Here is a 121,896-nt window from a genome sequence, read left to right on the forward strand (position 1 = left end):
TGCTGTGTAATAATTATCACTGAGACCTGGCTAAACCCCCACATTCCCGATGCTAGCGTGCAGCTAGCAGGCCGCACTCTGCTACGTGGAGATCGGACCAAGGACTCCGGTAAGAGCAGGGGAGGGGGTCTCTGTATTTACGTGCATGAGGACTGGTGTAACAATGGAACAATCATAGACAAACATTGTTCCCCAGACCTCGAGTACATGTCTGTAAGATGTCGGCCCTTTTTTTTACCCAGAGAGCTAACAGTAGTGATCGTCACAGCTGTGTATATAGCTCCCGATGCTAACGTTAGCATGACGCTCTCTCTCCTGCTGAACGCCATTAACGAACAGCAGCGGGTCCACCCCGACGGTGTTCTTATTATCGCGGGAGACTTTAACAAGGCCAACTTAAAGACTGTACTCCCGAAATTCCACCAACATGTCAAATGTTCTACAAGAGGGGAGAACACTCTTGACCATGTTTACTCCAACATTAAGCACGCTTACAGAGCCAAACCCCTCCCCCACCTCGGCCAGTCCGACCATCTTTCCCTGCTGCTCACCCCAGCATACACCCCCCTCAGACAGAGAGCCAGGCCTACTGTAAAAACCATTACAACCTGGCCTGAAAACGCACTCTCCGACCTACAGGACTGCTTTGCATACACAGACTGGGACTTATTCGAACACGAGGACCTAGAAACATTCACAGGGACGGTACTGGACTACATTAAGTTCTGTATCGGAAATGTGACTGTCAGCAAAAACATCCGGGTTTTCCCTAACCAGAAACCCTGGATGAACAGCCAGGTCCGTTCACTCCTCAAAACCCGTGATGCTGCCTTCAGGTCAGGCGACAGAGCTCTGTACAGTGCTGCTCGAGCTGACCTGAAAAGAGGAATTAAAAAAGCCAAAACGGACTACAGGAGGAGAATAGAGTCCCATCTGTCCAGCAATAGCACACGGGAGGTTTGGCAGGGCATTCAGAACATCACAAACTTCAGAGGCTGTGATGTGACTGCAGGAGACCTGAGTGTGTCACTAGCAGAGGAACTTAACTGTTTCTTTGCTCGCTTTGAGATGCCTCAGGACCACCCATCTGCTCCAGTCCTGCCCCCCCCACCAGGCTGCACCCCACTCACTGTCCAGGAGCATGAGGTACGGCGCGTGCTCCTGGCAGTGAACCCCAGGAAGGCTACCGGACCAGACGGAGTACCTGGCAAGGTGATCAGAGCGTGTGCCCACCAGCTCACCCTGATTCTCACCAGGATTTTCAACCGCTCCCTGGCCCAAGCAGTCATCCCCCCCTGCCTAAAAACAGCCACAATCATCCCCGTGCCCAAAAGGTCATCTGTCACCAGCCTAAATGATTACCGCCCTGTGGCCCTCACACCGGTAATCATGAAGTGCTTTGAGAGGCTGGTTCTCCAGCACATCAAAGACCACCTGCCCCCCACTTTCGACACCCATCAGTTTGCATATCGAGCAAACAGATCCACAGAGGACGCCATCGCTGTAGCTCTCCACTCTGTGTTGAGCCACTTGGAGCAGCAGCAGAGCTACGCTCGCATGCTCTTTGTAGATTACAGCTCAGCGTTCAACACAATCATCCCGGACATTCTCCCCACCAAACTGCACACCCTGGGCCTCCCCCCTCTCACATGTTTTTGGATCAAGGACTTCTTAACCAACCGGCCCCAGACTGTGAGACTTGGCCCCCATTTCTCCTCCACCCGCACACTGAGCACTGGCTCCCCACAGGGCTGTGTGCTGAGCCCCCTCCTGTACTGCCTCTACACCCATGACTGCAGTCCGGCCCACAATAACAACCTCATCGTCAAATTTGCTGACGACACCACAGTGGTCGGACTCATCTCGAAGGGAGATGAGGCAGCTTACAGAGAGGAGGTCTTGAAGTTGACAGCCTGGTGTTCAGAGAACAACCTGGTACTGAACACCATGAAAACCAAAGAGATCATCATCGACTTCAGGAAGCACAGGACTGACCCAGCTCCCCTCTACATCAACGGCGAGCATGTGGAGAGGGTCCACACCTTCAGGTTTCTTGGTGTCCTCATCTCTGCTGATCTCTCTTGGTCAGATAACATCACAGCTGTTATCAAGAAGGCTCAGCAGCGACTTCACTTCCTGAGGGTCCTCAGGAAGAACAACTTGGACTCAAACCTGCTGCTGACCTTCTACCGCTCATCCATTGAGAGCCTGCTGACGTACTGTATCACAGTATGGTACGGCAGCTGCACTGAGGCAGACAGGGTCAGGCTTCAGAGAGTAGTCAAGACAGCACAAAGAATCGTTGGCTGCCCTCTCCCCTCCCTGATGGACATCTACACCTCCCGCTGCATCAGCAGAGCCAGGAACATCATCAAGGACTGCTCACACCCTGGCTTTGACCTGTTTGACCTGCTGCCCTCTGGCAGGCGCTACAGGTGCATCAAAGCCAGAACAAACAGACTCAAGAACAGTTTCTTCGCCAGAGCAATCACCACCCTGAACTCACACACTCACCCACTGTAACTGTGCAATATTATATTATTCATACTGAACAATATCTGACATTCCTATATTGTGTAATATCCAGTATTCATTCACTAGTGCAATATTCATTCACCAAGTGCAATATTCATCATCTTCATTATTATATGTATACACATATTTACTTTTCTTACAATGTACAGATGCACCAATGTATGTTTATATTTTTATACATTCTATTTTTTGTATATTTTACACATTGTTTATTTCTGTATATCTCTTGATTATATTGATCATACTAGATTATAATATTTTCATAATATTTTTATTTTAGAGAGTTTGATTTTCTGTTACATGGCACTGAACAGGAGTGGCCCTCCAATCTCATTGTACATCCTGTATAATGACAATAAAGGCATTCTATTCTATTCTATTCTATTCTATTCTATTCTAACAGAGATACTTTAAATTTGTTTTTCTGAATTTCTGAAGTTTTGCAACAACAACAAAAAGAAACGTCTGCTTTGTGTGTCACAATGTGTCACTCAGGTTTCCTTGGCTCCACTACCCCCTGGTAAGAGAAAATAGACTTAAGTGTTACAAGCAAATCCACATCTGCTGTCTTGTGCACACAAAATGATGACATCACACAAACACACAAAAAGTCCCAACCATGCTCATCACTTTTAGGAAATGATGAGCAAGACGTCTTTCATCCGGATTCCCACACGGTGGTAACAAGATCTGACTCATGAGTGACGGCTTCATGCTGCTGTAATATCAGGTCCAGCAAGGTCAGACCACAAAATACTAACTCCATTAAAGACTGATCCTGCTGGGGAGATTAGGTCTGTCCTGTCCCTTTCTATCCTCCTTCAGCTACAGAACTGATTATATCAGTTGAGCAAAAATGTCTATTTTTGCAAAGGCATGCTTAGAAAGTCATTAATCTTGCTCTGAAGAAGCAACTACACCTAATAATGGCTAAGAGGTGCAGGGAGGCGGAAGTCTCTCACACACGCACACACCTGTCACGGTCCATCTGTTACAGAAAGTCCACGCTTGATTCTTAGCACAGAGGAAACAACAGTCTACGTGCCGCAGACTTCACTCTGCAGTGAGGAGAGAAGAAACCATAATACTGGGACAACACCTGGACACACACGAATGTGGACAAGGTCACTGCACTACCAATTAGCCCCTTTCTATCAGAACTCTGGGAGAGCTGTTTGTGCACCTTGTAATTACCAGAGCAGAGGACATGTTTTATTGGAGACTAGCACTACTGACACAGCCAGTTGGAGAAAACAAGCCTGTGACTCATTCAAAGCGAGCATCGGACAAGGGAAAGTCATCATCCATCAGCCATCCACTGGCTGTTCGATGTCTAAACAGGCAGGGGACTTAAAAGTTTAAAAACTAACAACACTATACTTAGAGACCTTCCCGATTCATGGTACCAAAAAAAAAAAAAAAAAAGAAAAGAGAAAAAGAAATGACACTAGTGTTTAGTTTAAGATGGTCTCTCCTCTTCAAGAAAATAGGAAATCGTGTGGCTGGGAAGAGTTGAGTCATTGTGACCTTCTAACCACGTCCTCTTTTGATAAATCACACAGGGCACTGCTTCTTGATGACAGGCTTTCACGGTGCATAGAGCTCTCTTGAATACAGTCTGCCAACGGCAAGGTCCTATGAAGGAAATGCAGCTCCACACCTCACATTATGGCCCATAAATACAGCTGGGAGTGCTGACGTCCACAGCGGGAGGACTTTTGATGTGGAAAAAGTAGAGAAAGTCTACTTGAAGCTTGTTTCACTGTCTGTTTCTGTTCTTGTAGAGGCTGAAAGGAGACGGCAATGTATGTACAACCAGACTGTTTGACACCTCACAACTACTGATGACCAAGATTAGGAAATGAGACTATCACAGGTTTAGAACTCCTGCGACTGCAAGAGTCAACACTAACAGCATTACTCTGGTCCACACAAAAAGGAGCACGTCTTACAACCGCACAGGTCAACGAGTATGGTAATGCCTTAAAAAGATGCTGACAGGATTCATTCATATTAGTATTCCTCACACAGGTTGTTGTATTTAGGGGCAAAATGCATGTTTAACTGCTCAGAGAACAAACCCACTAATCTACAGCTCAGCAACCATTTTCAGAACAGCTTAACCTTTTTATAATCTGTCTGAACTCTGGACACTTGCCTCTGCACACAAACTGAGATTAGCAGACTATCAAAGACTTAAACTAAGAAAGCAATGCCGCAATAAGCTCCTCAAATATCCCATGTCTTTTTTTTTTTTTTTTTTTTTTAAGAAGACACACCATAAGGACTACAGCATCACACATCAGCACAGACTCAAACATGAGCTTCGCCTGAACGATGCCTCCTCAGGAGTTTTACAATCCTGTGAAGACAGCTAATTACCACAGACACCACCGAGTTCAGAGTGCCGTCCTCTGAGTGAGGGACACAGCTGGTCTTGATGACTCCAGCGCTCCTGCTTGTGAAGCTTGAGCTCAGATAACTGCTGGTCTGGTCGGTTAGTGGGCATCTGAAATTACACCTCCACCTTCCCGGAGTGGCCTGCCCATCAACTCCCTCCACTCCAATGTACTGTATCTCATCATTTACAGTCTGGGGCAGATAAAATTGAAACTCTACCTTTAGCTATGGCCGACAGTAAAATTACAAGCATGTTAGGAATAATTAAAAAGAAGCTCAGACATTGACTCAAAAGAAACCTAAGGAATTATTACCTGAATCTGCAGATCCCCTCGGCTTTACAGGGATTTTGTCTGCGACTTTACTGTTGTGGTTGCTTTTAGCCACAAAAAGCTTTCAAAATTCACCATACAAAACCTATTGAACACCACACAGCAGATGGGCACAATCAGAGACTAAAGGCCTCTTTGATTTTGGGCACCTTTGAGAAAGGTGGCAAAAATCTATGGTTATGACTCAAAAACACGTATCAAAGACAGCTTCCCTGTGGCAAAATTCAGACCATCAGTAATTCATAACCAAGTTCTGACTGTATGACTGACGCTCCTACTAACACCTAAAAAACCAAACCAGAAACAGAAAGTGATACAGGTTAATTTGGTGATGCAGAAAATGTATAAATGTTTTTATGCACGATTCTAATCTGCTGCTAAATCTCTCATGCACTGCAGGAATTGCAGCTACTAGAACACAGAGCACACACCAAGAATACCTGTTTAATCAATAAAATTAATTTTACTTTGATCTGCCGACAAACTAAAGCAATTTCCACGTCTCCTTTATCAGGCTGTGGGGCAGCAAGATTTCCTGTTTAAGTGGATCCAGTTTCAAATTTCAGAGCTCTAATCTGCAGCCGCCACCTTAGAAATAAACAGCTGCAACCAGAGCGTACACAGTGTAAAATAATTAACTTTAACTGAAATGTTTATTTTACCATTCTGTGTGCTAAATCACCAGATTAATGATTATCTGCTGTATTCATCTCTTAACTTATTTGTAACAGTCCATTTTACTGTTATATTTTATCTTCTTTTAATCACCACTTCCTCATCATCATCATCATCCTCATCATTGTAATTAAAACTGTAACTTCCCCGTTCTGGGATCAATAAAGTATCATCATCATCATCATCAGATAATGTCTGTGGCTGGAGAAGGTGACGCTCACAGGGATAACTTCATGCAAAAGAAGAGTCACATGACCCACAAAATGCCCCTTTTGATGCGAGTGTCCACAGAACCTGAAGAACCAGAGAAAGTTGAGAACCACCATCAAGATACCCGTTATCTCCAACTGGGGTTTTAGGCTTTGTTGAGTCAGCTAATGCAAAGAAAGCCTGGCTTTGTTGAACTTCATTCATAGGTGATTAAAAACATGCTACTGCAGGTAATTGCAATGCAATTAGAAAAAGAAAAAAAAACAGTAAAAATAAACAGTTTGGGGGAAAAAATGTGAAATCTGTGCTCACTTCTAATATCAGCAGTATCATCATATACTTCAATCAATGTAACAGTTCCAAGCAGATTCAAGGCTGCGCGGTGCAATATGCACTTCACAGCGCTGCTCGTGAACAGATCGACTGCTGCACATCTATCTAGAGATCTCTTTACAGCCTAATCCAGCCTAAAGAAATGCATCTGTGAAACTTAACCCTTTCCTTCTCAGAATCTGTCCCTCCCCACCTTCAGTCACGCACTTACCCCCTGAACACCACCACAATGATCTGTGATTCCTCAGAAAATAACAGTTTCTTTGCTTTGTTCAATGTCAATTCAAGTAATAAATAAGAAAAAGGACCTCCATTAATATAACTTACAGAGGGTCATGTAAAACACCATTTGAATGAAGACTTCTCTCTCCAGCATGAATCATTTCCCCTCTCAGACTTTCTCTCATCTGATACTAATGAGAGCAGTCAGTCTTTGACTCGAGCACTGTTACTGGGTCATAGCCAACTTCAATTATGCATTTCATCTGTTAGTCTTTTTTTCACCTGTTAGTATTTTTAGAGCCATATACCCTTACTGCTATGCTGTAATTTATATATATAAAAACACACACACACACACACACACACACAAAATTGACCTCCAAAGGTCCCTTTCAACCTACTGACTGGCGTGTTTGTTTGCAGTGTGAATGAAAATTCGCACTCATTTACAGAAATACTCCAAGCTGATCATTTCGCACCGCCTGGGATACAGCTGTGCTTCACAAATGCACCACTGTGTTTACTAAAGCCACATTAATCACAAAAGGTTACGAGGGAAAAGATGAACTGAGAATCATCATGAACGTATATACATATTGATCCTCATGTTTACTTTGTTGCAATCTTGACGACCTTGTGATTCACATTTACACACATTTGTCTTATGACAACTTTGTAGACAAAAGTGTATTCAAACTGCCTAGGGAAATGTCTGTAACTACATCCTGGTCAATAGTTATCAGTTTGGTAAAGGAATAAAGAGTCCATGTGGTGGGAAAATGGCTTCAGGTCTGCAATTCTGTGATTCACTGTGCGAGAATAAATGTGGGATATTAGTGTTAGTGCGTACAAAGAGAGGAGCTCTCCTGAACACCTGTACCCTGTCTGCACATGCAGAGGGAGGGAGCCCCATTTGAGACAATAAACATCCAGCTGCAGACACAAAGAGGTGCCAGCCAGTGTGTGGATGTGATTAGGTAATTGTGTGCAATAGCACTAATACAGAAGTTGTGTGACAGTCACAACGATTTCACATATCACTAGTATGAATTTGCGGGTATCAAGCATCCATTTGCACATTTATAATGTACTGTTAGAAAGGGTAAGGACGTCTATGGTTTGATTACTAGAACAGACAAAAAAAGCAGTTATTTAGCTCTGGTTTTGTATCATGCCCAAAGAAATAACTTTACTTCAGTAGTTAAAACAGTGTCCATTATATTCAACTTTTGTCCTTGTCCTTGCAACCTCCAAGAAGCCTTGAAATCCACAGTGCACCTAATTATTCAGCAGCTCCACATGCACGCACAATAACACTATAACAACCTTCTGATGCAATGTCACTATAACCTGGAAAGGAGCTTTGAATTTCCTTCCCTGAGCTGTTTATGCTGCACAGGGAGGAAAATACAAAAGAACAGACCAGTGCCTTTGATTCCCGAGGACTGCAGAAAAGAGCGAGCGCGTGCATGTGTGCATGTTCTCATTGTAATGAGTTTCAGTTGACTCCCAAACTCCGCCGCTGTTCTTGAAGGCTGTGTTTGTTTCTTTGGCAGGTTTAATGTGTTACAGTGACATTCAGGTAAAGTGGCGACAGCTCAGTGATAAACCTTCCTGTTGCTGATATCAGACGACGCGCAGCACTTCAAAAGGCATCACACTCCAAACCCACAGCATACAAAAAAAAAGAAAAGACCTAATTGCGCTTGACACTTGCATGTGTGTTTTTTCCCACTGTTTTCAGTCCTGTGGTGCAAGTCTATGTGTTCAATTTAAAGCAGAGAGGGTATGTGCCAAGTTGATAATTAAGCCCCAAAAAATGGGGCTGCAATTTTTGGGGGGCGGGGGTGTCAATGAGGAGTGTATCGGCCCTACAACAAGACTTAAATTTAACTTATGCTATGCAAATCAGGTAATTTCCATTTTAACCAATGTGACCCAGATTTCTTCCTGTGTCAAGTAAGTGATATTAATGCAATAGTAGAGATTTTTTTTCATTGTGTATTCAAGATTCGACTGTCTTAACCTGGAGCTCCTTTGTTGGCCTTGGTTTGTTTGGCCTGTTGTGCGTGGAGCTACACCATGTGCATCAATAACAGAGCGCTAAGGCACAAGGAAACCTCTGCATCTTCTTCCCAAGTTGTAGAGCAGAGCGGGGGGCCTGGCTTCACAGTGAGCTGTGAATGAAATCAATCCATTGTGGGGCAAAAGAAAAAAAGAAAAAAAAAAAACCAACAAACACTGAATAGTATGGTACAGGAGCGCGTCAGAAACAGTGAACTCTGCTGCTTGTGTCAACAATGCCTCTTTTCTTTATTAAACAATTTACCAAAGAGCAGCGCAGAGACTAAAAATGAGCTGCTGTTGAAATGAGCTTCCTGTGATGATTATGGTGCTCCGGACAAGTAACGAAGACAAAGCGCTGTCGGCTACATTCTCATCCGCGATTTTTTTTTCTTTTGGTTTTATATATATATATATATATATATGTATGTTTAAATATTGCACCGCTTTAAACAAACACCGTGCGACCACATCCTTCCATTGTGCCGCTCATGAACAAAGCGCTCTAAAGCAGCAAATGCAGATCTGTATAGAAATCCTACGGATAGCGAACAAAGCCTTACCTAAATACTGTCACGGGTCCTCACTGGATGCTGCTGCTTCTATCCGGTGGTTCATTTTCGCTCCCCTTCGCCTTGTTGCACAGCGAGCATGCGGCTCTGTGGCTCGCCTCTGCTCTCTCTCCGGTCACTGTGAAGATATCCACTACTACGGGGAGCGGAGGGGCTGTGTTGTCTGTCACATTGTGGCTGGCCTTTTTTTCCCCCCCTCACATCCGAGTTTTTGAGGGGCGGAGCCAGCAGCGAGAGGTTTTGGTAGGTTTTTTTGTTTGTTTTTTTTTTTTTTTGTGCGGCATGGAGGAGGCTTGTTGGCCAGAAGGAAGGAAAGAAGGAAGGAAGGTAGGAAAAGAATATTAAAATTAAGTTGGATTTTGATTGTCAGCAGCTGTATGTGTAAGCAGGCACTGAAACATGTAGGGTTGTGTTGCACAAAATATCAATATGGCAGTGAATTGTGTCACTTTCTTTTCCTGTCCATAGGATCTTTTATAGGGCAATCACTGAAACTCAAAATTTCAACCCTAGACTGTTACTGGAAGATGTGACCTTTTTTTTTTCTTCTCATTTTCATTGTTCAAGTTCCTCGCTTGATAAAGGGTTAATTCTTCATGGCACAGATTCAACAAGGTGCTGGAAACATTCCTCACAGATTTTGGTCCATGTTGATATGATTGAATCACACAGTTGCTGCAGCTGCACACCCATTTTGCGACTCTCCCATTCCAGCGCATCCCAAAGGTGCTCTACTGCATTTGGTGATTGATCTGGTGACTGTGGAGGCCATTTGAGTACAGTGAATTCATTGTCATGCTCAAGAATCCAGTTTGAGATGATTTAAGCTTTGTGACAGTGTGTTATCCTGCTGAAAGCAGCCATCAGAAGATGGGTACACTGTGGTCATAAAGGGATGGACATGGGCAGCAGCAATACTCAGGTACGCTGTGGTGTTTAAACGATGCTCAGTTGGTACTAAGGTGCCCATAGTGTGCCAAGAAAATATCCTTCATACCATTACACCATCACCAACAGGCTGAACTGTTGATACAAGAAAGGATGGAGCCATGTGTTCATGTTATTTATGCCAAATTCTTACCCTACCATCAAAATTTCACGATGGACAGGCAACGTTTTTCCAACTTGCTAATGTTCAATTTTTGTGAGCCCGGACATCTTGTAGCCTTACTGGGAATTTATGGTTCAGTTCAGAGGGGTTTGCAGTTACACTGTTCGCTCTAACCTATGACATACACAGCAAAACTGTCTGTGTTAAATTAATATATTTAATTAATGTTAAATATATATATATATTTTAACATTGTACAGTTAAAGTTTACTCAGTCGCACTGAGTAATCAGTGAATAGTGTCAGTCAAACAATCAACACTGCCAGATTACACGTAACTCCCATATACTATCTGGTGTAATGCAATGAACTCTATTCTACTAGTACAATTAACTAGAATGTTGTTACAACCAGTGCCCCCTACAGCCGCCATACCCACCACAACCATCAAAGCCACATACCCATTACCAAAAATATAAGACAGTCAAAAATACTGTGTCCAAATAGAAATAAAGTTCATGAAGTCATACAGACAGAATGTCTGTCCAAGATCTTTGCTGTTGTCATCCAGTTTTGGCTCCCCTGGCCTGTTTTTCCTCTGTGCATATCCATAGTTAAAGCTCATAATTCTCTCTGATGTGTTCTTAGTTCTTAGCAGACAGGAGTGGCACTCGGTGTGATGTTATGCTGCAGTTTGGTGCTCAGTTTAAAATTCAGCAGGTCTTCTGGGCCATGTTTACATGCCTAAATATGCTGAGTTGCTTCCACATGAGTTACATTAACCAACAGTTAAACATCGAGTCATATAACTAGGAGGTTTGTACTTTGGCTTCAGGTGGACTGTGGCGTGTGAATTGTAGCCTTGGATTCCTGTTTTTAGCTGGCAGGAGTAGCACCAGGTGTGGTCTTCTCTCTCGCTTTTATTTTTACCCAGAGAACCGCCACTCACTGGATATTTTCCCTTTTTTTGGACCGTTCTCTGTAAACCCAGAGATGGCTGTGTGGGAAAATCCGAGTCAGCAGGTTTCTGAAATACGCAGAACCAAACAATCACTTAAATCCCCATTCTTCCCCATTCTGATGCTTGAACTTTGAACTTCAGCACATCCTCTTGACCATGTCTAAATGCCTAAATCTACAGAGTTGCTGCCATGTCATTGACTAATTAGATATTTGTGTTACTGAGCAGTTGAATATGTTTACCCAATAAAGTGGCCATTGAGTGTGTGGCTACATAAACAATGTGTGCTTAGGTTGTCCCATTTCATTGATTGTTGGGTGCATTCAGAGAGAAATTAAATGTTAAAATCAGCTCATTTCTTTATGCATGTATGTATGCTTACACTTGTTGCTTTAGAGTAAATTCACGAACCCATTGAGGAAACCTCTTAATTCTTCTTTGGGAAGAGTTATTGCTATAAACAATGACTGCATCCCTAGACTCTGCTGATGGACAAAAATAGAACTAATGAATCTGAAACATTACTCACAAAACACCCACTGTCACACTCCCAACATGAATGCAATTAAACCAAATGAATACAAATCTGGTGTGTTTAATTTTTATTTTTTTCTGAAGTCATCAGTGAGATGACTTCACTGAACAATAAACAGACGGAGGGCATTGCGTAACAGTTCCTCTGCGGCTACTTCAAAACCAAACCCTGTATCACCACACAGTGACTGAGTTTCAGAGGATCTCAGGTTTCTTACAGCATAATATGAAGACAGTAAATTTTCAAATTTCTTAGATAATGGGGCCTCTAACAGAGACAACAGTAAGGTAAGGTAAGGTAAGGTAATGTGGTGGCTGTGTTGTTGTGAAATGTTGTTTTCAGCCACATGATCTGGTAGATCACTTATCTGCCCAAAACAGCTACTTTCAGCCACTCCTTTGTTGACAAAGTGTCACCACAACAGGCAGTTCTACATGTTTGATTTGGCTTTTTTTTTTTTTTTTTTTACACCACCTGCCCTCGCTCATGCAGCCCCAAAGGGTTTTGTGTCTCCTTCCAGGACCAAATTGTTTATCTTTGTTAGGCAAACCTGTAAACCACTACACTATTGAACCACGATTTAACTGCCAGAAAATTTATTTGACAGAAATATAGAACAGCATGTGCGTAGCTTCTATGTTCTGATGTGCGTTATACTTAAATCTGCCCTCATATGATTTACAAATGAGTACTTATTTTGACGAGCAGGTCATTTTGTAGAAAAGCTACAGCATCTTATGTGTTTAGCAACCGATCAGACTGAATTATGCAGTTTTACACCAAGCCCTGAAAAACTAGAACTAGAGCTTTTCAGCCGCAAATCTTTCTATCCAGCTTCTTCTTTTTAAAATTTTTTTACCAAGGACCGCTGCTGACAAAACAAGGCCTCTCATCACTGAGTTTAGAGGCTTATTAAGGTCAAGAACACTGTATTATTGTAGGGTCTTTATAAAGCAACTCGAGGCGACTATTGCTGTAATTTGACACCATATAAATAAAATAGATTTGAATTGAATTGAATTGAATTGAATTGAATTGAATTGAATTGAATTGTAGCCACATTTGCCTCTTGCCTGCATTTTGGGTCTCAACTCTCATGTTCTGTTGACCCATCTTTCCACCACTACCTCTTTTCTGTGGCTGTACACCCTAAATTTAGTGCACTGACATGTAGCGTAGCGGGTCCTGTTATTTCGTCCTCATCTAGTCCTCCAAATGGCATGCACACACAAATTGGAGTTAAGGCCAAGTGATGGAGCTGGGGGAAACTAGGACTGCACCTCTGTGGCTCTGTAGCAATGTCACGGGACGTCCTTTCCTTGCTTTGGATTGTCATTTGACTGAAACACTATATATTGTTTTAAGGCACTCACTCTGACTGATGGTATCATTCTTCTTGTGTACAGCCTTTCTGGAAAGTGACAACAGGTTCTTTGTATGGTGTTGAGTTTAAAGTTTTGTTGCTGGGGTTTCAATTTATTTGTGGATTGTGGTTTTCTGTGCAACTGAGCAGTGCAAAATAATGACAGCGCGGCAACAAAAAAATATGCCAGACACAGTACATCTCATTTGAGTGGCCTTTTGTTGAAGAGCTGCCACTCTTTACTGTTTGATTAAACTCTTCGTAAGTCTTCGGCTTCAGCAAAGAAACCGTCTAACAGATATTTGCCAAAGTGTGAACAATTTTCTGCTGTGTATGTGTGAGAAAGAGAGACAGTTTGTATTTGCCACTATTGTGCAGCACCGGGATGAGCTAGTGTAACGCAGGTTCTGCTTTTTGTGTGCTGCTCTGTTAATTGCCTCATCAGTAAATGTCAAACGTTCAAATGGCTCCGCCATCTAGATTTATTTATTCATTTGTGTCCCATCAGATGCAGGCGCTCCGGCTGCATGCTGCAATTACTGCTGCATGGCCAAATGTGCCAATGAATAATAAATCACAGCACAAAGAGATCCAACTAGCTGCTGGTGAACCGTGAGACTAACTGGAAAGTAAACACAGTAGTGGATGGTGTTTATGCTCCTCTATCCTCTTAACAATGAAAGGACGCTGTGATGGCTTCTTGCAGAACAGTGGAGGGACCCATAAAGTGGTGTAAAAGCTGTTAAATGTTCCCCATAAACAACCAATCAACCAACCACACACATACACTAACACACACACACACACACACACACACACGCACACACACACACACACGCACGCACATGCACACGCACACAAAGAATCAGAATGCTATATATACATCAGGGAGTAAACTCAGATGCCCAAAAGGTCTTGAAAAAAAATCAGCCAAAGGCAATGGCTGCATTGCACACATGCAGCTCTGTTCAAAGCGAGGCTCAATAATAGGTTATTTGGAGGCAGATGACTCACATGAACTTAGCAGTGTACTCAGAGTCTGCAAAAAATGGAGAATGCGAGGGGGGCTGTGGGAAGTGTGTTTGTGGCCCGCAGCAAAATGTTAAGACCCCTGTACTGAAATGACTCCTACAGTCATCTCAACAGTCCCACAGCCAGTAAGCAGCTCTTTGTTGAAAACCTGACTCAGGTGCTTATCATGTTCCTCCAGGTGTGTGTCAGTCAGCAACAGTTCATCACACCGCAGTCTTTGTAGTGGAGAACCGGAAAGGAATGAGGGAGGCATGTGAGTAACCAGCTGGGATGGTTTGCGTCATGACTGAAGAAGCGTGATTATTTAGTGAGTGTGGATGAAAGTGCGTCACTTTTCTGTACAGCTGCAAAGTCAGCATCACCACAAGTTAAAGATTTTTTTTTGTAGAATTTGTGAAAGCAACTGGGACCAGGAAGAGGACCTAATCAGCCACAGTGTGATACTGCAGTGTATAAAAAAAAAAGAAAAAAAGAAATATTAGTTTAAAGTATAGCCTAGTTTGGATGTTTAAAAGCCAAGCATCAGCCTCTGGGACTGAAAAATAAAGCCAACCCAAAAGGACTAAAAACAAAGTTTCTTTCACGTTAGAACGGCTGCTACATTTTAACATGAAGTCATGCAAAATTACAGTTTACAGTGGCCCGGTTTTCCTAATGCAGCTTGCACAGTAAAAAGTGTATGTGGCGAAAGTTGAAGTCCCTTAAAATTTTGAGCGAAAACAATGGACATTTCTGCTTTCTGTCTGCTTGACAGAAATGAAAATAAATAGCAGAGATGTTGATTGTTTTCACTCAAAATTTTAAGTGACTTCAACTTTCTGCACATACACCTTTTTAGAGTGTGGATAATGCATGATTAGGTGGTGCTTTAAAAACAAATTTTGCTCTGGAAAGAAAGATTTAACAAGACTCATCACCAGTGGGAATATCATTGATGAAAACATCAATTTGAAAGTCTGGATAACATTACAGGCCCATTTCATAACAGAAAACCCTGCAGCAGGCATCTTATTACCTTCTGCAAAACTATTTTGCCCAGACGGATGGACAGCAGAGACAAACATTGTGCTGCACATCTTTGAAGAGTAAAGAACACATATGCCAATTTTATGGCTCAGCTCCTTGTGGTTTTGGAGTCTGCAGACTGGAAAGGTAAAACCTCACAGACAGACACCCGGATGGATGGACAGGCGGACGGACGGATGGTATGACAACAATATCACAAGGATTTTATCCTCCCGCCTGATAGGAAGAGGGAGGATAAAAACCTTGTGATGATCAGCAGTAAGATATTTCAAATGTCAGTTCATACTGTGAGTTATAATAGTCCAAGTCCAAGATCTTTGCTGTTGTCATCCAGTTTTAGCTCACCTGGAGTGTTTTTTCTCTGTGCATATCCAAAGTTAAAGCTCATAATTCTCTCTGATGTCTTCTTAGTTCTTAGCAGACAGGAGTGGCACTCAGTGTGATGTTCTGCTGCATTTTGATGATGTTTAAACTCATAAATGCCTTGAGTTACTCCCGTGTGTTTTGTATTAACCGGCAGTTAAACAGGTATATCGAGTCATATACTGTAGCTAGGAGGTTTGTACTTTGGCTTCAGGTAGACTGTGGTGTGTGAATTGTAGCCTTGGAGTCCTGTTTTTAGCTGATCCTCTTTCTGCATACCTTGGTTGTAAGAAGTGGTTATTTGAGTTACTGTTGCTTTGTAAGTCATTCTCTGATCTCTGACACCAACAAGGCATTTTCATTAGAGAACTGCTGCGCATTGGGTAGTTTCTCTTTTTCGGACCATTCTCTGTAAACCCCAGACATGGTTGTGTGGGAAAATCTTGCATGTATGTATGTATGTATGTATGTATGAATTGTATCCTCAGTTTCTTGTCCTTAGCTAACAAGACTAAATGCTTTGAGTTGCTGTCATGTGATTTGCGTCAACAAGCGGTTGAATAAGTATGCCTAATGATGTGAATGTGAGTGCCTATTTTGGAGAATCACTTTCAGTTCTGTACAAAAGTAGCTCACAGACTGTATGTACTTCTGGATTGATAAAAATATTTTGCCATTTTTGGGTGAAGGACAAAAAAACATTAATTATCAACACAATGGTTAATTGGCTGACTTTGAAGAAATATCTAACACTGATCCGTCAGTTATCAGTTTGATAGATCATTAGTAGTGGGACAACAGTGACAAAGGAAAAAGCTATGTGAGATCAGTCTAATAAAACTTGCTCCCAAAGATGGTTTTAAACTTGATGTAATGCACTGAATACTTAAAATAAAGAGCAGAACTGAGCAGCTATTTCTGTCTTAAATGCTGATCTAGGTTAATGCTGGTTATAAGTGCCTTCACAGCAGATGTGTTACAGCTGAACAGACTTCTTTTGGCACAACCACTAAACCCCAAAATCAAGGCAAAAAAGCCACTGAGGTTCTTATAGGTTACTACTGTAGGATGTTATCCTTACTTTAGTTTATACTTTAGAGTAGATAAACACTCCTTTAATTCATTACACCTTTGATCGTGTTTACGTTTTGGCATTATGTCTTTAATCTAATTTCTTAGGCTAAAATGCTCGTATAAATAAAAAAATAAAAAAATAAAGTCAGGTGGAGTGAGCACTGCCATCCCTTCAGCTGTTGTCTCTGTACATGCATGTGCCACCAGCACCAGCCTTATCTTTGCTACCTGCGTAATCATCACCGAGACTCATAACTGTGATTAAGATGAATCAGAGTGCAGTCGAAGCTTCCTGCCACTGCTAAATTCATATCTGAACATCTGCCCATCTCTCTAATCTACCCCACTTTGTTGTCCCTTTCAACTAATTGTGGATATTAGGAAACTGCAAGAGCGTGACGGTTTCCATGGCGATACACTGATGTGCTAGGGCGTTTCGAGCCTGCCATATCCTGGTCATTTCACGCCATCTGTTTCTCCTGATTGAAATATCGCAACTGATTTGGAAATTATGTGCGTCACAAAATCATGAAAGCCTCGCTGAGTTTATGGGCTCATTTGCATCAAGGAAATGCTGCTGGAGGTGTTTGATGAGAGGTTGACAGAATGAAGATGAGACCTATGAAAGCTTTACATTCCTCACACACAACAAAGTGATCGCTAAACAGCAGATGAAGTAGTGGAAAAACACCGGTCGATATCTTGCTGCCTGAGAGACAGTAGAGCGAGGCCGCATTGATTTCTGATCAGTTTTGTTTATAAGGAAAAGGCAGTTCCTTGAAAAGCAAATAAAATCCCGTTGAGTCCCTCATTAAAATGCCTAACTCCTTATTAAAATATTAGCAATATGTTGAAATGTTAGGAGCCTGGTGCAAAAATGTTTTGATGACTATAGCTGATTTGTCCTTTAAAATATTTCCTTTCAGGGTGACTGTTCAGCTTCAGATTTAACACAGTCAACTACAGATGCACTTGTCCAGCCAAAGTAACTCTTTACCTGATAAAGGCCCCAGTGCTACTCAGTGCTACCAACATGGCAAAAATGTGGAAAATGCCAGATTTGAGGCTTCAAAACAGGAATCCACAAGCTGGCGGGTGAACTCAAGGCATCAGTATTTTATTTGCAGGCTGTGGTCTGAGCACAATATGACTCAGGTGTTCAAAAGCTCCACTGCCATGAGTCTGATGTCACTGTGTTGCACACATTTTAGAAAAACATGTTAGAACTGGTGAAAAGAATTGATAAGCTGAAGACACACAGTACCGTGCAAAAGTCTTAAGCCACACCTCACTCTTTTATATGTTGCTTCCACTGAGTCAGACGTGCTTGTGATTTTTAAAGTGGTCTTGCGCAATAGTTCTCCAGGCTTTATGGAGGTCTTTCAACATTTTTCTTTGGGCAATGGCTGCTTTTTCACTCATTTTCAGTCCAGTTCTTGTACCTGATTACTTAGAGAAGTGCTTGTTTTTTTTGTCTGTTTGTTTGTTGAACCTCTGAACACTAATCTATGAATTATTCAATCATAAAAAAAAGCACCTAACTCAAGGGATGAACTGTTGTTGTGTCTTCACATAACAGACAACTTAGCAAAAAAAAAGTTTTAAATTGTATCTTTAGGAATGTTGTTACTAGCAGCCTGCCTGTAAAAACACATAATTTGTTCCTATTTCTAGTTTGTTTGGAACCAACAAGGTGATTCCCCAAAAGCTATTAGTTGAAAACTTGGTGAGATCAGCTTGACAGACAACAGAACAAAAGGCAGAAACATCCAAAGAAGAGCTTTGAATGTCCTTCAAGAAGCCTGGAGAACCATTCCTGAAGACTGCTTAAAGAAATGACAAGAAAGCGGCCTCAGAAACTTCAGGCTGTGTTGAAGAATAAAGGTGCTCATACCAAATATTGACTTTCAAGCTCATTAGAATTTTTCCCTTTACATACTGTATTTACATGTATATTTACATGTTTCCATAATTTGCTGCCCTTATTTTCCATTTTCCTGGAAAAATATAAACAAATGAGAGGTGGGGCAAGACTTTTGCCGTGTCTGCTTCTGATGAAGTGGACAATTTTAAAATCAGCTTTCATCTGGAACTCTTAATTCCCATTTCTAATCTGATGGCTACAAGAAAAGTGGAAAGGAAACATCAATAAACTCCTGTTTAACAGGTAATGTGGTTACAGTTACATTAAACTGGGGGTAGGGAGTTATCATTGATACATAGCACAAATATGGAATTATTTATTTAGCAAAAAACTTCTTCTTAGAACTTGTGAATAATAAACTGTCAGACAGAAGTGACAACAAGTAATGTGATGGGTTTTTTTATTATTCATTTTCCTATTTACTTCCAGAGTTGGGGAGTAGTGAACTACATGTAATTAAACTAGACATAAAATACATTTTGTTAGTAGGCCGAGTTTGCTGATAGTTCAGCAACATTCATATTCTCAGAGATTTTCAAGTGCTTCCGTTTTTACTTTTTTGCAGTTTTTTTTGTGTAATTATTTCATAAAATTAGAAACAAATTTGGGTCATAAAAGAAAGGGACTTTTTTTTTTTCTTTACCTCCGTTTGATCAACCACACACATTTTTTTTTTAAACTTCAGCCTGACTCCAGTAAGGCTATCCATTTCACAGAAAACCACCAAACACAAATTTTTTGTAGGTTATGTGCAAGAATCACAGGCTGGTACAAGCCTCGAGCATTTGCGGAAGGGGGAACATAACCTCAGTTAACAAAAAAGAAGATGACAAATGTTTTTTGTTGTTGTTGTTTGTTTTGTTTTTTTTATTATCAGAATTTGAAAAACTGAACTTCATTATCTTGGTGTCAAACTCATAATTACAGATTATTGAAGTCGAATTACAAATATTAAAGCTAAATGCCACTTTAGAAGCTACATTGTCAGTTTGAGGATTTTTAGCTTAAACAAACTAGAGCTTTCCCTGAGGTAGTGGTAACTGTTTAACTTCTTCCACTGTGAAATAACTGGTAGAACACAAAGATACCTGTGAACAAGAGCACGGCTTTCTTGAATAAGTAATGCATTCTAAGACAACACAAGTAATATTTTACAGCAGCTCCACGCACCTGCATTTTTTTGATCTGTTTTCTAAAACTACTGCACAGGACAAACTGAACACAAAGACATGCAAAAGAAAGCTGAACTGCAGGAGCACTGTAGGTGGTGAATCAAAGAATGACAAAGCAGAGGGAGGCAACAGTTAAATGAGTCCACAGGAACCACTTAAACTGCCCCAAACTCCACAAAGACATTCAAGAGACATAGAAAATGAAGGAAGAAAAGCCTTGGGCTGAAGGCTCCATGTGGAGCCCAGCATAAGCTCAAGATGAAAGATACTGCACTGATTTACACCAAACAAAATCCAAACAAAATAATCAATCATTTGTTGTGGTTTGTGTTTTCATATTCCTTTTATACTCTATGATTTGCACAGCCTTTGACCCATGACTGACAATGCTGAAGATGTGTAATTCACATGTAACAGTACACAAGATAAAAATATATGAATGTCTAGGATAAAAATATAAAATTCTAGTTGTTGGTATTTACACAAGGGTATGTTATTGCAGCTTTGTGAGGAAGTGTATGGAACGGTGTAGTTAAAGTCAAACAGAACAGAATAGAATAAAGTGGAGTAGAGTAACCTAAAATGTCACTGCGAGAGCATTTTGTGTTTGAAAGATCTTGCCTCTTCTCAAATGGGCAGGACTGGACAAAGAGAAGCTGTTTTTTTTGGGGGGTTTTTTTGGCTTAGTTTAAACCAAAGGTGAGGTTTGCAAGTAGCTTTCTACTACTCTTCTCTTCCTTCAGCCTGCTTCATTCCCCCATCTACTTTGTTCCACCTAAATATTGCATGTGCATTAGAAAGACTAGCAGATGATGGATGTGTTGTAATGCCAGCTCCACCTGCTTTTCCCACATCTTCTGCAGTTTTCAATGACCACTGTATGAACTCAACAACCCAAGAAACAAACAGGCCCTCATCATCACAGAAGCAGACTGTGGATGTCGCCACATGACCTCAGTAAGAAAGGGTTCCAATGTGCCCACTACCATCCCACAACAGAAGAACCTCAGTTGTGTTAATGGCTGTTTTTACACTTGTAGTTCCCTTTACAATAAATATTGCATGCCAACAGCTCTCTAGATTAGTGCTATTTCTGCTTATGCTTGCACATACAACACTGTATACACACACACACACACACACACACACAGATATATATATATATATATATAAAAATTCCCCTGGGTTGGGGGAAGCATTTAAAGTGGTGATAGTTGTGTATCATACAACCAGTCATGTAGCCTGAGCATGCACATGCTTAAAAGCAAACAAAACAAACAAACAAACAAACAAAAAAACAGCACTGGCATAAAATAAGACACGAGACAAACTGGAACTTTAAATGTAAATGTATGAGGTGTTTGTGGTGGCAGGAAATGGACTGGGAGTTGTTGCAGTACAGGGCTTTTCTGGAAACGGGGCTGGGAAGGATAAAACATAGTGAGTGACGCAGCCTAGTCAGGAAGCATATCAGTAACAGGCTCAGTCTCTACCCATCCACACTAAAAACTAATTCTGAGTTTTCAAGCTAAAACTGGCACAGCAGGATTTCCAAAAGTCTCATTTTCAAAATGCTGGACTAATGTGAGCGCAGCCAAAATTGCACATTTTAAAATGCAAATTCATAACATGTATCCTCAGTGTGGAGTACGATGCAATCAGACAAGCCATTGTCTTATTGCACAGCTGAGACAGAAATGATTATTTAAGTAGCAGGAGGCTTTGATAATGACACTTTACATTCAAATGTCTTTAAACTTATTTTGGCAGTTTGTTTTTGTTCTGTAGGAATGTCTCCAATTGGAACACACCAAACAAAGTCTCCTGCCTTCATCATTCGCTCCAATAGCACACTTTACACTCAGATCTTCAACACCCCACGGCTGAGAGGACAACGTGTGAACAGCTTACTAAATGACTAATCACTGCAGTTCTGCATTCCAGAGCCATATTCAACAAATGAGAAAACAGTGGTGAACTTCCCCAAATGACTCTAAGAGTGCACTGATGACTCATCCAGGAGGTCACAAAAGAACCCAGAACCACGTCTATAAACTGACATTTGACAAAAAACACCTTGATGATCCCCAAGACTTTTGGGAAAATATTCTGTGGACTGATGAGACAAAAGTTTAATTTTTTGGAAGGTTCGAGACCTGTTACATCTGGTATAAAATTAACAGAAAACAGCATATCAAGAATCAGACATGGAGGTGGTAGTGTGATGGTCTGGGGCTGCTTCAGGACGACTTGCTGTAATTGATGGAACCATGAATTCTGCTCTCTACAGTTTGTGCCCTGAAGCTCAAGTGCACACGAACATCTCTACAGTTTAAAAATACAGGTGTGTTTTTTTTTTTTTTTTTTTTTTTTTTTGGCACCTAGTCCTGCTCTTTGGTGTCAAAATTCTTTCGGAGCTTTCAGAGAATAATTATGGGAATTTAGTCTGTGTTTTGTGAAAGGACAGCTCTTCACACAATACAGGCGTTATTCTAGACTATGTTCATGTTGAATCAATTATCTGCATTTCTAGTTTTTGCATGCCTGCTTTAAAATACAGCATAGGTCATCAGGATAAAACAGGGGAGAACATCCTGGCACGCCTGTCTGACAGACAGCTTTTAAGCACACGTGGGCAAGATGTCCTTAAAGTAATCTGAAAATAGAAATTTAAGCATCTGTAATTGCATGTGTGCAGGCCAAACTCCATCAGCTGAAAGGGATGATGTGATATGATGAAAAGCTTAGAAGCAGCTACTGGAGAGTGCTCATGTCGAGAAAAAAATTTTCAGTCTGTACAGCTGTTGTTGAGCTGAAATCGTACAAAAGAGACAAACAGAAGAAAGACTTTAGTGCCAGAAATATAATTTTTCCTGTGTCATAAATTAATTAAAAGATTAAGCAATTAGCAACATTTCTGTTTTCTAATTGATACATTGAGTTAATCAGATGTTTCCATATTGGTATAGATCCTACAGAGGGACCTGAAAACATGGACACCCATCATTTGCTTGACTCTTCAACAAAGATTTAAACACGCCAGTGTGATGGAAACAATTCTGCATGCAAATCTTTGCATAGTTTTTATTATGTTTTTATTGCAGTGGATCCACAGAGTATTTGGACCTTCGCACGTCCTCTCACTTGCTGCTATATTCATTTGTACTGCTGTTTTCACAGTAATGTTGGACCCCATGAGGCATCTCTGAGATCTCTTCGCACTGTACCTGTCACTTCCTTGGAGATGGCAGCCCCGCTCCCACAGCCCAACCATAAGGCAATAGCAGACTGCTTCACGTCACCTTTTGTCACTTTTAATACTTTTTGTGTCTCCCGGGCTTCAGGACTGTGTTCTGCTATTTATTTCCTCCTCACAGTATTTCCTGCACAGGCTTCACACATTTGGAATTAGCAATTAGTCATCTTTTTGCATGTCTTACAGGGAGTGCTCACATTCATCCCCGCGCTGATGAGATTTTAGTTTGATGTCACAGTCCTGCAGTTCCTCAGGAACTCCGATGTCATCACATGACAACCTCAACCAGTCATCTTTTTCCTCGTCAAAGGTTCCTTTTTTAATAACAGCTCCAGTTTTCTTACTTTTTCTCCTGTCCTGCACCTCTTTCTTCTGGCTCTGCTTGCAATTTTTTATCTGACTAGTGTAAACTGGATGTAAGGGTCATTCATCACATGCTGTTGTTGTTGTTGTTGCTGCTGTTCTTAAGATATTGTTGATAAGTCTTCTTGAGCTTTATGAAATGGTTATGTAAGTCTTTCTGAACCATTTCCAGAGAAACAGTCAGGTGGCTTTGGCCTAAGTATGAATATCAATGATTAAAAACAAAACAAAACAGCTTCTTACAGAGCTACTGTGCTTTTGTAACAAAGCATCCATCAGTTTGTTTTCTAGTTGTGAATATTTCGGGTACACAGGCAGATACTGTGTCACAGCCCCCCCCAGCCCCCACCCCTCCACTTTCATTCTGTCTAACTGGAAAAGACAAGGATGAGGGTGGTCGCTTTTAAAGCGACACATCCTCTGGCAGGCACCGCTCTGTATGGTCTTCCATTATGTTGCAGCACCCGCCTTGCGCTACTTTGGAACTAGGTTGTTTCCATGACGACCAAGTATGTGATGGACAGGTCTGTGTATGATGGCCGGTCTGCTGTGTGAGCTTCCACTCTCTGCTGTCTTCCAAACAGGATGCTAAGGTTCTGGCGTGTCTGCATATCAACTTGTTAATATATTTGGTGCATACACAAAGTCTGCATATAATGATTTGATATATTTGTTTTTATATCTATAAATGTGTGTGTGTGTGTGTGTGTGTGTGTGTACCTGTACACAGTGATGCTTTCACTGTCAGCCAGCTGTAGGAATCAAATGGTTGCCTTCACACCCCACACTCAGCAAGTCTACTTTTAGGTACAAACACCCACACCATATTTTCTTACAGCCAGTCCTTCCCACCCACAGTACAGTACATACAGACACAAAAGAATTTGGGTGTCCAACATGTGAAATTTGGTTTCTGCACCTACTCTATGTTGTTTCATCACACAGAAAACAGAAAATAAACAAAACAAAGCTTTTAGATTCAAACATTACAACCTGTTATCTTTCCTCCTATATTATGCTTTTTCATAACCTTAAATACTTTTAAGTGTGCTCAGCGGTGGAATGTAGCTAGAAAAAATTACATTTACTCAGGTACTGTACTGCAGTACATATTTTTTCATACTTTTACTTCCATTTAGAAATTAAAGCATCTGTAATTTCATGGGAACAGGCCAAACTCCATTAGCTGAAAGGGACTGTGTGATATGATGAGAAGATAAAGAGTAACTACTGGAGAGCGCTCGTGTCAAGACAACCTGCTGAATTTCAAACTGAGAATCAGAATGAGGTAGAAAAGAGATTTAAGTGACTTTGAGTGTGACATGGTTGAGTATTTCCAAAACTGCTGATTTTCCCACACAGCTATCTCTAGGGTTAGCAGAGAATGGTCTGAAAAAGAGAAAATATGCAGTGAGCGGCAGTTCGCGGGGAGAAAATGCCTTGTTGATGTCAGAAGTCAGATTGCTTCAAAGTGATAGGAAGGTATGCAGAAGAGCATCCCTGAACAAACAACACGTTGAACCTTGAAGCAGATGGGCTAGGAGCAGAAGGCCATATTGAGTGGCACTCCTGTCAGCTAAGAATGGGAAACTGAGCCTGCAGTTCACATAGGCTCACCAAAATTGGACTATGGAAGACTGGAAAAATGCTGCTCGGTCTCATGATGTCATGGTCCTGGGCTGGTGGCCCAGCATTTTGAGTTTCTTTTGTGTAGCCTTCTTTGTTATACTTTTTAGGTTATGTTCCTTAGTGTTTCTTATAGTTATATATTGTTTGAGTATGCTGTTTAGTTTCCCTTGTTTTTTTTTGTGTATGTTCCCTTTGTCAAGTTTTCAGTGTTAGGTCTGCGTCTGTTATGTTTAGTCAGTTCCTGTTTTATTTTGACAGTCTCGTGTTCCCTGTGCTTTGTGTTTAGTTTTGCTTCCCCTTTGTCATTTGGTTCATTTGGTTCACCTGTCGTCCCCTGTTGTTTCCACTTGTCCTAATTCCCTTGTGTGTATTTAAGCCCTGAGTCTTCCTTTGTTCGTTGTCGCGTCGTCGTCATTGTTCTCCCCAGTGTTCCCCTCCTAGCTGTGTGTTTTGGGTTTTGGCTTTCTCCCAGGCTTTTGTTTTGCTTTTGTTTTGCTTTGGTTGAGATTTCGGGTTTTTGTATTTTGTATTTTTCTAATCCCTGCAAATAAACCAAGTTTAGTTTAAGTCTGCGTATGTCCTGCAATTGGGTCCTCTCCCTCCACACACAGCCCCTCACCGTGACAGAACGACGCGACCCACGAACATGGACCCAGCGGACTACAGTTTATTCGAGCCCGACGTGTGTGAGCCGTGGCTCGCTTCTGAACGCGAGTCACGGTTCGTCGGCACACGCCTCGCCCTGGGAGGGCCGGCTGGAGGAGGAAGCCTCGCCGTCGCCGCTCCCCACCTCCGTCGCGAGCTCATGCTTCGTTTCGGCAGCTGCCTGCTGCAACAGCTGCCTATATGCTGCCCGCCATGATGGAGATTAGAGAGGGCGGGAATTTCGCCTCCCCACCTCAGTGGAATACGCCGCCTTCGTCATCGGCACCAGCCTGCTCTTCACCCGCTGCGTTCCTGGCACGTCAGTCGGAGGAAGAGCCTGACGCCGCTGCGCTTCCTGTTCATACAGGCAGGAGGAAGCGTGGCACTCCGCAGCAAAAATCACCATCATCTACCGCGCCTGTGTGTGAAACCACCGGACAATTTGTGAGTGCTACACATACCCATCTTACTGATAATAACACCTCATCTGGGATTGTTTACACACCAGAAAGACGCAAACAGGATATCGACACTGTCATTTTGCTCTGTGAGCAATGGATTGAGCTGCCTGATGAGGCCTGTCAGGACACCATTAAACACATTATGCAGAGACTTGTAACCACTCATTTGGGACTTTTAGATGGCTTACCTGAGGTAATTAGGCTTTTCGTTATAGAAGTGATTCTCCCTGGCTTTATAGCTCCCTCTGCGCCCTCTGTCCGCCCTTTAGCTCCCTCTGCGCCCTCTGTCCGCCCTTTAGCTCCCTCTGCGCCCTCTGTCCGCCCTTTAGCTCCTGCATCAGCCTCACAGCCTCCCTTAGCTCCTGCTCCAGCTCCCTCTGCTCACCCTGCTCCAGCTCCGCGGGTGGGGGCAGCCAGGTCCAAGCCTTCGCATCAGTTTTCAGCGTTAGCTGCAGCAGCAGGGTCTCAGTCAGCTCCTGTAGCTCCTGCGCTGGTCGCACTGCCTCGCACTCAGTCAGCTCCCTCAGCCTCAGCGTCAGTTCCCTCATCCTCTTCGGTCCCTTTAGCGCCTTCAGCTCCAGTTCCCTTAGCTCCTTCGGTCCCCTCTGTTAGCGCTTTGGTCGATATATCCATCTCAGTCCCTTCCGCAGTTTTTTCAGTGTTAGCTTAGGTTCCCTCTGCTCCTTCCCCTTCGGTCTTTTTAATCGCTCCCTCCTCTGGTCCCTCAGCTCTCTCTTCTGGTCCCTCGCCTTTAGCTTCGCTCCCCTTGGTTCCCACTTTAGTCCCTCCGGTCATCTCGGCTTCCGCCTCGGTCCTCTCAGGTCCCTCGGTCCCTCAGGTCCCCTTAGCCACCTCCTCAGCTCAGGTCCCCTTGGTCCCTCAGGTCCCCTTAGTCACCTCCTCAGCTCAGTCCCAGCTTTCTCAGTCTTTGTTAGATCCCACACTGCCAGTTTCCCAGTTATCCTCCACGCCACCACCATCAGAATCACCTGAACAATCCCCTGAGCAGCCCCAGCTGTCCAGGGAGACAGACACTCAGCCTGCACCTCGGGCCTCTGCTCCGCCTCAGCCTGCACCTGCACTCCATCTGCCTTCACCTCCATCTTCAGACTCACCCGATCCATCTGCAAAGCAGCCCCAGTTGTCGGAGGAGACTGCTGCGCGCCCTGCAATGCAGTCAGGGAGTCCCGCTCAGTCCGAGCCGTTGGGGTTCTCCGCTCAGTCCGAGTCTTTGGTGTCTTCAGAGGGTCCCGCTCTGTCCGAGCCCTTCGAGTGTCCTGAGCCTGCTCTTCGCCTTTGTCCTCGTCGCCGCTGCCGCCACCGGAAGCGCGGTCGGCCTCCTGCTTGGCCTCCTGCTCGGCAGCGTGGCTCTTTTGAGTTTCCTGGCTCCTTCAAGTTCCCTGGCTCTTCTAGTGGTTCTGAGCCTTTCAAGTGTCTGGAGCCTTTCAAGTACCTTGAGCCTGCTCGCCTTCGTCCTTGTCCTCGTCGCTGCCGCTGGGAGCGCGGTCAGCCTCCTGCCTGCCTTCGTCCTCGCCGCCGCTGCCGCTGGAGCTGCCGCTGGAGCTGCGGTCGGCCTCCTGTCTTGTCTCTTCGCCGCCCGCCCGAGGTCATCCGGCTCCGTCGCATGCCACGCGGCCGCCCACCTGAGATCATCCGCCATTGCCATCACTGGGAGCGCGGTCGGCCTCCTGAAGACCCTTCTGTTTCCTGGCCTGTGAGTTCTGCCCCTTGGCTGGGGCGGCCCCCTGAACATTATGGACTATTCTGGCCTTGTGTTGTTTTTGTTTGGGCCTTATGTTTTTGTTTTCAGTTCTGACCTTGGCCCTCCCTGGACTACTTCGGCCTCTTGCTTGCCTTCGTCCTCGTCGCCGCCGCTGGGAGTGCGGTTGGCCTCTTGCTCGCCTTTGTCCTCATCTTCGTCGCCGCTGGGAGCGCGGTCGGCCTCCTGCTCATCCTCGCTGCCGCTGGGAGCGCGGTCGGCCTCCTGCTCATCCTCGCTGCCGCTGGGAGCGCGGTCGGCCTCCTGCTCATCCTCGCTGCCGCTGGGAGCGCGGTCGGCCTCCAGAACTGTGTTTTCTTTGTTTTGGACTTTTTTCCAGCCTTCTGCTGCCGCCTTTTGTTTCTTTTCTGGTGTTTTTTTTTTTTTTTTTGGACTTTGTTGCTTTTTTGGGGTTTTTTTTGTTTCGGGCCCTCCTTCCTGGCCCCCTCCTTCCGCCCTGGTCGACGTGCCGGGTTTTGTTTGGACTCTGCTGCTCCTTGGGGTTTTGTTTTGTTTTTGTCTCGACACATGAGTCTCGATATCTGCTGTGATATCCAGATAGCAGGGTCAGGATTTGTGTAAATAACATGAATGCATGAATCTATCCTGTCTTGTATCAATGGTTCAGGCTGCTGCTGGTGGTGTGATGGTGTGGAGTATATCTTTTTGGCACGCTATGGGCATCTTAGTACCAACTAAAATTGTGTAAACACCAGAGCCTACCTGAGTATTTTTGTTGAACATGCCCATCCCTTTATGACCGTAGTGTACCCATCTTCTAATGGCTGTTTCCAGCAGGATAATGGCCCATGTCCCAAAGCTGAAATCATCTCAAACTGGTTTCTTGGTCATGGCAATGAGTTTACTGTACTCAAATAGCCTCAACTGTGGCATAGCACATCATCGATGTGCAGCCAACAAATCTGCAGCAACTGTGTGATGCTATCATGTCAACATGGACCAAAATCTAAGAATATTTCTGCTTCATTTTGAATCTCTGCCATAAAGGATTAAAGCCATTCTGAGGGCAAAGGGGGATCCAACACAGTACAATTGGTGATGTATGCCTAATAAAGTGGCCACTGAGCATAGGTGCAAGTCAAACATTTTGACACACAATGGGTGAGCATGTCAAAACCTTTGACTGGTGCTGTGTGTGTGTTTATGCTGTGATCCTTACAGACAACAGAATAATTTCATAGAAAAATGGTGATGGCAGGCACGCTTGGAGATTCCCACGCAACCAAGAACTATGGCTTTGCACTATGTTAAAAGAGGGCCCTCATATTTGATGTGCTGAGCTTTGAGACAAATGTGCTAAATAGTCAAAAATGACTCCAAGATGGGCGCCTGGGTGGCTTAGTGGTGAAGCCGGCGACCACATGCATATGCCACGTTGTGGAGCGGGCGGCGCAGGTTTGAATCCCAGCCTGTCGCCAGTTTGCCAGTGTGTCTTCCCCCTGTGTCTTTCCCCCCATTTCCTGTCTCTCATTACTGTGGATAAAAGCTGCTGTTGGCAAAAAGGGGGGTAAAAAATTGACTCCAAGATTTCTCAGTGTTGCTGGAGGCCAAGGTAATGCCATCCAGAGTAAGTATCTGGTTAGACAACATGTTTCTAAGATTTCTTAGGCCGAGTACAATAACCTCAGTTTTATCTGAATTTAAAAGGAGGAAATTAGAGGTCATCCAAGCCTTTGTCTTTAAGATATTCCTGCAGTTGAACTAATTGGTGTTTGTCATCTGGCTTCATGGATAGATAAAGCTGGGTATCATCTGCATAGCAATGAAACTGTAATACTGCATAAGGGAAGCATGTATAGTGTAAATAAAATTGGTCCTAGCGCAGAACCCTGTGGAACTCCATAATTAACCTCAGTGTGTGAAGAAGACCCCCAATTTACATGAACACATTGGAGTCTATTAGATAGATATGTTATGGTCAACAGTATCAAAAGTTGCACTGAGGTCCAACAGGACAAGCACAAAGATGAGTCCATAGTCTGAGGCCATAAGAAGATCATTTGTAACCTTCACTAATGCTGTGTCTGTACTGTGATGAATTCTGAAACCTGACTGAAACATTTCAAATAAACCATTTCTCTGCAGATGATCAGTTAGCTGTTTTACAACTACTCTTTCAAGGATTTTTGAGTGAAAAGGAAGGTTGGAGATTGGCCTATAATTAATTAAGACAGCTTGGTCGAATGATGGCTTTTTAAGTAATGCTTTAATTACTACCACCTTAAAGGCCTGTGGTACGTAGCCAATTAATAAAAAAAGATCGATCATATTTAAGACTGAAGAATTAGTTAATTGTAGTTTTGTAGGTCTAATTGGCACATTGATGCATGTCTTGCATCAGCCTAACCTGCTACCAAGTTACTCATTGATGAATATTTCATTTGTTTCCTGGCGCTGAGTACAACTGCCAAAACTAACCACAAAAGGCTCATTGTGCTCCACTCCACAATTTATTGGACTCACAACTGCCACTTCATCATACTTCCTCAGAAACATTAGAATGACATGAAAACACGTGACAAGCACTAATTGTTCCAAAGAAGTTCCAAAGACATTTAGAGAAACTGTCTAAAATGTTTTCTCTGTTTTGATTCACTGAACAGAATAATCAGAAATTGTTACCTCAGTTAAAAAACATCCTGAGATCTGACTAGAATATTTAAAAAGACAGTTTAAAAAAGTTATTCAGTCCACTTATCGCTTCAAGACATCTAAGGGAGATCATATTACTTCCACCGCCTCATTCATGCAGCTTTTGAATAGTTTCTCTTATAAAAGTCTTGGGTTTTAATACAGTGAAAGTTGAGTATAAACCTTTTAACTATTTAATATGCAGGGTGATCAATCTTAATGTATGCATGTTTTGCACACATGCAATAAAATTTAATTAGGATGCTTTTATGACATGGATTATCACTATAATTTTAATATCTGTATTAAGTATCTAGCATTTGCCGGATTTCGCAATTAGTTGTCCTCCACTGTAAGAGGGGCCAAGGGTTGCTGGCTGAGCTTAATATAATCTCTAATATAATCTGAGTCCCTGATGGAAACTCTGGATGAATTTGAGGTATGCTAGGCTGATTGACAGCATGAGGATAAAAGATGTTTGTAAGGATCCTATATGAACATATGATGACGATGATGATGATTCAGCTATTAACTTCAATTCAGATTGATGTCTAAAAGAAAACTGGCAAAGGCAGCTGCCATTCCCATATCCCATAATCTAAATCAAGCTTTCAGATTTATTATTTTTTCTATCACTTGCACAACAACTTCAGAGTTCAGCATTCAGTTCAGTACACTCTAATTAATATGGGTGAAAATTCAAATCAGCCAATGCAACAGGAAGAGAAAAGAGAAACATCAGGCATTTTATATATGTATTTATTACATACCAAGGACAATACTTGCACATGTAATTCTAATAAATCCCAGCAAGTAAAAGCAGTAAAGGATATGATATGGTGAGTTCATTATATAGTATATACAGATGATTATGTTTTATTGTAAACTTCAGCATGTCAATCAATCGAGAGAGAGAGAGAGAGCGAGAGAGAGAGAGTGAAGCAAGACATGCCAGCTGGAAAAAAAAAAATCACATTAACTTTCTTCAATTAGTTCAGCTTGCTTACTCTTTTACCCTTCATAAGTGATGCATTGAACAGTTTGATATAATAATAAATTCTGGTGGTACAATACAAGCTCAACAGATACTTGACATGGTCAGACTCATGATTGAAAGGACAATTCAAAGAGAACACAGCATCTAGTGAAAGGAACTTCTCGACAATGATGCATCGTGGCTGGAAACGAGGAAGGCCGCTGGAAGTAATTCGTTGGAAGTGTTCCTCAAAGTTCCCGAGGAGATCAGCAACACAAGGACTGACTCTTGTCAGGGTACCTTGCTTATAGTCCTTGAAACAGTGGACTGGTTTGTCATGCCAATCAAGAAGAACCACTGTGAGGAACTCTGAACTAGGGATGCGCCGATCCGATATTCAGTATCGGTATCGGTCCGATACTGGCCTAAATTACTGGATCGGATATCGGAAAGAAATTAAAAAAATGTAATCCGATACATTAAACAACGTTTCGCTCACATTAGCTGCATTACAGTGCTCAGTCGTCTTCTTGTTCTTGTGGGTTTGCGGTTGACCAAACCAGCTTAGAGCTGCATTACCGCCACCTACTGGAATGGAGTGGATCAGGAGTTAGAAAACAACCCCCTCAGATCCTCCGTCGCTGCGACGGATTCCCTTTGACACTGAGCGATCATCGCTGACATGTTTTTCCGCCTCCACCGCTCTCTGCCTTGTTTGTGTGTTGTGCTCGCTGTGCTGAGAATCAGCTGTTATTTTTTTCTCTACTTCAGCTCCCGGACATACTGCTAGCGAGCGCAGCTATTAGCACTGGTGACCGTCCGGTACCGGAAGGACCCCTTCCCCGTCAAAATATTTTTGATACTTTAATCCCTGATTTGTGACTAAATATAGACCTGCAGTAGAAACGTATTTAGGAGAATGCTTGTGAATATAAAGCATTACAAGATTGCGCTCATGCAGCCCCTAGTTTTTCGCGTGAACACTGATGACGCAATAGCAGCAGTCAGCTGATTTACGTGCAGCCTGTCTGCACAAGCGCAAAGAGGCGGAGCCGGCGCGCTCAGATGGAGCAGAAGGAAATGTTTTTCTATTGTCCAAAAGAAGCATTTTCGTCCCTGTAACCTCCATTAAACCTTTACTGGGAAACAGCTGGAGGTCCTTCATCAACCACCTGATCAGTAAGTGAAGAAAAGAGAACTTTGTAGCTGCTCCATCCACCCTGTTTGTTTCACACAGGTAAAAACTGCAGTACGGAAGTTAAAATATGCAGATGAACTGTTTCTTATCCAGTTACTTGGGTAATCAATATAAATAGAATACACAATTGCTAAAATAATCGATAGTTGCAGCCCTAATGAAATTTGCAACATGCTTCTCACACAGAAGCAACAGGATTCAGGTGATAGTTATTGTTGTAAGTAAAGTATATTTATATAGCGTTTTTCACAGACAGAAAAGCGCTGTACAATAATTAAAACACAATATAATCCCCCACCTCCAGAAAACACTATGTTAAAAACATAACATTACCATATAAAAGAAAAAGAATAAAAATAAAGTCAGAAACCAGAAAGCCTGGTTAAACAGAAAAGTTTTCAACTATTTTTTTAAATGATGCCACAGAGTCAGCTAAATGGAGCTGGAGTGGTAAACAGTTCCAGAGCTTTGGTGCCACTGCCTAAAAAGCTCTGCCCGCCCTGGTCCTTACTCTTGTATGTGAGACAACTAAAAGACTTTGATTTTGTTGTGTGAGAGACTGTTGACTTCTTTTTAAAAAAAATTTTTTTTTTATGTTTTTAAATGCCTGGATCAATTTTAAATATCGGATTTATATCGGTATCGGCCGATATCCAAATGTAAAATATCGGTATCGGTATCGGACATGAAAAAGTGGTATCGTGCCATCCCTACTCTGAACACTGATGCATTTTTCTTGTGAGCTTTTGGGCAACAAAGCCAGCCACGGAGGCAACACTGTTGACCTCCATGGAGATGAGAGGCAACATGGATTTTGATATTGTACCCAAATCGATCTCTACACAAATTCCTCACTCACAATGTTTTAGTCTTATATGTTTTAGTATAAACAACACAACTGATATTTCTGATAGCAACTTAAAAATTGGAAGAGCAGAGTAATTCAAAGAAAAGGCTGTAAATAACATTTGTGGAATCATGTAAAGCACATTAGAGAGAGAGAGAAAAACAGGCCTCATGAATGGAAATATAAATAAAAACACTGAATGCCTTATAATTCATCACTTTGTGAGGAGACACCCTCCTCCAGCCTACAAAACTTGCACCAATCTGTCTCAGGGAATAACTACTCCCTTTCAAAGAGAGCTCTCTTTGACACAGCCAAGTCAGAAAGTGGGTCACTCACTCACTCTTTATGTTTTTAATTTTGCAGAGAAGCTGGTTTCATTCAGAGTCTCTGACTACAGTTAGATAACCCATCAGTTAGGTACATTACAATCACCATATCTTCGGCTAGTGACGTTGTCTGAGCTCACCTGTTTGCTTTTCCACATGCACATTTGGACACCAGTTTAAGGTACCATATATAGGCATGCAATTAAATATTTCAGCTGACTTGGTTTCATCATGTTTGCTTGATCAGAAAGTAGTTTATTGATGCCCAGACTGCTCTGTTGTTAAAGTCAGGTTCCATTGCCTGGGGGTCGAGAGATCAGAGAAATTAATTGGCTGTAACATTATCTTATCTAAGATATTGATGCAACTTGTGTATCAAAAATTTAACTTTTCCCACGCTCTTTCTATCTGCACAGGTTTCCAACATATTTGGACAGAAGGAAATATTATGTGCCCCCACCCCCATGATCCTGAAAAGGACAAACAGAAGAGAACAGATGGATAGATGACATAATATGTCTACTCACATGTCCTTGTCTTTCTCTGGGTGAGGAAAGCAATGAAAACTAACGTTTAAGCCCATCCTTGAATCCACATCCCTGGACTCTAGTTGCTGCATTTAATTGTACAGCAGTACCATTTGTTGGAGCATTTATCCTGCCTGACTGGCTATAATTTCTCCATTTTCCCCTTGATCAGAACGCAGAATATTCTGTTTATCTGAACACTTCCTGAGGGAGCAAATCAAGATGGCGGCACTTCAGGGAATTACATCATTCACAAACTAGCCCAAAGCGAGGTTGCATGTGTGCGCCTTTCTACTCTTCATCTTCTTCATCCTCACGTCCTCCTTATTGTTCCAGTTACTTTTGAAATCTGGTGAGTGTTACTTTGGTTTTGTTCCTTGTGTTTTGTTTACTGTTTATTATAAAATAATGAACACATGAAACAAAATCTAACCAGCTCCCACTGGAGTGGTTCACAACCGAGTGTGAAGTGGCAGGTATAAGTCAGGGACAAGTTGCTACCCTGAATGGATGAATTTGAGTATCTCACAGCTTTGTTCACAAGTGAATGAAGAAGGGAGCGGGAGACTGACAAATGGAGTTAGGGTTGGCTGTCCTCTCTCTTAGAGGGAGGGTGAGGAGTACAGCCATGCAGGAGGGTCTCAGAGAAGTGCTGTTACTCCTCCACATTAAAAGGAGCCAGTTAAGGTAGTTTGGGCATATGACTAGGATGCCTCCTGGGTGCCTCTTTGGTGAGGTGTTCCGGGCATGTCCTACCAGGAGGAGGTCCCGAGGCAGACCCAGGACACGCTGGAGTAATACACACCTTGCAGTGAAATGGTGGTGGAAAACTCTACATCAAGATGGAAGAGCCACGTCCTTCTGCCACTTGTGTCACACATTCCTCAGTTCCAGACCAACTAGTTTGTAGTGCTGGAGCGGAACTGATTTGTTGGCTGAGAACTGAGTGACTCTGCAGTGAAAAAAGCGCTGAACAGTTCAACCACTTGGCACTGGCACCGTGTCAGTGGAATAGAGCTACGTCTTAGCCCTGTGACAGACTGGCAAGCTGTCCAGGGTGTACCTCACCCTGTGGTAGCTGGAATCATCTTTAGCCCTGCCCATGAACCTTAATTGGATGGATGGATGGATGGATGGATGGATGGATGATTAGATATCAAACATGAATCAAACTAAAAGTAAAAGAACCATGAACCCCCAACAGAGCCCACAAGATAGAAAAGAATCCAAAACTCCAAAAACTTAAGATCCCTGGGTCTGAGATACAGGTCCATGAAAGAAGCCTGAGTTTTTGGCTCACAGAGACTACTTGTACATAAGCGGACCTCATTATTTGAAACTTTGGCCTTGGGTAATTTGAGCAATATATACTAATATACTAATAGATAATAGATCCACTTTATTAAAAGTGTCCAAAATAATACAATAATATAAGCCACTGTTAATGGTACAGTCAGGATCATATTTCTGCATTGGTGAGTAGTCATTTAATACTTAATAATCTTATTTAAAATCTATATGTTTTTACTTAGGGTGTAATATACTCATAATGCAGTATTGCTGAAGTATATAAAGTGTCCAGATTATGAGTGTTAGAGCTCAGTTAAGAAAGGGTTAAGAAAAGGTTAAACAGCATGAAGAAACATAAAGATTTGAGACAGTGCCATCAGATGGTGCTGTGAGCATTCTCATTTTCCCAAACAAGTTCCATTACCTCTAATATAGATCATTTTAGTTTTTTATGCAGAAAATGGGTGTCAAATAACCACAAATCTCTATTCCAAAATCCCCTTAAAATTACTCTGTTCCAGCCTTTTTCCCAGTTATTTTCAAAAGGGGATGTATCAAAGTGTTTGGCAGGGAGAGGCAGTAAAGCCCTCTTTAAAGGATTACTGGGTGAGTAGGATGAGATTTTTCACTTCTTTTCCTTATATCCTCCCTCTTTAGCTGCACAGCGCATGAAACCAATATTGTTACTATCACTGGTTTTCCATTCAGGCTGGTAAAGAAGCACTAATAACAATTCACTTTTAAAAAAATAAATGAATAACAGCATCATCAAAAGAGACTGCAGCTGAGCCAACTGTAATTATCTACAGTGACAGCGTGATTTCACTCCAGTATGTTTGCAGCGCAACACCTGTAGGTCAGAGACACCATATGTCTCGGTAAGTAGTTCACAAGAAGAGCAGGACTCCCACACCCACGCACTTCTAAGAAGATCCTAGTTTTTATGCAGTATGATCATTCTCAAATGCTACCACCACCTCACACTTGCTAAATCCTAATTAAATCCTAAAGATATCACTTCCTTCAGCACACATTTCGCTTTCCTGATGTGTTTTGATTTTGTGCACGAGGTGAACACCTTCTTTTTCTCTCCATTATGCACACCCTCTCGCAGTCTTAGCTTTATTATAATACAGGTAACGTGTAGGCTAACATGTTGCAAGCCTCAGTGGCAGAGAAACTGTGTAGTCCATCAAGATGTTTTGGGCAAACAGGATCTGTATGACAAACCAAACTTGTGAAATGCTATTAAGATGCAGAGGACTAAATGAAATTGCCTTGGCCTCCTGAATAATTTCACAGCACGAGTTCATCTTGTTACACTGAAAAGCACAACAGGTAGGCAGCAGACATGTGCGGCGTGATTGGTAGTCAGTGTTAGTTATACATAATTCATTCCCTCTGTGGCTTACCAGAGAGCACGGTCGTAATTATTTTTGCCGAAAGCCAACTTATTTTGCATCGACTACGTATATATAACATTATGAAGTATATACACAGCAAAATGGTGCTTTTCTGTCTGTCTGTCTGTCTGTGTCTTTTACCACCATAGCCACTATTGTTGCTTTATGAGTGTGTGGTTCCGAGCAGCACTGTGTAATTTCACTTGAGCTCTGTTTAGGCTTTGAAGGCATGTTTCTTTTTTTTCCCAAACAGGCCAGACGCCCCATCAGATATAATGAGGGAACATGGAAGCCAAAGTGGAGGTTTGAAATGGTAATTAGTAAGACTCCCTGCGACTATAAGAGAGAGAACGCCTGATTTAGCCCAGCAGAATTAGAGATTGGAAGACAGTAATAGGACACGTTTGGATGGCAGTTGTATATTTAGCTGTGGTACCCAGGAGCAGGAATGGCGTAAAATCAGATTTTAGCTCCATTATATCTATTTATACCGGAAGGCTTAAACTTTATTCATCACTAGAGAAAATTACAACTTTACAAGATTGCTCTGCAAAAGAAAAAAAAAATACCCCGTGCAACAACAAATGTTCATGGTGAGCAGTGAAAAACAAGCTAAATGGAGGTGAAATGCTTTAAAAGAATTAACTGGCATGTTGCCTCTTCCCAAAATGCATGTTTCTTCTGCCATGATTAGGCACCATGATTGCATGTTGAGATCCCAAGATGCCTTTCAGCTCATGTGAAGGTACAATTTACACCAACTAAGTGTCTCCTCTGCTGCATTCTAATTAGCACACTATCTGGCAGTTTTTTTTTTCTGTTTTTCCGCTTACACATTATTTATATATGCATGAAAACAAGCATGATTATTATATGTGTGAGCAAGTGTAGAGTGTACAGCCTGTTGGGTAAGTTGGATTTCCACAGATCCATCCATCATTCTCTTCCACTTAAACATGGTTTAGTTCTGTATGCTAATATCTGCTAATTAGCATCGCACAAGCAGTGAAGTGAAGGCTGCACTACTGGATATGTGGAGCTATGGGAAACATGTCATTTTGGGCCAAATTTCATGAAAACCCATCCAATAATTATAAAAACCTTCAACTTTAGAGTACACTCTCTGACAGCTATGGCTGTCTGTACCAATTCCACAATAATATGTCAAGATATTTGGCCTGCTGACGGCACTTCATGAGAACTCAGAGGATCACAGCTGTCAGTTGCCTCTATTCTCTGGCGACCTTGAATTCTTGTGGAAATGTTCATGTTAATTTTGTTCAGTATCTGCTGAGATACTTCAGTCCTGATAAAAGTACTGGAGGATTATGTGTCATTTTGAAAAGAAGGTAAGCGCTAATAGGCACCTCACTCACCTGATGTCGCAGTTTCTGCCTCCAATTATCCCATAATAACGCATCTATATAGGGAAAATCTGGCGATAAATGTCATTTATGAGAGGGAGAGCAGGAGAAATCTTTCATAACATGAAATTTCTGAAATCACGTGCAAAAATTAGACACTTGAGTCGTTAAAAGCAATAATTCTCATACTGCTTTACAGGAAACTGCAGCAGAAAGAAGATTCAGCTGAGAGCACAGTGACTCTCTAACAGCTACTCTAAATGATACTCAGCAGATTCCTGACACTGAAATGGGATACATGAAATGTACAGAAGACAATCCAGAGAGGTATGACAACAGAAAACTAGGACAGGAGGAGGCTAGCCTGGCAAAGCATGCAGAACAGCAATATGTTAGGAGCCAAGAAAGCAGCAGGAGAAGCATTATGAAAGAAATTATGAGCAAAGATGATGGTGTCTTCATGAATATGTGTGCATGAACATGGCTACTGGGCTGTTTGAATGCGGAGGATTAATATGTAGGACAGCTCATCATTTGACAGTGTGTACACTTTAAGAGAATGTAGTCTGAAAACCTGAGTGACTATGAATAATCCATTGTGTTATAGCATTGACTTGCACTGAACATTGATTTGCCTTAGAACTTAGTTTTCCATACTGAGATGGCTAATGTTTTAAGCATTATGCCATTTCCAGAACAGCAGTAATAAGGTAAATGATAGAGATGACATTGTTCTATCATTTTTGTTTATATTGAAAGGTTTAAATGACATAAATTAAGATATTAAGCAGATATTAAGTTGCACCCTATCCTTGTTGTCATAGGACGAGAGGCAGGGAACACCGTGGGGAGGGGTGGGGGGGTGGGGGGAGGAACCTATCCCAGCTGATGCAGGGCGAGAGACAACCTATAGGCAATTTAGAATTACCAATTAACTTAATCCCTACTGCATGTCTTTGGACAGTGGGAGGGACCCCACACAAACAAGGGGAGAACATGCAGAGTCCACACAGAAAGGTCCGGGCCAAGGTGGATTCAAACCCAGGATCTTCTTGCTGTGAGGCAACCATGTGCTGCAAAATTCTTCTGCAAAATATTCCATAAAAGAAAGAAAAAATCCAAACATAAACACTGATATGTAGAGCAATGTCTTGAAATGTCCCGAGTTCAAAAACCTGGGTTTTAAATGGGTTGGAGTTATTCTGGTTTATTTTTAGGTGCTCTGCTTGGTTGCTTTAGGATTTTTTGTTGTTGTTGTTGTTGTTGTTGTTGGTCTTAGTTTTATTTATTGTATAGGTTTACTCAGTTTCTTGAGCCTTTAGTCTTGGCTGCAGTTTAGTTCTAGTTGTTGTTTATATTTATATAGTTTGATTACTCCCCCCAGTGTTTCCTCTGTGTGATCCCCTCTATTAAGTTAATTCATGCTTCTGTGTTTCCTGGTTTCAGGGATTGTTGTTCCTAATTATGTGTCTCTGGTGTCAGGTTTAGTTTTACTTCCTCCCCTCTTTGATTGTCTTGATCTATGTCTAGTTGCCTGTGTGTATAAATAGTCCCGTCTCCTTTGACTCCTCTGCCTTAGTGTCTGTTGTGCTCCCCTCTTTACCTTGCTTGTGCGCTCCCTGCAGTTCTGTTTTTGAGTTTGTTTCTCTTTGTGGTTTTCTTTTTGCCCTGTTGGACATCTGCTTACAACTTAACTTAGTTTTGGTTCATTTCTTCTTCATTTGAGGCCTGCAAACATTTCAACACTGAATATCTGCCAGCTGCATGTCTTCTTACAACATCCAGTCTTAGTTGGACGTCTTTCATGAACATCCATCGCTTGGACATCCTTGTTGGACTTTCTGGAAAGCAAAGTTTCTGTTCACAGTTAAAACAAAATGAAGCAAAATACACCATCTGTCTGTCTACTGTGCAGTTTTTACTACAGCCAGTTTTGACAGGAAATAATGTCACTGTTTCAACCATGCTTACTGGGAAATCTCACAGAAATATTACTCTGAACAAGGTTAAATAATTCCCCCCAAACTGCAGTTTTTATCAAAGTAGTCAATCAGAAGTCATTAGTGCAACTGTTGTGTAATGATTTTTTTTTGGAAATGAATGTACATTTGTTGGGTTTTTAAGGCACCAGGAGGGCATATGTTCTTTTAGAGATGCACCAGTCGGCCGGCCTGGGACCGCTTTTAGGCGTTCTCGGCCCTGACAGGTGACCGGCTAGTCAGCCTTCCATGCAGTATGTCCAATTATGAGCCAGTCCCTTTCATGCATGTGCAACATCCACATGGTCACAGGCTACCACGTCATTAGTGTGGAAGCTTACCAGCCAGATACAAGCCAGTACCCTTGGTATGAGCAAAGGATGAAGCGGTTATGAGGAAAATTATGGAGATGAGTGAAAGAGAGAAAGAGGTCCATGTTCTGTTATGTGGTGAAGCTGTGAAATGATGTAAGTACCTGACATTTGTTTTGTTATATAAATCTGTTGCACCTGCTTTTGTTTAGTAAAGTAAACTATGTCAGGTAAAGGTGGGTGTACAGCAACTTGTTTTCAGTTAATTATTTGTACCTTTTTTCCAGCAAGAGTGTATTTTATTTTCAGCTGTTTCAGTGAGAAAAGATCCTGCAAACTGTAATGTTTAATAATTTATTTTATGACAAAACAAAATGTTTTGCATTGAACAAATTTAATTTTGGCTACATATGCTTTCAGTTATTGTTCTTAGAAAAAGAGATCTGGATTGACAAAAGTCTAACCAGGTCACACTTATAAAAAAAAAAAAAGGAAAATTGTAAATTCAGAAAGAAATTGAAATCGGATGAGAAAATTGCAATCGATGCATCTCTGAATTCTTTATGATTTGGCAGGTTGGTAATCACTGACCACTCACAGAACAAAACAGCACTAAGCTGTTAACTAACTGGTAAGCTTCCAGTTTACCTCTGGACACCCAGCTGCAACAGTTATCATCTACACTCCTCCAAGTGGTTGCTTTTTGATGTGTGGGGAAAACAACATTTTCTTATTGTGCACCTTGGACATTGAATCATTTGCAAATTTTAAAGCATCAGAGGGAACGCAGAGAAGAAGATATAGATCTATCTATCTATCTATCTATCTATCTATCTATCTATCTATCTATCTATCTATCTATCTATCTATCTATCTATCTATCTATCTATCTATCTATCTATCTATCTATCTATCTATCTATCTATCCATCCATCCATTCATCCATTCATTCCATTCATCCATCCATCCATCCATTAATATATCTAAACCCTCTGGTAATGTTATTCACTATTTTCTATCATATAATAAGGCTTTACAGCTTACTGACAAAACCCAATATTGTGTGACAGAGGGTTTTTCAACCCCCTGCATTGTTATTATCCTTCTCAGGATTGATTTCAGACATGCAGTGACAGGACATGCATTCTCTAAATCATGGCTACAGTAAGCGTGAACACTGCGTTTGCCTATTTGAATCTACGTGACTTCCTGCTTCAGGCTGCTCCGCGGAGGCCATTAAAAGCCTGGAATGAGAAGTTCTTTCTGTGCACTCATCCAACTGTGACGACCAGTTGGGGTGGAGGGGGGGTGCATGGGTCACCACTGATCTATTCACGGATTTCAGTAGGAGTGTTTTCCTGGCATGATGCGCCTAAAATGTCACCAGTATGTGAGATAACATTTTTACATGCTTGGTTGGATTACTTTGGAGGCAAGACGAAAGCAAGGGTGGGATGGGGGGGTAAAAGATAAAGTAAAGAAAAGACGAGTGTGATCACAGATAGAGGTGGTGTTACTGCATATGCAAGTCGTGGTGCCATTTTTATACCATAGAAGTTTATCTGCTGCTGGCTTGTTTTTGCTTTGTGTTGAGACTTTTTTTTTTTCTCTCTTTCTCATATTTGGCGCATTAAACCTAATTTTAGTTACACTGTTTAATATTTTATTTTGACCCAATGAGTGAACATTGGTCCACCCTGAATTCAAATATAAATGGTTAAGGATTATAAGAATATGCAATAAAATACAGTGGTGCATTTATGCAGTCCTTGTGTAAAAAAAAATGACAATGTTTTAACAAGACAGAAAAAGAGCTGAAACCATTACCATCAGATCAAAGGCTGTTCTGCTGTGTGGTTTCCACAGTCGGTCCGAGTACCTCTCTGGAACCTCCCCAGAGTATTGTTTTTATTCAACATGCTGTATATTTGCCACTTTGTTTAAACATGAATGGATTGCTTAGAAATGAAGGCAGAGCGTCTCCGTTGGTGCGAAGGTAAAAGGCAATCACAAATGACTTTAGTTAGAACTCTACATGTACACATATGCATACTTATAAACATACATTATGAGGAGATAGACAATAAACCACAGCAGCAGTATTAAGTGAACTAGTTACTCATGCATGAATTTAGAGAAATAAGAGCAAATGTGCAGAAGACTGGTCAGTGCTTGTTTTACCCTCTGTTTATCATTTTGAGGACGCAGTAGGAAGCCACTTACATAATCAGTCATTTAAAGTTAACACAAACAGGAGAAGCACTCATGGGATTTCATGAGGGCAACATTAAAGAGAGAAGAATTTAAGTGAGTGTTACATTTAAGCAAGAAGCATAAATTGTGCAGAGCCATCTGTGACCTGTCTGAGAGAGAATTCAGATGAGTTCTCGTTTAACCCAGTGTCACCTCAAGTTTAGACTCCTGTGAAGCAAAAAGGGATCATTACATAAAAAGGAAAAGGAAGGTTGTTTTTAACAGCACATTTATCCTGAATCACTGTTTACTTATTTCTGCGAAAAAGAAGCTTTCGATTTGCAGACTTAGTGAGGCTGTAAATGTTGCAAAGGAGCTCACTCCCTAAAATTGTTAATGACGATATATAAAACCACAGCTACACTTAAAGTAGCTTGTCATCCGATTTCTTCTCAGATATGTAGTTATGAAACGTACAGACCACACGGCCGACCATAATTTGACATTGTCCAGTTGCGATAAAGTAATAGGAAACTTCAGCTGATGCCATATCAGATCACTCACACTGGACTTGATACTGTCTCATGGCTCGGACTTCATAAGTGCTCCCCGGGGTTTCCCTGAGCTGATACATTCAACTGAAACACTCAGCCTAGATACTCAGCTGTGTTTTATGTCTGTGTTCTTTAACCTTGGAGGAAAAAAGTCAAACTCTATGGGGATTCAGAGAGTCTGGCAGCTGAGAGGAGTTCAGTCACATGAAAGAGCAGCTGGATGAAATGAACATTCCCTCAAGGCCTGGCTGCTGCTTCTGATACTCCTACAGACACACCACAGGGAGAAGGCTGAATAAGCATTATAGCATAGTGAAAAACATGACCCTAAGGTCCAGCTCATCTGCAGCAGTGACCCCACCCAACCACAAGTCAGCGCATTTCTGCCCGCGTGTGTGTTTTAACTCTAAAACATTTTCTTTTGCCCCCCCCATGAGGTTTTCTTTTTCTGCCTTTGTTGTATACATGTACTTTTTCACAGTAAATTTAAAAGATAAGCCACAATCAGTATTTTTTATGTACATTTCCCTGCAATATCATGTTCTCAATCTGAAAGCGAAGAATGTTTTTCATAACAGAAGATAGAGACTTCCTGTTCAGACACACACTGGTCAGCAGAAAGTTTGCACAGCTTAACAGAAACTCTTTGTGGGTTTCTGTGTGTGTGTGTGTGTGTGTGTGTGTGTGTGTGTGTGTGTGTGTGTGTGTGTGTGTGTGTTTGCGCTTATCATATTTACATACTTCCAGTTATAGATCTGTCCAATATTGCAATAAAAATCTAAAGAGCGCAGCTCTGCATCTGTCTGCCCATAAAACAGCTACAAAGCACGGCCAGGCTGTAACTCAGGTCATATGATCTCAGGTAACATGATGGTCCCATTTTTACAGGTTTTAACAAGAAACAGTAAAACAATATAACAAAAAAAAAAACTTGTATAAGAAGGTATTTTTGATGTAAGATCCAGCCACTGCATAAATACACACAGCTTAAATTACTTACATAACTTAATCAGTGTAGTCTGATCATGTGGCAGCCTGTGACTGTGGGCTGCTTCTCCACTGCTTTGTGCAGCTGTGCAGTGTACTTTTTAAACATATAAGGTATGTACCTATTAATAAAAAATAAAATACTGTAACACAAAAATAGTGTATATTATGAAGAGTCATGCTGAGCTACTTACTTCAAAATGTACTAATTGTTTGTTTTTTTTGTCGCTAGTTTAATAGTAGCAGTATTTATGATAACTTTTTTTTTTTTTTTTTTTTAAATGTCATGTTTGAAAACTGCATGATATGCGAAACCACAAAAAGCAAGAAACTTTGTGTTTGGTTGATTATTTCTTGCCAAATTTTCTCTGTCAAAGTCAAACAGCTTATTCTGCAACTGACTCTTGTTTGGTGTTGTTTATTGGGTTGGATGATTGAAGTCTGAATAAACAAGACATATAACAGTTTATTCGTTTAACAAACAGGGGCCTCAGCAGCATGTGGAAGAACCACACACAGCCACAAACAGCCTGGCACCTCCTCCTCATGCTGGTCCCCAGCTTGGTCATGGCATCCCATTCTTCACCCAGCAATCATCCAGTCCAATAAACAACACCAAACAAGAGTCAATAGCAGAATAAGCTGTTTGGCATCGGCAGAGAGGATCTGGCAAGTTTTTCGTGCATGCAATCCACATACTCACCTCTGCTGCTCAACCCACAAATGCATTTTCCTTACAAATGTGGTGCCATTTAATGGGAAATAAACAGGCTTTCCAACGGTATAAGATTTATTGCCAAGAAACATTGTCACAACAAAGAAATACTCGACCAAAAATAGGATCCTATTTTTTTGTGCTGAGTTTACATGAAACTCATATGTGGCATCTCCACCAACCCAAACATCCTTTTTGCTGTTCCCTGTTGGAAACATCTGTAAATTTACTTCCTCTGTGACTTCCTGACTTACTGGAGATGTAGAGACAAGGGTTACATATCCCTGGTTTTCATGGCCTGAAAGGGGGGGGTGAATGATGGAGGATGTGTGAGCAGATTGTGAAGCAGAAAGCGGTAGACAGCTTTCTGCTTCCCCAGTAATGCACAGGCAAGTAAAACAACCAAGAGGTCACCGATGGGCTGTCATGGTCCTGGGTCTTTGACACAGCATTTCGAGTTTAGACTTTCAAGTTCTTTTTATTACTAAATATTTTTCTGTTTGATTCTTATTTTGCTTATTATTTATATTTTTTACTTAGTTAAGATCCAGTTTCCGTTTGTGTTTGTCCCTTCCTTTGTGTTTTCTCAGAGCATTTGTTTTTCCTCTATCAATGTTTGCAGTTTGTTTTGAGTCTCTGCTTTCCCTCCCAGAGTGTTAATAGCCAATTTTAGAGGGGTTTTTTTTTTTCATGTTCCCTGGACTCCTTGGATTCTGTTTCCTTTCCTTTATGGACTTTGTTTTCCTTTGGTCTTCTTCACCTACCATTGATTATTAAAGGTATGCTTTAAGTTTAAACTCGCAACAAGGACAAAGATATAACTGTGCAGTGGAGTGATTAATCAGAGGAGCTGGAGTGGAGCAGATTCAACAAGTAGCCCCAAAGGAAACAAACAAAATAAGAGAAGATACGCGCATTTGAAAGTCAGGAGAGGCTGTTGTTGTCGGTGTGTTGTGCTGAAATAGTTTGCCAACTAAGAGAAAACTATTTTATAAAGTGTTTGGTTTCTAATTCATTCATCACACAAAAAATATATGTCAAGGATTTAATGAATTTACCCATTTTATAATGGATGGCAGCACCGAGGTGCAGTGCTTTGCACTGTCACCTCACAGCAAGAAGGTCAGCAAGAAGGCCTGAATCCACTGGCCCACTGAGGCCTTTCTTTGTGGAGTTTGCAGGTTCATGTGCCTGTGTGGGTTTACTCTGGGTACTCTGCTTCCAAAGACACGTGTGTTTGGTTAACAACCCTGAATTACACAAGCAATTAAAAAAAAGGCCGATAATGTTAATCAAACTTTCTTTTTTTTCACATTTTGTGCTAACCTAATGGCCAATGAATCTTTACGGCTTTTCATCCAGTGCTAGTAGTGCTCGCGCATGTGTTGTTTTGCTCACACTATCATATTCACAGCATTAACTTTTCTGACTCTGGTGACGTGCTGACTTTTTTTTCTCTCTGTAGCGCCATCGTCAGGTTTGAGCTTTAATTTTCTTTCCAGTACTTGAGGTTATGAATAAATACACGAAACACTAAAAACAGTCTTCAGCTGCATTTTGAGTTTTAATTCTGAAGTAACTATTAGTATAGGAGAGTTAATATTGAATATATTAACTCCAAACATTAGCATGTTGACATTATTGTTCTGAGCCTGTTGTTAGCATTTAGCTTAAAGCAGAGTAGTGTCTAAGTAAGCTTACTACAGCATCTCAGAGCTGGTTTACATGTTCACTGATTTCTAATTATAATAGTGAAATAAGAGGGGAAAAAATGTATAAATGACTATAGCAAAGAAGTGCAGCCATATAAGTATTTCTAATGGCTAAGAAAACAACACTGATTACAGTGAGGAGTGCTAATAACACAGAAAGACAGAGCTCCCATTAAAATGTGGAGGAAAAGGGGCAGAAATGTGGAGTCAAAGGCAGGTGGTAACAGGGAATGATGGATGCAGCGAGATAGATATGACAGATGGAGAGAGGAGGAAAAGAAGAAAGTTTGATAACTTATACCCATCTGCAGTGAGAGAATGATAAATGACTTTCATTTACAGTAAGAGCAAGACTTCCTTTAGCAAAGCTTCCCTGTGGGTTTGAACCTCTGTGGCCATCTCTATTCTGTCCTCCTGTGGGCTCTACCAACTACCAGCCCTGTTGGTCTGCTCACTAATCCGGTTCATACTGTCAGACTTCTCTGTTAATGTGCTCAAGAATCCAAACGCTGGTTTTAAATGATTAAATAACAAGTGCACAAGCATCACTGTACATGATCTGCATTAATAGGGAGCATTTCTCACATATATTTCTACTGATTTGAAAGCTACAACAGTGATGGCGGTAGATAGTTGAATCATCAGCAAGTAAGAAAATATTTGTGATCAAATATTTACAGGATTTATGAGCATCTGTTAGTGCAGGGAGGTGACTTGCTGAACTGGATTATGAGGAAGGCAGGTAACCAGCCCTGGTGACTTCAAAAAGTGAGCAGTCTGTTGAAACGAACACTAAGGTTTGCTTGTTTGTTTGTTTAAAATGAACAAACAAACCTTAGTGTGACATCCTTTTGCACTGTTGCCTCACCCAAAAGTACACCCTGTGTGTAATTAGGCAAACACCAGAGGCTTTGACGAAATGCACAAAGATTAGCTCTGTTACATGGCAAGAAATTGCAGAGCTTACAGTAACTGCGCTTCTTCTTCAACTCAGTATTATGTCCTGTTATATTTGCATAATACACCACTTTGCACATTTTGTAGAGGAGTTCTTGTTTTGTTTTTTTCTCATAAAATGAGCAGTCAAACGTGGTTAATCAGCTGCTTGCAGATTGTGTAGTTGATAGTATCATACAGTCTACGATTTGGTGCTGCGCTCATTACTTTTTTCTCTCTCTCTTCTGTCAACGAACAGCAGGTAAAGTAAGAGAAGGAGAATGTAATTCCTCTGGGCAAACATTAATTTTCTCGCTCTCCTTCCCACCTGTAACGCAATATGTAGACATAGCACGCGGTTCCGAGTTTGTCCTTGGATTGATGGATATCTGCCCGTGCCGCAAAGGAAGCATAAGTCTGAAAATGCAATCAGCAGGAGGGACAGCAGAAGAGTGGAACCACTTCTCACCGATATTCTTTCAGACGGTGCCAAATGCTCTGCTCAAGGGCTTTTACATCTATTCTCTACCCTTATGTTCATATATTATGAGGGAAGTTAAGGTCTGCGAGAATCCACAACAAAGCCAAAATATTCTCTGATGCCAAGGAAGCAAAAAAAAAAAAAAAAAAAAAACTGTCCAAGCAGAAAAATTTCAGGTGTTGTTGTTTTTAGAAATGCAACACAAAACTGGAAACAATGTTGCTGTTTTTTAATGTCACACTTCATCATTACGTTCAAAATCTGATCCTTCAGACTTCAAGACCTGACGCATGAATTAACGCCAACTCCGTTAATGTCTTCTCTCTGTTTAGAAATGATCTGCCTATTATGAGTTTACGCCAGTAATTAAAGCTCAGTAGATCATTAATTAATGAGTGTTAATTCACAGTTCCTTCGTTCATTAATTAGATTTGATGAAAACAATTTTTTAATGAGATCTGGTACTGTTCCGCTTTCAAAGAGATTTGACAAACACACTGTCCTAAAATCCCCATTTCATGTGCAAGTTCTCATTCCATTAGTAACATAATTTAAAGCATTTTTACTGAGTTAAAGCCATGGTGTCGGGTTTCTCTTCTACTAAGTTTTGTAACTTAACGCAATCTCAGATTCAGCTTTTCTTTCATCAGTCTTTTTGAAACGTGTTCCTGGGGTTTACTTTCAACATTCAGAGAAAGATGGCCGTCCTCTACAGCGCGTGCCATTAGGCGTTTTTAGGAGGTCAAAGGACAATTTCTTTAAAGGAAACATTTTGGTGGTTTTGTGGCTTTATGCAAAATGAACCAATAATTTATTCTACAATAATTCTTCCCTTTCTTTTATAATCTCTGCCCAGTGCTCTCAGTCCTCCAGTTAGTACAGACATGTCTGAACTAGTCCTGACACCTGGACTTGTCTCTGTGGACACCTGGTCCACAGCTAATGGGAAAAACTGATCATTTAAAGGTATATTACAAATATATATTGCAAATTATTCTTGTCCAAAGCTTGTTCCCCCACAACCTTAGTGTTTTTAACTGATTCTCACTCTCCTCTTAGAAGGCAGCTTACCCACTGTGTCCGAACCAGTGGTGGCACGTAACTAAAGTACATTTACTCGAGCAGTTTAGTGCAATGTTAAAGTACTTTTGCACTGTTTTCATGCAGCTTTATCTGCCTCAGTCTCAGGACTGTAACACCAGCCCTCTGCATGTCCTCCTTCCCTGGATCTATGAACCTTCTCTGTGGTCTTCCTTTTTTTCCTCCCGCCTGGCGGCTCCATCTTCATCATCCTTTGTCCAGTAAATCCACTCTCCCTCCTCTGCACATGTCTCAGCCTTGCCTCTCCAACTTTTTCTCCAAACTGCTGGACCTGAGCTGTCCCACTGATGGATTCATTTCTAATCTTGTCCTGGTTACTCCCTCTGAATATCAGAGCATCTCTGCCACCTCAAACTCAGTTTGTGTCTTTTTGTGCCACCATCTCCAAACCATTAATCATTAGTAGGGCTCCCTACCATCTAGTAAACCTTCCCTTTCGCTCTTGCTACTAGCCTTCTGTCACAAATCACCCCTGACACTTGTCTCCACCCACTCCACCCAGACTGCACTCTCTACAACAATAGAAAAATGATTGCTAGTTGGGTGCCAGATTAGCTCATGGTGTGAGCTGGTGGCCACATGCCTTAGGCCTGAAAGTCAGCGGCTGACCCGTGGCCCTCTGCTGCATGTCTTCTCCTGCTCTTTCTCCCTACTTTCCTGTCTACTCTTTACTGACACTATCCAAATCTAAAAATTAAAAAAAAGAAAAATAATTGTTAGCTGCAGGATACAGCATGACAACCAGCAACAGTAAAACAATTAGCAACATCAATCTATTAATGTGACAGTGCAACAGGAGCGGGGGGGGGGGGGGGGGGGGGGGGGGGGGGGGTGTTATTCTGCAGTGAGTACCTTTTTAGTTTTAGTACTTTAAGTCCATTTGGCTAGTCATATTTGCATACATTTATTTAGACAGCATTTTCAGTGCAGGCTTTTTCTTGTAATTAAGCCATGCAGTGACCAGTGGTTCAATAAATGCTAGATGTGTAAATATGCAACTAAACACTAAAGTGACCGTATGAAGTAAAAGACGATGATGGTCAGTGCTTGTTGGTCGCAGCAGAAAAAAGCACTGTATTTGTTGTATTTATTATTTAGTTTTATTGTCTTTATTGAATAATATGTTGGGGATATCGTATCACCTTCAGTAATGCACGCATTATCCTACACGTTTCATTCCACTTAAATGAATTCTTAAGGAAAACAATGATAAAAAATATAATTTCATATCACTGTTATAATTCCTCACACATATCTTTTTGTATATTTGTGTTTTTTTCCATTTGTAAGAAGAAAAGTCTCTGGCTCTGGCTCTGTTTTTTAACCAAGGTCACTCTATAGTTAACGGGCGGGGAGCGTGCCAGGAAGACAGCACCGCTCACCGAGACAAGAGGTCGTAATCAGAAAAAGCTAAGCTATAATCAAACATGGACCTCTGGCAGAAACAGACAAAGCGTGACAAAAGAGAAGAAGAAAATACATAATCACAGCAAGAAGGCGAGGAATTTGATAAAAATACATCTGAAGGAAAGCCTTTAATCACACAGGGAGAAAGAGACAAAGGAAAGCTGTGTGGCTGAGAAATTAGAAGAAAAAAAAAGCCAAGCACAGACAGAGTGGGAGAGGTGGACAGAAAGAAGAGACAGAAGGCAGGATCGAGTAAATGGAAGGGTGCAGGGTGCTGGTATTTTTAACATGCACTAATCACAGCCAGCACATCAAATGTGGCCTGTTGCAAAGACGTCCTCTGTGTTAATCAGAGCAAAGAAACACAGAGGAAAAACTGATTACTGATGCCAGGACAATGCTGTGCAAAGCCAGGCTCAAATATGCTGCATAAAGAAAGGGATTTGGTGCATACAGCATACGGAAATGAGCACAGAATTGAGTAAATTTGCCTCCTTACGTAAATCTTCTACGCATCAAAGATTCTTCCTGTAGACTCGGGGGTTTAATAAGCTGGGTTTTCTCCCCTTCTCACTGGGCTGAGAAGGGCAGAGCAAGGGGGAAAAAAAAAGGGGGGGGGGGGTCTCAAGACAGGGTGAGGATAAAATCAGCCTGTCTCCTTCATGTTTGCTTCTGCTGGGCTCTACTCTCACTCCTCCCTCTAATCCTGGTGGCTGCTGCTGTCCTACCTGAGGTTGTTAATGAATCCCAGCAGATTAGCAGGGTGTCATTTTAAGCACACAACACAAAACTCCACCTAAGCATCCTTTTATTCACTAATCACCTGCAAAATGTGATTAACAAAATACCAGGAAGTCTAAAAACTACTTTATTAAAATTCCCTGCAATTTCTTCTAAAAGAATCATTTTTCATGGGGAGAATTTTGACCTCTGCCTGTTTTCTGTGACAAGTAGATCACTTTTTTTTTTTCTGTCTTTTTATGGCTTTGATAAATATTCATCTTGCTGACGCCTGCGTCCTGCTGCAGTGCAGTGTGTTACTGCGAGGGATATTGATGAGCTGTTGGTCTGAGGAAGCTCAAATCACACAGCAATCAAGCCTCATCATAGCTCCCATGGCCAGACAATCAGTGCACAGTTAACGCTCAGGTATAGTTTTCTTCCCTTCTTGACAGGGTACGACTTTCTCACGTCATTAATATGAAGGCCACGTACAAAATGATCTTCGTTTGTGTTTTCACATACTGATGGGTTGCACCGGGCTGTTTTCTAAGCTCTGCTCAAGGGACAGAAAGTCTAATCCAATATAGAGGCATTCAGCAGCATCCAGCAAGTGGTGGGACAGTGCTAGGGCTTGTATGCAGTAACACTCTTCCAGCCAGTGCTGGCCGATGGGAGTGGGATTGTGGAAGCCTTTAAATGCATCCTGGGGGCCGGAGAGTGGGGGCTATTATACAAAGAGTCATGACAAGAATTCAATAACGGAGCTTCTGTCCTGTGAAATCTCACTCTTCCCATAAGGATCCTTCTGTTTCTGCCTCTCTTTCCACTCCCTCCTCTCTCTCGATCCCGCTGCTCCTCAGGGGGGAATGAGTTAAAAGCATAATAGTGAGAGTACTTGAGTGCTGAGGATTCCTCTTGAATGCTAAACAGCCTTATCAAATAGCACACTGCAGCACAGGATCATAGGTACTGATGGGCAGTGAGAAGCTATACAGACGTCTGACGAGACTGCACACCTCACGGTATAAATAATTAAATTAATCGTAACCCAGGTGACGTGGTCATGATTTTACTGCTGAAATTGTCACGCGATCATCAGCTAGTTAGTGTACGGTGTTCATTTGAGGCAACACTGCAGCAAAAAGATAAGAGTTTCTTTGCTTTTTTTTTTTTTTTTTAATTACCATTAAGGGTTACTCGTAGAACCTGATTTCCCAGCGTGTGTTGTTTACAGTATGAAAACTGTAAACAAACTTGCAGGCAAATGAAGTGAAAGTTTCCACGAAAAGGCAAATGGTTGTGATTTGGCTATTTTCTCTCAACATTTGGAGGCGATCAAAGGAGGCTAGAAAAAAAATCCCCCGCTAAGATAATTTTTTCTTACTTCAGAACATAAAGGTGAGAGCAGATGCAAATCAGGTCAGATGATCTGACAGGGTTGCTATTTGACTTGATTTGATTAAGTCACTATATTTGAATGACTGGATAAGTGCAGGTCTAGAGTAGGCTAGTGCAGCAGAATCGTATTAACAAGACCATTGCACCATATAGAGCTCACCATATATAATACTGATGAATGCCAAAACAACAACAAAAAAAATGCACATGTGTATAAGGAAGACTGAAAGGAACAGTTTTTGCTGCTTTACCTTTGCATCCAGGACTGCTGCTACATCAGCCTGCGGGGCTCACACTTTGCTTGAACATCATGCTCAGGATTTCAGTGTTTGTGCAACATGTCTGCATTCTGCATCCTGGTCTCCTCGTAAACATTTGGAATCAATGGCACAATGACTGCAATCGGTTTGGAGTAAATTAATATGCTGAAATGCTGCAGGTCCAGAAAAAAAAAAAGATCAGCACAGTGCGTAACAAACCTCTAGCCACAAATCAGCAAGTAAAACTGTAAACAAGCTGAAGCAGAAAATCAAGTCAGCTACCTGGATATCATGAAAAAGCATGATGCTAACAAGAACCTAGAGATTTTTTTTTCTTATTATTAAGTGGAGGCCAGAAATTTCACAAATGAGCTCTACCTCCCAAACTTCCCCTCATTTTACACATGCATGCATCACAGTGAACCTCCTTTCTTTGGGTTTTCAACTACTGAGCAGACAGAACATTTTTAGGCCCTGGGAAATTATGATGGCTTAATTTATTGTTTTCTGATATTCATACCAGACCACTAAACACTAACAACTCTCTTATCCTTCTTCTTCTATCAGCTGCTCCCTTTAGGGGTCGCCGCAGTGAATCATCTGTCTCCATCTCACCCTATCCCTAACATCCTCCTCTGTGACACCAACCCCTCTTCCTTGTCTCCTACTGCCTGGTAGCTCCATGTTCAACATCCTTTGTCCAGAATGTCCACTATCCCTCCTCTGCACATGTCCAAATCATCTCAGCCTTGCCTTTTTAACTTTGTCTCCAAAATGATCAACCTGAGCCGTCCCTCTGATGTACTCGTCTCTAATCCTGTCTAATCTGGTCACTCCCAATGAAAAAGAACAGAAAATCATTTGCTAATTACAGGATGAATTTTAAATACATTTGTCCATCATTTTCTTTCCACCACCATCACCACACCATGTGCGCAAGCTTTGCACGCCACCACCATCCCTCGCATGACAGACTTTGATGCCTTCAACTGGCAATTTAATCTAAATTCAATGTGCTTAATATAAAAGATAACAACATAAAAACCTGTGTATGTCTGATAGGGCTTAAGGCAATAAAAACAACAAAACAAACTTTACAGCAAGATAAAATATAAGTTAACAAAGATAGAAATGCACGTACCCAAACAAAACATTTCATCACTCTCTCTTACTCTCTGCCTACGCCACTCCTATTTGAACTCAAAGAATTACAATGTTGTTGTGGGAGTGAAAGTCCTGACTGATTGCTTGTGCATGTGTGTGTGTGTGTGTGTGTGTAGTGGTAAAACCATTTCCATCCTCTGTCTCGGCTGTAATTGCACATAACAGTCCTGTCAGTGAACGATGCTGAATAACAGCACAATTCAGATGGAAGACATGAAACAGAGAGCTCGAATAGCAAACTTTCTCTCCGCTCTCCTTCTCAGCTTCACACACAGACACACAGCAGGACTACGCATTGTAAGAGAACCACGGCATAAAGATTTAATGAAAGTGTGGGGAACGTCCTCTGGTGGGGTTTAAATGTTTAAATGTTGCTATTTCTTACTGTCACAGTGGGAAGAGACAGTTTCCTGCGGTAATCCATGTGTCACTGGTCTTCTTTCCAGCTCCCTTCGTCGCAATAGTTTCCCCGAGGCACAAAGGAATTAATGTGTGTATGATGTAAGCTTTGCAATAGGCTATGGGAGCTGTAAATGTGCTGCAAAATGCTGGGAAGAGCAGCGCGAGAACATCATCACAAACAAAGAAACAAAACTCGCAAAAATATGAACTGGCGAGAAGCAGATCCTCATAGCAGAAAATGACTTGTGAACAATGAAAAAGTCAAGTCCTATGTGAGAATGGTGTGCCATGTGCTGTGAACATTGTGCCACCTGTTCATAAATACCAGGTGCTCCTGGAGATTTTTTTTTGGGGGGGGGGCACATCTCACAGAGAGCACAGAGAGGCCCCGATGAAGACAATTTTGGCTCCAAGCAGCACAGGTCAGGGGATATCCTGGCTTGAGGATTTAACATCCAAGAAAACAGTAGTCCTGACACAGAATTTATTTGGCAGCCACCACCCACTCACACTCAACTGCGCTGTCTCACTTATTTTCTCACCCCCACCCCCCCACTGTCGCTATTCGACAGATACGCACACATTCACAAATGTGATGTAACAGCCCCCTTGAGCTGCAATCCAGAGTGAGCATCCATAAAGGAGGCCTGTTTAAAATGTTCAAAGGAAATTGCAAAAAAATGACCAGAGTGAGCAGTTGAGCAGGAACTATATATTACAACGTCTGTGTGTATCTGCTTGTGTTACTAAAGCTGTGGGGACAAAAATATCTTATCTTTATAATAAACCATAAAATTTTATGGTGGAGATTTGGTTACCATCTAGGCAAGTCTCCATGAAATGAATATGTCACTTTAATAATCTCTAATGTAAATGAAACATACAGGTTTGTGTGTGTGTGTGTGTGTGTGTGTGTGTGTGTGTGTGTGTGTGTGTGTGTGTGTGTGTGTGTGTGTGTGTGTGTGTGTGTGTGTGTGTGTGTGTGTGTTTTCTTATCTTCAAGTCACAGATGTCATCTGGCCAGTGACAGTAATAAATATGCGGAGAGTGCAGCTCTGCCCATAAAACCGTTGGAAAGTACAGCTAGGCTGGAGCATATGTTATTTACATATGTGAAAATGGATGGATGGATGAATCCATTGATGGAAATTTTGTTGGTATGGTTACACTATTTGAGAAGGCTCAACACATTATGTCCAACATTGCTCACTATTCAGAGGAGTGTAAGACTACAGTCACAAAAAATAACGTTTTCACAGGAAATTAAGTAGTCCTGATGATTCAGTCGTTCGTAGAACCATCTTTAGCGACAATAATTTGAAGAAATCATTTTCTGTAAGAGTTTATCGGTCTCTCGCATCGTTGTGGAGGAATATTGGCCGACTCTTCCACAACGTTGCTTCAGTTCATTGAGTTTTGCAGTGATTCCTTTATGCTCAGCTCTCTTAACGTCCCGCCACAGCATTTCAGTCAGGTTGAGGTCTAGACTTTGTCCGGGTTCATTGCAACGCCTTCATTCTTTTCATTTTCCACCATTTTCCACCATTTGCTGCTGTGCTTGAGATCATTGACTTGTTGGATTACTCAGTTTCAGCCAAGCTTCAACTATCAGACAGATGGCCTCACATTTGGCTCTAGAGTACTTTGGTGTACAGAGGAGTTTATGGCTGACTCAAAGGTGAACGGTGTCCAGGTCCTGTGGCTGCAAAACAAGCTCAAATCATCACCCCTACATCCCAGTGCTGAGAGTTTGTATGACATATGAGATGTTTGTACTGATATGCCATGTTTGTACCAAATGTGGTTCTGTGTATTGTGGCCAAACATCTCCACTTTAGTCTTGTTTGTCCAAAGGACATCATTCCAGAAGTCTTATGGTTTGTTAAGAAGCAACTTTGCAACCTTAACCCAAGCTGCCATATTCTTTTTAAGCTTGTGAAAACTTTCTTTTGCATATGATTATAGTCCACTATAGAGGATGCTGATGTGTTACTGGGACTGGAAAGTAATTCAGCTGGCTCAAGTTCAGTTTTAAGGTGGTTTTGGTTTGCGCCAGTATTTTCCTGCTTAAACATTCATGTACAAAATACATCTCCTGTATGCACTGGGCCACATCATCAGTGATGTAACCTGTGGTCTTGGGTTTTTTTGGTCTTTCAACATCAGATACCCTCACCCAGGCAACCCACAGGTCGTGGTTCATCATACCCCAACCTGTGCCCCTGCAGCAACCACCCATGGATCATCCACCTTGTGGCTTTCTCTGCTGCTTCACTCACAGATTTAACGGCCCTCCTCTTAGCCATTCCTGCTAGTCCTAGTTGTTTGAGGACTTTGCAGAGTGTGTCCTGCAAAGCCTCTACAACACACCTCTATTGCCTCGTAATTAGCCTTCCAGTCCCATTGCCGGCACTAGTTTCTGATACTTTATGCACTTTCTCTCATTGGCCTCTCTCATTGCCCTCCCTCTAGTCGCTCTTTCCAGGGCACTGTGAAACAGTCAACAATGTTCTGAGGAAACCTCAGCTGCTTCTCCAGATCGGCATGAAGCTGCCAGTCAGAGGCTGTGTAGAAGAGGCCTAATCTTGTCCTCTGCTGTAGGCAGGGTTCCTCTCCAGCATTGTCAAAAGCAGTTTTCCTCTTCGGGGCAGGACGCTGCAGCTGATGGCACTGGCTATGCTTTCTGCAACTGCCTTGAGGACTTGGTCATGGCACCAACAATAGCCACCTTCCAAAAGGGCCTTTGGGCAGCTGCTCAACATGTGTTCTAAGGATCCCTTTCCAGAACATAATAGGCAAGCAGGAGTCTCCAGTGATCTTCATTTCCAGGAACTCCACTGTTGACACTGGGACCGAGTACAGCAGCAGAGGCCACAGGACTTTAGGCAGAATGAAGTGCCGACAGACCAGGCCTTGAATCTACCAGGTAAGCCAGACTTGTTGACCTTAATGAGCCAACCTTTCAGCTCTTTGATGGGCTTCTGAGTGGCAGCACCATCCTTCAAAGTAGCATCAGAGAGCTTCCCCAGACTCTTCACTGGCTGCTCTGTAATGGAGGGAATGGTAATTCCAGAGAAGGTAAAGTGGAATTTATCAGCCACCTTTCTCTTCTTCAGCACCATGGACTTGACTTAGCAGGATTGAAGTTCATCCTTGCCCAGATGATGAGCTTCTCAAGGCCTTGGAATATCCACGTCCCACCTTGGACGGATGTTGTTGTGATTCTTCCTTTATTATATTGGGAACATGGTTCCCAATATAACCATGGTTGTACCCTGCTGCTCGTAGGGTACAACCTGGACAGGCTGCATATGTCTAATTGAGTAGGATTGGGTATGCAGACCCTTTAGCAACCCAGCAGTTTAGAAAATCTGAAGTGGCTTAATCTCTACCAGCTACATTAAAAATGCAGCATTTTAACACATCATGGCAATTCACAAATTGATGTGACACTATGAAAGGTGCTATTCTGCATACTGAGTACTTTCACTTTTGACAGTTTAACTCCATTTAAAACCTTCATACGTTTCTTAAGTTGATTTATGAATGCAAAACTTCTACAGTATCATTCACTGTAGGACTGGATCAGAACAGATCACATATTGATTCAGATCTGCAGTGTTTAGTTTATATAAGGTACACATAAGATTGTTTAGCAACCAGATACAATCAGGGAAAAAAAATAGTATTTTTAAAGGTTTTCTCATTTCAGAAATGGAAAAATATGTTTTTACATTCTATAAGTGATAGAAAACTGTGAATGGTCACTTCGATCCCTTCTTTGCCATCATTTATTGTTGGCTAAATGTGCAGTAAAAATTCTTACCTGTATGTGGTGCATTTAAAATAACATTCAAAATAACCTTAATGAGTTTTGAAGGAATTGCTTCTAGCTGAGAGCTAACAGCCATCATCCACAACACAGACGGACATAAAAGGTGTCAGCACAATGCATGGGCCTACAGCATGGAAGATAGCTCATCCACATAGAGTAAACCAAATGGTGAGCACTTAATTACTGAAAAAAATGTGTTGTCATTATGCTAACATCAAAATCAGGTTCCACTGAGGATGCGTTTTCTCCACGTGACACACTTTGAGAACATTTGCATTTTATAGCTCGCCTAATGTCCTTTGCAGCCAGAGAGGCAGAGAATAGTCTGAGCTACCATGGAGCCATTGGCGCAGATCAATAGGATGTACTTACTGTGATCACTGGAAAAGGTTATAATCATGTACGAGAATAGATCCATGCTGCTGGTTCCTGACATTGTGCGCACTGTAGACATTTAGAAAGACCAAATGTGAAGATGTGAGTAAATCGTGAATCAAATATTAAAAAAAATATAGAGAGATGCATTAAGACATAATGGATCTTCCCCTGGAAAAGAAAATGGAACCAAAGCTGCAGGAAACAAGTGCATTTCAGGACTTTCAAATTATGGGCACCACAATGGGGAGAACAAAAAAAGCACACAAGGAGAATGACAATAGCACCACTGTTCACAGCCAAATAATGGATAGAGGTTGGCATCCTGTAGCTACAGGCCTATAGTCTCTGGTGGTATGTACAGACACAGCCTATGCTGTGCTGCCCCCTAGTGGTCAAGCGAAAAATACAAGGGAAGTGTGTGCAACTCCAAAAAGCTGTTTGCTAAAAGTGATAAAATGAAGAATAATTACAAAATATTTCATCTGTAGAATTAAAAGTTTCTTGTCTGTTAGTCTAACTGGCAAGATGAAAGCCCAGGAAATGGAAAAAAATATGACATAAGTCCTTAAAACCACACTTCAGGATGGGTAAGCAGAGGAAAGCAAGTTAATTCTGTTTTGGCATTATGCTGTAATAAGGCATCAATATATTTAATTATTTCAATGCTACACTTCATATAATATATCTACAACTACTACATTTCGGCCCACAAAAATGTTACAGACATATTACAGTTAAATAAATAACACACAAAACTGAATAAGTGCGATTTAATCTGTGTAGCTCTGCTGAAGTGCAGCATTTCCATCCTCGGCATTAACTAATATCAGTACATCACAACCTTAAAAGATAGCATCATATATCTGCAGTATGATTCACAGAGACAATGCAACTGTGACATGATGACAGGTTTACTGTGTTCCTGTCTTAGTTTAAGCACGCAAAAAAGAGGCAGGCCTCGGCAACAAAACACACCTGCCAATCACATGTTCCAATACTTTTGCTCAGAAGAAAATGGGTGGCTTCAGACAAAAGGTGCTATCTTTTGAACTGTGCATCGGATCCAGTTGTAAATACCTGAAAATAAAACCTGAGGTCCTGATCTTTTGTCTCATATTGAATTTTTTGTGTCAAAAACAAAAGTTTTCAGTCTACAGCAAAAATAAAGGGATTGGCCTCACTGTTCCAATACTTTAATATATAAAGTATATAAAACATCCAGAAAGCTGCAGTTCTCTTAGGAGGAAAAGTGTTGTTGATGCCAGAAATCAGAGGAGACTGGTCAGAGTGCTTTAAGCTGATGCCAAAACAATACTGACATCTCTGAATGCACAACACATTGAACCTGGGAGCAGATGGGCTCCAGCAGCAGAAGACCACACTTTGTGCCACTCCTGTCAGAAGAACAGGAAACTGAGGCCACAATTCACACTATCTCACCAAAACTGGATGATAGAAGATTGGAAAAATGCTGCCTTGTCTGATGAGTCTCGATTTCTTCATTTTTCTTTATTGAATAAAAGTCATCAAAAAAGTCGAGTATAAAATATTTACAAATTTTCCAAAACACCATTCAGTGTGTGCAGACACCTGTTCATCTGTCACTCAATTTTACATTATTTTGAATTTCAGCAAAATTAAACCAAAGAGAGAATACGAAAATACAGACCAGATAACATGAGGTCAACTTACAAAAAGGTTTAGAAAAAAAAAGTAAAACAAAACAAAGTGAAAGATACCAATATATAAAATAATATCTCTGTATGTAAATATTAAGTGAAAGCAGGAAGAAGATCCATAGTTTAGTGCAGGGCTCTTCAACTCCAGGCCTCGAGGTCCGGTGTCCTGCAGGTTTTAGATGTGTCCCTGATCCAACACACCTGAATCAAATGGCTGAATTACCTCCTCAGTATGCAGTCAAGTTCTCCAGAGTCCTGCTAATGACTTCTATATTTGACTCAGGTGTGTTGAAGCAGGGACACATCTAAAACCTGCAGGACAGGGGCTCTCAAGGCCTGGAGTTGAATACCCCTGGTTTAGTGTATACTGTAATACTGTGGGTAGTTAGTTCATGACCAGTAGGTGGGACTAAAGAGCCAAAACTTACTCTGAAGGGAAGGTGAAAAAAAAAAGGTTTTAAAAGTGTCTTGATACACTGAAGACAAAGAATATCGTAAAAACAGTTAAACAGCATTTGAAAAAGTGGTAAAGTCATACATTTTGACATAAACTCGAACTTCCTTTAAACTGTCAGTGCACAGTTTTATTTACAAAGAGCAAAATCGTTGCTAGATGCTTAACACCTTTTTTCTTTTGCTTGATGTTTCAAGATGTCTCAATCTTCACGTCCATCCCAGACGGCATCAAGCAGCCATCCAAAAGCGAGGCGACAGTCGAACAACCTTCCTGTGTGTTGAGCAGTGATTGCAGTAACTTTAGATTTTGGATGGTTTGATGTCAAAGAGGAAGAAGGCTTCGCCCTCAGATCATGAAGGACTGAGTTTGTTTGTAGTGCCTGAGCTGTAGAGAGCAGAGAGACATACAGTGACATGTTTCCTTTAATTAGCTTATGTTATCGGAAACTTATCAACAGCATTTTTGTGGCATTCCAAATTGATGCATGATGCAAAACAAGCTCGAAATGATAACAACGCCTTTGATCACTCACATTGCGGGTGGGAGGGGGAGGAGGAGGAGGAGGGTTGTAGGACTTGGCACTGAAACACAAAAGGGGGCCAGTTAAATCGGGGCTTAATACTTTGTAATAACACAAAGTTACAGGCAACATGCAGAGTGGAACGAAAAACACTCACCTTTTTGTTTTCTTGCTCTCTGTTCAAATAAAGAACAAAGGAGAAATTGTCAAGAAGTGATAATTTGGCAGTTGTGGAACTACAGTATATCTCATTACTGGCTGGTAGAAGTGGGAAATATAGTGTGCATTTACTCATGCAGTCATTGTTTTTTTCTTAGTTTCATTCAGTCTCTACCAAACTTCTTAGCTAGTCACCAGATGTGTCTTTCTGTTATTTGGTGCTGTCTGGTTGTGTTAAGAGGGGTTATCAGTGAAAACAACTGCTTGCGCGAAACTATGATAAGAAGAGCAGTAAAACAGTAAAAGTAAAAGTTGTAAAATCCAAACAATTGAAGCTTTTTAAAGGTGAGACTTTGAATGGAGGAGAGCTTCTTTTATAGGAGTATTTTTCAAGGTCGCGATCCCCAAGGCCTCATCCACCTGGGACTGTCTAAATAAGGGCTTTGCCCTAAGATAGTTGATAAAGTACAGAGTTTAGAAATGGCCAAATACCATGATTCACAATGATATTTTGTGATAACACTGCAAGTATTTCCAAGTTTTGTATACTGTCTGGTCCAAACTCTCATTCACACACATCCGTAGGAGCATTGCACTACTTACTTTTGCAGCAGCGTGTGCGTCTGCAGACACACACACAGATGCAGCAGAAAAGGATGAGCACTGCCAAACCTGCAGCACCTGCTATTAAAATGGTCATATTGAAAGGATCTGTAAGGAGCAGAAACAGACAGCGTTGTCAGCTTTTGGTCACTAGAGCATGATTCATAATCACAAATAAGTATTTTTAAAAAATACTTACAGTCAATAACTTTGAGTTGTTGAGCCACACAGCTCTTGGGCGCCCCCACACTGTTAGAAGACTCACAGCGGTACATCCCTGCATCTGTCTTGGACACACTTTTAAATTTCTGCTCCAGACAAACAGAGACAGGGAAGAGGAGAAGAGGAGAAAAAAGTGTTTTAGTGTTTTAGTGAATCTCTATTTAGTGAATCTCTATTTAAGTTTCTGTACATGTGTATTTGCAAATTTTAGGTAGTACTCACCAGCGTGCCCTTGTTTGTGTCAATGCTGTAAGGAGTATCTCCCGTGGCCGTTAGCGCTTTGTTGTCTTTGTACCAACGGTAGGTAGCAGGAGGCACACTGAGTTTGTCCTTACAGACAAGCTCCAGGCCTGATCCGACAAACACGGAGCTGGGAATGCTACAGGAAGGGACATGAGGTGGCACTGAAAGCGAGGAAAGACAGAAAAGGGTAAAAAAAAAAATTAATCTATAATTTTTCATTTTGTGAGATGGCATGAAAGTCTCCCCTGAAATGCTTAAAAATATAAAACTTATAAACTGTAATATTACTTATATTAAAGCACAAATTTTGGCAAATGTAGAAATCTAATTATTCATTTGATTATTATAAATTCTGTCGATTTGATGCACCTGAAAGGAGTGAAACTTTGTAAGAATGGCCAGCGGTGTCTGGATTAAAGCAGGAGGTGCATGCTGTGCAGACCAACCAGGTGTCTATCCTGCTGAACAGGCTTCTCACATGTCACTCCAAAGATATCAAATAAAGTGATTATTTTCCATTAGCATCACTAAACTTGTGTAACGTACATTTTCTTTCCCAGGGCAGACCATTACCAGCACCAGATGGGAGGCTGCCAATCAGGAAGTACACCAACAAAAAAAAAAAAAGCAATAAAAATATTCACATGTGCGATTATTCTTTTATCTTTACAATGTCTATGAAGTACCAGCATGTGAGTAATTCCCTTCATTACAATATAACAACATAAAGGAAACTGTGAGGGTTTTATTAGAACAGGAAGTGTGATCTTATGAAGTAGGAGTTGGCACAAACTGCATGCATGTAATTCTTATTTCAGTCATTTAATTTTATGTTAGTTCAGGTGTATGTAATTACCTTAAACTATATATATATAGCTGTGATAATAATGAAGTTTGGTTTTTCAATAAGCTGGTAAATTATCTTGAAAATTAGGAAGCTACACCAGCAAAAATCAAGAGATTATAAAGTTGATGCAATTGTTCACTTTAAAATCACTTTAAAATCAATTTAAAACAAATTGATACTGCAGTATCACCCAACCTGCTTTTGTTAACAGTCAAACTCACCACTACATGCTGTAAACTGCATAACACCCAAATTATCTTCAGAAATATAAATGAAGCTGGAATAATAAAAAGTTCAAAGGCCATACATGGATGTATTATTTTTACCTCCAGGATGAAGTTTATCCCAGCACACACTGGGTGAAAGGTGGGAGAGACCCCCCACATGCAAAGTAGAAGCCTGGATCTTTATGCTATGGCAGGAATGTGTAAACCACTGAACCATTATGCCCTGAATCTCAGAGAAACCATTTGTAACAACCACATCTCTGGAATGCACCAAAACACATGATTCATTTATAATTTCTGAAAGGCTGTTTTTTGTTTTTTTTTATTCATGTTACTTTTTCCATTTCAACTTGTTCCAAAATGAGGACATATCAAAGAAACCATCTTGAACAATTTTTGTATCAAGATGTCTCTGTTGTCGCTTTGAATGAAATGTCAAAATGGAAAATGGCTTTGAAATCACCTTGTACTCAATGATGTAGCGTAACATCCCCCATAATATAAAACCACACTTCACTGTTGGCTGATGGGTAGGTGGCAGAGTATGCCTGACATGAGTATGCAGCTATGCTGCACTATGAAAGCAGCAAGTAATGTGTAAAGACTCATTTTTGCTGTCCAACGCTACAAGTGTTGTCATATCTGCCGGCGCACACCTCGCTTCTCAGTTTTTGCAGTAACGTGAGCCAATGCAGCCAGCTTACAGACATGAGTTTACATGTATGATCATGTCAGTTTTTAACCACCAGTTTAATGATTATACAGAGGGAGATGTTGCAGTAATAATGGAGCTTTCAACTGAAGTTAATGCTAATAAGCTAGTGCTGGCCTGTATGCTCATGTAATACCACTTTGCAGCCTGAGATGGGCTAGTTAGAGTAGCATCCTGGTACTGGTGTGCAAAGGTTATAATTTTTTATCCACAGTAGAGAGAATCTAGAGAGAATCCTGCATGCTATTATGAAACAACAGCAACCCCATATAGAGTAAAATATTCCACATATTACACCTTTAACAACTGTCCTCCTCACCCTGATCTAACAAATCAGGTGGAGGAGGTTTGTGTGGAGCCTTTGCAGTTTCATGTCACATTGTAATAATTTTTTTTCTTTATTCCAATCACATATAAAATATTTGCTGTAAATCCGTCCTGGGTCCACCAACATATACAATATTGTTTCACACTTCACATTGGTGCCATTGAATAGCACACTAAATTAGTTATAGTTTTAATATATTCATACCAAGAACATTGAGTGTTACAGTAGTCTCTCCGAGGTTGACATGGTCCTCGCTGGCAGTCACCTCACAGCGATACTCGCCCGAGTCTTTCTGAGTGACAGAGTGTATCGTCAGCGTGGCTCCCTCTATCTTAGCCCGTCCAGCATAAGACCCTGAAGTTCAGAATAATGGAAACATGATGGAGAATGGAGAAAAAATAATCAAAGGCACGTATGAATGAACATCAAGAACTGCAGCAAAATATCATCTTTATCAAATCTGGGTAAGTTAAGGAATGCACCGCAGTAACGATCCGTCACTCACCAGTAAATTTGTGATTAAAGTAAACAAAAGTCACTCCCTTTCCTTTCTTCTTCCACTCGATGCGAGGGTTCTGATCTTTCTCTGTCTTGAACTCGCAGGACAACACAGCGTCTAAGGACAGAAAAAAGAAAGGCAATATTAATCTTTAATCTTTACATTACAGTTTTTAATGTAGCCAAACTATTTGTTTTTACCAACTGTGAACTTATGAAACTGATCAGCATTAAGTAATAATGACAGTGACACGTCTGCTGTCCTGCGGCTGTTAGTTTGTTTAAAGGAGAAAAGGACAGAAATTAGACAGTATGATATTAGATACATTTTTCATCCACATAATTCTAACCAGAGAATGTTGTTTTTCTATTATTAGAAATTAGCATAGGTCAAATATGAAACATATTTATTTTAAATGAAACCATAACATGTCAATGATAGTACCGTGGCCATTTCAAGATAACAGATAAATGATGTTCAAGAATGCGAAAAATTGCAGTGTTGCAAAGTCTCACCCGTGTGCTCGTGAACCTCCACTTTGGGTTTACTGCTGCTTACTGTCACTGATAGGCTGACAGGACCTGCAGAAGTGAGAAGATCAGAGTACTTTGATAGAGCAGTTTTACTCTCAGTCCACTAAATACAAACTTAAAATGTTTTCTGAAGAACATGACTGACATCTTCATAGTTTCAGCTCAAGAACCTGCCTGGTGCTCACATATCAGCAGCATAAGAAAGCAACATTCATTTACCCACAGGACGTCACGCTCACACCATCCTATGCAAAATTCAAAATCTTAAAACCAAGAAAACAGCATCTTTAAATTGTGGGGCCTGAATGTTCTCACGATGCAACATTTTCTTCACAACAAAAGTCTAAAAGTGAGACAAAGAGACACTGAGTGTCTCCATCCTGGTGGTGCCAGGAGCAGTGTTGTGCAGGAATGCAAGTGATGGATGACCCTCTGACAAGCTGCTTTAACAAGACCTGATAAGCTCCTTCAGTGATCTGTCCCTTCAGCACACACAATAAAACACACACATATACCCCAACATTAAGCAGACGCCTTCAGAAAGAGATAAGAAAATCATTTAAAGTGACATTTCACCTAAAAATAAATAAATAAAATACTTGAAACATGGCTGTAAAATTTGACTTTTATGTTGGTGGCAAAGTCTGGTAGCTCTGATCTTCACTCAAACTTCATTTTTGTTGTGTTTTTATAGATTCTTGTTGTTTTTGTCAAGTACTGATGGATACTTCTGTGGGGAGAAGAGCTTACTCAAGAGAAGAACTTTTTTCACTGAAATGGAGCTAATCTGGAAGATACCACGCTATTCCAGCTGAGATAAAGAGGTGTTTTCTTGGTTGCCGGTGCAAAGGCGAAGGCTTGGAAGTGCAGATATACCGTAAGCCCTTTTTCGCCAACAATCATCACAGGAAATATTAATTCTCTGCCCAACAAAACTGATGAGAGGGAGATATTGGGGAAGACTCAGAAATTATGCTGCGAGTTCGGTGTACTAAAACTGAATTACATAACAAGACTGTACTTGAGGACTGCAGACAGGGGATAAAGTGGGCTGGAAGGATCCTTCAGTTAACGAGCAGTTAAATCTGATAAGCAGATTAATGCAAATAACCGGCCAAAGAGTTAATTTTTCATGTGCTGCAGACTGACAGCATGGAGATACTTGCTCAGTAATAAGAAAATATTGACACTTTAAAATCCTTTTTTTTTAAATCCTGTGATTCATTCATGATGCAGACGTAAACAAGAAACACTCAGAGAGCAAAAGGCAGCTCACTCTCTGTGCACTATTTGCTTTTAATGGAATAGTATCATATTTTGTATAAATTTGTTTTGTTTTCTTTGCTCTTTTTAAACATACTTTAAGAAGTTTGTAGTGCAGTAAAAATCAAATATTTACTTTGATGACAAATGTTATGTAGAAGCAGGTAATGGATAATAGGTACTGACTTGTAAATAACTGGACACTAAAAACTTGATCTTATTATATATTATTATACTACAGATTATTTCTAACTAACTTGGCAGCTCACTCTTACTCTCTCTTTCTAGACAGAACACATTTTGGGGTCAACTTGAAAGAAAGGCAAATGTAAAAGTGAGGTCAGAGGTGAAAGGTGACATGATATTTAGATGCAAACTATAACGTGATATTTAGAATTCCCATACACCGACATCATTTCCTAAATGTTACCAATACAAACAAAGGCTGCAAGAAACATCATTTTAACTAGGTCTATATGGAATTATTATCACTTTGACCTTCAGATCAACCTATTGACCTTGAAGTAGAGGTCAGAGGTCAAATGTGACATATTTTAAATCTTTATACAGTACTTTCTCTATGTTGACAATACACACCACACAAGCCTTAAACACACGCGCACACATGCACTACCAAAAACATAGCAGAGGTAGTTAAGTGTTGGTCACTTTACTCAGTGCCTGGTTAGTGATACAGAAGAGGAGCATGAACTAACATGTTGATTTCAAATTCAACTTTTTAAACAGCTCAAAAAATATGTACATATGTTCAAATTTGTCCATTTAGCTAGCGGACACATCCTATTTCGGTGCAGTTTGACACACATCTTCTAGCTACAGCAAATGTTCAGTTATTGTAAATGTGTGACACTGAGAGATGGAGAAAGAGAGGAAAGGAGATAAAGATGAGATATAATTTTCAAAGGTAAGGACTGCTTAAAGTTAAATATGATTAACTAGAAATTTAAATCTTTCTCTTAATGTCCTTATTAACTTTAGAGTTTTTAAATCTGATGTTGGAGCTGTACATGTGAAAGGTCTTGTAAAACTAATTGAAGTATATTCATTTTGTATCATTCAAAGGTTGCATGAACATAAGTAATTCTTTTCACGTGCTCAGGGATCCCTCACCTGCCAAATCCCACTTTAACCCCTGACCCACAGATTCATATTTCTTGTGTGGCATACTCTGTGTGTGCATGTGTGTGTGTGTGGTGCACACAAAGCCATTCTTTATGACAGTAACCTTACCCTTCTCAGCTGGCACAGCATATACATGCGCAGACATCTGTATTACACACTTGTGAGGATCTCTGCTGATTGATCCCTAACACCCTGCACTCTTTTACTGTGACCTTGATCCAAACCAAGTTCTAACTTAATTATATAACCTAAATCCTTTCAACCCTAGCATGTATTTGAACATACGTGTAGTATATTGTAAAATATTTTACCAATAAAAACCTATTTTTCACGGTATATTAAAACACAATTCTTTGGCAGTCTGTTCAAACAGAAACAGATTGTAATCTTTTCATCTCTACAAGGACATTTGGTCCTCACATGATAATACAGGGAAGATGAAAACACACGAACGTCAAAGATGCAATTAGCCACCTAAAGCATGTTGTTTGGACAGCAGCCTCTGCCCTTTAAGATTCCCACAGCAGCATCAAATGCATGTTTTTCCCAAAGATATCAACTGCTTTTTCATCTCAGTCCAATTAACAATTCAAGGTCAGTCAGGGGATATCTTCAAAACTGAAACGGAGGGATCGCAATCTTTTCCACGGGGGGGGGGTCGGTCTCATCAGCCTGTGAATCTCTGGTTCAAAGCGTTAGAACGGGTTCAGTGTAAACATGGAGCCCAGCTACTCCCTACACAATCTCTACCCCCAGTGCACTCCTCAAACACATCACACCTCCTCCCCAGTGAAATGGTAGAGCTCACTGAGAGCTCACACTTAAACTACATGCAGTCGTTTATGAAGTTGTTAATTTGGCCTACTATTACATTTTATTTCAATGCCCTATTGCAGCTTATTAACATAAAATGTCAGTTGCATAATTATGCATCTTAAGACGATGTTGTGTCTCCTGCTTTCTACAGTAAAATCAAGTTGTTCCTTTTATTGCAATAAAAGGAAAGAAGGAGGGGCGGGATATTCGCAATAACTTATTAGTAACACTGTAAAGGATCTTACTTAAAAAATATATATTTATAATAAGATAAAAAAAAACATATACTTCAACTTTTGTCCCCATTTGAATGCATATTTGTAAAGTTCCTAACTGTCTGTAAATGTTATTTAAAAACTGAACCTAAAAGCTACAAGTGGCATTAAATATCCAGCTCTGTTGGAATATGTGAGCTGATCATGCACTCACTCTCTTTAACAAAACAGTAGAAATTTTTAAAGTTTTGAACAACAGAATTAAAAAAAGCTCACTGTGTAAAATGATGATGATGAGCAGAGGCAGTGCCAGCATCCTCATGGTTTCTCTCAAGGTTTGGGGGCTCTTTCCTCGGGTCTGTCCGTGAGACTGGATGAGAATACTTTTACTCCAAACTCTCTGCAGGTTCTTCAACAGCCACATGCGTGCTCACATATCCTGGACAACTTACTGAGCGTGCACAAGTTCAGGGTGACCACCCCCCCTCGGCAGACAAAACACTCAGAGGAAACATGAGCCTTTTTTTTTTCTGCCAGGAGGACCTGCCCTGCTTCAAGTAGTAGTATCTCATTCAAAATCAGAAAGGCACTTTGGGACCGGTTTCTTACAATCATTAATTTTGGTTTGGCATTACAACAAATTGATTTTTACTAAGTTTTTAGTTTTTTTTCTGCGCCACATAATTTCTTAGTAGTCTCTAGAGACAATAGACTGTATATAAAAGATGGATGTAGACACCGTGGTGTAACCCAGTTTTGGACTCCACATTCCGAATTTTCAACTTTAGTTTTACCTGCTGCTATCATAGTATTTTGGAGCCCGAAGTGAGTGACCACATTAGAATGAGAGTATGGAGTGCTAAGTTATCAGCTAATGCGAGTAAGCTGCATCTGTATGGGTGCATCGCACAAACACCTGCTTTTTAGTGATAATAGCAGTCTGACCAGAATTTCACTAACCAAAACTGAAGCTTGAAACATTTGGATGGCCAGTACTACATAGCAAGCTAAAGTATATGTCAAATAATTTCATTAATCCTCTGAGGTCTAAGTTATTATCAGTGATAACCCCCAACCCTAACCCAAACCCTGACCTTACCCTATTCAATCAGAATGTTTTTTTTTTTTTTTCCTTGATCAGGCAACAAAGAAAATAATCATTGTAACTGACACAAATCAAAAGAATATTATATTTACAGTGGTGTGAAAAAGTGTTTGCCCCCTGCCTCATTTCCTGTTTTTTTGCATGTTTGTCACACTTAAGTGTTTCAGAACATCAAACCAATTTAAACAATAGTCAAGGACAACACAAGTAAACACAAAATGCAAGTTGTAAATGAAGGTGTTTATTAGTAAAGGTGAAAAAAAATCCAAACCATCATGGCCCTGTGTGAAAAAGTGATTGCCCCCTAAACCTAATAACTGGTTGGGCCACCCTTAGCAGCAACAACTGCAACCAAGCGTTTGCGATAACTTGCAATGAGGCTTTTACAGCGATCTGGAGGAATTTTGGCCCACTCATCTTTGCAGAATTGTCCTAATTCAGTTACATTAGAGGGTTTTCGAGCATGAACGGCCTTTTTAAGGTCATAGCACAACATCTCAATAGGATTCAGGTCAGGACTTTGGCTAGACCACTCCAAAGTCTTCATTTTGTTTTTCTTCAGCCATTCAGTGGTGGACTTGCTGGTGTGTTTAGGATCATTGTCCTGCTGCAGAACCCAAGTACGTTTAAGCTTGAGTACACGAACAGATGGTCTGACATTCTCCCTCAGGATCTCTTGGTAGACAGCAGAATTCATAGTTCCATTTATCACAGCAAGTCTTCCAGGTCCTGGCGCAGCAAAACAGCCCCAGACCATGACACTACCACCACCATATTTTACTGTTGGTATAATGTTCTTTTTCTGAAATGCAGTGTTCCTTTTACGCTAGATGTAATGGAACACACACCTTCCAAAGAGTTCCACTTTTGTCTCATCGGTCCACAGAATGTTGTCCCAAAAGTCTTGGGGATCATCAAGATGCGTTTTGGAAAAATTGAGACGAGCTTTAACGTTCTTTTTGCTCAGCAGTGGTTTTCTTCTTGGAACTCTGCCATGCAGGCCATTTTTGCTCAGTCTTTTTCTGATGGTGGAGGCATGAACGCTGACCTTAACTAAGGTAAGTGAGGCTTGCAGTTCTTTGGACGTTGTTGTGGGGTCTTTTGTGACCTCTTGGATGAGTCGTTGCTGCATCCTTGGGGTAATTTTGGGCGGCCGGCCACTCCTGGGAAGGTTCACCACTGTTCCATGTCTTCGCCATTTGTGGATAATGGCTCTCACTGTGGTTCACTGGATTCCCAAAGCTTTGGAAATGGCTTTATAACCCTTTCCAGACTGATAGATCTCAATTACTTTCTTTCTCAATTGCTCCTGAATTTCTTTGGATCTCGGCATGATGTGTAGCTTTCAAGGATCTTCTGGTGGACCTTACTGTGTCAGGCAGCTCCTATTTAAGTGACGTCTTGATTGGGAACAGGTGTGGCAATAATCAGGCCTAGGTGTGGCTAGGGAAATTGAACTCAGGTGTGAAAAACCACAGTTATAGTATGTTTTAACAAGGGGGGCAATCACTTTTTCACACAGGGCCATGATGGTTTGGATTTTTTTTCACCTTTACTAATAAACACCTTCATTTACAACTTGCATTTTGTGTTTACTTGTGTTGTCCTTGACTGTTGTTTAAATTGGTTTGATGTTCCGAAACACTTAAGTGTGACAAACATGCAAAAAAACAGGAAATGAGGCAGGGGGAAAACACTTTTTCACACCACTGTAAATATATTTAAAAGTCAGTTTTGCCTTGCTCCAGCCTGTAGGATTAGGGTAAGCACCAAGGATGACTTATGTCTGAATTAGATTTCTGCATCAGGTCTTTGTGGTGCCTACATAGGTAGGTACTCTTTGAACCCTATGCCGCAACTTACGACATAACCTGATGTGCACCTCATGAGAAATATAACTGCACGTCGGGTCGGCGCATCACTGCGTAGGGTTCAGAGGGGATTTCCAGTTATGTACATAGACCCTGCAAAGACCCGGCACAGAACTCTAAATCAGGCCTTAGACCTCACAGCATTAAAAGCACAATTGCAGGTGAAAGATCCAGTTTAATGACTCCAGCTAGAAGAGGTGAAACCTGCGACAGCTGCTTGTATCTGTACATGTGTCAATCAAAGCAGCCACAAGCATAACTCTGGTATCAAGATGAATAAGTTACAGAAAAAAATTCACCCAGCATAAAGTGTTTATGAAGGGGAGGGTATCCATAGATATCAAAACCACTGTAAATATGCTTTTTAATGCTGTTTTAAATGCTTGTTAACACAGGAGACTTTGGAGATTGACTCACTGTTGGAGCCTCAAGTGGACCACAGAGGAACTGATGCGTCTGACATGTTTCTGACACGTTCATGTAGGCTTCATGTGTTTATCTTTGTATGTACATGTACATCATTACTATAACGTCATTGTCACCCCCCAAGATAATTAGACCAGCCACAGCCAGGCCCTTGACAAAAGATATGATCATTGATTTTAGATAATATACTCATACTCAAGAGGTCAGGTCCATTAAAAGTCAGATGGTGGAACGTGTTCAGTGTATAAATATCTTGGAACAATTCAAAGTCAAACTTTGAAGCAAACTGTGAAACTGTGTGCAAACAAGGGCTTGAGTGTCTGTCATGTCTGAGGAAATGTTCTCATTTAGACACTGATAAAACCATGACGATTTTATTTTATCATGCTTTTATTGAATCTGTTGTATCCTTTTCCTTAGCGTCACGGTTTAGATATTTATCTGTAAATAACAGAAACTAACAGGATGATTGGTGAGCTGAACCACAGCTGAACCCAGCATCCCTGTAGGCTAACAGACAGTTGCAGCGCTTCGCCGGTTTGATTAGACTTCATGTCTTGCATCCTTTGCACAGTGAGATTCAGTTTCTTCCTTCTCGATGAAGGTTTCTGGTCTCAAACTGCAGAACAACATGGTTTAAAAACAGTTTTGTTCCAGCTGCCATCTCTCAGAGGAACAAATCATAGCTTTGCTATCCTTCATAATGCCGTGTGAATTTTCTATTATCATTATTTATTTTTCTTCAGTATTGTGTATTATGCTTATCTGTTGTCTGTGTTTGTGTTGAAAATGTGTGTGAGAGCGGATGACTCACTACTGCAGGCCAAATCTACCTGCAGGTAAAATAAAGTGACCTGAACCTGAACCTGAATGTGGACAGAAGTGCCTCTGCAAATGAATGATGCTTGCCATTTCAAAAGACACAACAATTTACAATTTGTTTCTGTTGCCTGACTGACACTGACTGGCTAAAAATCATTTATTGTAGATTTAAGCCAAGCAGCAGCATCTGGAGGGACCAGATCCCCATAGACCTCCATTAACATCTATATGTGCATACAGTCTATGAATGCACTATGCCAACTAAGTTTGCTGCAGTTAGCTGTATTATAATTTAGCGATCTACCATCTTGTCCAAACCTGGTTGGATGATTCTACTGTAAAGGCCTCTGTGCATGAAAGCCATCACCTCAGGAGCAAATAAATATATTTTATGCCTTTATGTTTCCACTTATTTTTCCAGTTATTTGAAAGTATTTTATAGGAACATGTAGTCTCCTGCCTGAATATAAAGGATGGAAATGACAGAGGTTAGAGTTTTCCATACGTCTGCTGGGATGAGTCTGAGTTGGAGAGATGTGACAGCTGCTGCTGAGCTACTGTGTCTTTCGCTATTAGGTTTCTTACCACCAGCGCCCACACAACAGCACATTGTCACTCATTCTGGTTAATATGCACACATGCTTACATTTGTGGCCATATGCACACACACAAAGACACACACAGGGGACATACATCTAGACACGTGTGCATAAGTACACACAAAGAGAAACAGTGAAATACTAACTCTCTAAATCTCAGCTGCAACACCTGTTCACAATCAACAGTCCCAGCTGCTCTGCTCGGAGCAGGACACACTGATGTCATGTAACACACACGAGACACTTTAACGCAAACACACACACATGCATAACAACACATCTCAGCACCCACTGCTCACTCTGCACAAACATACATAAAGAAAGTCACCCAGAGAGTGAATCTCAGAGGAATCAAATATACAGGACGGGCAACTTTAAATGCACAGTAACCTTTTATAACGGCCTGCTGAGCAGCTATGCGCCTCACACTTTACTACAACAAAATAGTACCATGCTGAAGAGGACTGGACCTGAACTAAACCAGATTTGTTCTTTGTTTTTAGTTTGTGTCAGTTTAATTTAATTCTTTTATATAGAGAGATCCAATTCACAACAACGGGTGTCTCAACAGGCTTTGTATTGCTAAAGATAAAGACCGTAACATGCAGTAGCGGCATTTAAACACAACAACAGTGGAAAGAGGTGCATGGAGAATAGTAAATATTTAGTGCATCATGGGAAGTCTCCCAGTAGTCTAAGTCTATTACGACATAACTTAGAGATGTTTCAGGGTTGCCTGATCCAGCATAGGTATAAGTTTTATTAAAGAGGAAAGTTTGAAGTCTAATCTTAAAAGTTGAGAGGATGTCTGTCTCCTAAACCCAAACTGGGAGCTGCTTCTATAGATTCCTACAAAGCTGATGGCTCTGCCTCCCACTGTCAGAGATCTCAGTTCTGTTTTGTTGATATCACCCAAAACAACAACCTGGATCCACACTAGACAACAAAAGATCAGGAGTGTCACTGTGGCCATACCTGCTCTCATCCCAGAGTTTCTGAAGTATGAAATAAAGGCATGTGTCATTCTGTCTGTAAACACGATAACTCAAAAAGTTTTGAATTAATTCTGATAAGATTTTGTTAGGGTGTAGACTGGAATATGTTAACCATGCATCCACCAAGGTGTTCAAGGTCAACTGAATGATTATTGTTTGAAAATTGACAAAAAGCCTCATAACTTAGAAACTATGATTCTTGCAAGTGTGGTGTGTATTGTCAAAATATAGAAAGTATCATATAAAGATTTAAATATCATGTCACATTTGACCTCTGACCTCTCTTACAAGGTCAATAGATTGACAGCATACAAGCATATAGGGAATGATACACTGATCAAGCATAACATTATGACCACTGACAGATTATATGAATAACACAGATTATTTCTTCATCATGGCACCTGTTAGTGGGTGGGATACATTAGGAAGCAAGTGAACATATTGTCCCCAAAGTTGATGGTAGATGCAGGAAAAATGGGCAAGCATGAGGATTTGAGCGAGTTTGACAAGAGCCAAACTGTGACAGTTAAACAACAACAAAGCATCTTCAAAGCTGCAGCTCTTGTGGGGTGCTCCTGGTCTGCAGTGGTCAGTATCTATCAAAAGTGGTCCAATGAAGGAACAGTGGTGAATCAGGGTTGTGAGTGGCCAAGGTTCATTGATGCACATGGGGAGCAAAGGCTGGCCCGTGTGATCCGATCCTACAGACAAGCTACTGTAGCTAAGATTGCTAAAAAAAAAAGTTAATGCCAGTTCTGATAGAACGAAATCATAAAATTCAGTGCATCGCAGTTTATTCAGATTGTTATGTGTGGGGCTGCATTACCGTGGACGTGAGCATCAGAAATAGGCAACAGAGCAATGGAAGAAGGTGGCCTGTTTACTTTGACATGTACCAACTACCTAAGCACTGTTGCAGAGCATGTTTCATTGAAACGGTTTTCCCTGATGGCTGTGACGTCTTTCAGCAGGATAATGTACCCTGCCACAAAGCAAAAAGGGTTCAAGAATGTTTGAGAAGTACAGGAACAGGTTTGAGGTGTTGACTTGGCCTCCAAATTCCCCAGATCTCAATCCAATTGAGCATCTGTGGGATGTGCTGGACAAACAAGTCCAATCCATGGAGGCTCCACCTCACAGTTTACAGGACTTAAAGGATCTGTTGCTAACATCTTGGTGCCAGATACACTGCACACCTTTAGAGGTCTAGAGGAGTCCATGCCTCAATGGTTCAGGGCTGTTATGGCAACCAAAGGGGGACCAACACAATATTAGGCAGGTGGTCATACTGTTATGCTTGATCGGTGTATAAGGGGACAATATTAAATATCACTTTACTTTGGACCGCTGACCTCCTCAAGGTCAAATAGGGTCAAACTTTCATTAAAAAAAATTAACTTTGAAACTGCTTAAAATTCTACTGCCTTTGTATGTATTGTATAAGTACACTGTATTTATGTGTAAGTACATTTAAGTGCTGCATAATTTCCAGGACTAAGACTGTAAGTTCCTGGACTTACGGCCTTAGTCACAGGCCGTATTGTAAAGTGTTATCATTTTATAGAGCATATCTTCAGTTTTTCTGTATGTGTTGTTAAGTACACTCGTTGTTCTTCTTCCAAATATAATAAAAGTTCAACTGAAGAATAAACAAGCGCTTTCTGTATTTTCAGTATTTTGCACGTGTCTAACATCGAAAACAAGTGCACGTGAAAACAGTGATTAGTTTTGATATCTCTCACTGCCATCTATTACTCTGATTTGGTTGGAGGTCATGCTTCCTAATTGCGTTCAAACGTTTCCCTTGTTTCCTTCTTTAGAAGGCCACGAACAATGTGAACTTTATACTTTGTCAGAAGGTAACAAAAAGAAAAAACAAACAAGTGCTTTAGGCAAGATAAAGTAGGGGGGCCGCCCAACTTTATGATTTTATGAGAAAATGAAATGAAATGGGCAGGACTAACACTGGTTATAAAGATGTGGAGAGCACAAACTGACAGTTAAAACAGAGATTCGATACACATGAACAGGCTCTAAAATTTGTTGATAGGAAACAAATTTGACAATAAGTCAGTGTACAGTCCCAGAAACAGTTGTACAGATTTTGACAGATGAAGATGAAGATGCTGATACTGCTCTCACTGAGCCTTGCAGGTAAGACGGTGACTGATCTGTACAGACTTTTCCTCCTAAATATTTGAAATCACTTCAGATTTGGAGTAATTTGTCTGATGTAAGAATTCAAATGAAAATGTATCCTTCACTCCATACGAGCCATGTTCTGAATGTCATGTTGATCTAGTAATGATTATGTTTGCTGTTTTTATTGGGTTGGAACATACATAACTTTATCTGGCGCTTCAAAACTAAAACTGGCTCGAGGGCTCAGCGTCTCAGACTATTAGCATCTCTTGTTGTAACAGCATCAATCAAACAGAAAGAGATCCAAATCACCACCAAAAAAAAGACACCACATTTCCATAATATGAAGCTGAATGTCTGTCTGATTTCATCAGTAATTACTCGAATATTTTCTCTTTGCAGTGACACTGGCATTGCCAGCATTGCCCCCTGGTGAGGAACAAAGTCCAGTTTTAACTAAAGAAAATCAGCGCCCTCTGCTGGGAGACGTGCTTCCCGTGCAGGGTCATGTAGAGGTGGAGAATCCTGCACCACAGGTCATACCACCCCCCAAAGAGGAACAGGAAAAAGTGGTGGAACTAGAGGCTAAAGTAAAAACAGATGGGAAGCAGGAGGTGAAAGCAGAGCCAGAGGTGGAGGTGGAGCAAGCAGGTGTGGTAGAACAAGATGTTAAAGTGAAGCCAGAAGTTCAGGTGGAGGACAAGTTTGAAGAACAGCAAGAAGTTAAAGCAGAACCAGAGGTCCCTGGGGAGGCTGAGGCTAAAATGGTGAATACCAAAGCTGGTGTGAATCCAGAAGGTGAGGGTGATCAAGAGCTCAAAGATGACCCAGAGTTCCAGGTGGTGTCAGAGGTAAGAGTTGAGCTGGATCAACAAATGGAGCCAGAACCTGAAGAGAAGCATATGTTAGATGAAGAAAACTTTCAGGAGCATGTGCGCCTTGTAGCTGACCCTGGTCTGGAAGAAGAAGAAGAAAATGATGATGATGATGATGATGATGACATGGACGAGAACAATGAAATGGAGGATGAACCAATCATAGAGCCTCTGGATGATAACAACCCGCTTGAACCTCTGCCAGAAGAGGAGGAGAGCTTCATGAGGAAGAGGGACAATGTTGTAGATGAAGAGCCGCTAATGCAGCTCTATGAAGAGCCAGAAACTGAAGGCCAGGCTGTGCTTGATGAAGGTGATCCGACTGGTCGGGTGTCAGACAGAGGAAATCAAGCTAAAAGACTTAGTTTCAATTTATGCGTAAAACTGTGTCTATCAAAACGAGACAAGCAAGGTAAAGTTCACACATGCACACAAACACCCACACAACACACCTACAAACACACCATCATACACCATCAAGAGCATTTGCACTGGAATCATATGGGTTCATATGGGTGGAGTCATTACAGTGACTGAAATGGATGAAATGCATATGATATGAATATGCAATAAGTTTTTAAATGTTGTAATTTCACATTTTCACCACAGAGCAGCGCTCTTGTCCTGGCGTAGTACTAGAAGGGAAGTGCTATGAGTTCTTCAATGAGCCAATGAGGGCTGCAGATGCTGAGGTGCTTATGTATCCTGCATTATTCCACTTAAGCACCAATAACTCGATGTGTAGTAAGAAAACACTGACATTAATGTGCCTCTTTCATGGTTTTCTTTGTAGTTTTTTTGCCAGGAAAAGTTCCCCGGTGGCCATCTGGCCTCCATCACAAGCCAGTACATCCACAGTGAACTGATGAAACTGATACTGAAGAAAAATGGAACGCATACACGCACCTGGGTTGGAGGACTGCGATTTCTGGAGGTGTGTATTTTCCGCTGGAGACTTGTGGGGCCATAAACGTGTACTTAAACTTGTATAAATCACACCATGAAGCCTCATTTGTATCCCTGAGTGTAAAATAAATGACTGCTCAACACGATTAACTCTCACTGATCTCTTGTTACATGTCAGACTGGTCGCTTCATCTGGGTGGACGGTTCCAGATGGGAGTATGCTGACTGGCTGTCAGGGGAGCCCAATAACACAGCAAATAAGGAAAACTGTCTGGAAGTTCTGGCTTATGGTATGCCTCTGTTTACTGTTTAATCTTGCAAGATGTTCATTTTGGTTAACCTTTTCTTGTACTGACACACACACAAACACATATTGTGTCTCTTTGTCTTTCAGCAAATGGAAAGTTTAATGACTTCACATGCTGGGAACCCCAAGCTTTCATCTGCTCCTATAACTATTAGTTAATGTACAAGGAGTGTTTTTTTTTCCTTGTTAGGTTTTATGTTGGCTGCTGAGTTTGTACTTTTTTCCCCTTTACTTGCAGTTTATCATAAATTTGAAAGTAAATGATTAGAAGCCATGAAATTACTAACAGGCCCCTCGGTCAGCATCTGACGGTTAGTCACAGGAACCTACATTTACCTGCATTAACCTGAGTTAGGAAAACTTTGATTATTTCACAACTGAGATCACATTTTCTTTTTTTTTTTCTTTTCTTTTTGTAAATAGTTCCTGGGGTAGAATGAATGAAAAAAATATCAACAATATTGTTTTTCAAAATAAGTTCTCATTGTGTAAATAAAGAGAATGCAATATTTTATTCTTGAGTTTCTGATTATCATCACTACACTAAGTATAATTACACTTCCATGTGCATGACTGAAATGCTATTTTTAAACCATTAGCAACATAGTGACAATACATTATTGACACTGATGGATCTTTGAAGTGTGAATGTGCTGTTTTAAAATGTCTATATGTTGTTATTAAATGTGTTATTAGCTAGTGAAGTGTCCAGTGAGTCTAAATAATAAATTTCACTTTTAGTTAATGCTCCAATGCACATTTCACATGCATATATAAAAAGTTTACATAGAAAATGTAATACAGGCATCTCCAGTGTGCCATAATGACCATAAAACTGAACCAGTATGTTTCAAAGTTGTCTCAACAGAGATGGAGCATTCAGACCATATAAACACACAATTTAATGCAGGACTGTCACGTAGCATTAGGTGTAACTAGATTTAACTGCCAGTTGAGCACACAGCATATTCCCCATCAGTTAAAGCAGGGATCCTCAAATCCAGGCCTCGAGGGCTGGTGTCCTGCAGGTTTTAGATGTGTCCCTGATCCAACACACCTGATTCAAATGGCTGAATTACCTCCTCAGTATGCAGTCAAGTTCTCCAGAGTCCTGCTAATGACTTCTATATTTGACTCAGGTGTGATGAAGCAGAGACACACCTAAAAGTTGCAGGACACCGGCCCTCGAGGCCTGGATTTGAGGATCCCTGAGGTAAGCAACAACATTACAAAGTGAGTGATGAGGTTTAGATGAACCTCCAGCACATCCCCGGCCCCATATACGGCAACCTCAGCAACCACGCATTCTGGCCTATTTTGCAGGATCAGAAAGTAGCCGCTCCTCCTGAGAGAGCAATTTGTTCCGTTGCCCAAAATCTTTCATGGGGATTGAAGCTGTTCATACTCAGATTCCAAATATCATGTTCACTATCTGCATCATTTCTGTCTGTTTACATGTTCGGTGATGTCACTGAAACATCCAGACGCAGCAAATACCATTCTTAACTATACCCTTTAAAATTGCAGGAGCTTAGCACCCATTAAGTGATGTATTCACACAATCACGCTGCACACGGGGCTACTGTAAGCCTGTTGCGGCTCACGTGCTCCTGTGTGTGACCGTGACTCATTTTCCACTGGCCTGTACAGTCTTTTCCTGACCTTTGCACACAGAGGTGAGGATTACCAACCCTAAGGTGATGACTGGCAGCTCTTTATCCTTCTGTTCTATGCACTGACTGGTCCACCTAATAAATATGGTACATCCACCACCTTCATATTCATTCACTATTATCAATATTCAAATGATCTAGCTCAGCCTTGCGTGAACTATTGTTTGACAAGTGAGCCTTGGTAATTCTCTTTTGTTTCCCACCAGGAAAAATGGCTTTCCCTGGAATTAAGAGATCACAGTTGAATGTGCATCTTCAGTCTATTAATAGAGAGCTATCGCCTAAAGATTTACTGTACAATGTTTTTCTTTATTGCAAAGTCCTTTTTTTAGACCGAGTATATTATCAGATATGGTTCATCATCATTATGAGGCAGCTATACACATTGAATTTCACCAGTAGTGATTAATAAATTATATCAAGAGGGTTGGGTTCCCACTGTCGAGTTCATGTTGCTCTGCTGTGATGGAAAGCTCCAAATACTTTGACTGATTACCAGTGTTGCTGTTTAGATGACAGTGACTCAGTGTTGGTTGTTACCATCTGTCAGTTCAAGTCATTTTCTAGCCTCATGCGGCACAACCAGCTGCTTCCTGGCTGCTCTGAGTGTGCGCTCATACAAGGCTGTGAATCCTCCCACCAAAAGCCCTACAGCCCAGCTTACAGGTACTTGGTACAGTGAATACCCCTGTATCTGTGGTCAGCCTGGACTCCACCGCTATGACAAAAACAGGATCCGAGTAGTGTTTACTGCACAGCCTTTTATAGTCATGATACATACCAGCAGTAATCTGTGTACTAAATTCATCTGTGGTCATGTCAGTGCCGTGTAAACAAATTACATAATTAACCCTCCTGCTTAAAATGCTCAGATTTCTAAAATTTCAGATAATATTAGTAGGTTTTAGCAATATAAATGAATATATATCAACTACAATAAAGCTATGTTTTACAAGACTCAAAAATGTAGAGCTGCTGTACTCAGCTAATGAGGCCTGTTGGTTGTGTTTCCAGCTTGTGAGTCTCAGCTCTGATGGAACCTGCATAAAGGTGGTTTCACATTCTGATGATTAAACGTGTGCCATTTGAAGACGGATTTTGTCAACACAATCAATTTGTGTCACAACTGTGCAGTCACAAAACTTCACAGGTGTGTAGTGGAGATCAAAAGATGATTAGTGATTGTTTACCCACTGACTGACTGATGGAGAAAATGAGCGACAGCTGAACAGAAGGAAGAAGAAACCGGGCTTCTCAGCTGCAAAGTTGCTGAACAGTGACTGAACTGCAACTGAGAGCAGGAACGTGGGATTGATGAAAACCAGAAACTGTACAGTGCTGGCAGGGAAGGGATTGTTGAAAAGACAAAGAAAATGAACATTTAAATTGTATGCAAGTAAAAGAACCGGTTACATGACACACTATATGGACAAAACGTTTGGGGCCACCTGCACATTATGCCTATGCGAGCTTTTTCTTTCTGTGAGAACTTTTGCCCACTCATCCAGAAGAGCATTTATGAGGTCATATACTGGTGCTGGATGGAAGGATCTGGCTCTCAATCTCTGTTCTAGTTTATTCCAAAGGTGTTTGATGGGACTGAGGTCAGAGCTCTGAGTGGGCTAATCAAGTTCTTTCATACCAGGCTCCTTCAACCATGACTTTTTAGACCTTGCCTTATGCACTGGGGCACAGTCATGCTGGAACAGAAAAGGCCCTCTCCAAACTGTTCCTACAAAGTTGGAAAAAGAGAACTCTCCAAAATGTGTCGATAAGCTGCAACATCAACATCATCCCTGCCAGTAATAAAATATCCCAGCAATCACTGTTTTCAGTAATAAAAATCTAACTTTATGCTCTTTCTTTTGATCTTAATATACACTATATTGCTAAAGTATTCACTCACTCATCCAAATTATTGAATTCAGGTGTTCCAATCACTTCCATGGCCACGGGTGTATCAACCCAAACACCTAGGCATGCAGACTGCTTCTACAAACATTTGTGAAAGAATGGGTCGCTCTCAGGAGCTCCGTGAATTCCAGCGTGGTACCGTGATAAGATGCCACCTGTGCAACAAGTCCAGTCGGGAAATTTCCTCACTACTAAATATTCCACAGTCAGTTGTTAGTGGTATTATAACAAAGTGGAAGTGATTGGGAATGACAGCAACTCAGCTACGAAGTAGCCAGTGGATCCTGAGGCACATAGTGTCGCCAACTTTCTACAGTCAATCACTACAGACTTCCAAACTTCATGTGGCCTTCAGATTGGCTCAAGAACAGTGCGCAGAGAGCTTCATGGATTGGGCAGCTGCATCCAAGCCTTACATCACTGAGCACAATGCAAAGTGTCAGATGCAGTGGTGTCAAGCACGCAGCCATTGGACTCTAGAGCAGGGGAGAGGTGCTCTCTGGAGTGAAGAAACACATTTCTCAGTCTGGGTTTGGCAATTGCCAGGAGAACAGAACTTGTCTGACTGCATTGTGCCATTGTGTCACTAAAGTTTGGGGGATTATGGTGTGGGGTTGTCTTTCAGGAGTTGGGCTCGGCCCCTTGGTTCCAGTGAAATGAACTTTTAATGCTTCAGCATACCAAGACATTTTGGACAATTTCATGCTCCCAACTTCGTGGGAACAGTTTAGGGATGGCCCCTTCCTGTTCCAACATGACTGCACACCAGTGCACAAAGCAGGTCCATAAAGCCATTGATGAGTGAGTTTGGTGTGGAAGAACTTGACTGGCCTGCACAGAGTCCTGATCTCAACCTGATAGAACACCTTTGGGATGAATTAGAGCGGAGACTGTGAGCCAGGCCTTCATATTCAACATCAGTGTCTGACCTCACAAATGTGCTTCTGGAAGAATCGTCAAAATAAACACTCCTAAACCTTGTGGAAAGCCTTCCCAGAAGAGTTGAAGCTGTTGTAGCTGCAAAGGGTGAACCAACGTCATATTAAACTCTGTGGATTAAGAATGGGATGTCACTCAAGTTCATTTGTGTGTGAAGGCAGACAAGTAAATATTTTTGGCAATATAGTGTATTCTGGGAGGTCTTGAATGATTAGTGATCAATGAGTCACTGGTCATTTCAAAACAATACTCTGGTAAGGAAAGTGTTAAGATATCCATCAATTTCTTCTGCTTGTCCTTTTCAGTGTTAAGACATCCTTTCACTGGAATTAAGGGGCCTGGGCCAAACTCAGAAAAAAACAACCCCACAGCATTACACCCACCCACCCCCTCCTACCAAACCACAGTTGGCACAGTGCAGTCAGGTGGGTAATGTTCTCCTGGCATTCACCAAACCAATACTCATCCATCAGACTGCCAGATAGAGAAGCATGATTTGACACGCCACAGAACACATTCCCACAGGCTACGTGCTTTACATGCATGGTGATATAAGGCTTGCATGTAGCTGCTCAGCAACAGAACCCCATGCCATGAAGCTTCCAGCTCATGGCGTTTGTGCTGATGTTAATGTCAGAGGAGGTTTGGAACTGGGAAGGAAGAAATTTCACAAACTTACATGTAGTGTGTGTCACAGAGTGCTGCCCCATTCCTGTTCACTCTGTTTTGAGCCCTTAAATTTTATTTACTCATTTATTTATTTTGGTGCTTAGGCTTTAAGAGTGGACATTGAGACTGGGTCTATCCACAGATCACATTAGAAATTAACACGAGTCATCTTGAGACGTGCCAGGTTGCACACATCCATTCCTCACATCTGTAAAGCCTCATACAAATTGGCTTGTCATGATAAATATGAATATGCAAATTTGTCACAGTGTGAACACATTTTGTTTTCAAATATTTACATGTCCCTGTGGCTGTGAAACCCTGCGTAAAGCCAGATGTCGGGTGCATTAATGATGAGAAGAGAGCATAAATAAGTCGCCAACTACAGTAAATCTTGTGCTGAAACAGGATAAAAGGATAAAGAGGATAACGGGATACAATTCTATAGTCATAAAAGTATATATAATATACAGTGCTGAGAGGGTTGAACTATGTCAGCCAAAGACCCCAGCTTCACTCAGGGGTGTGTCACAGATGATGCTCTGTCTATAAACTCAGGGGCACAGCAGAGGCAAGTGCACACACAACAAGAAAACACAGGAGAAGATAACACTTCCTGCGGGTAGGTTTCACACCTTTTCATAAAATCTATTTAAATATTGTATTAAGAAAATATTTTTTTTATTTGAAATTCTTAAAACGCCCATAATTATTTTATAAATATTGGAATTCATCTGAGATAAACACTGTGTACTCTGTGGCTGTTGACCTCAGGATTTAACCAGCTGTGTTTCTGGGCTTGGGTTCGGAGTCCAGTGACAGCCAAAGAGACTAGTGGACTAAATCCGATCCACTCTGAATCCGTTCCAACATTTACTGAGATTCAAATAAGCCACAAATGCACAATCATTAAACACAGGGGCTTTTTTTTAAACTAGAAAGTAACAGGCAGAGAGGGTTTTTGTTTTCGTTTTTAACTTTGACCCAGTAATGAGAACTTTAAGTCAAGAGCACTCATGTTCGTGTGGGTGTCCCAGCACTAAACTGCTGGAGTACTCATCTTAAATATCTATTACAATATAACGGTTTTCATGTCAGAACACTTTTTAGTGTTAATGGACAGATCAGCTGCAGTCAGCCAGCCAGTGAGACAAAGGCCTGCTGGAAAGAAAAGGGAAGAGGATGGTGAGAAGGAGGTGGAAAAGAGGGGGACCATAATTAAAGGTATGATCAAACTGTATCTGTTATGTACATGTCTAGTTTTTGCATCTCAGATAAGAATATCATTCTTTTTTTCTTTTTTTTTTTACTGAACTTTGCTAATTTCAATAATATAACCTGCCTCTTCATGTCACACTCTGCTCATATAGCACTGACAGACCAGAAGGTGATGGCAACAGAGGCTCTGAGCAGGAGGAACATCTGGGAGCCGAGTGTTTATTATGCGCTGGGAAATGAGTCTTTTTATTTTGCCGGTCACGACATCAGCATCCGAGAATCCATGGATACGTACGGCGCTCTGATTTGGCCCGGGGTAGGGGTTGCCAAGAGCGTGGTGTTGGCACATTTTGAAAATGTATTATTAAATGTGATCGTGAGAGTTTTATTTCTGTAGGCAATAGCTTTGTGCCAGTTCTTGGACAATAACCAGCAACAAGTGAACCTGATGGACAAAGCAGTACTCGAGATTGGAGCTGGGACAGGCTTAGTCTCTGTTGTGGCAAGTCTGCTCGGTAAGTGCACTTTAATAATGCAGCTCACTTGGTTTTACACTATACATACTACAGGTATGAAACTAATGAAATCATATTCATCTGTCAACGTTAATCTTAGTAAACACATTAATCTAACACTATTGATGTTAATCATAAGAATAAATAAACTAATAATCAAATTAGTAATATGATCTTTGTATTTATTACTTAATACTTACTTAGTAAAGGTGTGGTACTCTCGGCTGTAAGAATAAGAAAAATCCATGAAGGATTAATTAGATGTGCACTGAATATTTCATACTCTTAAATTTAAGCTTGGTGATGGAACTCGAGGAAAAGTCATGACGCAGCTAAAAACACTGGGATTCATTGTTAATGTACAACGATCATCCACCCACATAACTTCCTGGCATTGCACAAAGCCGAGAAGCTGTAATTTGGATATCTTAATGAATACAGTGATCACTGGGTTGATGCTGTTATCCTGTTGCCCCTCCACTGAGCACAGAGTAGAAACAAAGGTTTCATTTATTCCCAAAGAAATGAAATGTTTTCATGCAAAGAAAAAAAAAAAATCTACGCAAGCTGCTGTGACTGCCCCCTTTCTCTTCACTGTCCAATCACTGGATTCCCTTAAAATTAGAGTGATTCATTATGCTGCTGGTTCTGCTGAAATTATTGTTGGTGATACACTCAAAGCAGCCTGTAAATTTCCCAATGCATAAATCTCAAAGGAAATGAGCTCTAGTATGCAGATCCTACCTGACTCCTTGCTCCTCTTTTTCTACTCAGGCTCATGCTGGCTTATTGTTACTGATGATGCAAATGAGGCACCCAGATATATTTTTGCTTGTTTAAAAAAAGTCACAATATTTTCTCAAACAGGTAGTCATATTTTTTCGCAAAAAATTATTTAGACAATAGTATATTAGTATGAGAGGATTGTAACTGTGGATTAATGCATACATGGAGCTGACTGATGAAGACTGAGTACTTACACTTTTTCTTTTAAATGAGCAGTTGCATTCCCATTGGAAAGAGACGGCCAACCAAAAAACTGTCAGCCAGTAGGAGAAGAATGCTTTGGCCACTGCAGTTGATGCCAGTGCTACTCAGCTAGCTACCAGTGACAGATTCTTGGTGTTGGCGTTAAATCGTCGTCCTCCCTGTAGAAGAATTTAGTGGTTAGAGGTTTGTCAAGTTTTTAATATTTAAATGCAGTTGCAATCGCCATTTCCAGTAAGTGCGCAACTTGCCGTGTTTGATGCTGAATTGTTCAGTTGTCATGCACTATGCCAGGGAGTAGTGAACATAATGTACTACACACAGCATGTAAAAGATGTCTGGGTGTGAAAAGTGAAGCTATTGAGGAAGTGCCTTAAACCTGCATTCTTTCCAATAGCCAGCAGGGGCTGCAAATTGAAGTCAAATTGTATGGAAGTCTATGGGAAAACAACCTTCGACTCCCCTGATTTATGTCTTTAGTAAACACTTGCCAGATGAGTTTATGATCTTAATCTCTAGTTTAAAGTCTTACTGAAAACAACATCATGTTCATTTTCTAAATTCCCATTAAATTCAAAAAGGAATATAAAGCAAGGTATGCTTTAGGACCAGCTTACCTTGTGACTGACAAAATGACATCACTCAGGTGGTAGTGCGTGTCATCGATGCTGGAAGGTCGGTGGATCGATCCCCGAGTCCTGCAGTTCACATGCCCAAGTATCCTCAGGCAAGATACTGAACCTTGAGTTGCTCCTGATGCATCCATTGGAGTGTGAGTGTGTGTGCAAATGTTAGAAAGCACTTAGGTATAGATAAAAAGCACTGTATGAATGTGTGTATGACTGGGTGAATGAGACCTGCAAGCGCTCAACTGAGTGGGAAGGCGCTATAGAAGCCCCAGTCCAGTCACCATTTTGTCATATGAGTATGTGATGTCCCCTGGTTTTTCAGTGAGTGATGAAGGTAAAAACAGTTTGCTCAAAGCTGAATGTGTTTTAATACTTTCTGGAGAACAGTAGAAGTCTATGCCACACAGTGGTTTACCACTTTTGGCTATGCAAGATACATTCACTATCAAAATTTCACTGGAATTTGTTCACCAAATTATTTTTTTTAATTCTCAGCTTTGTTGTACAGATGAGCATTAAGCAAAGGTATCGCTTCCTTGCAAGAATTATTTCAGTGTCAGTTCTTAACTAATAAAATATGGAAGTTTGTTTCCACCACTGAAAAAAAAATTTTGGGTCATTATCTCAAAAATTTTGAAAAGAACTTAAAATTAAAATTTTGAGAAAATAACGAAAGTTTTTGTTTTTTTTCAGTGGGTGAAACAAGGATCCAAAATAAAATGCTCAACACCATGTAAGATCAAAAATGTATGATCAAAGTCAGAAATGTGTTATTGTCTTTTGATGTCTCTGTTGCTCGGGGTTTTATCCCACTTTTTACCAGGTGCTTGGGTGACAGCAACAGATCTGCCAGACATATTATCTAATCTGACCTTCAACCTCCTGCGAAACACCAAGGGCCGCTGCCGCTACACCCCCCAAGTGTCTGCCCTCTCCTGGGGTCGCGACCTGGATCGAGACTTCCCCTATCCATCGTACCATTATGACTATGTGCTCGCGGCTGATGTGGTCTATCACCACAACTGCCTTGAAGAACTCCTGAAAACTATGTGTCACTTTTGCCGACCAGGAAGTCAAACAGCTCTACTGTGGGCCAACAAGATCCGGTTCCAGTCAGACCTGAGGTTCACAGAGTGCTTCGAGAGCAGTTTTAACACCACACTGCTGATCGAGCTACCACAGCAGGAGATCAGGATATATAAAGCCATAGCAAAGGAGTGACAAAGGAGCTTTAAGAGGAGGAGCTCCCAGAGATGTTAAAGGTTTTTAAGGAAATTCTATTCCCACCTTGCTGATTTAAAGGAATCTGATCTGCGCTTAAATTCCTGGACGGCGCTTTAACCATCGTCAGGCAGAAATGAAGTTCCTGACTCAAGTTTTCATAAAGCTATTTTATTTGCCACAGCTTTTTCAAAAATATTTCAACTTGTGATTAACAGTTTTTAAAAATAAATCAATTTATCGTAAACATTCATCCTATATTTATGTGTCTCATAACATCTAGACTACTTATACATTTATTAAAGGTGCTCTGCTGTTGGATAGTCATAAAAAAAAAGAGTGCATCAACACCTATGAAATAACCCCTTAAGAGTTCCACAAATGTGAGACTTTGCATCTCTGGTGTGTTAGCTTTTGGTTTATGTTAAACACTAAGAAAAAACAAAACAGAACACTTTTCATTAAATGGGACACACCCTACAGGAGCACATATGCAGTTCGTACATGGTCAACATGTGACTGTCACTTAGCACCAAAGATACCACGTCACTAAACCCCTGCTCGAAAATGGGGTTTTTAAAATACATTTTCCATCTAAAAGCTTTACAATAATTCACCACATGCATGCATAAAGAGAAGAGAGTGATGCTGAACGAGAAGATGCGGGACAGTGAGGGAAAAACTGAAGGGACAATAGAGGATATGCTGTTAAAAATTGGAATTTTTCAACACTTAAATCTATGCTTAAGTCTGTTTCAGGCTGGAAGTCCGCCTCCACTCTGTTCTTGCTCTTCCCATGCCGACATAATAAAATTTGCAAACTGTATCGGTGTGTGAGCAGAAAGTTCAGAAGAGACTCGTGTCTGTCCTGAGTGTTTGAGTCCCCATGCTGCATGCTCTAAAGAAAAGAAAGTCAGGGCGCTTTACAGTTCACGTGTTTCAGTGACTCTAAGATAAGCAGCAGGTCGATGACTTTGGCTGCTCTAGTATGGACTCCCTGCGGAGATCGTTGGGGATGGTGCCTTCAGGGCCCCAAAGGTTGAGCTCTCCGTAAATTCCCATATCGATCATCTCCTCTTGCCAAGGAATGGAGATGTTGCCCGTGGCAAACTCATCAAAAAAGGTCTTATCGGGATCCTCCAAGATCACCCCCTTCACTGAGGAGAATGCCCCGACATCATCCAGACTTTTAGCATACACCACTTTGGGGTCAGGGACAAAAGGAGGAGGTAGAATTCCTGAAAAGGTGAGAAATGTGAATTAAACACCACATTATACAGTTTGTGGATTAAAACTATTTCCTAAATCTAAACGACCTTGGATAAAAATAGAAAGCACACCTGCGTTGAGCTTCCTCCAGTTAATGCCACTGAAAAACGGATGTGCTCTGATTTCATCACAGCATTCATTCTTAAAACCCATCCTCTGACCGACTTCCTTGGCTAGCAGCCCATCACACAGTGACTTTGCGTGCTCACTGAAACTGTCTGGGTAGGTCACCACCCGAGTCAGCATACGCTCTTTCATCTCCTCACGTTCCACCTGTGAAGAAGACAAACAACCTGTAAAACTTTTACTTCTGTCTGGTTTGTTTTGCACATAAAGCAACAGCAGTAGTTTAAAATCTCACCTTCTCTCCTCTGTTTCTAAATGGATTCTTAGCAGCCATGAACTCATATAAAGTCACTCCAAGAGTGAAGTAGTCAACCGAGGTGTCATACTTATCTCCCTTTAGCATCTCTGGTGCCATGTAACCTGCAAGAAATAAAAAAAAAAAAAAAATGACAAAATGAGCTACAATTAAATATGAAAACTATGAGATCACCCCTTCAATATGAAACCGCATACAGATTTCTCAGCGGGTACAGATGAGACCCACCTGGAGTCCCAGCGTAGCCTTTTGTCATTGTTTTGCCTTCTTTTAGTTCCACAGCAAGACCCAAGTCAGATATACGTACATTCCCTGATGTGATAAATAAAAATATTTTATTAGGTCACTATCATATTATTATTCTATTACTTTCACCGGTGTTTGAGTCAAACTTATTACCGTCATTATCAAGCAGCACATTTTCTGGTTTGAGATCTCGATAGATGATCCTTTTTTGATGGAGGTGTTCCAGGCCCTGGATGATCTGAGCGATGTAAAAACAGGCTCGAGGCTCATCAAACCCTGGGTTATTTTCATCCACCAGGTAAATATGGTACCTTCAGGGAACACCGGACAGATAATCGTCGGCCTTGGTCAATTATAAAAGGCATTCAGCGTGCACACATTTGCAGTATTTTATATCTACAGTGTGCTAGTGTGCTCTTGGTACATGGGCTCTACAAGTGCAGCCTGCAAACATCCAAATTTGATTTTCTAGGAAGAAAGGATTTAGTTATTTAAAAAAAAAAAAAAAAATCTTTTCTTTCTTCATTGGTAATCTGACATAAAAAGGTGGGTACTTTCTGAGTACATTTGTGCTCAAATTATGCTATTATGCTGACTCTGAACTTACAAATGCACCTATAATTCAGTCTGCAGACATACAACAGTTTCGCTGCTAAAAACAGCATGTCATCCACCCCCGTGTAAAGACACTGGGATGTAGGGATGAATTGTGGCACATGTGGGTGAAATGCTGCATTCATTTCCTGCACAGCGCAGCTGACTTGATGGGAAAATTATAACATCCCTATAATAACAACCTTCGGTTCATTGGCGAAGGAGATACTTAAAGCTCGTGCACACAAATTATAGGTGTTTAGGATGCAACTGCATCAGCATGTCAATAAGGGATGAGGAGTGTGTGTTACAGCTGAATGTTCGTGTTTCAGAATGTAAAGTTACTTGAGATCTCCTCCATTCATGATGGTCATGACCAGACAAAGCTCTTCCTTTGTCTGAAAGGCGTACGCCAGTGACACAATGAAGCGACTGTGAACCTTCTCAAGAATACGCTTCTCCACCATCGCCCCCTACAGGAAAAAATAGGAAAGACAATTTTGAAAAATGCATGAGTGACCTTTTAATAGATTTTTTTTTTTTTTTTTGGGGGGGGGGGGGGGGGGGGGGTCTGATAAGGTTGAACCAAACTGTGCAGTATGTTTTAATGTGTATGTCATTTGGAGGAGAGGTTCAGGTGTGCACTTCACAGAATGACCTCAGACAAGTCAAGGGCAAAATGTAACAGTGCCAAGGAGTTCCCTTCAGCAGAGCTTTTCCATAAAGCTCCCAGTAATCACTCTATCCCTGTATCAGTGTTTAATACTGCAGGCTAAAGCCAAACGAGACAGAGGCAGGGACAAAGATGATTAGCACCACTGCAGTCTGCTCAGTGCGAAGCAGGTTCTCTAAAACATAAATCCAAACCATCCCAGTTATTACACAAAAAATAATTAATTAAAAAAAATCAAATTACATATGCCCTTGTGATTGCCTGAAACCTCATTAAGCCTTGCGCAAAGAAACAAAATTTTATTTTTATGTTGTTGTACATTTTTTAATGAAGATTTCTTAATAAGAGCAATCACTGTATAGCTTCCAATTTCCAAATCTCATTACATGGAGAGAAAGCTACTGCTTTTCACATATTTATTACCATCTATCTGAAATTGAAATAATATACATCCGCTGAAGCAAATTAGTGCCTGCAGCATATTTTTTTTAACCCTTAGTGGTGAAAACAGCTTTAGTTTGTGGTAACTTTTACGTCAAATGAATTATTGTCCATAATTATGTCTGTGTTAGCGTTGCATACACGTTAGTCATGTCAGTTACTCAGGATGAAGTAGTTAAAATAGCCCCCAAACTAGAAGCAGCATAATGAAAGTTATGCTATTATATAAATGTACGAATAACACTATTAGATAAAATAATTTCTGGGCCATTTGGTATGAAAAGTACTTCTGCTTTTTGGTTTTTAATGAATGTGTTGTTCTGCACTGTGATTTTGCTACTTTTGCATAAGCAAATAGTTTTCTTCTACCACTGTGGAAGGCAAAAGGCATGGTCAGTAAAGGAGCATCTTCTCAAGAATGACATTTATTCTCTCACCTCATAGCCTTTCCTCTTCTTCAGCCTCTTCTTGTTGAGTTTCTTACAGGCGTACAGTTTTCCAGTGGCTTTCATTTGACAGGCAGACACCTCCCCAAACCCACCTTTCCCCAGCACACGGAAATCTAGGAACCAGTCTTCATCCATGGGCTGCATCTCCAGCCATTTCCACTGCAAGAACCTCTTCAGGTACATGCTCTCCAGGAAGAAAGTGTAGGGGGCCTCACGCAGATAGTCCAAAGTTTTGGCCAGTGCTGCAGAAAACAAATCATCACCTACAGCCTCAAGACATTCTTTGACCTTCGTTATGATGTCCTCACTGAGGAACGGGCAGTAGTGTTTGGCAGAGGGGTCCATATACCGCTGAACTATCTTTGACGCTTTCTTGCCCCTTTCAGAGTCTTCCGCCAGGTCATAGTCCTCGATGTCTTTCCACAAACGACAAGCCCCATGATACTCTTGGTTTGCATCCAAGAATTCCCTAAAGACGCGTTTGCCAATCGGCTGTTCGACACAGACTGAGTCAAAGGCTAAATCTAAGGTGTCCCTCAGGCCCTCACACACAGTGATGTGGGGCAGTTTGAGGCGAGCATGGTACTTCTTATCCCGAGCTGCTGCTGGATTAGAGCCATCGATGCTTCCACGAGCATTGATGTAAGCAGAATTTGCTACCACGGTGGTCAGTCCTCCAATATCCATCTTGAGGGTAAGCGACTGTTAAGCAATGCAAAAAGAAGACATTGCAAAGAGAGAAAAGCGGCAAAGGATAAATGCTTCTAACTAATGTGCAGGGGTGAGAAAGGAAAAAAGAAAAAGGACAGGCTGAAGCAAGAGTGAGAGAACAGGAGACAGATCACAGAGGAGTGGCAGAGGGAGCAGGAGAGACGAATGGGAACTCGAGACTGGTGTCTGAACTAGATCCCAGCACACTTTGAGCACCGTACAACCCTCATTCAGACACACATATACACACACACACACACACACTCACACACACCTGAGTCAACACCTTTCAGTAATCCATTAACACCCCAATGCCCCAGACAAAGTGTGCGAGCACATGCTGGAACAGAACACCACAAGCAGCATATGCAGAATATCACCAGTCAACTGGCAAACCAGTTAGCAGCTCATACAAGCAGCCTGTTGCTACATATTAAAGCACCAGCCTGAATGAGGAATACTGTTTGAGATTAACTGAGAGGCCTATCAAATGCTGAAATACACTGAAAGGTTGTTTTTTTTTTTTGTTTTTTGTTTTTTTACACAAGATAGGGTTTGCATTTAAGTAACATAGGACAAATATTAAAAAGATAATTTAAAAATTTTGCATGTACATCAAAAATATTGCTAAATACTAAATGTAAGGCCTCAGTTAGATCACACAGGTATGTACAGGAGCAGTCTTTGAGATTACTTCTTTATCCATGGCTCAGCAAACAGTTTTGAAGCAGGCCCGTAGACCTATCATAATCATTCTAACTTCAATTCAAATTTCAGGGTTTTGTTTTATTTTATTAAAAAATAAATAAATATATATATATTTAATGAAATCCTGGCTCAATGGAAGCTAAATTTAAGGCAGTGGATGTGGTTCAAGACTTTTGCACATCACTGTACTTTCAGAGCAAACATGAGCTTTAGTTAGGGGTGGACAGGGATGGTGTCTCTACTCGCCATGGTAGCTTTTAAATTGGACAATCCAGATACAATCAAAGGACTTTCAGCAACTGAAGAAATTTTGGCCTTATAAGGGAAAGAAATCTGAGCTATTTCTCTTATTCATCCATCCATCCTCTTCCACTTATCCAATTTAGTGTTGCAGAGGGGCTGGACCCTATCCAAGCTGTACCATATCTAGTCCTGTTATTTCAGCATAAATTCAGTCCAAATGTGGCATTTGCATTTGGAAGCTACTGCTGTGAACAACAGCTTCCAAACTGTATGAGCTCAAAGAGGCTCTCAATGCAAATTAAACAGGCAGCCCTTAGGCTGCAAAGGCAAAGGCTGCAAAGGCAAAGTGAACATACTGGTAAATGGTAAATGGACTAGTTCTTATATAGCGCTTTTCTACTCAGTATGAGCACTCAAAGCGCTTATACAACCTGTTTGCATTCACCCATGCACTCCCATTCATACAAGCACTTCCATTTTTACGAAGCTAAGTGCTTTTAATTACCTAACATTCACACGCATTCATACTCCGACAGAACGGTCGGAGAGCAACTTGGGGTTAAGTATCTTGCCCAAGGACACATTGGCATGTAGCCCGGAGTAGCCAGGATTCGAACCGCTGACCTTCCGATCAGTAGGTGACCTGCTCTACCTACTGAGCTACAGCCACATACTGGTGAGCTCAATAACAAAACAACCTGGTAGACAGAAGAGTATCAAGAAGTGAAAGGCCATTAGACTTGACCAAAAACATCTACACTCTGAACAACAACTTAATTCATCTCTCAATCCAGCACACCATGGGCTAATGCTCATAAAATAAATGTGACCTTGAGCACAAATTGAATGATGACCCATTAGCTGATCACGGGGTGCAAGTTTCACTGAAATCTAACCCCTGGGAGAAGTAGTGACTCTTGTGAATTGTGAACATAAAACAGATGCCTCGCCATGGCCTAAAATTTATAGGCCAAATCATACTCTGGAACAGCATTCCTTGGACAGATATAAAAATCAGCCTGTAACAGAATGATGGGAGGGGAAGAGAGTATGGATGAGGCGTGGGACAGCTTCTGAACTGTACTACATAATCTGAACACAATGGAGGCAGTGTGACGTATGGACATGCATGCTTCCAGTGGAACTGGTTCACTACTGTTTATTAATGATGTGACATAACACAGGCGCAGCAAGAAGAATTCTGAATTGTACAGAGCTTAACTGTCTTCAACCAAATGCAGTAAAGCTGAAGACAGTGAACCAAACCTCATTACATAAGCAACCCATACGTTTTTGGAAAAAGGTATAGAAATGGAAAGTTATGCAATGACAATCTTGAACCTAACCAATTAGGTCTGAGATCAGGGGTCTCAAACTTAACTGAGCAACCAACTGAAGAAAGTTGCAGTAAAGGCTTAGCAAAGCATCAAAAAGAGGGGAAGCTCATTCTTTGGTTATATCCATGGGTTTCAGACTTCAGGCAGTCACTGCCCGTAAAATACTCAACATTTTTAAAATGAGCACTTTTAATTGTAATTTGTCCAATTTCACTTGACTCAAGGAAAGAAAAAAAAAATGTCAACTGCATCTTGTTTCAATTTGGTGGGGTACAGAGCCAAAATTAGGTCAACTGTTACTTTCCCAACATTTCTGGCCTTAAAGACCTAAATAAGTCACAGGATCAGATCTATTAAACAAGACACTGGAGAGAAAAAAAAAAAAAAGGCTTTTTCAATTTTCCAATGTCTACTACAGGCATTGGAAAATGTCTGTAGTAGACATTGCGTGTCATCGAGCGCTTGTGGCCACATCTTATTAAAAACTGCTGACAGAAATCAAAATATGGAAATATAAAGTAAGAAGCATCGACGCTGTGGCAGCATAATCATTGTCAGTCATCCTTTTCCTGAGTGTCTACCATCCAGTTTCCTTGTGGTTGTCTTTTGACAAGCAGGCGCGTCCCCAAACGTCCTTCTGCCAATCTCTCAAATTACTGCTAAAGTAAGTTTCACTCCCAACCTGAAAGAAACTGACGGTCAACCACCCCCCCCCAGAAACACTCATGACTTGTGGATACAAACTTATTAAAACAATCTATATTTAATTTGCAAACTTATATTAGATTACAGAAAAGGTATTTGGAAGAGTCAGTACACGTGTTGCTCAGTTTTAAAAGGGAGATCTCTGAAGTGTGTACATAAAGACCTATACAACCACACATTGTTACATCAATAATTTTTGTAGGTCTATCTTTACCACTGGCTTCTAAAGGAAACTATAAGCTACAATTGTTGTAGGATTCATATATGTAATTAACAAACAAAGCTTATTTACCCATCAGGAGCCTGGGTTACAAAAGCCTTTACCTCGCTGCTGCCATTATTTTGTAAACACTACCAAGGCATCAACAGGGCGGTGATGGAGAATTCCTCAACTCTGGAATACAAATAAACCTAGCAAACAAGATCAGGAAAGCAGCTGCCTACAGAACAGAAGGAAGCCAGCCCAAAACAATCGGGAAACTATTTCAAACTGCCCAGAACACAAAACAAAAAGGATCAAGAAATCTGATGGAGCCCCATCCTGTGATGCAGTGGCATCTGTATTCAGAATCCACGGTGTTGCGCTAACAAAGCATTTTACAGCAGACACTTTGGCCACCTTGGAACATTTTGATCATCATGTCTGCCATATGCAACGGCAAAAATCATAAGTCAAACAGGACATTATACATTCTCCAATAGCAGTAGGCTTTACAGAGTTGCTTTTAGTGGGATGGCTTATTAAGAAGTGGATTAGACAAAGACTTCAGGTGGCAGGGACAAAGACTACAGTTCCCTTGGACGACACCTCCCACTGAGCTGTGGTGCAGGTGATTCAGGAGCAGAAAAAGATGGGTGCAACAAAGACCTCCATTCTTTTAATATTCATTGACACCCCTGAGAAAGCCAGACAGAAATACAGGGGAACGGGGGGGGAGGAGGGAGGTTGAAAAAAAGCACACACAAAAGTGGACTAAATTTCCACGGTGAAGGTGGTTCTGAAGACTGTGCTTGTTGGAGTGGCGAGGTGTAGATAGGTTAGTCTTCATCATCATTCTCATCATACTCATCCTCATCATCATCATCCCCCATGTAAGACACTGGAGTCTCCACACGAGACCCGCTGTAGTGAGAATCATTTGAGCTGGAGGCCATGGTGCCATCAGTGCAGCCATCACTACGTAAACGGAAGGGTGAAATTTTAGAAAATAAAAAGGTGGACAAGGTGATAAAGCAGGCAGTGCGCACATTATAGTTACATTACAGTTAGGGCCTCTTACCTGCTTGCGGGGTAACGGGCTCCATTAGCAGAGGATCCTCCAGTGATGTAGACATTACTGATGGGACCTTTTGCCATTTCTGGATAAAGAGAAAATGAATTGTGGTGACATTGGTGTTTTTTTCTTTGCTTATGCTGACCAAAAAAAAAAAAAAAAAAAAAAAAAAAAAAAAAAAAAAAAAGCCTTAGTGTGAAGCAGAAACCAGTGTTTTGCTCTTCAACATGCAGACTGTAGGAAGGAGCACTTACCTATAACGTAAGGTTCCAGAGCTTTGGGCACCAGGCTACGTGCTACCTTCAGATCCTCTGGAGAGCACTTTCCCACCTCCACGCCACAGGCCATGCCCATACGTTTTAGCACTTCAATGTCATCGTGGATCTCAAACATGCTGTCGAAGTTGAACAAATACTCAAACCTGAAGTTGAAAGGGAAAAAAAAAAAACAAAAAAAAAAAAAACAGGAGAAATAGGAAAAGGTCAATTATCCAAACAAGTGTTCACAAACTGACTTTACGGTGGTTCTGACTCGAAGACCGCAAACAGAATAAAAACATGTTTTGACCATCTGCAAAGAAACCCTGTTATGAGCACATGGGCCTAGTTTCAAGAAATTTGGCTAATAAGAAATTATTAAGCACTTCAGTATTTGTTAGCCTACTGAGCACAGCTTTAGTTTTCCTTTCATAATGAAGTTCATCTACATGGAGTAAATTCAGAGTTTGTTGCAGTTTATGAAACTACAGATACAGACTCACTCATGATGTTGACTGTTCTACTCAATTTTGCTCATTTTAATTGTTATGCTGCACTGGGGATATGTTTAGGTGCATGTAGGAAGGCCTCATATTTACCTCTAAATCAGCTGCTAATCCTACATACTGAAATGTTGAGTTATATTGAAGACATGCTGTAACTGTAATGCATTGCAATGACAGGAGGCTTCAAAGTCTTTCAGCTTACTTGTCAAGGACCAGTAAACAATTGATCTGCTCATTTTACTATAGTATATACACACACACAACTATATACAACCATGTCACATGACTAGAAAAAAGTTTGTAACTGACCAACTGTATTTAAGTACAAAGTGTTATTAAACTATTTACTAAAGACTTGAGTGATGAGTTGATAAGTATAACTAATTGAAACACAGTCAGCACCTCCCTGAAAATCTGAGCACTTATCCCTGTTTTTTGTTTTTTGTCCACATTATTCAAACTGCCAGCTTCCTAAATAGGAGAGCGGATGATCACACACTTGTCGTTGGATATGCTGCAGTCGATGACCGTTTTCTTGCTGGTGTTGACAATAATGAAAGGAAGGTGGATGATGGAGTTGGGAGGTGGAGGTCGGTTTGCCTGCTGCTCTGTCTGTCTGTTCCTCTGAACCAGGTTCTTAAAAGCTATTTGCTGCAAGACAAGATCAAAGAGGTCAAAACTCAAACAGCCGCAAAGAACTGTTTATAGCACTTGTGGGGTTTTTTGGGACACATTTTAACAATTTGCAGTTGGCACTGTTAACACACACACACACACACACACACTCTTTCACTTTGAGATTCAATGAGGAGAACGTATGTTTATTATTGATTCATTATGATCCCAGCATCAAAAACAGAGACAAACATACTAGCAATCCAAAAAGGGCAACCAGTTCACAGGTTCTTCACAGGTCTTCTGCAGCCCTGACATATACAATTATAGCTATAAAGGCTATAATTGTAGAACCCCCCTTTGATCACACAAGTAATAGTACTCAGTTCCAACCTGCAGTATGAGCTCCTGAAGCTGTGACTGTTTCTGCTTAATCCTTTCCAGTCGCCTTTGTCTCTCCACCTACAGTTGAAATAAAGGAATAATGATTAAGAATTATAATGCTGGCAACAAAGGCAGGAGTGACTGCCTTCACTGTGAGTTTCTACCTCGAGGTTTTGGCACTCTTGCGCTGAGTTGGTGGGTAGGCCGATCCATTTGATTTCTTTTTTCTCTTTAGAAATAATGTTCATAGCCATGAGCACGTTAAGTGCATCGTAAACGCGCCGCCGAATGTTCTTCTGGTCATACACATGCTGAAATTGGGGGGGGACAGCATTCAAAATATTAATAAAACAATACTAAATATAGTTTCAAATTCCTAATATTTTTATCAGGAGTATTGAATCTGCATCACTCTGAGACAATGTCACACAGCTGCAATGCTCACTGAGTCATTCGGTGACATGTGGGTGTCTGATGAGCTGAATTCTGCCACCAGTTCATCTGCCACTTCATTGTAAGTGGTCACTCCTTTCTTCTGCACCTTTTCACACACTTTCATGGAAAAATGCCTCAAGCCTTTCCCATTCTTTTCCCCTTTCTTCCCACGCTTTCTGCAAAACAATTTAAATATAGATTTTCACTATAAACACAAACACACTGATGTGTACCAATCTAGCATTCTCTCTCTCTTCCTATGGACAGATTTCAGACTTGACCTATTCTAAAATGCTTATCTTAATCTGGACAGAGCTCACCAATAATGTTCCAAGCTTAAAATCTTAAGGGCAATTTGAAGCCTTACGTTGATGACCAAGGAGAGGGATCGGCTGGTTGACTCTGTGTGTGGAACTGGGAAGTGGGGGTGTGTGGACTGTTTATCAAAATGGTATTTGATACTGTAGGCCTCTGGGGTGTTCCAATCACCTACAAGGAAGAGGGCAGAAAAGAGAAAGAACACATTAATATCAGCATTGTTAGTAATTTTTTGATGCCATCAACATTAAAAAGGTTTTTCTTTTCCTCCCAAAACCTCATGTATTCAAATCTTCACATGTAATGAGCCTAATACTTCTTCTAAAGCATCATACTTAGATGTATTATGTTTAACTACAGGAACTAAGAAACAGGGAACGCAAACTCAAGGTGGGGCTCTCTTCACTCTCTTTAAGAAGTGCATTTTCTATTGAATTCTCCTATTATGAGCATATCTTGCTGAAAGCTGTAATTACCCTCAATACAATCTGGAATAATTTACCATTTTGAATGCATCAGGCCTTGTGTTGAACAGCTGACAGATGAAGAAGAAGCAGTAAAGTTGAATGATAATTATTTGATTTGATTTGACAGAATCCTACTTTTTATTCACATCAATTATCATTAGATATAATTATGCAATATTTAGTTTGTGTCATAAAAATGGCTGTTTAAATACAACTTTAAGGGAGGAGTAAGAAAGAGTTAGAATTTCAGTCATTTCTGATGGCAATAAATAACCGATCCTGAGGAGGAATGATAGTTAAAGACGCCGTTTTAAAAATTGCATCTCTAACAGCAATATGAGCCATCTCGAAGATAGGTGATCTATTCCTTCACTAAGGTGATATCTAAGCTGATTTCCGTTATGTATACATTCCTTGTACATAATGGGATGATGGGTGTAATCCTGCTGACTGTAGAGTTGATGAGCTTAGGATCAACTGCCTCCATCTACCCTCTCCCCGGTCACCTCACAATGATAATGGCAGGGCTTACACAACAGGCATACAGAGCACAGAAAAATGAGAAACTCTACAAAAACGCATCTACTTAACATTTAAGAAGTTCAAAGTATTCTTTAAATTTATTAAGGGGTTCTATGCGCTCGAAGAAAAGAACACACATAATACTGACATGACAGGACCTTACTCACCATGTGTGGCAAATTTTGCATGTGTGCAGCGATGTTCACATTAGATGGCCCAAGGGTTTTGGGTAGTAGCTGTTTGGCCACAGGGGCAGCTGTAGGCTGGACAGTAACCAAGGACAGGACACCTTACAGAAGACATGAGAAGATCATTAATAAAGGAAGCTCTTGAATGAAACTCCATTGCCCCCTATTGTCCACCTACCAACAAACAGGTCTACTCCTGCTTCCTATTAAACTAGACTGTACATACTGTTTAGAAATCCCTATACACCACATATGTACAATTCTGTAGAAAGACAAATATGCACAAAATATACCTTTACTAGGGCTCAGATTCTGATCGATGAAAACCTTCAGCTCTCCATTGGTTTCAATTAGACCAGCCTGTGAAGGAGAATAATTTAATATACCGCAGAAACCAGAGAATTAAAAGATAAGTCTAGTACAGTTTGGGTCCATACAGTGGTAGTAACTTTTGCCTGCTCCCATATTTCATAAGTGGTCATTACAGTGGGTAGTTCCACGTTTGATTTGGCATTACTTTTACATCAGATCCCCTTTCTGACACAACCCCAAAGATCCCTTTGGGGTTGAATGCAGGGGATCTTTTGCTTGTTAGGCCAATGTGTAAACCAATACATCATGAAGCCACTACACAATTCCCACAGAGTAGACAGAAGGAAAAAAAAAAAAAAAAAAAAGAGAGAAACCAACAAGGCTAAGTATGTCCAGTAAATTACAGAATCTAAAATTAGCTACAGCACTTAAGTGACACAAATAACTCAATGTTTCTCATGAAACCATATATATATTTACTTACATCTTTAGCCATGATCCCAAAGGACCAAAAAGAGTTATGTCTTGAGCTAAAAAGACTCTCTGCCAGCTACTATTCAGAACCCTGTAAAACAGAAAGAGAACAAACTATTACTTAAACAATGGCAAGATTGCAAAATTTGATTCGCCCAGACCTCATATTTTCCCATAATGTTTCACAAGCTAATTTATGTTTCATTTTGTTTTGGGGAGGAATTTTAAACTTATTTGTGAAGTAAGGCCCATTCGAACTGCTTGCTAAGAGCACATTGTAGAAAGCTAACTACATCACCAATGTTAGCGTCACTATTTGCTTTATGTGCCAAAATGCATAGAAATGTGCGCTTTTCATACCAATCTCAAGCGAATGAGCCACTGAGCAGTACTTTTTAATGTCCTATATATGCAGGAAACCATATTAAACCATCCTCTGATGCTCACAACTTTTACTACGCTAAGTGTGCACAAGGCCTACTTCAGGTACCGAGCACGTCCGGAGGAGAGGCACCGTCCAACTTCTGCTACAGGTCACGCAAATACGCGAACTTTACCACAACAGCGCTAAACTGCTAATGTCGCAACAGAGACCGCACTATATGGCGACAGACAGTGTGTCTTCATACGACTGTAACAGCAGTCATATTATATGTCGATTAGCACGAACAATCTTTTGTTGGACGCAGCTAGTTGCTAACAGCTAGCGGTAGACCCAGCTTGCTGGTCTTAGCTTGCTAGTTAGCTTTTGCACGCTCTGAAACGATTCATGTAGAAATTTTGCGATTATTGGTTCCGTGCTGCAGATAGCAGCGATACTTCAATATGGGTTAACACTTAAAATAGTGAGCGTGCATCTCGCACGACGAATGAGCTTAATTGTGGAGACTATGTGCGCTTACGAGTACACTCTCCTGTCTCCTCGACGGCTGTTGTTGTTGGCATTTGAGAATGGAGGAAGAGGAGGTCTAAATCCTCACTAAACAGGAAACAAACTAAGAAATGCCGAGATACTTTTCAACTATTATATAGTTAATTTTAAGTACAAAATAATCTATTTACTTTAAATATTTCACTTTTAAGCTTTTTTTGAAAAAAAAATACAGCAAGCCATGCCAGGATTTGCATAACTTGCTGTGTGGCAGCTGTTACAAAGAGTGATCGTTTCCAACTCAAGCACACTGAAAAAGTAAACAAAGTTTGCCATCAATACCAGCGAGGTGTGTTTTATCCAGGCGATAAAAATTTAGCCACAGTTAACCACATCTTCTGAAATACCAGTTGCTGGTAACTGCATATAATCCGCTAGTTTATTGTTTTGTTGCCAAATGGTGACCTACTATTTCCAGTCTTGTAATCCCGTATCAACACACACAGCTAACTATTTTGTCTGGAAGTTACATTTAGACACCCAAGTTATTATTGATATTTTACACGCATTAACTGCTTGCATTTTTCTTATTTGTTCTTAATAAAAGACGAACACACTTAGGACGACTTTCCTGACGCTAAATTAACGGAAAGGTGGCCATTTTTATCGTATTCAACATTGAAACACCAATTTTTATAACGTCCGTTTACAAACGAACCACCGCATATGGGTTGGATATGAGTACGTTACTATAATCAGGTCGATTACAATCGCCGTGAACCAATAAACTAGCTCTCCTCTTCACTCCGTTACCGTCAGCTATATATCGTAAGTTAGCAACTTGATAGAGGATTTTTAAATACAATGCACAAAGTGCAGTAAGTACTTTGTTTCTTAGCAAACTGTTTTATATTAGCACCGAGCTAGCTCGCGATTACATTTCAAGAAGTGGGATCTTTAGCGCTTTGTTAGCTCATTGGCTAGCGAGCGGGTTAGCACACAAGCTAACCCCCCAGCTGTCATCGACAACACCAGAATTAGCTGCAAGTTTACCTCGGCGGTTAGCTTTGTATCTGCTGGCCGTATTTTATTTTTTTTTCCTCTAAGTACCTAATAGACAATAGCAGGTTATACAGGTATCTAACGTCAGTGGCTTTCATATGCGTTGTCGGAGTGGCAAGCTACGGGTAAGTGAATGCTGCTTACCGGTGCACCTTACAGGTTAACAACTCGCTCGCTAGCCTTTTCTATCCACTCTCCGTTAGCCTTGCTACTGCAGCGTCTCTCACAATCTGATCTTGGCGGTGCCTCGCTTTAGTGGAGCCTGATTGGACAGCATGAATGAGACGAAAGCAAAGCGGTCAAAATAGTTCATGCCCACAACCTGCCTCTCTTTGGATTGGTGGATACCAGAGCCGCGGTGATACACGCAGCGCCGTCTGCTGCACAGGAGTACGGCCATACCATAAGTCATAAAAGAAAATTAAGGGAACACTCGAAAATCGCACACAAAGTCAGCTAAACTTGAGCGATATCAATCTGTACAGTTAGGAAGCATAAACCATTGTGAGTTCATTTCACGCGCTTTGTTGTAAATAAAAGAGACAACAGGTGCACAGACACACACACACACACAAACACACACATGCACACACAAAAGGAGGAATGGTTTAGCAGGTGGTGGTCACAGACGTCTCTCTCCTTATGCCTCCTGATTTCTCAGTTTTGATTTTTGCTACTCTTTGTCACTATTGGAACTCCCACCCAAGAATTTGAAAATAACCCATGCAAAAATACTAAAACACATACGTTTGTTGTGTAAATTAGACTTGTCCTAAGACAAATACAAAATAGGTCTTGAGAAAAATTTTATATATATATATATATATATATATATATATATATATATATATATATATATATATATAAAATTTGTGATCTTGTGCAACCCTGTTACCATATAATTATTTATAAAATAAACATGAATATTTCTAAGCTCACAAGGCTTTAATCTATTGTGAGTGTAATAGTTTGAATTAACTAGTGTATCTGAGCAAAGATTTTTAAAAAATACTGAAATTACAATAAAAAACTACGGGTGGGACTCGATTAAAAAATTAATCAAATTAATTAGAAGCTTTGTAATTAATTAATTGAAATTAATCGCATTTCAATATTTAACATGAGAGATATTAATTTAAGTTTGGTTGATAAATGAATCAAAATACATAAGCTTAAACTTCAAAATTTTGTTTATTTTCCCACCAGTCTACTACACAGACCAATGAAGGGTGGAAGTGCTCCTGTGATAAGCAAACTCCTGAAATTAAAGTTAAGCTTCATAACTGGATAGTTTTATTCTACATTAATGTCTCACTTAATATAGTTGGAAATGAATCATTCTCTCAGCTGTATTCCTTGATGTTGAAATGTGTTATGCTTGTTTTAACAGCTTATTTTGAATTAAAGACTTAAAATTAAACCACAAAAAGGAGAAAAAGTTCGTTCTCCGTTTAACCAGCTGTTTTTACACAGCTGTGCTTCACACTCACTGTTGCTAGGCGACATGAGCTACGCAGAGGCGAGGGCAGGCGACGCTGATATGAAGGCTAGCTGCTCACTTCCAGCCTTTGCGGTCTTCGTGGGCTGCGAACCTACGTGGGCCGGGTCCTTCGAAGGATGCGGCCCCTGAATTTGGAAATTGTGCGTCGATATAATCTGTATGCCTGGAACTCGTGCACTGAGAAACGTTCCACGGTGCAAAGCGCGATTAAAATGCGTTAAAAATTTTAATTCGTTAATTTCCCCGTAATTAATTAATCGAAATTAACGCGTTAAAGTCCCACCCCTAAAAAAAACACGTGACTATTGAAAAGTTGGGCAGGGAAGATTTCCAAAGTTGCTTAAATTAGTAAAAATTAGGTCTTATCTAAAACTGAATAAGTATTCAGTATGAATCTCTAACTTAATGGACAAGAATTTATTGAACAATATTTTTAAAATCTACATTTTCAGGTTCTAGAGTATTGGTAGTGGGGTTGTGCCAACATACAGCAACAACAATATCTCATAAAAAAGTGTACCTTTGATGCCTCATACCTGGACAAATACATTTTTGATAGTTTGTTATTTGTTTTTCTCAAACACATAACAGAAAATGATAAAAAATAAAAGGGTACATTTTTAAAATCGTTAATTTTTTAAGCCTAAATTGTCCTCCAATTGTAGAACAGCCCTGGCAGCTTGAGACAACATCTGTGCACGTTCCTGAAGCTCTCCTCCTAGAGCCGGATCAGGACATCAGTGATACAGTTGCATCAGCTCCTGATACAGTTGTACCAGAGATTCTCAGCTAAGTTTGGGGAACATGAGGGTCAGTCAGTGCTATTATTTCTTGTGCCTACACACTCTGGCCTCCTGCACCAGGAGGAACCCAAGGCCAGGAACCCAGAGCCCACTGCAGCAGTAAAGGTCTGACAGTTTTTCTGTGGATTTCACACAGTACCTAAGGTACTGTTGGCTAGCACATGGATGTCTGTGCCATCGTCCCCAAACTATGACTGACTCATTGCTAAACCAGTCATGCTGGATGATGTTGCAGGCAGTGTAACATTTGCCACAGTATCTCTAGATTCTTGGATGCCTGTCGCATGCTCATTGTGAGCATCCTTTCATCTGGCAAGAGAACGGGGTGCCAGTGGAGAACCTGCCCATTCTGGTGCTCTTCAGTGAATGCCTATCGAGCTGCATGGCACTGTGCTGTGAGCATAGGTCCTACTGCTGGGACCACATGTCACTCTCATGGAGTCTGATTCTGACAGTTCAGTAAGAAACTTGCACATGAGTGGCCCACTGAAGGGCATTCTGTAGGGCTCTGGCAGTGCTCCTCATGCTCCTCCTTGCACAAAGGAGCAGATACGCTGCTGTTGCTGGGCTGAGGCCCTTCTGTGACCCTGTCCAGTTCTCCTCGTGTAACAGCCCATCTCCTGGCATCTTCTGCACACCCTCGAAACTGTGCTGGGAGATACCGCAAAGCTTCTTGTGACAGCACGTGTGTATATGCCATCCTGGAGGAAGCGGACTGCACAACTTGAATGGGAGGCAGGGCTGCAGGTACCTCCTCATGCTACTACCAGTGAAAAGGACACTGGGAAAAAGCAAAACAGGAGGGATAAGGACAGAACAATGATCTATGGCTACCACCTGTTAAACCATTCTCTTTTTGGGAGGGTTGGCTTGTTGTTCTCTCTCCAGTGCACCTGTTGTCACTTTCATTTGCACCAAAGCTGGTGAAATGGATTCACAGTGGTTCATGCTTCCTCTCCCTTAAGTTTATTTGACTTTGCAGTGATTGGATGTTCCCAATCACTGTTTTCTCTGTTTTCTCTAGAACCTAAGGCAGCTCTAAATTGGGGACGTTTTAGTTGCACGAAGTGCATTAAGGGCACAGTGATTTAAATGCTTACATGACACCTGAATACACAAAAATTCTACCTTGACAATTTCGTAAGGTAGTTATATAGTAAACAGTTTATATTTTTCTTTGCTGGTAAAGCCACAAGACATTTTTAAGTTTTCATTAATAGTCATTGTGAAAATAGGCACATTTAGTGCATCAGTCATTCTAGTGAGCCAGCAAGCACAATAGACAACAGCCCTTCTAAATGGAGCAGTGCCATAATAAATGTTATTACACCTTTGCTTACCCTGCAATGACATTTCAAAGTGGCTGCTTTGAAAGGGGCCTGCTTTGCTTTTTTAACAATATATACTTCAAAACAAAGCATCACTCAAGTAAGAAGCCAGAAAAAAATTAACTTGAGCCTTTGGGTTCATCTAACATTCTCAGGTACCTACAATGATATGGAGTTCCTGTTCCTATGCAGTTTAAATACAATTATTTAGGCAAAACTACCTGTAAGCTGATTGGACTTCAGTGTCAGCTGTTCATTTGTCTGGCAGTAAGAGATCAAGGCAGGTGTGATGTACAATAAAGAGGACCCTGTGTTTTATAGTGTGTATAGTGTTGAGGATGGTATGCGAGGATGTTGACAGTCAACAAGTGTGTGCCTGTGCGTGTAGCGGGTGAAGGGTGGGGTTGAGTTTTATTTTTAACAGTGCTGTGTGCAGTTTTGAGGGTTTTGTGTGTGTCTCTGTGTGTTGTACATGGTATAACAACATACTTAAAACCTCTCACTGTCCCCCCTCCCTACGCCACAGAAACGTGGACAAGCAATAATTTAACCCAAATAAGCGCAAATGATGCAAATATCAAACAGCGTTTACCGCAGACCTCATCCTTTTTTATGCAATCCGGCTACTTCCGCGCAGGCGCACAATGAACGGCAGTCGGGCTACCAAACTGGTCAAACAGCGGGTGTAAAAATGGTAGGTAACCAAAATAAACACAAACCCGGGCATTGGCTTTAATGCCATTAAGGTTTGCTCACAAGACTATTGTCGTGTTATTAAAGTAGAGGATGTGTCGCGTTTTGGCAAGCGTACAGTGGCCATTTACTCGTGTTCGCTGCTATTACAGGGAAGGTCAGTTGGATATTTTAAGAGCAGCTAGCATTAGCTACACGTCCCTTTTTGGCAGTCTGGTAACTTCGGCTGTGAACAGGTCAGCCGCTGAACCTCAAAGACACACACACACACACAGGGTCGTTTGAGTTAAGTCCTGCCTTACGCGTAACCGCACTGACAGTCTATTCCCGTGATATTAACCCCATCGTTAATGTCAGAGAGAGAATCCGGCTAACTCAGCTAACGTTAGCCAGTGCAAGTTACTAGCTGGTGTTATGAAGACAATGCTAACCTAACGTTACCCTCTTGGTCGCAACGCAATAATCCGTGCTGTCAGAGCAGCAAATCGGGGCAGACGCATGACTTCATACGTCGTTATTGACCACATCAGTTAATGGAGTTATTAGCAGCTCGTTGAACTCAGTGTGATGAAATGCTGGTCTTCAGTGAGGTGTTCAGGTGCTGCAGCTAGTAGGTGGACATGGCATAGCATGGTTATTTATTTATTTATTTTGTAAATGTTCAGCTGATCGTTTGGTTCAGAATAAAACGTTACAAATATTAGTTAGATTTGTCCTCAAAACAGGCCATAATCCAAAAGGTATTGCTTTTATTATCACAGGAGACTAACAAAGTAAACATATCAGATTGGAGCTGCTAAAATAACAACTTTTGGTATGTTTTCTTTAAGATTATGACTTAAACTATTGAGTGTTGATTAATTACTGTTAGTGAGATGTTATAGCACAAGTATCTTTGGTACAAATTGGTCTAAGATATGATAATGACTTTTTAATTGAATGGTTATAATTTATTGACAGATTATTCTGAATGAACTGATTTTAGCCAAGAGAAGTGCACACTGAGTATTTTTTTCTTCTTTTGTCCATAATTAAATCAAATCACCTTAAATTAAATGCATTTATGTAATGAAAATGCAAACTATGTTTTGCTACATAGTATTCTTACTATATATCTTATTTTAGGGGGATTATTTCCCCCTTTTTTAAAAAAAATTAGTTGACTATTTCTCTTAGGGGGCTTGTGTTACACTCCAGACTTGTTGCACCTCTGGGTCCTTGCGATGGCATCCCATGGCCCTACTCATGTTACAAATATGACTATAGTTATCTGAGGGGCCCTCTGAGGTACAGCATGTGCTTTGAGAATCCACAACAACCCCCTTTCAGAAAAGCCCACCTTTTCTTTGGACAGGATGTCATTACTACCAGCGCTCAAAAGTTACAGTGTGTTTGTTGGTGTGGCTGACTAACCTTTTGAAATATGTGTCAGTGTATTCCTGAGCATCTCCCAGGCTTTCTTCCTGTTGCCTGAATGCCTGCAGAGTTTTATGTTTCGCTGTGTGTTTTTGTCTGTGTGTCGCTGTGTATTTGTGTGGTGCTGTCTGTACTTACTGGTTTGATTGCATCGATGCCTGACAGCCCCTGTCCTGTACATGTACAGCATAAGCTGAAGTCTTCGCAGAGGGACAAGGTACGGCAGTTCATGTCCTTCACACAGGCTGGGGAGAAAACGGCCGTGTACTGTCTCACACAGAATGACTGGAAACTAGAAGTTGCTACAGACAACTACTTTCAGAATCCAGAGCTTTACTGTAAGGAATCCATGAAAACTTCAGTAGACCGTAAGAAGCTGGAGCAGCTCTACAATCGCTACAAAGGCAAGTAGGATATCTTAAAAATCAGCATTTAAGGCTGCAACCTGAATTATTTACAAGAACAGTGTAAAGGTATGTGTGCTGTAAAAGTAATAGACACTGTTTGATTGTGAGTGCAACTGTGTTTTTGTCTTGATAGATCCTCAGGATGAGAATAAGATTGGTATTGATGGGATCCAGCAGTTTTGTGATGACCTCTCACTGGATCCAGCCAGCATCTCTGTGCTGGTTATTGCGTGGAAGTTTCGTGCTGCCACTCAGTGTGAGTTCACCAAGAAGGAGTTTATGGATGGAATGACCGAGCTGGGGTGAGTGTTGACATGAGCGCCATGTGACATACTCTGAAGTGGGACAAAAACACTCTTACTGAAGTATCTACACATGGCGGTTCTCTTAGTGTTGCTCCGGGGAGGGAAGGCTGTCTATTTATACATCCACCCACAGCTTGGGTGTACTGTGTCTTCGTGGAATGACTCAATGAAACAGTTGCAGTGTTTTGACTTTTGAGGTTCAGGTGTCCAAGTATTTTGTAATAAGCTTCTAGGGCACTGGATATTGAAACTGTTTGGTTTGTCCATGTGCTGTTATTTGTTGCTTAAATTGTCTTTTCTTTTTCCCTAGATGTGATAGCCCAGAAAAACTGAAGGCTCTTTTGCCAAGATTAGAACAAGAGCTAAAAGATAGTGGAAAATTCAAGGACTTTTACCAGTTCACCTTTAATTTTGCCAAAAATCCTGGGCAGAAGGGCCTCGGTAAGTGCAGGAACAGCGATGACAACAATTTTCTGGCTAATCTTACAGATTCACAACCAGCTGAACACAATTGTCTCCTTTGTATAGATTTGGAGATGGCCGTAGCCTACTGGAACCTGGTTCTTTCAGGGCGATTTAAATTCCTCGATCTTTGGAATAGATTCCTTTTGGTGAGTCAGAGGAGTAAAATTGGGCATCAACCACTCAAATGCGATGGATCTGTCGCAACTCTTGTACTTTGTTTATTAAGAAACCAGTAATGTTGGTCTTATTGGCCAGAGCACTCTTTGGAATTTTGTCACATTATTTAAAAAGAAGTGCAAATGCGTTTCACACAGTGATTGTATGTATATAGATTTTAAATGTGAGGAAGGAGAGGTGGTGTGAGAGCTGAGCTACTGGAATTGGGATTTTTAAGAGGAAAAAGTTCAGGGAGATAACACAGATTGTGTTGTGTTGTCAACACTAAAGGCAGCGGGACATGTCCTAATGTTTGCAACAGACAATTAGATGAGAGAGAGTTATTTATATAACGTGAGCACTGGACATAGTATACTGCTGCAAGGACGCTGATTGAGTGGTTTTGAGTTTGTGGGAGTTATCTTTTTGAACATACCGAAGAGCTGTACCATGACTTGCAGTTTTTGTTGGACCACAAGCCTGCAGCTGGCTGACAACGCTGCCCTCACTCTGGAAACGTAAACAATTATATAAAGCTAAAGTCCATCTAAATATGCTGGTGTAAAGGGATTTCTTTTCAAAGAAACAGCTTTGTTTGCGTTTTTCAGGAGGTCTTTCCACTTTTTCTTTGCATTGTTTCATGAACAAAGGCTGTCTTGAGTTAGAACCATGATTTATTGCCTTCGTTAGTTCTTATTGCTTGTTATAAAGTTGGACTGCCGGGCTGTCTGTGATTTCTTGTGCTGACTGCACACGTCTTAATTTTCTTATTTCAGTGTCAGTGATTGCATTTTCTTTTTCCTTCAAGCCTCCGATCAGCAAATCAGAACTTAACACAAACTGACTGAGGAGTTTGAACCAGGCTTAGTAAAGTACAGTTAGTGCAACTTGTCCCTGGTGTTTTGGTTGGAATAAAAATGTGTATATGCTGGAATTCAGTCCATCAGTGTGATTTACAGTGTGGAATGGCAAAAACTCTTATTAATAAAGATAGGAGATTAAAACATGCAAACCAGTTTCTGTACCTGTACATTTACCAGGTCTTGTCTTTCAGGAACACCATAAACGATCTATCCCAAAGGACACATGGAACTTATTGTTGGACTTTGGCAACATGATAGCAGACGACATGTCAAACTATGATGAGGAAGGTGAGTCTGGAACAGCAGAATCAATAAAACATCCTTCATATTTAGCTCTTGCCCATCACTGTGACACTAATGATATTCTGGTGTTTCTTACTCAGGAGCTTGGCCAGTTCTTATAGATGATTTTGTGGAATTCGCTCGACCAATTGTAACGGGATCGAAACGCAAAACTCTCTAAATCTAATCTCAACTCTGGAAAACCAGAACATTGTTTCTTTTACAGTGACTTCATAGTTTGTTTTTTTTTAAGACTTGTACAAAACAAAAAAAAAAGTGAGAAAATGTAGACTTCAGAGTGAAAACCGAAGCACTTGAAACTGTCGGGAAACCACCTTTCAGGGAGCAGAGTAAAAACTACGAGAACGACTGGCCACATTTTCTGCCCTCTCAAGTCTGAGGTGTCATATGGACATTGCCAGATTCTCAGTATCCTGGATGCCCCTGTGCTCTGCTCCAGGAGGAGCACTACAGCCCCCTCAGTGGGCATAGACACAGCACTGAGAGGAAGTTCACTGGCTGCGTGTACTCTGAATGAACTGGAGAGGAGAAAGCTGTGTGTTTTAAGATTCTTCCTGTGTCTTGAAGCTCTGAGTGACTGTGCGAAGTTCCCATGTTTTATTGTCTTACTCTAACCTTGGGACAGAGTGCTCACTACACCAGCACCAACAGAACTGTTGCAATTTTTACTGTACATACTGTATCTATTGGGACAGTTTACAAAGAGAGCTATATGAAGAATAATATAAATATGTTCAATTTATAAATACAAAAGATGATTGTTTTATGTACAGTAAATGCTAAGTTCTCTAATGGGATGCCTCAATATTGTGGATGATATGCTGTTGGTTTCATTGTTAGGTGGCTCTGTTAAGTCATGGAATTGTGAGCTTCTCATCAAAAGCATGTTAAAATACATTTTACATCACCCCCCACCCCCCGGCTGGTTTCACAAATAAATTTTCACAAAAGTAAAGGCAGCACTTTCATTTAGATCATTGATATTGGGTTGTGTTATTCATTTGTCTGAATAATCACAGTGGGGGGTATGGGTCTTGAATCCTAAATGTCATATAGATAGTTTTCTTCACCATTTCTTTCAGGAACAAATTTGTTTTTTATCAGTTCATCCCTTGGAGGTAATTTCTTTTTTTTTTATGCTAAAACAACTGTTTAGCAGGACTCATGAGAAGTTTGAAGTAAGGAAATGACTGAGCTTTAGGATTGCATGGCACATATCTGTATGTTTAGGAAACGCAAATGCCCTTAGATCAGAAATCAGGACACTAAAGAGGGCAACAACAGGACGACAAAGTAAGCCTTAAGATTAAAATTCTGTCTGTTTGACATTTGTATTTCTGTTCAACCCTTTTCTGTTCAGTGTTCCTGAAGGTAGTGAAAATTAGAAAATAATGTTGATACATCATGTAAGTAGCCTAATATTGTTCATTTAAGAAAGATGAATAAAGCATGGGTTTTTCCATAATGATGTGTATTTAGCTCTTTTGTTGCTGATGAGAAATATGACAGCCATGCTTAATATCACAGATACAAGCTACAGCTGCTAAAGAGACTGTGTAAAGCGCAATTAAAGTGATGACAAATCAGCTCTGAAAGAATATTCAAAGAAAATGGTGCACATTAACATTCATTAATAGCTTGTCGGTGCCAGTGGCCTGCTACCTTTTAATCGTTTTTTTTTGTGTGAGTTACTACATTTGTTCTTGGTTCATATGTTTCTTATGAGAGCTTGGCAATACATTATTTTTTGGATGGGGGGTGGAACTACCTATAAGAAAAATTGCAGTTACCGCGGAAGAAGAGCTCTGTTAAATCTTTTTAATCACTATTAATTTTCACATTTCCATAAGTTCAGGCGATCGGGTGTACTTTCTAAAAGACTGGGAAACACTAACAGTTACTATTATACACTTACATACTGGCTACTTTATTAGGTACATATTGCTAGTACTGGGTTGGACCCCCTTTTGCCTTCAGAACTGCCTTAATTATTCATGGCATAGAATCAGCAAGGTGCTGGAAACATCCCACAGATTTTTTTTTAGTCCGTATTACCATGATAGTGACACAATTGCTGCAGATTTGTTGGCTGTGCATCCGTGATGGGAATCTCCTGTTCCACCACATCTCAAAAGTGCTCTACTGGATTGAGATATGCTGACTGTGGAGGCCATTTAAGTGCAGTGAACTTACTGTCATGTTCAAGAAATCAGTTTGAGGTGATTTGAGCTTTGTTGCATGGTGCGTTATCCTGCTGTAAGCAGCCATCATTCTGTGGTGTTTAAACAACGCTCATTTGATACTAGGGGCCCAAAGTGTGCCAAGAAAGTATCCACCACCACCACTCCCTGGCCAAGAAGCTGCATCCAAGCACAATGCAGCTTCTTGGCCATGGAGTGGCCAAGAAGCTGCATCCAAGCACAATGCAAAACATTGGATGCAATGGTGTAAAGCACGCCACCCCTGGACAGAGCAGTGGAGACGTGTTCTCTAGAGTGAAGAATCATGCTTCTCCATCTGGTAATCCGATGGATGAGTCTGTGTTTGGTGGTTACCAGGAAAACGGTACTTGTCTGACTGCATTGTGCCAAGTGTAAAGTTTGGGGGATTATGCTGCAGGGTTGTTTTTCAGGAGTTAGGCTCGGCCCCTTAGTTCCAGTGAAAGGAACTCTTAATGCTTCAGCATACCAAGACATTTTGGACAATTTCATGCTCCCAACTTTGTGGGAACAGTTTGGGGATGGCCTCTTCCTGTTCCAACATGACTGCACACCAGTGCACAAAGCAGGTCCATAAAGACATGGATGAGCAAGTTTGGTGTGGAAGAACTTTACTGGCCTGCACAGAGTCCTGACCTCAACCTGATGGAACACTTTTGAGATGAATTAGAACGGAGACTGTGAGTCAGGCCTTCTCATCCAGCATCAGTGTCTGACCTCACAAATGTGCTTCTGGAAGAACGGTCAAAAATTCCCATAAACACTCCTAAACCTTGTGGAAAGCCTTCCCAGAAGAGTTGAAGCTGCAAAGGGTGGGCCAACATCATATTAAACCCTGTGGATTAAGAATGGGATGTCACTCAAGTTCATATGTGTGTGAAGGCAGACGAGCGAATACTTGTAGAAATATAGTGTATTTTTATTAACAAGCAGTTGAACAGGACCTAACAAAATGGCTGGTGAGTGTTCAAGTCATTTTACAATATCAGGCTGCACTGATAACATGTACATGAGAGGAGCAGGATGGTGAATACTTGCTGGGAAAGATTTCCTGCCAGCATTCTGACCATTAGGATAGTGTGATAACCAGTTCATTATTGTTTCTTTGATGTAGTATGAGGTTATACTGTTTGACAAATAACAATAGTTGATCATACTTTCAGTTAGCAGTAGCCAGTGTGTCATAGATTTCTGTTATGAATTGTTTTTTGTTGTTGTTTTCTTGGATTTACCTGAGAGCATTTCAAAAAATTGATGATGAGAAAGTCCATCTTTGCATTGTATGACATACTGACTTCTGGAGGCAACTCATATTTATGCTTGTAGGTTGATTTACTTCAAGCCAGCCTCTCATAAGTGAATTAAATCCATCCAAGTATCATCTAAGTACTCTTTCACTGTAATATAACTCCACCTCTGGCTCTGTTAATAAAAGCATTCCTACTAAGTTTCTGGCTAAAAATAAATGGAGTAGGCAGATAAAGTAATGTTGCTATGGAGGAGATAAAGATCATTTTAAGAATATTATTATTACACATGACATGACGCATGAAATTCTATGATATATATATATATTTTTTTTTAAGTGAAATATTTTTGTTATTAAAACTATTGTATGGAGGACCTGTGCCCTGGGTTTGTCCACCTTGGGTTTGTCATTTATGTGTGTTCTAGGCCATAAGCTGTATATAAAAGATGGATGTAGCCTCCATCGAATCACCCATTGGTTTGCAGAGTCCTGTTTAAAAACCCCATGGATGAGCATCTTGGTGTTTTGAAACCAGATGTGGTGAGTGATGAGAGAGACAAATAAAGCAGGCTTCACTGCTTTATTTCCCAGTTTGACTCTAACAGACCAAAACCTACAAATGAGCCTCATTTTGTGTTAAAAGTGTCACATGAACCTACCAGGAAAGCGTTTACTGAGGTCATAAAAGAAGAATGCGGGCTTGAGGCACTTCAGCATTCCAGGTCATTTTTCAGACCTGGAGGCTACGTCCAACTTTATTTCCAAAAATAGAAGAGCACTAACACAGGACATGGACATACAACACAGAAAAGAGGACAAGTTTTTAGATACCAGCTCTGAAATTTAACTAGTCCCTAACCGTGTCTGTCTGCCCGTCAGAAATAATGCTGATATGATCTGAGACTGTCTGATAATTCATTGCTTCAGGATACACCTTTCAGAATGCATGTGATGTATTCCTAATATAAAATATTGGTTATGGCCACTTAATTTCTCCATGTTAATAATGTTCCTGTCCAAACAGAGGGAATGGTGTTGGCTCCAGACCCTGTCAAAGAAATAACATTTTTACCACCTACAAGAAATTAAAGATAACCTTTACTTTTGATAAATTGGTGGAATTACAGGTGCCAGAGGATATAAGAGCAAACACTACGTGTCTCTTCCTCCCAACTGTTTTGTGTGTAAATAAATGTACACGCCTGCCGCTGTTACCTGTGTGTTCCTTCAGCTGGCTCCTCCTCTCAGTGGCTGCTGTAAGGTGAGACACATGAAACACAGACTGCTTTGTTATTTACCTTGACAGCAGTCAGTTCTTTTCCAGGGAATAAAAATGAAATAACCCTCTCGCTGCGGATTGTTTATTGCTTTGGTGGACGACTGTACCTGCAGCACATGAGACACAATGGAGGGGGAAACAAAGGGAAATGCTACTCAGGATCTGACCTGTTATAATGACAGTGGCAGGTAAGCTTTGTGTTAAAGGCAGTGCTTTTTAATGGCTTCTTTGTTTTACTGACTTTTGATTAGTTCATATTCTCAAATTATACTCTTCTTTCTTTGTTTCTGAGCCGTGATGTTTATACAACATATTTACCTGCTGCTTCCTCACTGACATCTTTCTTCCTCTTCAACTTAGTGCATTTCCACTTCATATTTTATCTTATAACTTGTAAATCTGCCATTAAAGCATGTCACCTGTTGACTTTTAAGGAATTAAAAACTTTTCTGAAGTTTATTTTGAGTCTGAATTTTGCTCCTTGCTCCCCTTAGAAGTAATTTAAGACTTAACTATTCATCCAGCTGGGGTATCTGATCACTCAGCTACAGAAACCCTACCCAGTGGAGGCAGTTGTAGAGTCTGTCATCACTGAATAGGAGAATGAAAGAAGGGAGGGGAGCAAGCGGGTCCACTGGCAATCCTGATTTCACAGCTTTTATCAGTTTTGTGTATATAGACATTCACTGGTTGGGAACTGTGTGGATTTGTCCCAGCAGGATTGACCCCTATGGTTTTGAGAGACGTGACGATTTCGATTCCTACAAGGAGATGATGAATCAATATGTGGCTGTCCTCAACAGAAGGTCCATGAGATGGTCGAAGCTCCTTCAGAATAAGCCTCATGTGGAGAAGAACTTGACGGGTACAAAAAAATAAAATAAAATAAATAAATCTCTGTGTTGTTTTTGGAGCTCTGTGGTCATGTGATGGGTAATAATAAAACATGTTTTGGCAGTGAAGAGGTTTGTACGTAAAGGTGTGCCTAATGAGCACCGTGCCAGGATCTGGATGGCGGCTAGTGGTGCCCAGGAACAGCTGGAGAATAAGCCGGGTTATTACCAGTCTCTGCTGGCCACGGAGCACGACGCCAAGCTGAGAGAAACCATTCACACAGGTGCACCATAACTGTCACCGCATACAGCACGCTGTATCAATCCTTAAGTCATATCATAGCGAGTCTCTCTTTTGTCTTTTTTAAAAAAGATATGCATAGGACCTTTCCTGACAACATCCTGTTCAAGAGCAAAGCAGAACCAGGCATGCAGAAGGCTCTGTACAATGTGCTGCTGGCTTATGGACACCATAATCCTACAGTGGGCTACTGTCAGGTGAAGGGACAAGAGTTGACTCTCCCCCTATTTAACATAATGTCTGTTTACCTAAAGATCAGGACTGGCTACTTCCTTATTTAACCAAATACAAGTGTAGGATTTTCTTCTTAACTTCATGTGTTCGCTCACATATCAGTCAGTCCACTTATTCATCATAAAACCTGACATACTGTATGCACACATGCAGATACCCAGCATGAGTTTATATTCTAAGTCATCCAACATGCTCTGCTTTTCTTTTCTTTTTTTTTCCTAGGGCATGAACTTCATTGCAGGCTACCTCATGATCATCACAAAAGATGAAGAGAAATCCTTCTGGCTCATGGATGCATTGGTGGGAAGAATACTCCCAGGTACGTGACAGTTACCTACCCCACAACAAACACGCCCTACCCTGCACAGTCACTGCATAGGCTAACCTGTTCTGCTGTAGAGACGCAGGGTTCTCAAGGTGCATCTGAAGGGCCAGTGGCAGCCTCAGCTATCATTGTGCAAGCACAGCAAAGGAAACATACACATTAATCTTCCTAAGAAATACCCCCTCGGGGACTAAACATGTTCGATGTGTGCATTTTTCATGTACAGCCCTCAATCACCCTCTAGCTTCCTGAATTGACAGTCAGTCAATAAAAATTTGAGATCTCCTTTTTATAAAGCAGTGTACAACATGGTATGCGTGTACACAATGAGAGACTCATTTTATTCAGGAACTTCATGTTATGTGACGTGAAAAAAATGAAAGCAGATACTGCAATGAAAGGTCAAGCAGAAGCAGGCCTGAAATGTTCAGATATATAATATCCATACAGTCATTTTAAAATCATTTTTATTCAGAGAAGTCATTAAGAACAAAGTCATGCTTGCAGCAGCAGCAGCAGCAGCAGCAGCCTTGCAAAAGGAACATGAAAGCTCAAACATATACCTCTGCCATTTCCCAGTTAGGAATACTGTCTCAATGACATGATATCTAATGTGACACACACTGCAAGTTGACAGCTCAGTAATAAAAGTGGAGATTCAGGATGGTGGGGGTGGGGGTGGGGGTGGGGGGGTTGGGGAGCACCTTCATGTTTTCCTCTTTGCAGGCAGATGACAAACACAGCTGTAAGTATGTGAGTTGGGGGAAAATACAGAACAATTACCCAGATCTTGTTTATTTTTTATTGTCAGTTTTCTTTAAGGAGGTCTGTTAAATACATTTTTAATGTAACTCCAAGGTTACGTTAATGTGCCCTCAGTTGTGGACTGCTCTATAATATATAAATGCTCTCTAATGGCTCACAAACAAAGTGGACTCATCTGAATGTGGGTTATTGCAGACTACTACACCCCGGCCATGCTGGGGCTGAAGACTGACCAGGAGGTTCTTGGTGAGCTGGTAAAGGTCAAAGCTCCTGCAGTGGGACAGCTCATGGCACAGTACCCCGGCATATGGACGCTGGTGGTGTCACGCTGGTTTATCTGCCTCTACATTGATATACTCCCTATTGAGGTGAGGCAAAAGTCGGGCTTTGATGGAAGAGACAAACGAGAAGCTCGTGGCAATCATTTAACTGACGTCCTTCTTCCGTCCTATACTTGCAGACTGTCCTGCGGGTCTGGGATTGTCTTTTCTATGAGGGCTCCAAAGTACTTTTCCGTGTGGCTCTTACGCTCATCCTTCACCACCAGACTCAGATCCTGAGAGCGCGCTCTTTGCCCGATGTGTGCGAGTGCTTCAAACAGATCACCTGTGGAGATTTCACTCTGGACTGCCACACCTTCATGCAGGTGAGATGACCAAATGCAGTCAGGAGGAAAAAGCCAAAAATTTCACTTTATATCTTCTGGAATAAATCATTTTATTTAGATGTTACTTCTCAATTGAGGAGAAAGTGGTACATTTCAGCTATTCTAAGTTCACCAGTGGCTGAGACTGTGCAGAAGGAAATAAAGTTTCAAAAATACTTCCTGACAAAGATCCCTTTTTTTTCTTATAATTGTAATTTTAATTTGGATCTTGGGTAGAAAAAAGGTGTGCATAAGTATGTTATCACCTCTAAGTGCCCCTTCACTGTTCTTTTGCAGAAGATCTTTACAGAACCTGGGAGCCTGTCCATGTCAACTATTGGTAAACTGAGAGAGAAATGCAGACAACAAATCCTCACAGAGGAATCACGATAACCATGAAGTTCAGGACGCACTTTCCCTGATTTAAAAAAACTAAAGTCAGCATAAAGGACGCTGTACAGTCAGGAACTTTATGTGAAATGTACATATCGGTGACTTGTTCTGGTTGCTTCTGTGATTTATACTTTGTTACACTCTAATCAGGGAGACTGGGTATCTAAACATGAAGGCTGTGCTTATGTTTTTGAGGATCTGCTTTTGCTTTTGACACCTGTCTTCCACCAAATACACTGCTCAAAAAGAAATTAAAGGAACACTTTGAAAACTCGTCAGATCTCACTCGGAAAAACAAATGCTTGATATGCTTGATGTCCACACTGATATGGACTGGGCGAGGAACAAAAGGATGCCACATGGTTTGATGGAAATGACAATTATCAATCTACAGACGGCTCAATTCAAAGACACCCCAAAAATCAAAGTGAAAAAATGATGCAGCAGGCTATTCCATTTTGTTGAAATTTCATTGTAGCAACTCAAAATGGGACTGTGGGAATTCCCCCACATGCTATGTATGCATGCCTGACAGCATCGGGGCATGCTCCTAATGAGACGAGGAAACATTAACAGTTACACGTTCATACACTTGCACTCACTGGCCAC

At 41.0% G+C, this 121,896-nt stretch overlaps 8 protein-coding genes and 1 long non-coding RNA gene across 16 annotated transcripts in view; 5 read left to right on the top strand and 4 right to left on the bottom strand.

Annotated features, from left to right (window-relative positions):
- The window catches only part of st6gal2a (ST6 beta-galactosamide alpha-2,6-sialyltranferase 2a), a 44,278-nt gene extending 34,783 nt beyond the window's left edge, over window positions 1-9,495 (bottom strand). The window contains exon 1 of the mRNA XM_030757871.1: window positions 9,335-9,495. The gene's annotated coding sequence lies outside the window, so the exon portion shown is untranslated. The remainder of the gene's footprint in view (window positions 1-9,334) is intronic.
- Window positions 9,496-34,374: 24,879 nt separating this feature from the next.
- LOC115800243 (uncharacterized) lies at window positions 34,375-38,988 on the top strand. Its single transcript, XR_004021644.1, has 4 exons — window positions 34,375-34,505; window positions 34,658-34,837; window positions 37,432-37,491; window positions 38,742-38,988. It is a non-coding gene; the product is annotated as an uncharacterized LOC115800243 (long non-coding RNA).
- Window positions 38,989-60,606: 21,618 nt separating this feature from the next.
- jam2b (junctional adhesion molecule 2b) lies at window positions 60,607-69,979 on the bottom strand. The gene is made up of 10 exons (XM_030758613.1): window positions 69,821-69,979; window positions 66,090-66,155; window positions 65,581-65,691; window positions 65,280-65,429; window positions 62,941-63,122; window positions 62,696-62,804; window positions 62,497-62,604; window positions 61,892-61,910; window positions 61,747-61,795; window positions 60,607-61,598 (listed from the first exon to the last, which is right to left on the bottom strand). The coding sequence occupies exons 1-10, from the start codon at window positions 69,966-69,968 to the stop codon at window positions 61,560-61,562; spliced, it is 981 nt and encodes a 326-aa protein (XP_030614473.1). The 5' UTR covers window positions 69,969-69,979; the 3' UTR covers window positions 60,607-61,559.
- A 7,503-nt stretch (window positions 69,980-77,482) lies between these two features.
- Window positions 77,483-80,019, top strand: LOC115800711 (eosinophil granule major basic protein 1-like). The gene is made up of 7 exons (XM_030758210.1): window positions 77,483-77,519; window positions 77,910-78,461; window positions 78,588-78,695; window positions 78,992-79,074; window positions 79,176-79,316; window positions 79,467-79,578; window positions 79,683-80,019. The coding sequence occupies exons 1-7, from the start codon at window positions 77,483-77,485 to the stop codon at window positions 79,748-79,750; spliced, it is 1,101 nt and encodes a 366-aa protein (XP_030614070.1). The 3' UTR covers window positions 79,751-80,019.
- Window positions 80,020-85,881: 5,862 nt separating this feature from the next.
- Window positions 85,882-89,360, top strand: mettl21cb (methyltransferase 21C, AARS1 lysine b). Its single transcript, XM_030758211.1, has 4 exons — window positions 85,882-86,014; window positions 86,161-86,324; window positions 86,406-86,523; window positions 88,963-89,360. The coding sequence occupies exons 1-4, from the start codon at window positions 85,882-85,884 to the stop codon at window positions 89,358-89,360; spliced, it is 813 nt and encodes a 270-aa protein (XP_030614071.1).
- Window positions 89,361-89,515: 155 nt separating this feature from the next.
- Window positions 89,516-94,345, bottom strand: LOC115800102 (rhodopsin kinase GRK1-like). Its single transcript, XM_030757352.1, has 7 exons — window positions 93,403-94,345; window positions 92,197-92,324; window positions 91,411-91,568; window positions 91,240-91,323; window positions 90,991-91,115; window positions 90,701-90,902; window positions 89,516-90,598 (listed from the first exon to the last, which is right to left on the bottom strand). Exons 1-7 carry the CDS (start codon window positions 94,099-94,101, stop codon window positions 90,309-90,311), a joined length of 1,686 nt encoding a protein of 561 aa, XP_030613212.1. The 5' UTR covers window positions 94,102-94,345; the 3' UTR covers window positions 89,516-90,308.
- Window positions 94,346-97,157: 2,812 nt separating this feature from the next.
- On the bottom strand, window positions 97,158-105,102 carry tfdp1a (transcription factor Dp-1, a). Of its 3 annotated transcripts, none has more exons than XM_030757606.1 (12): window positions 104,948-105,102; window positions 102,881-102,961; window positions 102,378-102,444; window positions 102,064-102,185; window positions 100,957-101,078; window positions 100,600-100,765; window positions 100,319-100,465; window positions 100,164-100,232; window positions 99,655-99,806; window positions 98,647-98,813; window positions 98,399-98,477; window positions 97,158-98,295 (listed from the first exon to the last, which is right to left on the bottom strand). In XM_030757606.1, the coding sequence occupies exons 2-12, from the start codon at window positions 102,890-102,892 to the stop codon at window positions 98,157-98,159; spliced, it is 1,242 nt and encodes a 413-aa protein (XP_030613466.1). In that variant the 5' UTR covers window positions 102,893-102,961; window positions 104,948-105,102; the 3' UTR covers window positions 97,158-98,156. The 3 variants fall into 3 exon arrangements, with proteins under 3 accessions (XP_030613466.1, XP_030613465.1, XP_030613464.1); XM_030757605.1 differs by lacking the exon at window positions 104,948-105,102 and adding an exon at window positions 104,795-104,818 and having other exon boundaries at window positions 98,157-98,295; XM_030757604.1 differs by lacking the exon at window positions 104,948-105,102 and adding an exon at window positions 103,773-103,833 and having other exon boundaries at window positions 98,157-98,295.
- Window positions 104,481-114,491, top strand: dcun1d2a (DCN1, defective in cullin neddylation 1, domain containing 2a). 6 transcript variants are annotated; one of them, XM_030757613.1, is made up of 7 exons: window positions 104,481-104,569; window positions 110,732-110,948; window positions 111,085-111,253; window positions 111,567-111,697; window positions 111,785-111,867; window positions 112,932-113,028; window positions 113,124-114,491. In XM_030757613.1, exons 2-7 carry the CDS (start codon window positions 110,774-110,776, stop codon window positions 113,201-113,203), a joined length of 735 nt encoding a protein of 244 aa, XP_030613473.1. In that variant the 5' UTR covers window positions 104,481-104,569; window positions 110,732-110,773; the 3' UTR covers window positions 113,204-114,491. The 6 variants fall into 6 exon arrangements, with proteins under 6 accessions (XP_030613473.1, XP_030613468.1, XP_030613469.1 ...); XM_030757608.1 differs by lacking the exon at window positions 104,481-104,569 and adding an exon at window positions 104,887-104,928; XM_030757609.1 differs by lacking the exon at window positions 104,481-104,569 and adding an exon at window positions 109,079-109,129.
- Window positions 114,492-117,788: 3,297 nt separating this feature from the next.
- LOC115801064 (growth hormone-regulated TBC protein 1-A-like) lies at window positions 117,789-121,680 on the top strand. Its single transcript, XM_030758767.1, has 8 exons — window positions 117,789-117,978; window positions 118,510-118,655; window positions 118,749-118,907; window positions 118,997-119,121; window positions 119,381-119,477; window positions 120,444-120,616; window positions 120,709-120,894; window positions 121,192-121,680. Exons 1-8 carry the CDS (start codon window positions 117,917-117,919, stop codon window positions 121,285-121,287), a joined length of 1,044 nt encoding a protein of 347 aa, XP_030614627.1. The 5' UTR covers window positions 117,789-117,916; the 3' UTR covers window positions 121,288-121,680.
- The last annotated feature ends 216 nt before the right edge of the window (window positions 121,681-121,896 follow it).

The sequence above is a fragment of the Archocentrus centrarchus genome, chromosome 21, assembly GCF_007364275.1.
Source record: "Archocentrus centrarchus isolate MPI-CPG fArcCen1 chromosome 21, fArcCen1, whole genome shotgun sequence".
In the NCBI taxonomy this organism is placed as follows: Eukaryota; Metazoa; Chordata; class Actinopteri; order Cichliformes; family Cichlidae; genus Archocentrus; species Archocentrus centrarchus.

Coding starts and splice junctions, on each gene's coding strand:
- jam2b (XM_030758613.1), bottom strand. CDS start 69,968: ATGTGGCTGTTGAAGAACCTGCAGAGAGTTTGGAGTAAAAGTATTCTC. Junction 66,156..69,820: donor CATCATCATCATTTTACACA/GTGAGCTTTTTT, acceptor TCACTTCTGCAG/GTCCTGTCAGCCTATCAGTG. Junction 63,123..65,279: donor TGTAACACTCAATGTTCTTG/GTATGAATATAT, acceptor CCTCGCTTTCAG/TGCCACCTCATGTCCCTTCC.
- LOC115800711 (XM_030758210.1), top strand. CDS start 77,483: ATGAAGATGCTGATACTGCTCTCACTGAGCCTTGCAG. Junction 79,317..79,466: donor GAGGACTGCGATTTCTGGAG/GTGTGTATTTTC, acceptor GTTACATGTCAG/ACTGGTCGCTTCATCTGGGT. Junction 79,579..79,682: donor TCTGGAAGTTCTGGCTTATG/GTATGCCTCTGT, acceptor TTTGTCTTTCAG/CAAATGGAAAGTTTAATGAC.
- mettl21cb (XM_030758211.1), top strand. CDS start 85,882: ATGTCAGAACACTTTTTAGTGTTAATGGACAGATCAGCTGCAGTCAGC. Junction 86,015..86,160: donor GAGGGGGACCATAATTAAAG/GTATGATCAAAC, acceptor CTGCTCATATAG/CACTGACAGACCAGAAGGTG. Junction 86,325..86,405: donor GCGCTCTGATTTGGCCCGGG/GTAGGGGTTGCC, acceptor TTATTTCTGTAG/GCAATAGCTTTGTGCCAGTT.
- LOC115800102 (XM_030757352.1), bottom strand. CDS start 94,101: ATGGATATTGGAGGACTGACCACCGTGGTAGCAAATTCTGCTTACATC. Junction 91,324..91,410: donor TGTGCTGCTTGATAATGACG/GTAATAAGTTTG, acceptor TTATCACATCAG/GGAATGTACGTATATCTGAC. Junction 91,116..91,239: donor AGGCTACGCTGGGACTCCAG/GTGGGTCTCATC, acceptor TATTTCTTGCAG/GTTACATGGCACCAGAGATG.
- tfdp1a (XM_030757606.1), bottom strand. Junction 100,233..100,318: donor AAGAGTGCCAAAACCTCGAG/GTAGAAACTCAC, acceptor TTTCAACTGTAG/GTGGAGAGACAAAGGCGACT. Junction 98,296..98,398: donor GCCCGTTACCCCGCAAGCAG/GTAAGAGGCCCT, acceptor CCGTTTACGTAG/TGATGGCTGCACTGATGGCA.
- dcun1d2a (XM_030757607.1), top strand. CDS start 110,603: ATGCCTGCAGAGTTTTATGTTTCGCTGTGTGTTTTTGTCTGTGTGTCG. Junction 111,698..111,784: donor TCCTGGGCAGAAGGGCCTCG/GTAAGTGCAGGA, acceptor TCCTTTGTATAG/ATTTGGAGATGGCCGTAGCC. Junction 111,868..112,931: donor TTTGGAATAGATTCCTTTTG/GTGAGTCAGAGG, acceptor CTTGTCTTTCAG/GAACACCATAAACGATCTAT.
- LOC115801064 (XM_030758767.1), top strand. CDS start 117,917: ATGGAGGGGGAAACAAAGGGAAATGCTACTCAGGATCTGACCTGTTAT. Junction 119,122..119,380: donor CTACAGTGGGCTACTGTCAG/GTGAAGGGACAA, acceptor TTTTTTTCCTAG/GGCATGAACTTCATTGCAGG. Junction 119,478..120,443: donor GGTGGGAAGAATACTCCCAG/GTACGTGACAGT, acceptor GGGTTATTGCAG/ACTACTACACCCCGGCCATG.